The sequence below is a fragment of the Myodes glareolus genome, chromosome 11 (assembly GCF_982192425.1).
Source record: "Myodes glareolus chromosome 11, mMyoGla1.1, whole genome shotgun sequence".
Taxonomy (NCBI): domain Eukaryota; kingdom Metazoa; phylum Chordata; class Mammalia; order Rodentia; family Cricetidae; genus Myodes; species Myodes glareolus.
Window position 1 is genome coordinate 23325686 of NC_142036.1, and position 141817 is coordinate 23467502.

At 48.7% G+C, this 141817-nt stretch overlaps 4 protein-coding genes and 3 long non-coding RNA genes across 11 annotated transcripts; 4 read left to right on the top strand and 3 right to left on the bottom strand.

Annotated features, from left to right (window-relative positions):
• The first annotated feature begins 1394 nt into the window (after positions 1 to 1394).
• Positions 1395 to 17997, top strand: Serpina9 (serpin family A member 9). Of its 2 annotated transcripts, none has more exons than XM_085697878.2 (5): positions 1395 to 1489; positions 6878 to 7530; positions 12599 to 12872; positions 16378 to 16525; positions 17463 to 17997. In XM_085697878.2, exons 2-5 carry the CDS (start codon positions 6894 to 6896, stop codon positions 17661 to 17663), a joined length of 1260 nt encoding a protein of 419 aa, XP_085554004.1. In that variant the 5' UTR covers positions 1395 to 1489; positions 6878 to 6893; the 3' UTR covers positions 17664 to 17997. The 2 variants fall into 2 exon arrangements, with proteins under 2 accessions (XP_085554004.1, XP_048287155.1); XM_048431198.3 differs by lacking the exon at positions 1395 to 1489 and adding an exon at positions 1585 to 1790.
• LOC146892476 (uncharacterized) lies at positions 8751 to 11593 on the bottom strand. Its single transcript, XR_015004525.2, has 3 exons — positions 11060 to 11593; positions 10532 to 10705; positions 8751 to 9407 (listed from the first exon to the last, which is right to left on the bottom strand). It is a non-coding gene; the product is annotated as an uncharacterized LOC146892476 (long non-coding RNA).
• On the bottom strand, positions 14675 to 18297 carry LOC125398437 (uncharacterized). Its single transcript, XR_015004526.2, has 4 exons — positions 18065 to 18297; positions 17850 to 17970; positions 17286 to 17369; positions 14675 to 15402 (listed from the first exon to the last, which is right to left on the bottom strand). It is a non-coding gene; the product is annotated as an uncharacterized LOC125398437 (long non-coding RNA).
• Positions 18298 to 19959: 1662 nt separating this feature from the next.
• Serpina11 (serpin family A member 11) lies at positions 19960 to 35800 on the top strand. Of its 3 annotated transcripts, none has more exons than XM_085697877.2 (5): positions 19960 to 20102; positions 27506 to 28151; positions 29284 to 29557; positions 32729 to 32876; positions 35488 to 35800. In XM_085697877.2, the coding sequence occupies exons 1-5, from the start codon at positions 20067 to 20069 to the stop codon at positions 35689 to 35691; spliced, it is 1308 nt and encodes a 435-aa protein (XP_085554003.2). In that variant the 5' UTR covers positions 19960 to 20066; the 3' UTR covers positions 35692 to 35800. The 3 variants fall into 3 exon arrangements, with proteins under 3 accessions (XP_085554003.2, XP_048287153.3, XP_048287154.3); XM_048431196.3 differs by lacking the exon at positions 19960 to 20102 and adding an exon at positions 23383 to 23515; XM_048431197.3 differs by lacking the exon at positions 19960 to 20102 and adding an exon at positions 24222 to 24386.
• A 21239-nt stretch (positions 35801 to 57039) lies between these two features.
• LOC125398434 (uncharacterized) lies at positions 57040 to 60589 on the bottom strand. Its single transcript, XR_007231394.3, has 3 exons — positions 60471 to 60589; positions 58289 to 58379; positions 57040 to 57628 (listed from the first exon to the last, which is right to left on the bottom strand). It is a non-coding gene; the product is annotated as an uncharacterized LOC125398434 (long non-coding RNA).
• Positions 60227 to 73162, top strand: Serpina1 (serpin family A member 1). 2 transcript variants are annotated; one of them, XM_048431194.3, is made up of 5 exons: positions 60227 to 60381; positions 68508 to 69142; positions 70553 to 70823; positions 71961 to 72108; positions 72880 to 73162. In XM_048431194.3, the coding sequence occupies exons 2-5, from the start codon at positions 68512 to 68514 to the stop codon at positions 73066 to 73068; spliced, it is 1239 nt and encodes a 412-aa protein (XP_048287151.3). In that variant the 5' UTR covers positions 60227 to 60381; positions 68508 to 68511; the 3' UTR covers positions 73069 to 73162. The 2 variants fall into 2 exon arrangements, with proteins under 2 accessions (XP_048287151.3, XP_048287150.3); XM_048431193.3 differs by lacking the exon at positions 60227 to 60381 and adding an exon at positions 62156 to 62272.
• An 11836-nt stretch (positions 73163 to 84998) lies between these two features.
• LOC125398564 (alpha-1-antitrypsin-related protein-like) lies at positions 84999 to 93257 on the top strand. The gene is made up of 4 exons (XM_087911845.1): positions 84999 to 85642; positions 91020 to 91290; positions 92157 to 92304; positions 93019 to 93257. The coding sequence occupies exons 1-4, from the start codon at positions 85003 to 85005 to the stop codon at positions 93211 to 93213; spliced, it is 1254 nt and encodes a 417-aa protein (XP_087767971.1). The 5' UTR covers positions 84999 to 85002; the 3' UTR covers positions 93214 to 93257.
• Positions 93258 to 141817: the final 48560 nt, after the last annotated feature.

Here is a 141817-nt window from a genome sequence, read left to right on the forward strand (position 1 = left end):
CCTCCACCAACTCCGAAGCTAAGACTGTGGCAAATGGTAAACAGATTTACTCATTTTATAGCTTAGCCGAGGCTCCCACAAGGCCACTGATATGTGAACTGTTGGGGACTTTCTTTTCTACATGACCATAACACATAGCCTTTTCTATAGTGGAGGGTGTCATTTGGGGCCACCTGGATCCGTCTTCTCTGACCACAGCTATGAACAGTGATACCCATATTTCTTGTTAAGCAGATTTCTTGTTATTTTATGCCAACACTATTCTTTGGCTGTCTAGAATTTGGAGTTGGATCTTGGCCATTTTGGCATCATTATTTTGTTGTCTGGTCTTGTCAAGGCATGTTGCTGAGCTCTGGGATAAGTCTAGTGCAACTTTAAACCAAAATGGGTGCAGTTCCAACGACACTATGAGACACTCTCAGCTTCCCATGGCTTCTCCACTTTGGTCTTAACTTGAATACGTGAATTCCAGTGCCTCAGTGCATCCATGAATTTTTACTTATTTTTGGGGGGAGTGGGGATCCTTTTATACTAATTTATAAGGCCAATCTCAGTCTCTTGGCTTTGGACAAAAGTGTATCAAACCATCCCTGCGTTTCCGAAGTTTCCACCACCCGTTTCCAGTCAGCACCACTCCTCGGAGGCAAGCCGCTCTTTTAACTCAATTTCAGCTCTGTGACCCGTTCAACAAGCACTCACAGGGCCTTGAGTGTTAGTCAAACAGTGGGGCAGCAGGGAGGACAAGACAGGCAAGAGCCCTGACTCACACGGTGTTCAATAACACACAGATGTGAAATCACAGCCGTGGTAATTGCGTAGACAACAGGCTAATGGTAGCGTAGAGACACCTACAAGGAGCCATTTTCTTCCCTCACGTGGGTCGTCCAAAACAGCTTCTTGGAGGCGGTGGTGTGACTTAGGACCTAAACGATGAATTGGAGTTCACTGGGGGAAAACTAAAAAAGAAATACTCCAGGAATGGGGTTCAATGAAATCAAAGTGATTACTCAAAAAATGGGGCAGAATAGGGTTCAAGGAGTCTCGATTGAGGAGTTCTGGGATGGCAGAGTTGAAGAGGCCCCACTGTGTCAGTTGAATGGCAGATCTCCCAGCAGTGGCAGGCTACTGAGACTTTTTAGGGGAAGACAGCAGCTCCCAACAAGTCTTACAGCGGAACCTTTATCTACAGCTGTATCAGCGCCACCACCATCCACCAGTTACCCCAGAGTCATCTGCACATAGACTGTTCCTCATTCTTCTCGACTTGACTTGCGTTATATTGACAAGACTGGTGACAGATGGCCCTGGGAATGAGGAAGAGGCGGTGCAAGGATGGTTCTGAGGCTTGGGCGTGGAGGTTGGGGTACCACTGATGCAGATGCTGATAAAGGTTTGTCTGTGACTCTCATCAGGAAGCCGTTTGGGAAAGTCGATTCCAGTTTGAGCTACTGCGCTGGAACTCGCTTGTAACGTCAGGAGGCGCTGGCAGGTAGGCAGCTGGGGATGCAGGAGTTCAGAGGGAAGGGACCTGGCTGGAGATGAAAAGTGCTCAGTCATTTGCATCCCTTCACAATGCAGCTGTGGGTGTGGTGAGATCTGTGGGGGAGATGGAGGAGCTGCCAGCCAACAGCTGAGGCCTGCTGGCTTATAAGGATCAGCTGGAGGACTGGACCCCAGCGAGGGGAGGAGGAGGAAGAGGAGGAGCAGAGGTCGGAACAAAATCCAGCTGCCTAAGGGCTGACTGGAGCAGCAGCCGAGGTCGCCTTTGTTGTCCTACACAGGGAAGGCAGGTGAGGTGAACATTCAGACACCTTCACTGGGTGGGTCAGGACTCTGTGGTTATAGAAACCAGACTATGAACTTAAAATGAAGGTGCAGGGTCGGGGACACTTAGAATGGACAAGGCAGCACCAGAATGCACGGAAGGAGGGAGGGTGCATTTGGTTGTTGGGTTCTTTCTTGTGATTACACTTGAGCTTATTTAAAACCAATATCCAGATTGGTGGGGAGGAGGCATATTGAGTACAGGAGATGGAGTTGGGGATTCCGGGTTGGTGACAAGGGGAGTGGCAGCTGGTGGAGAGGGCCTGAAGGGAGAAGCATCCTCTCCCGTCAGAGGCTGAGGAAGCTCCTCTGCTGAGGGTCTGTCTTTGATGTGGGGTGGGGAGGAAGGCTGGTGGAGCATGATCATACATATTTGCATGCATGAATGTCTGGATGTACATGGCTACATGTGGCCTGTTTCTGGGTGCAGATCTATTGGAAACATGTCTTCCCTCAGAAAGCAAGTTGACCAGCAGCGGGGCCAACTTTTCTAGTCATGCTGAGCAAAGGGGGAGGCACATGAATGGACTCCACCAGGCTAAGAGCCACCAGGCTAGGAGGCCTTACAAAAGCTGGGTCACCAAGTGGGGAAAGGTTGGATGGAATGTTCTGCACTCAAACTGGATCAGGAAGCACCTGTGGCTGGGAACTGTGGTCCCCTGTCGGGATGACAGCATAGCTGGGCACCTGCAGGCAATACTGGGCATACCGGCATAGGAGCCTGCGCGGCAAAAGCTTGAGTATTGTTTCTGAGCTCCCAGGTGACTGTGAGGGACTGGGACTGCTATGCCAGCTCCACATAAGGAAGTTGCCCGGTGTTCTGTGTGGCGAGTGACAGGGATGGCAGGCATTTGAGTAATAGCCCTGAGAGACAATAGAGGGTGGGATCCAAGCCAGGCTAATGGGAGGGATGGGCCCAGATGGGACAAGCCCAGGAAAGGCAGTGTCCCCATCACCCCCAACAGGTGGAGCCCGCTGACAGGATGTGCACTCACACCTGAGCTACAACAGGGCAGGGGAGAGGGCTTGGCAGGGCTAGGAAAGAGACAAGAGTTGGGACAGCCATGGAAGTGCTGGCGCCGACTTCTGGAAGGCTGAAGAGGGAATGAGGCTGGATTTAAAAGCTGAGGAAATGAGCTTTGGCTGGTGATGTTTTCAGACTATGCTGACTGGGGTATGGAGGAACCCCAGGCTTTTCAAAAAGGGCCTCTTTGGTTCTTCCTTCCTGTGAGCTCCTGCAAGATGCTGCAGCTTGTCTGAGGTCAGAGGGACAGAGGCAGCCTCTTCCCATGCATACAGCCCATATTCTCTTTCTCTTCATCTCCTCTCTGATGGTCAGGAAGAGTCAGGGACAATCTGTACCTTCTTGCTTCAAAGTACAGTACAAGACGAAGAAACTGCTTCAAGCCCCCGCCTGTTGTGCACCGTATATATCATTCATCCTATGCAGACAACATCTCTCCTACTATCAGAACCCTACTCTGTGTCAGATGAGGGGCAGTGGGGTTATGGGGAGGTGAACCAATACTTCTGGGCACGGGAGTGTGGAGACTGGTGCTAGGGAGCTCACAGTAGACAGCTATTACTGTCAAGTGTGGGCAAACAGATGGACATAGCATTGAGCATTGGGGTGGTGGAAGGCAAAGGGAGAGGTCAACCCATGGCGGATGTTTGTCTGCACTCCCAAGAGCTCTGGAAGCATGAGATGGTGGGGATTCTGGGAAATGTTCTGCTGAAGGACAGAGAGGGAGAGAGAGAGAGAGAGAGAGAGAGAGAGAGAGAGAGAGAGAGAGAGAGAGAAACAGAGAGAGAGAAACAGAGAGAGAGAAACAGAGAGAGAGAAACAGAGAGAGAGAGAGAAACAGAGAGAGAGAAACAGAGAGAGAGAGAGAGAAAGAGAGAGAGAGAGAGAGCGAGAGAGAGAGAGAGAGGATTGCAGAGCCTTCAGGATAATGCAGGAGAGAAGGAGGGGAATAGGGAAAAGAGGCAATAGTGGCAGAGAACAGTGTACAGCTTACCTGGTACCCGTAGAGTGGGTACCAAGAGATGGAGAAGGAAGAGACTAAGGTCTACTGGATCATCTTGGAGCAGACAGAAAAGCCAGGAAGCCACCTGAGAGCCTGGCTTACAGAGACAGTCCTGCTTCCAGATGTACAAGACTACAAAGGTGATTTATAAGTTTGTAAAGGATTCTCCATGCAGAACCTTCTAAGCCTAATCATATCAGATGCGCAGGAAGTGCTTGGCCGTCCCATGAGGCCAGGTGTGGCAGGGACGAGTAACTGTGTGGATATTTTTGCAGCTCTTCGCAAAGGGCCTCCTGCCTTTCCCTTTCCCGTGTCTTATGAAATTCATTGTTTCACTTGTGACCAAATTCTTTTTTGGGGAGCAAAGCCTTTCTTCCTCAGTCAGAAGTGAAACATAGAGGTGTCCTCATGACAAGAATAAGTGACAGTTATCTCACTGTGGTGGAAGTGACCAGTGAGCAAAGTGTGACAGAGGATGAAGGGCTCATAAAAGGGCGATGGGGTGAAGACTGTCTAGACCATAGAGAAGCGGCTTTAAAACAAAGAGAATGTTCTAGAAAAGATTTCAGAAGCTCATGACTTGCAGGAACATGTGCAGTCTTCTTTTTCCCCTTTGGTTTGGCCCAGTTCCCACACTGCCTTTTAGTCTTCTTTCTCGCTCTTTCACAGAGTCTCGGAGTCAAGACACAGAGCCACGGTGTAAGTATGTTAAAGCAGAATCCTTAAAGGTGGCGCAGGGGTGGTTTAGGAACTAAACAGGGCTGGGAAGCCTGGAACGGTCGCTGCACGAAATTACCCTAAATCAAATTGTCAACGTCAATTAAAGCAGTAGCAATGATGGAAGTCACTTATTGGGCACCACTGTGCCTCTCGCAGTTGCTTAACCTTGTAAGGTGGACACCTGTTTACAAAGCGAAACTGAGAACCTGGCTGGGATGGGTTTCCTGCCTGTGATGGATGTCAGAGTTAAGGTAGACCCAGTCCTGCTCTACTGGAGCGGCTTACTGCCACTAAGCCACTTAATCCTGTTGAGAGAGAAGATGACAACAGATCGAGCTTTGTATATCCCCCCCTCTGTGTGTGTGTGTGTGTGTGTGTGTGTGTGTGTGTGTGTGTTAGAGAGAGAGAGAGAAGGTATATGAGTGTGCACAAGTGCATATGCCTATATGTTTTCGTGATGTGACGTTCAGAAGAGTCACCTCGTGGGTAGCACCATCCACCTTGCTTTGGAGACAGGGTCTCTTGTTGGTATAGCATCCTTCAAGTAGGCCAGGCTGACTAACTAGCAAGTCCCAGGGATATGCAAGCCCTTGCCTCTCCAGCGCTGGGATTACAAGGTTGCGTCAACATTCCAGACTTTTTAAAACCTGGCTCTGGGGATTTAACTCAGGTCCTCATGTTTGCAAAGCAAGCACTTCACTGACTGAGTTACCTCCCCAAGCCCTGGTTTTGCAAACCTTAATTGACTTTATTAATAATGACAGAAGTAGGCAGCAGTCCAGACCAGGAGCCATTCGGCGTTCTCCAGCTACTAGTCATGGTGGTACCTACCTGTCACCTCAGCATTTGGGGGGATGGAGGCAGGAGGACTGCAAGTTCATGCCAGGCTGGGATACACAGGGAGACTCTCTCAAGAAGCAAGCAGTACAATAAAATCCCACATGGACAGGTTTACTTCACAGTGACAAATACAGGTGAGCTGGGGACAGCCTGACTGATTTGTGACCACCTAACCCGACCGTGGTTTGAACAGTTGGCTGTCTGTAATTGGTTAACACTCCCTCTACTTTTTACACCATCAGGTTAGTTACAGTCTGTCTATATAACAAACTGGGTTACAGTTCACTATGTATGGAGAATATTTAGGCCAAACTTAATTCACCTTAACCCTTTGATTCCCCACCCCTCACATTTCAATGTCTTTCTAGTTGAGGCTTGAGGGGAGGGGCAGCCCTGACTGGAGTCAGCTGCTCTAAAACCAGGAAGCTCAAAGTTCCAAAAACAGCCTTTTGTCATGGGCTTTCCCTTCCCTCCCATCCTTTCTTTTCCCCTCTCTTCTTCTTCCCTCCCCTCCCCTGCTTTGAGGGGAATCTGGCTATGTAGCTCAGGCTGGTCTGGAGCTCATGGCCATCCTCCTGTCTCAGTCTCCCCAGCGCTGTGGTTACAGGCACACCTTATCAATACATGCCTGCCTCTTTTTAAAGAGAGTCTTACTATGTCTCCCCTGGCTGGCCTGGAGCTTTCTATATGGGCCAGGTTGGCCTCAACCTCATAAAGATCCACCTGCTTCTGCCTCTACTTTCCTATGGTTGGAACTGCATTCCATCCTTTCGGGGAGGGGAGGAGGGTCTCATAACCTAGGCTGGACTTGAACTCCTATGTAGTAGAGATGACTTTGAATTTCTAATCTTCCCACTGATACTTCCCAACAGCGCCTAGATTGCAGGTGTTTGCCACATGTCCTGTTTATGTGATGTTGGGGTGGAACCCTAAAATTTAGTGCATGGTAGGTAAACACTCTACCAACTGAACTACAGCCCCAGACCCTGGTGTCCATGCTTTCAGAGGCATGTATACATCAGGAAATGCATGTGGCCGGGAAGAGACAGGGTAGCAAGGCAATGATGTCATCCATCCAGAAGGGATAAGAATGTTAAGAGGCATCTGTGAAGGGCTGGCAGTCACTTCTGACTTTGCTTTGGTCCTCATGTTTGCAAAGTAGCAACATGCTTTTAAGGTCCTGATGGTTTCAAGCATAAATGAAGGAATCAGAAACAGTGAAAAGCCTAGGTTTGGGATGGAGCTCTAACTGGTACCCTACTTAGCATACAGCCTCACCGATGACCTGCACTGAGTCACACAACCACACCTTCGTGAGGCGTTCTTGCTCACTATAGGATCGGAACATACACAGCACTGACGTGGCAGGATTTCTGAGAGGCTCAAATGAGACTCCATGAAAGAGTGGGAGGCCCCACCAGGACCCTCAGCTTACCTCCCCATGATGGGACCCTTCTGTTTTGCAGACTTCCTTCCTTCCAAATGGGCTCTTCCTTTTGCCGAGTTCTCCTATTGGTTGGCGTCACCGCGCCAATCGTCTGCATGTCTGCATCCAATTCCAGTCTCAGCAACAGAGAGTCCCCCCGCCCTCCCTCCGTGAAGAGCAACCCAGCCTCTAAGGTGTCTCCCAGCAACACCGTGTTTGCCTTCTCCCTGTACCAGAGGCTGGTTCAGGAAAACCCAGGTCAGAACATTCTCTTTTCTCCCGTGAGCATCTCGACCTCCCTGGCCATGCTGTCCCTGGGGGCCCGCTCAGCCACCAAGACACAGATCCTCCGGAGCCTGGGCTTCGACCTCTTGAGCGCACCGGAACCCACCATTCATCTGGGCTTCGAGCATCTGGTCCACTCCTTGAATGTATGCCACAAAGACCGGGAGTTGAGGATGGGCAGTGTCCTCTTCATCAGGGAAGAGCTGCAGGTGCAGGCCAATTTCCTGGACAGGGTCAAGAAGCTTTATGGGACAAAAGTCTTTTCCGAAGACTTCTCAGACACCTACACCGCCCAGGCACGAATCAACCGCTATGTGGAGAAGGAGACCAAAGGGAAGGTGGTGGATGTAATCCAAGACCTTGATTCTCAGACTGCCATGGTCCTGGTGAACCATATCTTCTTTAAAGGTGAAGTCGAGTTTCTCTTTTCTTCATTTCTCCTTTCTTTTTTTTCCTTCCCTTTCCTTTTCATTTACTTTGAGTGTTTTATTTGTTTGTTTGTTTATTTTTTGAGTCGGGTTCTTATGTATTTCAAGGTGGCCTCCATCATGCTGCTGTAGCTAAGGATGACCTTGGACGTCCGATTCTTCCTGCCTCCACCTCCTTAGTGCTGGGATTATAGGTGTGTTCACTACACCCCTCTTATGCAGTTGGGACTGAACCCACAAATCTACTGCTGAGAGAGACACAACCCTAGCCCACCCCTGATTTACATTTCTTTTCTTCTTGGTGTTGTGTAGTCAAGGAGACAAGTATGTAAAACAAGTCCTAGACAGCAGGGTGTGCCTGAGCCCTCATGAGCTTTGCAAGTGGTTACGTGTGCATCCTTGGCAGACTTCTGTTGGCTCTCCCGCTGCCACTCATTCATTAACCTGGGGCCTCATTCAGTTCTGCCTTAGCATGAACCAAGAGGCTGTGCTAAAGACTTGGCTGACATTGTGTTCAGTAAAGAGAACCCCGAAATGTGCTTTATTTGGGAGAAGAAGAGCTTGCGTTTTGCCACCAGCCCCTGTCTTCTTGGTACTCACTGTCAACTTCAGAGCAGTGGCATAAGGGTCCCTGACAGGCCAGTTTGAAAAGCCATCCCAAGGGCGAAAACAGAATCAAAGGTTTGGAAGTGTGGTCAAGCCGGTCCATCACTCACAAGAGCTTTGCTGTTTATGAAGACGCCGTCATAAACGGCACTGTAAACGGCACTGTTCCCAAGCAGTCTGAGCATCTGTTTTGAAATCACACGACCCCGGGCTTCAGTTCTATTCCTGCCTCTCTCTTGCCCCAGGGTGCTAAGTGTGTTGCTGTAAAAGGTCTGCCAGGGACTAAGTGCCCCCTCTGTTTCTGTCTGTTCTGCTCGAGTGGGCATCCACTGAGCATACACGGCCTCACAGGACCACGCCTGACATTGAGTGTCTGGAAGTCAGAGCTATGTGGGCCACTGTGTCCTGGCTTCTCCCACTTCCCACCTTTCCCTTGTGCCTCCTTCCCTCCCTCCATCCTCTGTTTACCCAACCCAGTTCGCCTACCCAGCTTTTCTTCCATGCATCTATTTTTCTTTTAACCCATCCAGTCTGCCCATTAATCTAGCTATCCATCCACACATTCACCAAACACAGAAGAGAGGGAAAGAAAACTGAGCTGTTTTCCTTCATTGGCGAGTTATCTTCATCTGCTGTATATTATTCAGCTTGGTTTATTTCTAATGAAGGATCATGTACACAGCATAAGTGTCCACGTCAGTGTCTTTGGTTCCTGGCATCTTCACCAAGGCTGTGCCGGGTTGGAAGTAGGTGACTGTCACTCACACCGGTCTGTTCGCTGATATTTCTCAAGACAGTGTATTAAGGAGCACTGTCCTGACGTCAAGTGAGCATAAGCTCTGAAGACAGATAGCAGTCACTCTCTGTAATTCCACAGCACGTTCTCCTCCCCAGAAGGAAGACCCCATTCCCCCAAGAAAAGGGGCTGTCCCCCAACTTCTACTTTAACCCCCCAGAGACCAGTACCCTACACTATGTTTCTGCAACAGGCCTATTTCAGACATTTCGAATCAAGTAAATGAGACAACAGTATTCCAGGCCACATCAGACCCAGAGTTTTGTGTTCATGTTTAAAGGCATCATTTCCTTACTGGGGTCTGCTGTTTGTGGTGTGGAGCCAGGTCACTGCCTCAGTCCAGACCGAGGGGCTCTGGAGCACCCGGTAAAGCTCCTTTGTTCCATTTCATCCAACTACTGTTTGATCCTCGTATCTTCTGATAGGAAACCGTTTGTTGATCTTATTGAGGCCACCTGAAATGGAACCAGTCACTTGTGAATCTCCTTTGCCTTTTGACTGATTTCGCTAAGTCTGGGAGTGGAAATTCTTGACTGTTAAACCAAAGTTTGGGAGCTTCTGGGTGTTACTTCTTCCCAGAGCCCCATCTCCTTTCTTTCTCTCTCCTCCTTTTGGGAGTTCCATGATGTGTGTGTGTGTTGCTATGCTTGGCCGTGTGTTCCAGGTGCCTGATGTGTTGTTTCCCTCCATCTTTTTTTCTCAGTGTTCCTCAGATTACACACTTTACTGACACGTTTTCCAGCTCACTGGTTATTGTCTTCCGTTAGCTCTGATTGGATGTGGAGTCTCTAGTGAATCTTTCATTACTGTTAGCATATTTTCTAACTCTAGACTCTATGCAATGGCTTCAAATCATTTCTTTTACTGTGGGCAGATGCTTACTTAAAACGGTTTCTTTTAGTTCTTTGAGCATGTTCAAAATAGCTGCCTTGACATGTTTGATTAATAGGGGCCGTATCTAGGCCAACTTCCCCCAACCCCTAATGTTTGGGGCATACTTTCTTGTTCCTTTTCATATCCCCTTTTTTTGTTTTCTTACACGTATTTTGTTATTTATTTTTAATTATGTGTATTCACTTATGTGTCTTGTGATATTTATACACAAGTGCAGTGGCCTGCAGAGTCCAGAAGAGGGCTCCAGTCCCCTGGAACTGGAGCTATAGGAGGCTGTAGGCTGGGAGTTGAAGTGGGTCCTCCTGAAGAGCAGTGAGTGCTCTTAACCTCAGAGCCACTTCCCTAGCCCCTTTGTATGTTTTCAGCACAACATTGTACATAATGCAAATCAATTCTAGACATAAAATCTGGAGGGTTCATTCTTGTCGCTGTTCATTGTGGCAGTTGTTTCCTGTTTCTTTCAAACGAATTCTTTAACATCACAGATGCCTTCTTGTCCGGAAGATCCCCCAATCTTTGCAGCGGGCCACTGCATGCGTATTGCACCTTGCCATCCACACTCAACTAGGCAGTCTATCATTATGGCTCACCCTTCATTTTCTGTTTGTGAACCCCAAGACCAGCTGGCAGTGAGAGTTCTGAAATGCCTAGAGGTAGTCTCCAAGCTGCCAATAGCTCTACTCACCTGGGTCCTCTGCATGCTTGAGAGATGCTGGAAGTTTCCAAATCTCCTGGAAACATTTGATTCTTTAGACGTTTATTTGTTTATTTCTCTGTTGTCTTATCTCTTATCCACCCTCTAGGTAGCCAGGAAGTGAGGACACTTGCGTGTAATTGCATTTGAAACACACTCCCACACCTATAGGCAGAGTAAACCTCAGTCAGTTGTGTGACCCCGTGCAGGCCACACCACGATAGTTCTTCGAGAGTTCTTCGGTAATGACACATTGAACCCCCACCCCCGCCTGACTCTGTTCCTGTTTCTCTGGTTGCATTAATCCAGTCTGCAATCCTTCTAGACTACTGCTGAGCTGTAGGGTGGCTAAAGGGTGGGCCCCATGACAGGAAAAGTGTCACAAAGCTGGCCTTTCACATCAAGATTCTGCATTTGTCTTGGATGAACTCTCCTCAGGGCACCATAGGGCTGTGGTTGCCAGAGTTCTAAAAGACCAGGACAGTGTTTAGGGAAGGGTAGATATGTAGAGGTACTCACTTTGTCATTTTGGTTGGTACGGGCTTCCTCCTCTCTTCTCGGTTCGTCCTCTGAAGCTTTGTGGTTAGTGTCTCAACTGTTATGTGCTGCCCGAGGTGTTTCAGGATTCTGCCTGCCACTGTCTTGGCAATTGTCGCTGGGGAAATGATATTTGCCTTGGCTGAACTCCAAGTCAGATCAAATACAGACAGATTTTATAAGTCATTCTTTTGGTGCTGTAGGAGGCAGGTTAGATAAAGGCAATTTTTTGAGAATGAGTCTATGGCTGTTGTTGTTTTGAAATATGTTCTCTTTCTGTAACCTAAGATAGCTTCAAACTCACAATCTTCCAGCCTTGGCCTCCCAAGTTCTGGATTACAGCTGTGAGCCACTATGCCTGAATGGGAATGAGGCTGTAAAATGTTTCAGCCCCGTCCTGATTTCACTGCAAATGCTGGTTGTTATTTTCCACAGTCATCCAGAGCAGAGAGTGGAGTCTAGAACCAGAGCACGCTAGAATATTTCAAGCTTCACCAATATCCAGAACAGAGAGTGGAGTCTAGAACCAGAGCACGCTAGAATACCACAAACTTCACAACTTCTAGCAAGACACAGTTTTTTTTCTTTCATGTTTTGTTTCTCAACTATAATGATTTATATATTGTCCAGAGTTAAAAGTGAATTGATTCTGACCATTGTTGGCAGTGTGTGTGTGTGTGTGTGTGTGTGTGTGTACTATCCGATAAGAGGGGCGGAGGGGCGTCTCTGTATGTGTGCAAGTGTGTGTATGGTGTGAATATCTTGTATGATGCATGTGTGTGATGTGATGTGATCTTTGTGTGTGTGGAAGTGTATATGGTGTGTGGTATGTATTATTGCGTATGGTGTGCATATGTGAAAGTGCATGTGAGGGTGGAAGAGTGTGGTATGTGCAGGGTATTTGTGTGTATGAAAGCTTGGGTGTGGTATATGTGGGGTATTTGTGTGTGTGTATGAAAACGTGGGTGTGGTATGTGTGGGGTATTTGTGTGTGTGTGTGTGTGTGTGTATGCAAGCATGGGTGTGGTATGTGTGATATATTTGTGGTATGTGAGGTATGTGGGGCATATTTGTGGTGTGTGTATGTGGCATGTGGTAAGTGTGTGTGGTGTATGATATGTGGTATGTATGTATGGTATGTAGAAGTTTGTGGTATATAGTGTATGTCATATATACGTGGGGGTATATGTGTGTGCATTTGTTTGTGCCTCTGTGTGTGGAGTATATGATATGTGGTGTGTATGTATTATGTTTATGTATGTGTGTGGTATGTGGGTGTGTTGTAAGGTAGGTGTGGTGTGTGTGTGTGTGTGTGTATTTGTGTGTATGTGTATTGGGGATTAAAATTAGGCCTGGAAATCTAGTCATAGTTGTTCTTTTTTAATGGAGAAATGAGTTTTTAGGGGTCCTCATCCTCCCCACCCCCGTCTTCACCTGGCAGACAGCAGGGATATAAACCCCTCTCTTCTTTTGCACTGACAGAACCCTTCCCTCTCTTCTCCCCTTCTTTCTCCATGCTAGCCAACTGGACACAGCCCTTCAGTGCTGCCAATACCATCAAGAGCTTCCCATTCCTTCTGAGCCAGGGCACCACTGTGCACGTCCCCATGATGCACCAGACGGAGTTGTTTGCTTTTGGAGTGGACAGAGAACTGGACTGCTCTGTGCTGCAGATGGACTACAGGGGAGATGCCGTGGCCTTCTTTGTCCTCCCTGGCAAGGGCAAGATGTGGCAGCTGGAGAAGAGTCTGTCGGCCAGGAGGCTGAGGAAGTGGAACCGCTCCCTCCAGAAAAGGTGCGCGCTGCCGTCGGTTTGTGTTCCGCCAAGGATGGGTGGGTGCAGGACAGGGAATGTGGTAGCTGCCCTTCAGGAATGAGTCCTGTGTGCCGAGCCTCCGCTGCCTGCCGGATGGGGAATCTGATGCTGTGTCCACACGACACCACATGAACTCCACCGCCACCTGGTACACAGCTTCATCATCCTCCGCTTCCCTTCCCCTCCCCCCTTTCCCAGGGGGAAACTGGTTTCTAGGGAGTGAGTGTATCAGTCACATTTCTGTTAGGTGACAAAACACCGTGATCCAGGAAGAAGTCATTCACTTCGATTTACAGTTCCAGGGGGCTAAGAGCGCATCAGGGCAGGGAGGCAGGAATGGCGACGGGAACAGGAAGCTGGGAGATGTATCAAAAGCAAGCGTGAATTAGAGAGTGAATTGAGAGAAGGGTAAAACTTTAATTTTTTTAATTTGGATTTATTTATTTTTATGTGTATGGGTATTTTTCCTGAATGTGTGTCAGAATACTATCGGATTCCCTGATACTAGAGTTACAGAAACTTATAAGCTGCCATGTGGGTGCTGGGAATGAAACCCAGGTCCTGGGGGTGGGGCAGCCAGTGCTATTAACCCCTGTGTCATCTCTCTAGTCCAATATTTTCAATGTTTTATAATATATGTCCTCTTCTAATTTTTTTCTTTTTTTATTAATTTTATTGAGCTATACAATTGTTTTTGCTCCCTTCCCTTTCTTTTCCCTCCCCTTCAACCCTCTCCCATGGATGGTCCCCATGCTCCCAATTTACTCAGATCTTGTCTTTTTCTACTTCCCACGTAGATTAGGTCCATGTATGTCTCTCTTAGGGTCCTCACTGTTGTCTAGGTTCTCTGGAGAAACTTTAAACTCTTGAAGCCTACCCCAGTGATGTCCTTCCTCCAGCAAGGACTTCCCCATAACCTCTCCATACAGCACTGCCAACAGGGGACCAAGTGTTCTGGTGCCTGAGCCCCTGGGGGACATTTCTCATTCAAATCAGCACAGTAGCTATTCTGTCACCATGGTATTATATCCAATAGAGGTCTCCCCAGAAGCCAAGGCGATGTTGAGTTTTATGAAATTATGTTTGTAAGAGCAGGAAAGCAAACCAATCAAGGTCCTGGCGCTCACTTGTAAAGTGAGGGCCACAGTGTCACTGAGTCACTGGACTAGAGGTTGCAGAAGCCACATTGCTACTTAGAAAGTAGCAGAGAGCATGGGGCAGTTGTAAGTGCCTAATGAACATCAGCTAACAGCAATGTTGTTAGCTCTGCACAGACTGTAGAGAACGAGAATGTTAATTATGTGATACAAAAGATTACTGAGTATTTGTTTCAGTCTCCTTACGTCTTCATCATCCTCAGGTGTTTGTCATTAAGAGGAAAGAAAAGCTAAGACTGAGAATAAGAGTCATTTACGTAAGACAGGGACCAATGTCCCAGGAAGGCAGGCAAAGTGCGGAGGAGCTCATGAGCAGAGGGAGCTTGCTTTCAGAAGGGGAATGCTTCAAGGGGGCAGTGATGATCCAGTCACAAACATGGGTCTACAGTGATGGCCAGGGTCTGGGCTAGATGTTTCCAGGTTCCCAGCCTCTTATTCAAATGGAATACCACAGAGATTTCAAAAGAACAAGGAAACTTTCTTCAAAGCAGAGCGATAATACAGAATAGTGACTGTCAAGGTTGGTAGTGGACCACACAAATGGGGCTACTCAAGCTACTCAAAGGCTCAATTGTTTGAAGCATCCTTTTATGAGGCTCAAGAGGAGGAGGAATTTGATGTCTAAGGGCATAGCAGGGGTGCTTCCCTGTTTTGATTAATAGATTAGGTCAAACAAATCATTTGTTTGTTGCTCATATCTCTTCTTTACAATGATTCTCATTTTAATCATATGCATACCTAATTGTGCACAGACATAAGTTGCTAAATACGGAGCTCACCTTAAAAGTTCACAGATTTTTGTTTTATTTATATGCATCCAAAACCAGTCTAGGCTAAACGGGCCCATTGACCATAGTTCCTGATTGTGCTCTGGGACATATTATCAAGGAGTTCTTAAGGGAAGTAAATTGTTCCATTGATTAAAGTAGGTGTATGTGCAGCTCCCTGCCGGTCAGGGATAGTAGGTGGCCAATAGGTTGCTAGGTACATTGTTTGGAGGGGATTGTGTGTATAGCCCAGGTCAGTGGAGTCCCACGTCACTAAGCTGTTCTCTATGCTTGCCTCAGATGGGCCATGGGCACACAGAGACCAAGGGTGGGCATTTCTGATGGCGGTAACATGACTGACAAAGATGGAAGGGGAAGAATCAAGAGATGCTTTCAGAGTTTCCTCTCTTCTCTCGCTGCACCAGGGCTAGGTGAAGGAAGAAGACATGGTATGGGGGAGGCTGAAGGAAGATAGAACAGACCCAGAGAGTACAGACATCATCTGTGGTACTAGGGTCAAGGAGGCTTGACAGATGAAGACTGGGATATCTCTCCAATGTCTTGTGCTTTTATATCTGTGAGAAACTAAGCATATAAACATCAATAAGCACTACAGTTGAGCTTAACCATCTCTAAAAATGAGAAAAATGTTGTTGAGCGTATTCAGGGTAATGGCTCATGGTAAATGCTCAATAAATGGATGGTGCTTGCTCTGGGAAAAGGAAACTATTGCAGAAGAAGATAACATGCCAACATCTAGGTTTGTTCTATCCAATATGGTAGCCACTGGCCACATGTGGTCATTTATACTTGAGTTAAGTAAAATAAGATAAAATTAATGGGTAGTGAGATAGTTTGGTGGGTACCAGTTCTTGCTTCAGAGCCAGACAACCTGAGTTTGATTCCCCAATATCCCCAAGTTAGAAGGGGAGAACAAACTCCCGAAAGTTGTCCTCTGACCTGCACAACCACACACACGCACACACACTCACAAGCACTATTTATTGCACACGGAACACCAAGCCCTATCAAATCAGTCCGTGTAAACAAATAAATTAATAAAAGGAAAGGTTCAGCTCCTTGTCTGCTGTAGGCATGTGCCAGATACTTCAGGAGTCATGTGTGGCCAGTGGCGATCATATTGGATAAGATGGGTGTAGGTATATTCCCAGCAATGGTAATACATTCTGGGGGGTGGTTATTGCTATGGGAGATTAGCGGGCTGCTTGTCTCAGGAAGTCCTGCTGGGCACAGCCAGGTTCTATGGCTGGCAGGTGAGCTACCATCCCTTCCTAATGTCACTCTGATCTCTGCTGTGGTACCCATGCTGAGTCATTATCTCATCTCTGGTTCTTACTAGGGTGCTTTATTCTGATTCCCAGGGATGGGCTTGCTCAGCTGGGAGGCTCATAGATGGAGCATCCTGGTGGTTTGGGGCTGGCACGTGGGGATGGCTTTAGCAGTCAGTAACGTGCTGGAGAAAGCAGAGTCTCCGAAAGCTACATGGAAACCGAGATGGAGACATTATGACCACAGCTGTTCCCTTTCTGTTCTCCATAGGTGGATCAAGGTGTTCATTCCCAAATTTTCCATTTCTGCTTCCTACAACCTGGAAACTATCCTCCCCAAAATGGGGATCCGTGACGCCTTTGACGCAAATGCTGACTTTTCTGGAATCTCAAAGTCACGCTTCCTGCAGCTTTCTAAAGTGAGTTACTAGAGAGGTTTGTAAGAAAGTCCGTGCTGGAAGACAGCTCACAAAGGACTCTGGCCTTACTGAGAAGGTGGCAGACTATAGAGAAGCCAAAGCACCTAATGGCCAAAGGAAAGGCTGGGTGTCATGGCTGCCAGGCCTGGGTCCTCATGACCACCCTAATCTAACTCACAGTATCCATAATCCCTCTTCAAGCAAATAGCCCATGCTTCTTTGCAAAGGAGATCTGTCACCAGCGAGCAACACAGTTGCCACACACCTGCCCTGGAAGAGCAGTGGGCATTGGGCTTCCCTTCCTTCCCCACACAGTTGAACTCCCAAGCAGGTGTAAAGACAGTCACTGCCAGGTGCCTTTTGTACCTGAGGATGGGATGTTTATCCTGAAGTGGGGGAGGAGTCTGGGTGAAAAATTCCAGATTTGGAGTTCTCTTGTGAGGGACTGTTGAATTCCCTTCCCACATGATACAGTAATTGCTGCGTCTGATGACCCTTAGCCTGGCTGGTGACCCAGGCATTCCCATCCCCCATAGAGGGTCTCCTTGTTCACTGTCTAGCCTCTGTCCACATTCAAGTTCAGATCCATCAGGGTTTTGGTTCTTGACTTGATGTGTTAATTTGATAATGGGCTGTAATGGTCAGATGTGGTTCTGGGGACATTCTTGTCACTGGTCCCCAGGGAAGAAAGGCTGAAAGGTCCCCATGCGATATGATGAACCCAGTAGAGCTTTACCCAAGGGGAAACACTCATAAGTACCTGGGGAAATGGATGCCTGTCCTCGCAGGTGGTTCCCAGCCCATCCCGCAGCTTGGCCATTGGTCGCAGGCTGAACCCCCAGCCCTAGAAGAGAAAGTGGCAGCAGTTTTTGGTGACCCCAGGCTCATGTCACAGCTTTTGTGGGAGTCACTGACATCTGCCCCCCCCCTTTCCCAGGCTGCTCACAAGGCTGTACTGGACGTCAGTGAGGAGGGGACAGAAGCGGCGGCGGCCACCACCACCAAGCTTATAGTCCGCTCAAAGGACAGTCCTTCCTCTGTCATCTCCTTCAACCAGCCCTTCCTGATACTGCTCTCGGACAGAAGCACAGAATCCATTCTCTTCCTAGGGAAAGTTGAGAATCCCACGAAGATGTAGGTGGGAAGTGAACTCTTGGCTGGTCCCACACTGGTGACGCAAGAAATAAGGCATGTATCGGATGGTGCTTGCAGAATGATGTCAAGACTTGCTTCCTTGCCTGAGGCCCACTTGACCCTAACAGGGGTACATCTGCCTCAGGGCTGGCACATCGAGCCTGGTCACCCCAACAGTGGTCCCTCTTACCTGTTCCCGTAGCCTTTTCCAATAGGGTGGCAGAGCAGGCAGGATTCCATCCCTCAGAGCTCTTGGGAATGGTGCCACACAGAGCTCAGTGCCCTTTTACTTTTATTGCTGGCTTCCAGCACTGTATTCAATAAACCTGAGATGTGAACCCAGTGACCACTGACCCCACCGCACCCCATCACCAGGGTCGTGTCTGGAAATGAGACACTGCTCACCTCTGGTTGTCAATCATGATTCATTTGTTCAACCCATTGAGCACTTCAAGGACAAGGTTCCTGACATGCTGGGTCTAGATGGGAGAGAGACCATCCAAGAGGGATGAAAATGACACTGTGGATAAAGACGTGACAAATTCGGGTAGGTGTCATGGAGGCTGCGTAGGACAGTCAGGACACTCACAGGAGAGGCAAGAAGGGGTTATGTGGTTCTGCAGTGAGCCAGCATCAGAAGGACAGAGGGAGGCCCTGTGGCTGGAGCATCAGCTGCCAGAGATGGAAAGGTAGATACTGGCACTCAGGTAAATGGAGAGGGGATTGCATAGGAGTGCACACTTCCCAGGAAGACCACCTAAGCCAGGGAAGGGATGGGAGCAACAAGCCCCCAGGGTTTCTGCAGCAGGAACATAGCAAGTGCCAATGCAGTATGGGTTGTAAAGATCCCTTCAAATGCAGCCACCTTTCTGGCCCTGTGACACAGTCGTCGAGTACACAGCCTCTCCCTGGCTGTGGCTGTTTGTAGTGACAACAGTCTGGCGTAACCTGAAAGCCACACTGAGTGCCCTGAGACCTGGAGACCCCAAGGCAGAGGCGGCTCATCGCCTTTGCCTCATTCCCCACTGTCTTTTCCGCACCCACTGCCAGGTGTTCCATGTGGGCTCCTGGCCACTTCATTTCTCCACACTGGTGTGTCCTGTACACCTCCGGCAAAGCTAGAGTTCATTTGCTGGAGGTACTGGTGCCCCGCGACCCCATGTGTGTCACCCAGGGGCCCCAAGCTGGTTTTCCCATTTTCTGCTATATAGAAAAAAACAAAACAAAACCAACCATCTTATCCTGGGGACTGCCACAGGCTTTCAAAAGTAAGTTGGGTGGGGTGCCCTCTGCTGGTCAGGAAGCAAAACGCAGGTAGGAAGACGAAGGTTGCATCTGTTGCGGATAGGAATTACTCACCCCCATGAGCTGGCCCAAGACCTCAAGCTCATCAGCTACAGAATACCAAAAATGACTATGATTGGCATGAGTGTCTCACCCAAGACGACCAATAGTATTCTAAAGGCAGATGTAGCTAATGGAGCCCAGGGTGAGTAGAGCATCAAAACAGACAGACAACTATAGATTCCTGGTCCTGAAGCCAGAGCTCCAGGTGCTGCCTGTTCATCCAATTCCAGAAGCACCTGTACGATGTTTCAGGCTGCGGTGGTCAGACTGATTGTCAGTTAGACAAAGAGAAGCTTCTGCGTGTCTTCGAGGGGTTATGTAGATGAGGTCCATTGAGGTAGAAAGGCTTAAGGTGGAAGGGTGCCATGCTTTGGGCTGGGGTGTCTGACTAACTGTGAAGGAGAAACCCACTCACTCACTGCTCTCTTCTTCCCTGCTCTGGATGCGATGTGACCACCTGCCTCTAGCTCGGCCACTCTGAACTCTACCTCGAGCCGTGAGGCAGAACGAACCTTCCCTTTCTTTATCTGGTTTTGCCAGGCTGATTTTTGGTCACAACAATAAGACAAGTAGCCATCACGGTAATCAAGCTCTGCGTCTCACACACCCAGCGTTTCCTCAACGGAACGTCTTTCTTTCTCCAAGTAACCATTGACTCTTACTGTATATTCTTCTTGGCCAGGGCTTGCAGAATATGTGCTCTCCGGTGCTAATCAGAGTCGATGGCTGAGCTGGCTGCATGGTAGCTACCTTAGCACCTTAGAATGTAAATAAAAACAATGGCCACGCATTCCTGTCTGTGCAGGAATATTTTAAAGAGCATTGTAGAGCATGTGGGCACCCTGCCCAGAGCACCAGGCATTCGGAATTTCTAAGTGGATGTCCGTTCTTCGCTACCAACTCAGTGAATCAGTCTGCAGGCATCTAACTAAGCTGAGTACCTACCATGGGCAGAAGCAGCCCCGAGGCTGGGGTGTCTGAAGAATCCCTCCCACATTACAAAGCTTGCAGTGAGGCAGGAGGAGAGGAAGGCACCGGGAAGGTCATCAAGTGCAGGTACATGGCTTCAGCTGTGTCTCTGGCCTGCAGGACATGGGTAAGAGCTGCGTCTGCGGCCTGACATGGGGACCTCACATGCAATGCAGGTACCCAGCATACAGGCAAGAGGCAGAAGGGACCGAGCTCAGGATGGAGGACTTACAGAGGGGGTTTCAGTTCAGGTTTTCTCGGGCAGAATGGAAAGGCAGTCCTGCCCACCCTTGACTGTACACGCTTTAGGACTCTGTTTAATCTCCATGTGCTTCGCCCCCCAACCGTGGGGCGAAGAATCCGTGGCACCCGTGCCATTAGGTTGTCGAATGAGCAAACACACTGAATTCTGAGGAAGACTCACCCCAGATAATTGGTGCAGTATACCCTGCCTGTGTATACAGCTGCCCTTATTGCAGCTAACGCTCGAAAGGCGGGAAGCAAGGATGTTTCTGATAAGCTTAGTCCCCACCTGGCAGCTGTGGAGAAAGGCGGGCGTTTATGCAGAATGCCATCCTGACTTCTGCCCACCACCCACATCCCCACTTCCCTGTCCTCAGAGGCATCTATGACACCTCATACTTGGCATCCTCCGTCCTACCTGGAGCTCAGAACTGGCTGCAGAAGAGGGTGCCCTTCTGCTCCGTGGTGTGTGATTGCTCTCCGGTGATAACACACCCCCACTCTGCAGCCCAAAGGAGCCCTCATATAATGAGTTTGGGGGACAATGATAACGTCACCTGCTTTGTGATGGCTGTGAAGATTGGTGTGATAACATGGCGCAGGTGTGTGGCCCGGGGCCCAGGGTGTGGTACAGGCTCTGATCAGCACAGGGGTGGGTGCCACTGTCGCTGTCCAAAACCACAAGCCATTTGTCCAAAGGTGACCTATAAGTCACATTTCCTTCCTCCTCTGTCCCAGGTGGCTATGCCAGACTGACAGAGGTGTAACCCTGGAAGAAATGTGAGCTCACCACCACAGCCTGGCACACTCACCAGTGGGCACACAGCTGGATAACATGCCATCAATAGGTCATCAAAGTGAGAAAGTGAGTTTCTGTGTGGAAAAGAACATGTGTGTATTTGCAGAACACACATGTGCTTGCCCCGTGCCAACACAACAGACACAAGCTCCAGTTAGGTGCAGGATATGTCTACGAAGATCTCACAGACCAGGGGGAAATGCAGCGCCTTGCAAGCCAGCAGGAGAAATAGGGAGTGATACAGAGTGCTAGAGGCATTCCCTGGGAGAGGATTAGCACAGCCCAGCAGGCAGGGAGGGGGTGATTTTTAGGATGGCTTTCTGCAGGAGAGGTCTGGGCTGAATTCCAGGAATGAAGAAGGACTAGGAGCTGGTGTCGGCCTGAGAAGCAGACAGCAGACGGGGTGGGGATGGCATTCTAGGCAGGGGACAGGGTGTGCACAAAAGAAAGCAAGGCTCCTTTGCTTATCAGTGATTGTTGGGGATGGAGCAAGAGCAGAGTTTCAGGGGTGGGAGGTGAGGTATGAGGTTGGCAGGTCGGTAACAGCATCACGAGCATCCCGGAGAAAGGGGTGCGCTGGCTACGGACAGGGGGAAATGGACATATTGCAGAATGGAGAACAGATAGGGACAGCCTGGCCTCCTGTGAGGAGGCAAGGAAGCTGCAGGCAACCCAGGAGGGAGATAAGGGTTAGTGCAGCTGGGGCTGGGATCCAGGGCTCTAGAGAGGAATGTGGGGCAGGCCCTGTGAGCCTCCTGAGAGGCTCTGGTGAGGGGACTCTAGAGCCTGGGTCCTAGGTTAGGAACATGGGCACATGGTCTCTCCTCCCTGGAGCTCAGGCCTGAGTCCATCTCTCCCACACTGTGTCAACTACTCTCCATGGGATCCTCTGTGCATCCACAATGGCAAAGAAAAGAGCACAGATTTCCCTTCTCAGGTTCCCTCTTCAGTCACGTGGCCAGGCTTAGTGCAAGTACCTTCACCCACTCAGCTGTCTGCAAGTGCGGCGTGGCAGGCAGGAATTTGAGAGAGCCTCCAGCTCTCGCGAAGCTGAGAGAGCATTCAAGGCAAGGAGGAGGACAGACATTATGGGCTGTCTCCAGATGATGTTCCAGGGAGAAACTACATCACATGGACCATGGACAGACACAGACTCCCCCTCCCACTGGAGGGTCAGGGCCATCTCCCGGGACACTTTACACTTTAAAGTGACACTTTGCTTATGAGATTTATTTGTAGAATTAGAGAATTCTACCTTTTAATCTTTAAATTTTATTTGCTTTGTTGAGATCAACATAGGTGTTCTGTAAGGAAGATGGAGGATATAAAAGCTTACCAAGGGGCTTGAGGAGGATGCGGCTGAGTTGGTAAAGGGCTGGTCTGTAGGTATGAGAACATGGGTTAGATTCCCAGCACCCACATAAAATGCTGGGTGCGGTGATTTGTGCCTGTAATCTCACTGGGGAGGTGGAGACAGGTGGATTCCTGGGGCTCCCTGGGGAGCCGACATAGTCCCATCAGTGAACCCCCAGGACCCAGTGTGTGAGACGGTATCCCACAAAACAAGGTGCATGGCTTCTGAGCAATGACATCTTCTGGTACTGACCTCTTCCCTCCGCATTAATATTGCACACGGCTCACCCCCACCCCACTCCACCCCACCCCCACACTTACAAGAACACAAAAGTCAACTCTGCTGCATCAGGGAGATAACATCTCTTAAACACGGGGTGGGGGGAAACAGCACCCCACTTCACACGTCTTTCTTATTTTAAATGCTTATTTTTATTTTATTACTCTGTGTGTGTGTGTGTGTGTGTGTGTGTGTGTGTGTGTGTGTGTCCAGAGAAGGATGTCAGATCCCCTGGAGCTGGAGTTACAGGCAGTTGGGAGTCACTCGAAGTGGGTGCTGAGAACCGAACTCAGGCCCTCTGCAAGAGCAGCATCCATTCTAAACCACTGAGCCACATCTCCAGCCCTCACTTTACAGGTTCTTCTCTCCAGCACCGTCCGAGTGCTATACAAATTATACTTATTTAAAGTGTATGTGAAACAGGAGGAGGCTTTGGCGTGGTGACAAAGGCTTGGAGTGGCTTCTGAGCAAGGCGCTGGGCCTCATGCTTCCGTCTGTGGTGTAGGAACGAGCACACATTCCTCACAGTCTCACCACCAGGGTTGCTGAACCCTGCAAAGCCCCAGTACACAGGCCAGCACCTCCCACCTCCCGTGCCCCCGTCGCCACCACCAGTGTCACAGCTCAGACAGAATGCAGCCCTGAACCACACCGCTTGCCTGTTGGTGGGACTGGCCTGTTGGTGGTGGCTGGACACACACATTGAAAACAGATCCTTTCCCATTTGTCCCATCTGCCTTCCTGTCAGTTCCAGGAATTGACCTGACAAATATTAACCAGGTGACTGTGGTCTTGAAACACTATTGCCCTGTGGGCAGAAGGCCTTGTGGGTCTGTGGAGCTGCACCCACCTCGGTAACTTCTCTGTGAGTATATACTGTACCCCAAATGAGGGAAGGCCTCTGTCGGTCTGTCTGTCTGTCTGTCTGTCTGTCTGTCTGTCTATCTACCTCATTTTTGGCCTTGGTGGCAGAAACGGGCAGTGAGCTCCCTGGATGGCCCTGCTGACTACTGCCTCTGAATTTGGCAGCTAGAGCTTCCAGTCTTCTGTCACCTCTGAGAAAATCAGCCACTGGGAGTCATGACATACGAACTCCCAGGACTGCTAGCAAGCCAATAAGGAAACAGAGCTCGAAGCAAAATGGCAACACTACTAAAAACTCAGTTATGGCCACAGGTCCATGCCCAGAAGTCTAGGACTGGAATAGAGCCTTGCCCAGTGGAAGCCTCAGTTTCCCCATATGCACAACTGAGTTAAGAGTCTCTGTGACTGGAGGGTCTCAGGGGCACTCGTTTAAACAAGAGAGAGCAAAGTGCCACTGTATTTGAGCTGGACCAGGGTTCCCGGCATTTCCACAGCTTTCAGGTGTTTGCGTCTCAGCTGGGAAGCATCTTCTGGCCAGTGATCAGACCTGGAATGCCACGCCCACTCACACCCTCCCACACATATGTAAATACCTCTGTCTGCAGACCCGTGATGCAATGTGCCCAATGTACCCAGCACTTCAACAAACATTTCAAAACCAGAAGGTTTATAATTCAGGGACAGGACTCTGAATTTTCTCCCAGAATCTGCCAGGGAATGGAGCTAAGTTAACTGGATTCCCATTGCCCCCAGCCAGGGTAGAAGTGGGAGACAACCTCCTGCAGTGTCTTAGGCGCAGGCACTTGAAATTATGAAAGGAGGTGGCATTGCCATCTGAATTCTGCATAGAACTGCGGAGACAGTATCCCACAGTGAGTAACTGCAAAGCCCTAGAGCAAGCCCAGGCTATGGCAGCGCTGGCTACATCAGTCCTAGGGAAACACGTGCACCTTGGGGTGCAGCTGGGTAGGGAAGGGTGCTGAGTTCAGTGGCTACGATTGGCTCCCTCACAGTTTCCACCCTTACTTTACCAGGGCAGATCAATTATCCAATTGTTTTACATCTTCCGGTTTTTCTATCTAAGGAAAGTCCCAACACACAGAACTTCCCTTAATCTGCTTCCAGGGAGCTGGTGCTGGTGGGAGGAGCCGACCTTCGGATCCAGACACCATACTCTAGCTACCAAATGTGTTTCCGCATTGCCCTCACCTTCTGAGAGCAGGTGGCTCTTGTAATTTGGTGGGCATTCTGAGTGCCAGGGGCAGTGCTCCATCCATCTGCGATCTCTCCCTAGTCACTCCAACAGTTAATACTGAGAGCTAAAGGCCCCCACATGGCAAAACGTACAGAATGTGTTGATCACAATGTAGATGCTTTCAGGACCAACCAGCGTCAAGGATCAGCTTGTAGCTACTGGATGTGGAATCAAAAAGTGGAAGGGCTTGTTTGGGGGAACCCAGGAGGATATCAGGGTCCAGAAGTGGATACAATGTGGGGTGAGCCTAGCTCTGTCTACACAGCAGGATCCTCCCCTGCACTCAAGCCAAGGGTCTTCCAGCTCCTGCATCTCTTTGAACCCTGTGGAGGTGACCAAAGTCCTTCTAGGGCGTCTCATAACTTAAACTAGGGTAGACAATGTTTGGCATTTGCCTGAAGGGGCTGCCTCAGCACACGGGAGGAGGGGTTTAAACAGACATTTTTGCCTTGCACCTCTGGAAACTGGTTCAGGATCACAATCAAGGCAATGGCTGTGCCCCTCTGAAGCTGTACTGGAGAACTCATTCCAGGCCCCTCCCTGTGACTGTCCACATTTTCTGGTTTACAGCAGTGTTTCATCTCTGCCTTTACCTTTCCTAATACCCTCTTTGAGTGCTTCTCAGAACCCAAAGTCGCCCTCTTTCCAGGACACTAGTCATAAGGGATTAGAGACCCACTTTAATGGACACATCCTGTTTAATTATGACTATAAGGGTTTCATTTCTTTTTCTTTCTTTGTTCCTTTTTCACTCTTTTATTTTCCAAGACAGGGTTTCTCTGTGTAGCCCTGGATGTTCTGGAATTCACTTTGTAGATCAGGCTGACCTCAAACTCACAGAGATCCGCCTGCCTCTGCCTCCCAAGAGGGATTAAAGGTGTGCACCACCATCATCCAGTCAAGGACTCCATTTCTAAGTAAAGCAGCATTGCCAGGTCTTAGGGGTTGGAAACTTGGCATATGAATTTTGGGCAGGCACAACTCAGTCTGTAACAGATCTTTCCAAAACTCCTGCATCCACGCACAAAGGACGTTTCTGTGGCTGCAGATAGTGTAGATGGTACCCTATAGGCAGAGACTGCTCGTTCATTCCCGGCTACCCAGATCCTAATAATCACACAGAAACTATAATTAATTGCAACACTGTTTGGCCTATTAGCTCCGGGTTCTTATTAACTAACTCTTACATCTTAAATTAACCCATTTCTGTATATTGCCACGAGGCTGTGGTCTACCAGGTAAGGTTCTAGCATCTGTCTTCTTTGGCAGCTACATGGCATCTCCCTGACTCCACGCTCTCTCTCGCTCTCTCTCTCTCTCTCTCTCTCTCTCTCTCTCTCTGTCTCTCATCCATTGGATAATAAAAGTAACACACATCCAGAAGGACATCCCACATCAGTGCCCCTGCATCCATGCACAAGGGCGTTTCTGTGACTATACACAGTGTTGAGGGCACCCCTGTATCCATGCACGTGGGTGTTTCTGTGGCTGCACACATCATAGATGACTCCCCTGCATCGATGCACATGGGTGTTTCTGTGTAGATGCTACTGCTGCAACCATGCACACAGGTGTTTCCATCCCTGCACACAGTGTAGATGAGACCCCTCCATCCTTGCACACAGGTGTTTCTGTGGCTGCACACAGCGTAGATGGTTCCCCCGCGTTCATGCACACAGGTTTTTCCAACCCTGCACACAGTGTAGATAGTTTCTAGGCAGCAGGGGTGTGGAGATGTAGAGAGAGAGCACATCTCTCTTTCAGCTCTTCTCCCGGGAACCATGGGTCCTGTTACTTTATCCTGCTTCAGAGGCTACCCTCATCTCTGTGGACTTGACAGTTGATCCAAGCTAATGTAAGGTGTCAAGGGTAGAGGGCCTCTCTCCTCATCTTCTAAAGGAGATGTTGTACTGCACCCTCTTCCTTGCAACTGACTGCACTATCCCAGAGCCACCCTCAAGGGGCATAGCATCACTTGTGTTCATACAGAACATTCTCTCCATAGCATCCTCTTAGTTTCTAATGAGTGTTACATAAGCACCTGCCTAGCCCAACACTAGACATTGCCTCAAATATGCCCTAAATCAGTGGTTCTCAACCTGTGAGTCATGATATCTATATTATCAGTAATTACAGTAGCAAAATTACAGTTATGAATTAGCAACAAAATAATTTTATGGTTTGGGGTCACCATATCTTATGGAACTGTTATTAAAGGGTTGCAGCATTGGGGAGGTTGAGAATCACTGCCCTGAATTCTGTGGCTTCTGGGACTGTGTTAATGTCTTTTCTCCATAATATACTCAGTGCCTAGCACACCTGTACAAACAATGGAGCCTTGGACATTCTGTATGATTTAAAAAAAACACAACTAAGTGCAGAAGAATCCAGAGAAAATAAAAATAAAATGGAAGGAGAGGAGGAAGAAAAGAAGGAAGGAAGGAGAGAAGCAAGGGAAGAAGAGGATAAAGACGTAAAGATAAGAAGAGAATCAAAAGGAGGAAGAAGAGGGAGGGAGTGAATGAAGAAGGAAGAGAGGCAGGAAAGGAGGGAGGGAGGGAGGTGGGAGGAAGGCTGGACTGCAGGATCTATTTTCCAGCTGGAGTCCCAGTTGTCCCCCTTTCCCCTCTTTGCAGCACAGTGAGGGAATAGTCAGGGGTGGTGGTGTCACTGTAAGCTCTGGGGATGATGCTGCCATCTGCCAAGAAAACTAATGTGTTCCCATCTTCTTTTCAGATCATGGGGCCAATGTGGCTGTGGCTGCTGGTAGTCGAGGTCCTGCTCCCTGTTCATTGTCAGCCATTTTCTCCCCATGCAGAGAAGAGTCTGGGGGTGCCTCAACCGGCCAGCCACCAGCTCCTGGAGCCAGCACCCGCCTATCGCAAGGTCACACCCACCATCACTAATTTTGCTTTGCGTCTCTACAAGCAGCTAGCAGAGGAGGTACCCGGAAACATCCTCTTCTCCCCCGTGAGCCTCTCTAGCATCCTGGCTCTTCTCTCTCTTGGGGCACCTGCTGACACCCAAATTCAGATCCTGGAGAGCCTGGGCTTCAACCTCACGGAGACCCCAGCAGCTGATGTCCACCAGGGCTTCCAGAGCCTCCTGCATACACTTGACCTGCCCAGCCCCAAACTGGAACTGAAAGTGGGGCATTCCCTGTTCTTGGACAGGCAACTGAAGCCTCAGCAGCGCTTCCTGGATGGCGCCAAGGAGCTGTATGAAGCGCTGGCTTTTTCCGCCAACTTCACAGATGCAGCTGCCACAGGGCAGCTGATCAACGACCTGGTGAGGAAGCAGACCTATGGGCAGGTGGTGGACTCGCTCCCGGAGTTTGGCCCTGACACCGTCATGGTTCTCTTGAACTACATCTTCTTCAAAGGTGAGTGAGACTTCTCTGACAGAACTATTGCTCTCTCTCTGCAAGTAAGCAGAGTTCTGTTTCCAGGGCTGGCCAGGCTCCTGCCTTTCGTGGATACAATAGTTCCCCTACCCTTGTGTAGATCATGTCCCCTGTGGATTGGAACTCAGGAAAGAGAAAGCACATCTCAGAGGAACAGTGTAAGTATGGGCCATATAACTCTCAATAGAGACCCTAGCCTGCATTAAGGCATGACTTCCCAGAAAGGGTGCATCTATTTTAGCACAGAGGCACGTTCCTGCAAGCCCAGCATTCAGGAGGTTGAGGAAAGAGCGTTCCAATTGGAAATGAGCCTGGATTACATAGAGAGACCTTCCCTCAGATGAATAAATGAAAGAAAGAATCAATGAATGAATGAATGAATGGAGGACCAAGGAGACAGCTCCATGCCTCAGCTTCCTGAGGGCTGACATTGCAGGTGCGGGCTTGAAGCTCTTTGCAGATGCTGAGCCATCTGGTCAAATGCTTGCTTTTGCGTTCCCACATAACCTGAGCCAGGCTGTCAGAATCAGGCTGCCAGTCCCAGTCACATCCATCATGGCTCTGGAGATCAGGGTGCATTAATCAATCTAGGTCTACCGCATTACTAAAAACACACTCTTCTTATTCATGTCTGATGACTTAAGTCTTAAGAGATAGTTCTTTGGGGGCTGAAGAGATGGCTCAATGGTTAAGGCTGCCAGCTGCTCTTCCAGAGGACCTAGATTCAGTTCCTGGCACCAGCTCACTCACGGCTGTAATGCCATGTTCAGGGAGATCTGATGCCCTCTTTTTGCCTCCGTGGGCACTGCACATACATAGTGACTAGGTAGCTAAACACTCATCCACATAAAATAAAAACAAATCTTTCTTAAAAGAGAGAAATCAGGTTTTGTACAAGGAAGGCAGAGCCACCCCACGTCTGCTTTGTAGGCAAATTCTCTCAGTGTAGTATAACCATGGGTCACTGAGTTCTGACCCTCAGGTCATAAGTCCATCCTGGCTTTGGGTCCTGCTACTTCTGACCCATTTTAGAGGACATCGCCACCCTGCACGACCTTGTGGAGGTCTCCCTGAATGGCTGCCTTGCCCATGTGTTCATTTGTACCCTCAGCCAAATGGAAGCATCCCTTTGATCGCTACCAGACCCGGAAGCAGGAGAGCTTCTCCCGGGACCAGAGGACGGCGCTCCGCATCCCAATGATGAGGCAGAAGGAAATGCATAGGTTTCTGTATGACCAGGAGGCAGCGTGCACTGTCCTTCAGATCGAGTACAGCGGCACCGCCCTGCTGCTGCTGGTCCTCCCTGACCCTGGGAAGATGGAGCAGGTAGAGGCCGCCCTCCAACCAGAGACGCTGAGAAGGTGGAGCCAGAGGTTCCTGCCCAGGTGAGTGCCCCCAAGGTGTGGTCTATCCTTGCTCAAGAGCTGGGGCAAGTTTGATCAATCCAGCCCCAAGATCTCTCTGCTGGTTTGCCTCACCACCTCACCCTTGACTTCACATTGATTTCTCCGTGTCTTTGGGTCTCAGATTTGCTTGAGTGTTAAAGCAAGGATATGGCGCCTGCTGCATGGCAGTGGGGGTGGAGACCAATGGAGACAGTAATTGAGTACTTAAGCTGGTACTAGGATCTAAGTGCTCTCTGGGCTGTCTTTATTATCCCTTGTTGGGGTCCTTCTGACCCAATATCATTTCCCTCTGTTACATAATAACTTAGCACCATGAAATAGTTAAGTCTGCCAAAAATAAGATAACAACAGTTATTAAAGATAACTATGATGCCCACAGAGAAATGCATATGTTTAAATATACTCTTTTGTTTTCTTAAAATGTTTAAAGAAACTAGAGAAATCAAGACTAGCAAAGCCAGATTTGGTGGTGAAACCCGTCTGTACTCAGGAGGCTGAGGCAGGTGAATCACACATTTGTGATCTACAAACTTGTGTGAGCTACAGAATGAGTTCAAAGTCAGTTTGGTGAGACCTTGTCTCAAGATGTGAAAACAACAATAACAATAAAACAGAGGTGGGCAGACTGGGTGTATAGGTCTCATGTAACCTACTTGCCCAGCATGCATAAGGCCATGGGTTCAATATAGGAAAAAAGAAAGAGGAGGAAGGAAGGAAGAGGTGAAGAAAAGAAGGGAGAAAAGGAGAAAGAAAAGGAAGGAGTGGGGTAGGGGAGGAGGGAGGAAGAGGGAGTCTGCCCCCCATAACCCCTAACTGACCCCCTGCCATCTTCCGTACAATTGATTTATAGTTTTCCAACTTCAATGTTAGCATTTAGTTTCCTTCATCTCCATTACTGACTGACTAACTAACCCTTTCTTGGGGTGGGGGTCGGGGGTCTGCCTTTATGGAGTGCTCTGGAAGGAAATCAGGTTATGAGTTCTAGTTATCTTTACTGCAAAACCCGCCAGCCCAAACTAAACAACTTTAAAAAACAACGAGTCCTCCTTGCTCTTGGTTCTCTTCACTGAATGGGCTCAGTTAGCTAGTTCTCATCCACTGGGGCCAGGCGACAGCAGGGACAGAGGCACGGAAGGTTCTTTCATTTGCATTTCTGGGGCCCTGACTGGGTTGGCTGGGAAGGACAGACTTCCTTCTGTCCACACAAGGCTGGCTTCAGAGAGCAGCTCGGTATAATTGACACTGTTACGTGGCAACTCAGGATTCCAAGAGGAAGTGTACAAGGGAGAGAATGTGAAAGCCGCCACTCTTTAAAGCACGGACACACCCCATGAGTGCTATCATTTCCGTCATAGCTTATTGGCCAGGGCTGCTCTGGATCTCTGGGGGTGCCATTTTAACCTGGTGGGCCCCAGTCTCTCTGCACACCCACAGATTTTCCTCCCTCTGCACCCCATCACGCTGCGGCACCACTAGTAGAGAAAGAATGCTTTGTGCTTGGGCAGAGATTAAAGCACCAAACCATGAATGAATGAGCAAGAAAGATGTAGTCAAGAGGAAAAGCCAGGGTTAAACAGTTGCCTGAAGCCGTAAAGGTCCCATCAGTCCATGGCTCCAACTGTGTGGTCTCAGCTCCTCCAAGAGGAGCCACCCTATTCCTCACTGCAGGAAGAAGGACCACAGGGTCCTCTAGACTAGTAGGTTTTCTTTCAGGAATGGTGACTCAGTCAGGATTACTATTGCTGTGATGAAAAACCTGGACCAAAACCAACTTGAGGAGGAAAGTTCATCACTGAGGAAGCCTGGACAGGAACTCAGACAGGGCAGGGACCTGGAAGGAGGAGTCGATGCAGAGGCCATGGAGGACTGCTGCTCACTAGCTTGCTCCTGATGACTTGCTCAGTCTGCTTTTTATAGACTCCAGGGCTACCAGCCCAGGGACGGCACTACCTGCAGTAGGCTGGCCGTGACAGCAGGAATCTAAACTGAGTTCTTTACAAGTGGAATGTTCCCAAGTGAATTAACCAATTTTAATTTTTCAGAGCCCTGAAAATTAGCACATTAATAATGGAAGAGCATAATAATGTCATCCAAAAAAGAACCAGGCAGTGGTGTTGCAGGCCTTTAATCCCAACACTGGAGAGGCAGAGTCAGGTGGACCTCTGTGAGTTCAAAGCCAGCCTGGTGTACAGAGTGAACTCCAGTACAGGTTCCAAAGCTACACAGAGGAAACCTGTCTCAGAAAAGGAGAAAGGAAGGAAGGAAGGAAGGAAGGAAGGAAGGAAGGAAGGAAGGAAGGAAAGAAGGAAGGAAGGAAGGAAGGAAGGAAGGAAAGAAGAAAGCTGGGGGACATGGCAATCTGATGGTGAAAATGTATACTCAGTCTTTGGATTCAGGACTCCTAGGCCCTCACTCTAGATCAGTGGTTCTCAACCTTCCTAACGCTGAGAAAGTTTAATACAGTTCCTTATGTTGTGGTGATCCCCAATCATAAAATTATTTTTGTTGCTACTCCATAACTATAATTTTGCTACTGTTATGAATCCTAATGTAAACATTTGTTTGGAGCTAGAGGTTTGCCAAGGGGGTCAGGACCCACAGGTTGAGAACCACCGCTCTAGCTGCTTGCAGCAGGCCTGAGGGTGGGCATCTCCATGCCATTTTCCAGGAAAGCTCAGGCAGGTGAAGGAAGCTGATGGTGGCTGGCACTGGGGCAGTGTCAGTAAATGGAGTTAGCGTACAGTTGGGGAACTGAGTCAGAAGCACCTGCAGATGAGCCGGACGTGGAGGTGGGAGCACAAATGGTATTTTATTTACTCTACCTTGTGTCACGTGGATGCAGTCAGTGGAGCCTTGGGAAACTCTGGCTGGTGTCTGGCGCCTCGAAAGCTCTCCACAAACACAGGGAAGATGGTGGAGACAGGTGCCTCTGCCAGGAAACTTCTTAGAACCAGCCATGAGTCACTGTGAGGTCTGCGTGATCTACATAGAGGGAGATTTGGGTTGGCGTAGGTTGTGGAATACTCTACCATCATAAATGACGCCATAGGAAGACCCATCATCCCACAAGCTGGGGGAACCCTGCTCTTTCTCAGGGCTCAGGCTGCGACACACAACAGGACAGTGCCTTTTGTCTGATTCCCTCTCTAGTCTGCTGGATTTGCACCTGCCAAGGTTTTCTATTTCTGCATCCTACAACCTGGAAGAGATCCTGCCCCTCATCGGTCTCGGCAACATGTTTGACTTGGAAGCTGACCTATCAGGAATCATGGGGCAACTCAACAGAACTGTCTCCAGGGTAAGGCAGGGAGTATGGACGTCGGGAGGAGGATGTTTCTCTGCCCACATGAAGTGCATTGGGAAACCAAGGTCCCCAGTCTCTTTCCTAGACTGACTTTTCAACACACAGTCTTTACAGATTCTATTCCTGGACAACTCCATTTCATCTTCCCTTCCTGAGATCTACACTAGTCAGGGTGGGAATATAGGGTTCTAAATAGAACGGAAATCATTGACCAGTGATCATCTGGTCATCCACAGAGCCAAAATGATGCCAGGTTAGGGGCAGCATTCTTTGGTTTCAAATACTTCCTCTTTGGGTACCAGGAACTGTACCTGTCTTTGTCATAGCTGTAGAAAGTGATAGAGTGAGTGTGAACTGGAGGTGTAGTGGTCAGCATTGCTACAGTAACAAGCATCCCCTACATTCCAATGCATTACCATAACAGAGACTTATTGTGAGAATTCCTTCCCAGAGGAGAAGCAATGTCTATCCATTCTTCATTAGGTCCCATAACAGACCAAAGTACAGTTCCATCTAAGTTCATCTTGGGGAGCCTTTGAGTTCATTAGGCTTACTTATAGGACATGGGTGAGGGATTGCTGGTAGGAGAATAGGTGACCTCAAGTCAGCTTTCTTCACTCAGCACAGACAGAGTCCTTTTTCAATCAGTCTTCCTCAGCATTTACTCTTCCTGAGATGCTGACAAACATGCAAATAGAACCGAATTGTGTACAGATGGCTGGAAGGAGCCATTGGACTCTTGGGTGATGGGCTGGCTCATCTCTACCTCCTCCTTCTGTGAGAGGGAACGTCAACAGTCAACAAGCCCAGTTGTGGTGGACACTTGTAGGTACAAACGGTCTCTAAAGATGGCAGTTTCTTTGCCCGACCCATCTCTAGCATGCAGTGCCTCCTAGAAGCAGCTGGCTGCGTAACCCTGGCTGGTTACAGAGCTGCTTCCAGGACAGGAGTTAAAGGACAATCCCTCTCTCAGAGGAGAAAAGGAGGACAAGAGAAGCACCCAGTGACTCCTAACTCTCCCATCCTCCACAGGCCTGTGTAATGGCCACTGATTAAAACAGGGCCCCTGTGCAGGCATTGGGAAGGGGCTGGGTCCTCTCCTGATGGAAGACACCACAAGTCAGGTGGAACGGGCAAGAATTTGTGGCCCTCAAACAGAAAGGGTAGCTTTTCCCAGGAGGGAAGGTGGCCAAGGCCCTTCCCAGAGCTTAGTTTGGTTTACACTAGTGGTGTTCATTACCATCAGAATTTCTGTTAGAACCTTGCGAGGAATGGACTCTGTCTTGTCTTTAGGAGGGACCAGCTGAGAACTTAGTGCATGACCCAGGCAGCAGGGATGTGATCTTATTTCTGTGCATACATGTATAAGTGTGTCTGCACATGCATGGCAATGGGTGTATGTATGTGTGTATGTGGGCCTGTGTGGGGTGAGGTGGTGGACAAGAAGAAAATGAAAGATTTGTAAGAACTTTGCACAGTGACCGAGCATAACTCGGCCCAGACCCTTTTTTTGGAGATAAAAGAACTCATCAAGGCCCTTTCCCCAACTTTTTTTGAAGTCTGAGTCCTTTCTGGTTAGGAAGTTGTGTAAAAATTAGACTTTTAATGTTCTGTGCTTAGGGCAGTGTGGGGCCATGTTCCAACCTTCCCCTTTAGAACCCGCTATTGGCCACAAGCCATCTTTTGTTTTGTTTTGTTTTGTTTTTCTGTTTGTTTTTTTATTTTTTTTCAAAGTTTTTTAAATTATAAAAGTTTCCATTTCTGCCCCCCTCCCAACACCCTCCCACTCCCCCTACTCCCTCTCCTCCTCCCTCTTCATCCCTAAGAGCAGTCAGGGTTTCCTGCCCTGTGGGTAGTTCAAGTTCCTCCCCGCTCCCTCCAGGTCCAGGAAGGTGAGTATCCAAACAGACTGGATCCCAAAAAATCCAGTATATGCAGAGGAAACAAGTCCCAGTGTCATTGTCAATGGCTTTTCAGAAAGACTCCGGGCCAGCCACATTCAGAGAATCCGGCCTCATTCAGAGAATCTGGCTGGATCACGTGCTCGCTCAGTCCCAGTCCAACTGGCCTTGGTGAACTCTCATTAGATCAGTCCCCTTGTATCAGTGGGTGATTGCACCCCTCGCGGTCCTGATTTCCTTTTTCATGTTCTTCCTCCTTCTGCTCCTCATTTGGACCTTGGGGGGCTCAGTCCGGTGCTCCAATGTGGGTCTCCGTCTGTATCGCCATCCATCGTCGGATGAAGGTTCCCTCTGGTCTTGCCTTCTTTGCTCAAGTTCTCTTTCCTTCTGCTTCTCGTTTGGACCTAGGGAGTTAAGTCCAGTGTTACGATGAGAAGGCGAAGGAAGTTTAGAGCGGGTAGGCAAAGCTCAAAGGACCCTGTGCCCTGTGTGCCTGCTGGACTCGAGTCTACCCGGCTCTTAGTTCCTCAGCAGGGCTGAAACTGTCTCATATCAGGGTGCTCGGCCTAGGGAGGGGAGTCAGTACAGAGGCAGGGGGTGACACACAGAAGTTGGGGCTCTAAGCCGTTGTCCACAGGGTTGAGGGAGTGGCCTCTGCCCTCGAACCATGAACGAGTGCTGACTCCGTCTGTCCTCCCTCCTAGGTGTCACATAAGGCTGCAGTGGACATGAACGAGAAGGGGACTGAGGCCTCCGCTGCCTCTGGCCTTCTTTCCCAGCCGGTGCCCCTGAACATGACATCAGCCCCACACGCCCATTTCAACAGGCCCTTCCTGCTCCTTCTCTGGGAGGTGTCCACCCAGAGTTTGCTCTTCCTGGGGAAAGTGGTCAATCCGGCTGCTCTGTGACTGTGGTGGGAGGCACCATATGGCTACTGGGCTACACTGCAGGACCCCTGCGGAGCAGGCTTCCTTTGGGGCCACCAACCAGCTCTTAAATAAAGACATGGAGACTTAATATTAGTTATGAATGCTCAATCTTAGCTTATACTTGTCCCACTGGCTCTTATAATTTAACCTGTTTCTCCCATTTACATTTACATTTGCCTCAGGTTTTTCTTTTCTTTTTTTTTTTTTAACCTTTCTTTCATTTTGCATGTCTTACTCCATTGCTTATTCCATGTCTGGCTGGCGGATGTCTGGCTGGGTGTCTCCTTCTCTTTCTGCCTCATTCTCTTCTCCCTTCTTTCCCAGCCTACTTTTATCCTCCTACTTGTTTGTTCTCTCTGCCCACCACCCCTGCCTACCCCTCTCCTGCCTAGCTATTGGCTCTTCAGTTTTTTGTTTAACCAATCAGATGTCTTAGGCAGGCAAAGCGACATGTCTTTACATCATTAAACAAATGCAGCGTAAACACAGGGAACACATCCTTGCATCATTAAAGTACTACTCCACAACAGTCCTGTGCTGCAGTTCTAATAAAGCTGAGTTTGGCTGTGTGAAGTCCCGTGAGACATGCTTGCAGGAGGACAATGTCCAGGGCAGCTTCTAGTCATTTCCTCTGTGACCTTTACAAACCCCCCACTTCCATTGCAGATATTTGCTGAGTTACCTTAGGGTCAGGGACACAGGAAAAGACACCTAGGACACACAGAGAAAGAGCAAGCTTCTGTCTTCACAGCCTCCAACCAGGGCTCCAGCCAAGTGACATCCCCCTGCAGTGCCATCTGGAGGGGAAGCTAGATCTAGGGAAGGGACTTTAAATCATGTGCCATGAAGAAAGAAGGTGGGAGAATGGACCAGCTTCATCATTAATCCAACTGCAGAATTCAAGAGGCAGCAAAATAGCATTATAGGCAAGGGTTGTCCAAGGCTGAAGAGGATGGGGTGGGATGTAGGGCAAAATCTCCATCACTGGGATGTACTTGGGAGCTTTATTCATGGTGTGTGTGTGTGCTTGTGCACATGCATGTAATTTTAAATCTAGGATCTGTGTGTAAGGGAAACACGGCTTTTGTCTTTCAAGTCTACCTAGTTCTCTTCAACAGCAATGAATTTCCAGTCTCGGGCATTTTCTGCAAATGTCGTGATTTCACTTTTCTTTGCAGCTGCGTAGAACTTCACTGAGCTATGCACCACCCCTCCTCCACCCATCCATCCGCTGAGGGACTTCTAGGCTGGCTGCACGTCCCAGCTTTTGTGTGCAGAGCAGTGACAAACCCAGAGGTGCAGCACTGACGTTTTATCCTACAGGTCTGCACTGTTAGACAGACATCCCAAACCAAAGTCCTGAGTTCAGTTCTGGACAGCCAGAGGGAATACTGGGAAAAGGCGTGGGTTGCTGAGCGGTGAATGACACCGGAGCAGCCAGTGCTGGGAAGTGCCTGCCTTATGTTTTGTCTGCAGTAAGATTCATGAGATCAATGGGCAATATTGCCAGTTCACTTCATATCTGAGGGGGAAAGGTATTTCTTGAAGTAGCTGAAAGGCCTCCGATAAGAGGAATTCCCTTTTATCTAGAGCAGTGGTTCTCAACCTTTCTGATCCCATGACCCTCTTCATGTTGTGGTGACCCCCCAACCATAAAATTATTTTTGTTGCTACTTCATAACTGCAGTTCCTCTACTGTTGCGAATCATAATGCAAATATCTTAGGCAACCCCTGTGGAAAGGTCGTTTGAGTCTAAAGGGGCTGCGACCCACAGGTTGAGAATCAAATGATCTAGACCGAGTATTGGGAGGGAACGATGCTGATCTCATGCCTACCTGCCCATCATCAAAGGCTCATACTGCCCCCTGCTGGTTATAGAAGGTCATTGGCACATCCTGGAATCCAGTCATCTAGTTGGTGCACCTAGTTGGACAGAGGATTCCTTGTAAAATGATAGAGTTGCCAAATATGATACAGTTTGCTTCAGTAAAATTGAGATTTAGGTAAGAATTTATCATGAAATATTTGGGCCATACTTATCCTAAAGCATTTACTTTTCTTGTTCACTACTCTAATTAGTTTTTACAGAGGCATGGAGAGGAGACCCTGGGTCAACACTCTTTAGTGTTTAGCCTCAGAATGAAGCCACATGGGACTGAAGGGCAGGCTGGTCACTCCTCGGGGCAGAACATGAAGTCAACAACAGAAGGGAACAAATAAGTCCTATTCAGAAGCGAGGACTTTTCTGAGACACCGCTGCCTCCCCTGAGAAGCAAACACCAGAGATGCCCAAAACCACAGAGAGCATTACAAACACATCTGTATTCCCTTGGCCGTAAATTACACTTCCCTTCCTGGATAAGGCTATTTTCAACATGAAGGGGCAGGCAGCTCCTGTGAAGGGCACTGGGGAAGGGGCGGGGGGAGGCGGAGAGGGTCTGAACCCACTAAAAGACTAGGGAGTCTCCAGGGAGCGCCGTGGGCAGCTGAAGGCTCTTCTGGGGAGCAAACTCCCATCAATCTTTAAGGAATAATGACGTTGGGACATTTCAGATAATGTCTCTGCTTTTTGTACAGGAGGATTATTAATGTAGTGAATCAGAAAAGCAAACACCCAAGCAGACAGTAGATCCTCATCACGTTTTAGTCCATGTTTGACCTTGTCCACTGTTCCTGCCTTGGCAAACCTGACTTCCACGGCAGTGGGATTTCCTCCTAGTGAGGTGGTCTGAACTGTGACATGTTCTGCAGGGTCTTCCCGGGAACGAACTCCCTCAGACCCCGATGAGGTCTGGACTCTGCCTTAAGACAAGTCTACAGTGAGAAAGAAGAGCAGGAGGGGCCTATTGTGCCAGAGGGGGGTTCATGGCCATAAGAAAGCAAGGACACAGTATCCTGATGGGGATAAGATGGGGGGAAAGCTAACATTTGGAAGACTTCATTTGCAGTGAAGGTCACATGCCCAGTGCTCGCTACTTCATGCACAATTCTCTTTTATTTCTTGATTGTTTCTTCTAGGGCTTCTTGTTGTTGTTGTTGTTGTTGTTGACATATATTCACTGTGCACAATATTGGTTTAATACAGTGTTTTTGAGCACATCAAATGCACTGACCGCATTCACCCTTCCTACCCTTTCTCTTTAGTCTCTTCTTCCTTATTCCCCCACTAGTCTCTTCTCTCTCTCTCTCTCTCTCTCTCTCTCTCTCTCTTTCTCTCTAGTCTCCCTTCTGCTTTATGATTCAAAATATATATTTATATATATATTTATATGATTTTATGTATCTATAAAAATCCTGGGACACACAAATGGCAGAAAATATATTTAATATATTTGACTTACTGAGGCTGTTTTTTTCTCCTAAAGTATTAATCTCCAGTTGCACCCATTTTTCAGCAAATGACATCCTTTCACAGTTCTTTATTAGTGAATAAAACTCCATGCTGTGTCATCTGTGTACCTGAGCTGATTCTGTCACTTCTTGGCTACTGTAAACCGTACAGGAAATAAAGAGACACTCCAAGTGCCTTGTGGCATGTTGACTTAGAGTCCTTCTAAAACATTTTCTATGTCTGTGTGCCATCACCCAGCTGCATTCTCCAGATTTCGGCCCTAGGAAAACTACTTCAAGAAGGAGAGAAGACGGCAGTGGCGCACAGCAGAGCAGCCACTCTGCAGAGGTGCCCCACAGCTGGGAGAGTGAAGAACTGTGTGGAAACAGCCCGCGATCCCCAAGTTCATTGCTCACGACTCTGACTTGCTGCTGTGGTGTCGTGTTCCATCATTAGCTTGTGGGCTTCAGAGCAGCCATGAAGACCTTGTCTTATTCAAGACTGTCTCTGCTGAGCCCACACAAGGCAAGTCACATCCACTGAACTCTGAGAACAGTGTTTCCACAGCACTTACCCCAGCGATGGGTTATTATGAGTTGGTGCTGTGATCGGCAACTTTTCATAACTGAGTCCTAGGTAGGAAAGCACCCATATCATTGACTTTTGCCACTCTAGCAGCTAAGATAGAGCAAACACTCACAGTGACTACAGTGGAAAGAGATGTGTTAAGGCATCATGAGTCACACAGCCGTTGCAGTTATGGGTGACAGAGATCATGTCTGTGTTTGTCTTGTACAGGGAAGCTCCCAGCAGGCTGTGCATGTCTGCCTGTCCTGGTCATGCTACATCATTGTCGATGCTGCAGTAGCACCTGGGAATGGCATGGCCAAGCACAGATGGATGGAAGGGGAAGGAAGCCAGGAGACAGATAAGCTGAAGAAGAAAGGCCTGGAGCAGGTTGTGTTGATGATTCCAGAGGAGGGGGCAATCTTAAAGAGACACTGTTCACTCCAAACCTAGACAGATCCTAGGCCAGTGGACACAAGAGAAGCTGGGCAGAGCAAAGAGGAGGCGTGAAAGTGTCCGTGGCTGAAGAGCTCACAAGTTCCAACAAGGCAGCAGGTTTCAACTGCTGGGACTAAGCAGGCAGGACGAGATCGCTCTCGGGAAGAAGACCAAAGAACGTCAAGCTGCCCCAACACTGGAGGAGAAGACCTGAGGAGAGCCTCTGGACCATGGGTTGGGTTGCATGCTGAGAGTAGGCACACAGGGTCGTATCAGGATGCTGATGAAGGCCGGGGCTTCATAGCCAAGTGTCTCATGAAGAAAACTCGAATATGACAGATCAAGAAGAGAGTTCTGCCGTCCCTGTTGTGGAGTGAATATTTATACCCTGCTAGCAAAAAAAAAAAGCCCTCGCATGATGGCATCAGGAGGTGGGGACTTTGTGTGTGTGTGTGTTGTGGGTGGGGGTGATTAGACCATGAGGATGGAGCCTAGGAATAAGCCTGGTGCCCACACAACATGAGGCACAAGAATTCGCTCTCTGCCTCTGCCTGCACTGTATTGAGGCTACCTGGGTGGGGCCCATCTGGCACCAGATCCACATGCACCTTTGTCACCAATTAGCTCGCTGGGGTCCTTTGGCCATGCCTTGACAGACAGACATCATGGAAGGCAAGGACAAGATCAAGTGTTGGTCTAGCAACCTTTATGACCCCCGGAACCTTTGTTGGCAACAGTAGACAGGCCGAGGCGGCAGTCAGTGGCGCCCTCTAGTGTTACGGCCGTCTCTGGCCTTGAGTACCTGCAGCCTGGGCTCCCAGCAGCAGCCTTGTTTGTTTTAGTGCCCAACCTTGGGTGTGGCGTCTTGGCAGCTCTCTGGGTTTCTTCTAGTGACCCGGACCTGCTGAGTCTCTTTTCTGGATCATTACAGCTCTTGTCCCCTTTTCAGTGCCAGTCCCCCCATTCTTGTCATCTCTCTCTAGTTCAGCTTTCCTGTCCCCGGACCCCACCACTCTCTCTGTCCTGCTGCTCCTTCAGCTGCCGGGCGGTCAGTGCCCACCAGGGCCAGCACTCTTCCATCTCAGCAGATTCTTGCTGTGTGCTGCCAGCTCAGGTTACAGTCCTGGAAGCAGGAAGAAGAAATCTTCTATTAGGCCAAACACTGCAACAGGCGATGCGATGCGGGGGGGGGGGGGGGGGGGGGGGGGGGAGGGGGTTGGAGGAGGGGAGCAGTAAAGGAGCGTCACCCAGAATACTCGTGAGTGAGCCCGAGCAGCCTGCATGCATAGCAAGATGAGCTGTTTGAACCGGTCACAGCCTTGGCTCTTAGAAGTCACACTCACTGAGAAGCTGTGCTCTGAACTACGCAAAGCTCTGCCTCTGAACGCCAATCGCAGGCATTAGGAAGAAGATTTTTGGACCAGTGACTCTTACCTCCTATCACCAGTTGTAGAAATCCTAGAGAGAATGATGCAACTCCTCTGGCCAAGACAGAAATGATTCTAAAACATTACATAGAGTGTGGGGGGCGGGGGGAGAAATCGATAAGAACTGTGTTTTCAACCATCCCTTGCTGGCTGGAGTAACTCCTTTGCAAGTCAGAGAACTCAGCTTCCTGCTGTTTGTGTACAGCTGTCTGAAGGACTACGTAGAATGTTCAGGAAGGTCAGTGCACAGGCAAGGGTTGTCCAGCTAGCTGTTAGACTGGTCGTCCTTTGCTCAAGGCGTCCAGGGCAACAAGGATCAGCTTGACAGCTGCCAATTAGGAAACCACGTTGCTTCATCCCAAGCGTGCCTGCTTACGTCCGGGAAAATGGACATCAAAAGGACTGCTGACGCCGCGCAGCCAGAGAGCTCGTCATCAACACTAACAGTCGTCTTCATAGATTTTCACAGTGCCCGGTGCCCCGGGGAGAGGTGGTCCACTCGCCCACTCAACTTTATCTTGAAATTGCCGAGCCCCAGCAACATGAGCAATGAACGTGTGGTGTCTCAGCTCAGCCATTACACCAATCATTCATCTAAGCAGCCAGTCTCTGTGCTGTCAGGATTGAAAGCCGGTGCCTATGACTGGGTGTTTCCCATGCCACAGAGTGGTAACCGCTCATAGTTCTGAGGCCCAAATCAGGCTCCAGCAGATTTGGTGACTGGAGAGAGCCCAGTCCGCATGGAGGGTACCTTCTGTGTGTCACCTCACCCTGCAAGAGAAAAGGAAGCCACTGTGGTCCTCTTTTACGTGGGTCACAATTCCATTCTGAGGGTTTCACCCTCATGTCTGGTCACCTCTCTTCATACTGTCTCACTGGGACTGAGGTAGCAGCACAACACAGACCACAGCAGAGTCTGATTAAGATGTCCCCCCAGGCTATTCTTTGCAGAAAGACAAGGGCTCTTGACAGACAGACAGACAGACAGACAGACAGACAGTATAGCTGACAGAACTTAGCTTATGGTCCACAACAAATTCCAGAGCCTCAATCTGTCCTACAACGACTCATCAAAAGCACAGTTTTTGTGTCCAAACAAACACTTGTTTATCATGGAGCAAAAGGTAAAAACTGCCAAAATTTCAAGGAAATCCACCCTCTACTCTAGTCCCTGGGAAACAGAACCTGCAGCTAGGGGATCTGGTGACAAGATCAGCACTGCATCCTTCCTTACAGCTCTGATGGGAGGCACAGGATCTGAGAGAGACGGACCATCTTCCTTGAAGTCCCGAATCCTGCTTCCACAGCATCCATGGACGACACTGCTCCTGTCTTATACTAGAACTTTTCACAGCAACCCTGACTTTTAAATGTATGGTTCTCCCTTCCCCATGTCCTCCTGTGAGGGACCCAGGGCATCACTGATAGATGCCAATTTGACCGTGTGGGTGGACACAATCTCTGGCAATTTCTCATTACTTGCGAGTAATTCCATACTGCATATTTGACAACTTCATGCATGTGTGCCATGTATGTTGCTCAAATTCACTCTCCCCTCCCCTCTCTTATCCCCTTTCCATTTCCTCTGGAACCTTCTTTCTCACAGATCCCTTTCTGCTTCCATCCTTTCTCTTCTATGGGTTTAGCCAGAGCTACTTGCTTGAGCATGCACAGGCGTGGGGCTGGTTACTGGAATTCGAGCAACTCAACAGTGGCTCCCTCCCTTAAGAAAAGCCAGTAATCGCCAAAAGCTCCTTAGCTGGGGTGGGACTTAACGTAGCCTACCCTACCCATGCTGGAATGGTGACAGCTCTATCGTGCGCAGGTCACCACGCCTCTTCCAGAGGACCCAGGTTTGAATCCGACGCCCTCTTCTAGCTTCCTCCAGCATCAGGCACACACTTGGTACACAGAACAGACATGCGGGCAAACCACATAAACACATAAAGTTTTGTTTAAACTTTAGGGAGAAATACACACCACTACCACCTCTCTCTCTCTCTCTCTCTCTCTCTCTCTCTCTCTCTCTCTCACACACACACACACACACACACACACACACACATACACACACACACACACACACACACACGCACAAACACAAATACATACACTTGCTGGTTGGGTTTTGGTCAAAGACAAGAGAGACAGCTTTGATCTTTGGCCATGTGGTTTGATAGGGACTGAGTAATGTAAAAGCGCCCACTCCTGCCTGGGCAGGGCGAGGAACCCAGAGGCAAGGCCAGCATTCACTAATGAAAAGAAGGCTAGTCAAATAAATAACAACTTCTAAGTACTGACTAGGTTATTTGTTTGAAACAACCAGGAAGGCCAGAGTTTTTTTGGGGGGAGGGGGGATCTCAAGAGAAAAATTAATTCTGAGCTCAAAAGCAGAAACCAGGTGTGTGTTGGGGTGAGGGTGGGGAGCAAATCTTCAGCCTTATTCGCAATCATCTGCCGCATAATCAGATCCTGATCCGAGCGAAGACAAGAATCCAGGCGGCCTGCAAGAGGCATGGTTCACATACAGGGATGGAACCTGAGACAGGCCCATCTGCAGAGAGCGGTGCTCACTAAAGGGTGACTGAGGCAGCTATGTGGCCTCTACCAGGCATTCCCTTTAGTTTATGGAAATCCAGATAGCGCAGTACTAACTCAGCCAGGCTCCGGAACAGGTTGCTTTCTGTTCCCACAGCACTCCGCTGGGGTAGCTCTTTCCCTTTGTGTGCAGTTGCTGGGATCCACAAGAGGACAAACCCAGCTCTAACCTGAGCATGCATGCCGCATGCAATCATCTTGCCAAAGGGGACTATGATGTTCGTGTTGACAGCTGAGCTCTGAGCACATGTGTGAGGGAGTTTCTAGATCAACTGAGGCAGGAAGACTTACCTTAAATGCAGAAGCCATTGCCATGCTTCACATTGGGTGGGTGTTTTTAAAGATCAGTTTATTTTTATTTTATGTGTACGGATGCTTTTTCTACATGCATGTTTGTGTACCAGGAATGTACTTGTATGTGAATATGCTCACCGCGGCCTGAAGAGGGTGTCAGATCCCTTGGAACTGGAGTTTCAGATGTTTGTGAGCAGCCATGTAGGCTCTGGGAACTGAACCTGGGTCCTCTGGTAGAGAGGTCAATGCTCTTAGCCAGGTGCCCCTCCCCATAGCCCTGTCAAACTGTTTTTGTGAGTATAGCAGACGTCCTAAGGCAAGGCAATTTTACAAAGGAAAGAGACTTATTCAGCTCATGGGAGGTCTTATGCCCTGAAGGCCTTAGGTCCTTCCTTATATATATGGAAACATATATAAAAATAGAGGGATCACGGTGCCAGGAAGAAACCCAGAGAGACCACCAAGTTGCCAGGCTTGTTCACCTCTACAGAACCAATTCAGACCTACCAGAAGAACGTTATCCCTGTCCATGAACAGGGCTTCAGTGACCTAATGACCTCTCATTAGGCCCTTTCTCAACAATGACACTCTTAAGACCAAGCCTTCCACTCATGAGCCAGAGAGCAGGCAATAACTCATGCAAGGAGTGATGATGGCAGGAACCATAGCAATGGAGAAGGTCATCACATTATGCATTTTTCCTGCAGGGAGGGGCCACTCAGATGTTCTACTGGGAACGAATTGAGAAGGAGAGGATTAAAGAACAACCCGAGATTTTATCTTGAGCAACTGAAGAACCAAGTCGCTGTTACACAGATTGTCAATGTATAGTCTCAGCTCAGTCAGTTCTGAGTCTTTCGTGCCATCTTTTCCTTTGTCATCTGGCTTGAACCCAAGGTCAGCAGTCAAAGAGACCCCAAGAGACACGAAAAGATGGTGGGGACTTCGCCTTCTCATATTCAGCATGTTTTCTATCGACAGGCTCCTGCAGGTCACCCAGCCTCCCTCTTCAGATATACAGATGGTTTCTCCGGTAGGTCCAGCCTGTTGGGCATAGCGGCCATCTATACTCAATGGTCAGCTGGTTCCTTTAGCCACCCACTTGATCCTAGTCTAGAATTTAGAATAGCCAATACAATACTTGATTACTTTCTAGAACATAAAAATGCCACGGCTGGGGCCAAAGAGATGGCTCAACAATTAAGAGTGCTTGCTGAAGGCTTCCAGTGGCAGTGCTGGGACACCAACCCAGCCACAAAACCGTCAGTCTATAACCTGTTCTTCCTGCTGGTATGTGCTGGGTCAATTGTGGCTCAGAGCTTGTGGGGAGATGGCCAACCAGGGGCTAGTCTGATTTGACACCCATATCACTAAAGGGAGACCATAACTAACACTACTTGAATGGTCAGAAACCAGAAGCTGTGGCCCAGAGACCTAGGGTAGAACCAAACATGACTGAAAAAAGTCAATGACTTGATCCCTAATAATGTTCTGCTATGCTCCACACTCATAGACTGGTGCCTGACCCAGCTGTCATCAGAGAGGCTTCCTCCAGCAGCTGATGGGAGCAGATTCAGAAACCCCCAGCCAAATACTAGACAGAGCTTGGGGAACCCAGTGAAAGAGATGGTGGGAGAATTGTAAGAGCAAGAGGGGCTGAGGACATCAGGAGGATCAACTAAACGGGGCTCACTGGGGCTCACAGAGACTGAAGCAGCAATCACAGAGCCTGCATGGGTCTGCACTATGCATACATGCTGTGGTTGTTTAGTTTGGTTCTTTTGTGTGTGTGTGTGTGTGTGTGTGTGTGTGTGTGTGTGTGTAACTTCTAGCAGTGGTAATGGGGGTGTTTCTGACTCTTTTGCCTGCTCTTGGGTTCCATTTTCTCTTACCGGGTTTCCTCATCCACTTGTCATGAGGGTATGCGCCTAGTCTTATTGAATCTTGTTATGCCATGTTCGGTAGATACCCACGGGAGGCCTGCTCTTTTCTGAAGGAAAACAGAAGCAGTGGATCTGGAGGAGATGGGAGATAGGGGAGGAACTGGGAGAAGTGGAGGGAGAGGAGGCTGCGGTCCAGAGGCATTATATGAAAAAAGAATAAGAGAAAGAGACAGAGACAGAGACAGAGAGAGACTGCTTTTCTTGCAGGACCTGGACTTTGTTCCCAGCACTCATCCTGCGTGGGTAACTCAGGACAAGTTCTAAGAGTTATCTGATGCCTCTGGCTCCTGTGGGCACCTGCACTCACATGCAAGTACCCACACAGAGACACATCATTCGAAATAAAAAATATCACTGCTCTGTCATGTCCCCTGAGACATGACTGCTACTGACAGCAAGCAGTTGTCTCCTCCCTGCACATAAAAACCACTAATAAAACTGTTCTGTGAGGCCCTGCCCTGACTCCTCTGCAGTTTCAACTAAGTGAGTCGTGAAGGGGTCACTTTGGTAGCAGCACCTGCGGAGATGGGCTTTACGGCCATTCACCCCGTAGTGTGCTTTTGCTTGCTGCCTTCTCATATTTGAGAGTGGATCTTCCTTCTTTTGAAACTGCAAACCTGACACTTGTGCAATAAAGACACGAAGGACACAGGGCCTACTATCTCGTGGTCCAGTCACCATCTGATAAATGTTAGCGCCTCCATGCTGGCTTGAGAATTGCCTGGCGCAGCCTCAGGACCAACAACATTGCTCAAAGTCTAAGGCAAGCAAGCTATGAAATCGAATGGATCGTTGGCTAGTAGAACTGAGTTTAGAGACGTACAACATTGGCCATAATAATATATGGCTTGAATTTTAGGGCAGGGCACTGACTTGACTACAATTCTTAGAGCTTTCTTCCAAATTGTAAGATACAATGATGAATCAGGAAAGACACGAAAGGAGACAGACGTGGGTCTTGGTGGTGGTCACGACTCACACAGCCCTGTATGGAGGGCAAGTGGATCCTGGAGAGTGACGAGAACATGTCCCTTACATGCCCACTGTGGATAGAAGATAAAATTTCCCTGAATTCAGGGCTTGCTGTCACTGAGGATGGCCTTGGGGGGGGGGGTGACGATTGGAGGCAAGGCATGGCATCCCTCTGAGGTGACATTGTCACCACCAAGTCAGCACAGGAGGCCCAGGGCTCAGGTCTAAAGAGTCCACATGGACCCGGGATCCGCAGTCGGAAGTGGTAATCTGACTTTGCACAGCACCATCTCCTGAAGGTTCTCCGTGTGTTCTTTCTCTTCTCTGGCTCCAGGTATCATCCTGTAGGTCCTGGAGCGAGCTCTTCCCTGCCTCAGGGCCTTCACACGTGATGTCATCCCTCTGCCTGGCATGTTTTCTCTTTCCAGTGGGAAGCGTGGCTCCCTCCCTCGCAGATGGTTTCCCTAATCATCCTGCCTGGCCTGGTTTCCCACGCACATTCAGACTTTCCACCTCTGCCTTCCTTAATTTCCTCCGCCACATAACTTGACCCTTGTGTTGTTATCTGTTTCCTGCCCCACGTCACAACACACCTCCCTCCTCCAGTGGCCTGTGACTTAGAGTCACACGGGTAAATCTTTCCAGTGCCTGCCCTTCCCCTCAGATGATGGTCCCTGAACTTGGTCATGCTTCCATGTTTACCCAAGACTGGGATTCATCGTCCGAATCCCTCAGCCAGGCTGCGTCTTTCTCCTTTCAGCACAGGGCACAACCCAACCCTAACTAAGAGGGTCCTCTATGCGCTCACCTCATACCCGCAGGAGCAGGAGACTGGGAACAACAGGACTCTAACCATTGGTCCCATTGAAACTTCACTTTGCTGAGAGCTCAGCACATCCCCCGTGGGTCCCGGCCATCATCCTCCACTTCTCTAGTTTGCTCTTAGTCTTCTAAGAAACTATTTCTTACTCTCTTCATTTTCTCAGCCTCCTGAAATATCTTCTCCCCTCCTGGCCATTCTTATTTGCAGCCTATGAAGCTATTTCTTAATGCACTGTAGCCAGGAGGGAATTTCTAAACTCTCCCTCTGGTCCTTTTCTACATTCTGACGCAGAAGACCAAGCTCTTTCCTCTTCGCTGTGCAGGGTCTGAAGAGCCCCTGCCACCAACCACACTCATTAGACCAACACAGAGTCAATGCTGACAAGTCCTCACTCCCTGCTCCACCACAATTCTCCTCTCTACCTGAACTTTTTTTTCCTCTGCTGACAAATAGCTTTTTCCTGCAGGAGCTGGTATCAGGTGCTATGGGATGCACAGAGGTGAGTAAACACATTATCCATTTCCCAGAACACAGAAAGGTGGCTCCACCTGACCTACCGGAACAATACCTTTGAGAATTTGTGTCTAAAAATGGTAAGCCTGGGGCTGGAGAGATGGCTCAGCAGTCAAAAGCACTGACTGCTCTTCTAGAGGACCCGGGTCAGTCCTCAGCACTCTCATGATAACTTGCGGATGTCTGTAATTCCAGCGCCAGGGGATCCAGAGTCCTCTTAGGGCTTCTATGGACCCCGGCACACAATCAGTACACAGACATACTGTGCAGGCAGAACACCCATATAGATAAAACTAAGCTAAAAATGGTGAGGCTGCATTATGTATACAGACTGAGACTTGGCTTCTAGCCTTACATTAACCATGTGAAATCATTACTTCTAATTTGGACTTGCCAAAAAAATAACAATAACTTTAACCAGGCAAATAAGAGATGCATTTCTTTAACTAACTGACACTTTTAGGATCAGGACTGTTCTGTGGCTCTAACATGAGGAAGTTTCAGCAAACTCCCAATGTCTTCCTATCTTCACCTTTCTAGATCAGGTTCCTTTCAGTCTTAGTCCCATGCTTTTAGGGGCACTATCATAAAACACCTCACATGTGAACTAGCCATGGTTAGGAGGACACATGGATACCTGTTCTTCCAGACATCATGGGTGAGGAGTTATTCTCTATAATTTCACATCTCAGCACAAGACTCCTGCTTTCACCATTGTGAGATGAAGGGACTCACTCAGGGCCACCACTGTTTCAGTCCAGATGGAGCAGACAGTGTTTTTTCTGTCTCTAGACAAAGTATAGATCCATCAGTAGCTTGGCTGGGAAGTGTTGCTTTCCATGAGCCTTAAAGCAAAGGAAAACCAGACATTGCAAAGTGCAGCATGTCTCCTATACCCAACTAACCAATCATTCTTTCTTCTAGAAGTTTCTATTCAGCTTGACATCTGGCTTCTGGAGTACCACAGCACAAAGATACTGGTGCCCTGAAGTGAGTGGTCATAGTTCCTTCAATGTGGTCAGTTTGTCATCTCTACAATTAATAAACCAGACTGTCACGTAGAGTGGCCTTTCCTGGAAACATTGCTCAGATTTGTGGAGCCTCGAGGTTTATTGGGCTGCAAGAACGGCAAGTTCATGACTGTCTTGGCTCAGGAATCAGGCATTTCTATGTTGGTGGTTGCCAGCTCCTAGGCTTGTTGGCATCCTGATCAGACATAGGGAGTTTAGGTCAGCTTAGCATTGTTCTTCTCCTGAACTACACACGTCCCTTCTGCCCCGACTGAGAGGCCGGCCATTTCCCCAGCCTCAGAGGCAGAGTAGATGTGAATTGCAAATTGTTCGAGTGTCAACAGCTAAATTATGAGCTAAATTATGTGTGTCTGTGTGTCTTATTGCTCATCTCAAAGATCACAAACTCAAACACCACCTACTTTAAAATGACTGCTGTTGTTCAGATCAGCAGGTAAGCATCTCCTTCCTGGGGACCTCTAGAAGCCAGATAGAAAGGACATGGACAGCTGAGCATTTACAGACATTTACTGGGACGCCTGCCATGTCTCCCAGCAAGCCATTGCAGTGTGGAGCTCACCCATCGTACAAGAGGGAATAGAGATGGCAAATGTTCCTAGAAACTGAATTGTCAAGGTGGTGTTCTTGGCAGCCGTGGAGAAATGCGTCAGGAGAGATGTATGCGAGCGATTTACTCAGGAGTCACCCTTCCTGACGGGAAACAAACACTGACGATGACAGGTTACCTTCACGTGGGTGCCTCACCGATGCCAAGGTCAGCAGAAGAGGAGAGAGTTGCAGGGATGTGTAGACAACGTCAATCTAGGGAATGAACTACTTAGTCTGAAACCTCTTTAGATCAAGACTTTGTAACCCCAGGGTTGTGAGGGAGCCATCCCCATAGAGTCCCAGAGGCCCACGGGCATGTGCAGCTTGCCCCGTGGGTACCGCATGTGCCCGTACAGAAAGATGTACAAACAGTGTCTTTGTTGCTTCATTCATGCGTGGGAGGGCAGGGATTCAGTCTACGCACTGGGTTACTTTTCTTATTCCTGTAATAGATTACCTGGCAAAGCAGCTTAAGACAAGAAAGTCTCATTCTGGCTCACAGCTGGCTCACATTTTGCCTCACTTTGGCATCACAAGTTCAGAGAGATGGGAAAGTTATGGTGGTGGCAGTAGGAGGACACAGCTGGGACCTTGTTTCCAAGCAGAGACTGACGAGCAATGATGCTCACCTTTCTCTCCCCTTGTTATGTAGTCCAAGACCTCAGTGTAGCTCAAATAATAAAAACCCAGAGACGGATATTGGGGGTTCAAGCTGAAGATCAAAAAACGAAGCAGCCAACCACTAGAGAAACCTTTTACCTCTATCAAATCTTCAGACCAAAAAGGCAAGATCCTATCTCCACGAATCTCCAGACTCCACACTCCACTGAGTTCCTGTCTCTTACCCTCTTCATTCCTCTCTCCACCCAGCCATATCCCTCCTTTCTCCATCTCCCTAGTGTTGGGATTAAAAGTGTGTGACTCCCAATAACTGGGATTAAAGATGTGAGCCACTGTCACCTGGATCTGTTTCTGGATTGGTCTTGTGTAGCCCAGGGTGGCCTTGAACTCACAGAGACCTGTCTGCCTCTGTCTCCCGAGTCCTGGGATTAAAGGTGTGTGCCACCACTCCCTGGCCTCCAGTGGTTTAGCTTTGCACTCTGATCTTCAGACAATCTTTATTTATTAAAATTATTAAAATTAAAATATTAAAATTAAATGTTAATATTTAATTTATTAAATTAAAATTTAAATATTAAAATATCAAATAATATTTAATATTTATTAAAGTATCACTACACTCCACGGCATGTGCAGCAGCAAGCAGGGTCAGCCTTTCCACCTCTAGTAGGCCAATCTAGAAACTCCTCCCAGACATGCCCAGAGCTTCAATTCCTAGGTAATCCTCAAACCTGTCGTGCTGATGGCCAATAGGAACTACCACAACTTGGGGTCATAGTTTCGATAAACACATCTGGAGACTGTAGCAGAACTGCCCTAAGAGTAGGTGATGTGGCAGTGACGGGGAATGTAAATCCTAAAGAGACAGGTCACAATCCTCATAATATCCCTCCACAAGAGACTGGTGACCCACATGCTTAACAGGGAAGTAAAGGCTCCAAGCAGGGACCTCCCAGCCATTGCCTTTGCATCTAACACATGGCTTTAGACACAAAGGTCTTTCCACATGAATGAGGCTAACAGGTTAAATCTCAAATGCCAAGCAGTGCCGACTCCCAGGCCGTGCTAATTATCCTGAAGATTTTCCTGGCAGAAGTTGCAGGAAGACAAGCGTATCCTTCACACAGCCCTCAGCACCTCTCCAGGATCCCCGTCATCCACATCAAGTCATACTAGAATCCTCTGTCTTTCAGAGAATGTGTGCACTGTACTGTGAACACGGAGAATAAAGACAGCTGTGACTCTCCATCTAGAAAGAAAGGTGAGGCTGTGGATCTCTCCTGCCCAGGAAGGTGGAAATGATACCCTCAGAGCATATAGGAATATATAGTATAGGGAGAAAGCACCATTGGGTGCTTCTCTGTGTTTGGACCATATGTGTTGAGCTTACTCGGACCTCCCCAACAAAATCAGCATTCCTGAGTTCGCACAGGAGGAAGCAGCTGCCTAGATATGAACCCAATGCTGGACAGTGCTCCGCTTCTTTGGTCTGTGTTTCCAAGGAGGAGTTGGGGAGGACAATGCAAAGGGCATCATCTGAGGATCACAAAAGAAACAGCCACACGTTCCAATGCAGCATCCATTTGATTACATTAAAATGAAACGAAGCCCTCTCTTACAAAGACATATTGTTCTTATAAAAATGTAAGCAACACACGAGACAATAAAGAACAAAGTCTAAGTGGTCCTGGCTGGCAAGCCTGAATTCTGGGATAATCACCCTTTGTCTGCTTCTAGAATCTTACATATATGTATATACATACATACATATATATACACACATATCTGTGTGTGTATCACACACATATATTCTTACCCTTTACAGTGTATTATGACTTTCTCTGTTTTTTACTTCATTGATGGTTGATGCTTGAGACAGGGTCTCAATATATAGTCTAGTTGACCTGGAATTCAGTCTATAGTTCAAGCCGGCTTCAGTTTTGCAGCGATCCTTCTGCCTCTGTCTCCTAGATATAGCATGAATTTTAATTGGTATTAATAATAAAAACCCAGAGACAGATATAGGATTTAATGCTGAAGATCAGAGAAGCAAAGGCCAGCCACTAAAAAGTTTTTTTTTAAAACCTCTACCGATGCTCAGACCAAAGAGGCGATCCTGTACTCAAACTACCTCTATCTCCACCAAGCCTCAGATTGCACGGAGCTCCTGCCTTATAGTCCTCTCTCCACCCAGCCACACACTCCTGTCTCCACTTTCCTGTGCTGGGATTAAAGGCGTGGGATCCCAAGTGCTGGGATCACCTTTGTGTGAGCTCTGTTTCTCTTTTAGACAGATTCAACCTTGTGCAGCCCTGGGTGGCCTCGAACTAACAGAGATCCCTTTGCCTCTGTCTCCTGAGTTCTGGGATTAAAGGTGTGTGCCACCACTCACTGGCTGCTAGTGGCTTAGCTCTGCACTCTTTAGGCTATCTTTATTTGTTAAAACACAAACAAAATATCACTACACCTAGGTGTTGGAATGGCAAGCATGTGATGCCTTGCCCATCCTGTTCTTTCATGTCTTCATGCTTATAGTGAAAACACAAAAGTGATGAGAGAAAAATGGGAAGAGAGGCCACATTGTAGGTATCCATCTACCCTACGCCAGTCACTCCCAGGTATGCCAAGTGCACTCCCAGGTATGCCAAGTGCACTCCCAGGTATGCCAAGTGCACTCCCATACATTCATTTGCATTATCAAACAACGATAAGACCTTCAAACTATTTATGTTTATATGTAAAGACAACAAAACCACTAATTTGTCCACAGAGAACTGAATTTTGATGTTTCTGGCTCTGGCTGTTCCCAGACCCTGAGATGTTACCAAAGTCCATATTATTCAACCTTCAGGGGGTGTCAGGACCATCATTTTTCCAGAGTAGAAAGAAGAACCCCATATGACTCTCCTTTATAGGGTAGGAGAACCCCAAAGTCTTGAATAGGGCTGGTTATGTGCCTGCCTGTGTGTTTGTCGTCAACTCCTGCAGTGGCCTCTAGAGGGCGCCACAGTAGAAGGACGAGTTCTTCAAGGAACCCTTGGCTGTCTTAACACTGACCACACAGCTTCCATTAGTTGGGTACAAGTTTCTCAACAGACTCTCCCCCTAGCTACTTCCCACAGCTGAGACCTGTGGACAGCGGAGATGGGAGAAGGGCACAGAAACCCAGAGGACATCTTTCAGATGTCTGCTCTGAACAGACCTTGGTGGCAGAGACACAGTGCTATGGTGCTTACCTGACTTACTTAATGCTAGGCAATACTAAGTCCCTAGTGTTAGGATTCAGGCATTATAATGTCTAATCCTGTCATCTGGCAGGATGTACCCAGATAGTACCCAGGCCAGCCCAGGGTCCCAGTTTGTAAGCAGGTGCAAAGGTCCCTTTAAGAGACAAGCTCTGCCTACTCCCAGCCTCTCTTCCCCTCTGTTCTTCTGAAAAGGCAGACAGAGCTTCTCCTGCGTCTTCTCTTTTCTCTCTCTCTCTTCCTGTCCCCTCTCTTCCTTCCTTTTCCCATTCCCTTCTCTTCTCTTCCCCCAATAAAACTCCTCTAAGCTCTGCCTGTATGGTGTATTCTCTCACCCACTGAGCAGTCCTCACTGCCAGGGGACCCGACAAAGTCCAAGTCATGCCTTTAACCACACCCAGAAGAAGCTTATCCCTCTCCCTCTATCCCAAAGATAAAAAAGGTTGATTTCTATGGAACCCAGAACATCTTGGCCACATGGGCCCAGAACAGCTTGGCCACAGTGCTGCCATGACACTTAATAAAAACAAGCTAAAAAGTAGGCCTGAGTATCAGTTTACTGGCAGGTAACATTGGGTTCCAGGGAAATCCATTATCTGATACCTCCCAGGAAGGGCCAACATCTAAAGGAAGTACCTGACATTCCAAACATTAGATTAGATAAGACCACCAGATGATATTCCTGAACCTAGGGAATCACCTATTTTCCTTTTGCTAAGACCCCTAGACAAATGTCAGTCAATCTGGGTCCTGAACCCTGTAAATACCCTCAGCCAAACCTCTACTATGATAAAAAAACAAAAACAAAAACAAAAAAACCCTGGCCCACTGTGACTCGGGGTCTCTCCTACTCCACCCGCTGTGTTGGAGGATGGAGGTCCCAAGTTAACTCGTTGTTAAAAAGACTCTTTACTGGGCTGGAGAGCCTTTTGGCTCAGAGGTTAAGAGCATTGCCTGCTCTTCCAAAGGTCCTGAGTTCAATTCCCAGCAACCACATGGTGGCTCACAACCATCTGTAATGAGGTCTGGTGACCTCTTCTGGCCTGCAGGCATACACACAGACAGAATATTGTGTACATAATAAATAAATAAATAAATAAATAAATAAATAAATAAACAACTCTTTGCTTTGACATTGCATCTGGTCTCTTGGTGGTTTTGGGGGTCCACACCCTGGGAACAGCAATTTTCAGGACCCAGGTTCTCGGTGTTCAGGGCAGTGGGATTGTATTATGTCTGTTTAACTGTATTCCCTGTCTTCCCAGAAGCCTCACAAGCTGAGAGAATGAGGAAGGACAGAGGAGAGAGCGATGATGCTTAAAGTTGAGTGTGCACTCTCCTATAAACAGCCTTGTCCACACAAAGACTTATGCTCTGTGTAAATACTCTCAGCAGCTGCATTCAGAAAAGCCCAGATGTGCTGTGATCCCAGAACTTGGGAGGCAGAGGCAGGAGGTTCCTGTGTTTGAAATCATTCTGGGCTACATATATGATTACATAATGAGACTATGTCTCAAAAAAAAAAAGTTCAAAAATATTCCTCAGTAAGGGAACTCAGTGTAGGCTAGAACTCAGTGCAACAGAAAGCTTTGACAAGAAGCAGGGGCAGACTGTAGACGTGTAGATGGATGGATGGATGGATGGATGGATGGATGGATGGATGGGCGAGTGGATGGGTGGATAGATGGATGGGTGGGTGGGTGAATGGATGGATGGATGGATAGGTAGATAGATGGATGGGTAGGTAGACGGATGGATGGATGGGGGAGTGGGTGGGTGGATGGGTGGATAGATGGATGGGTGGGTGGGTGAATGGATGGATGGATGGATGGATGGATGGATAGGTAGGTAGATGGATGGATAGGTAGACGGATGGATGGATGGGTGAGTGGGTGGGTGGATAGATAGATGGATGGGTGGGTGGGTGAATGGATGGATGGATGGATGGATGGATGGATGGATGGATGGATGGATGGATGGATGGATAGGTAGGTAGATGGATGGGTAGGTAGACGGATGGATGGATGGGCGAGTGGGTGGGTGGATGGGTGAATGGATGGATGGATGGATGGATGGATGGATGGATGAATTTCTTTGCTGTTTTGTTTAGAAGAGCGGTTACATACTTGTCTGCAGACGTGAAAATCTGTTGAACAGTGAATTCAATATTCACTGCCTTCTGCATGCTAAGAATGCCTCAGAAAAAAATGTAGCCCTAAGATGTAAAGGCAGGGGAGAGAGCATGGTATGTGTGAGCATGCAACATACACCATTTCTCCGTGTTACAGTCCTGGCTGTCCTGGAACTTGCTCTGGTAGACCTGGCTGACCTCAGACTCACAGAGATCCTCCTGTCTCTGCTTCCCAAGTGCCAGTATTAAAGGCGTGTGCCACCACGGCTTGGCATCATTGATCATCTTAAAAGGTCTCTCTGAGCCTTCCCTGAGAGGAGGGTACAACAAACTCCTCTTACAGTGCCCTTTGGGAAATGAGAGCTTGCGCACACAAATTGGCTAGCAGAATATCTGCCAGCAAATGGGCTGATTTGCTAGGAATATGCTAGTCAGCTCAGAGGCCAGGATGTCAAGGTGAGAGGTCCCTGCACCGGCCAGGCTGGGTGGAGCTCTAGGCAATCAATGAGGCAATCCCCTTTCCTGGCAATGGCTCCCATCCTCACAGCTCAGCCCTCACACTGCTCTCCTGCGTGAACAGGACCTGTTCCCCTTCCAGAGAAGCCAGATAAGGAAGCAGGTTTGAGTGGGGTGGGGTCTCAGGACTGACCATCTCCTCTGCCACCCTCAGTCTCTCTAGTCTTCCCTTCCAGCTCAAAGAACAAGGCATATAAGATTTTTGTTTAATTATTATTTACTTTAAAAAAAACTTTCCTGAAACAAGTTCTCATAATAATACTCTAACTGAAGAGTTCAGGCCTGCATCATTCCTGGCTTCTCTTGGTTCCTTTAATCTAAGAAGTGACATGTCCCACACAAACATCGGCCAACCCAGATGGCCTCACTCTGGCAGGAGCTGCTCCACCTTAACTACCCAATAAGAGAAAGGCACTACTTCTTCCCCTCAATTAACTCTGTCCTTCAGTCAGCTCAGACACCCGGTTCTATGCTTAGCACAAAACCAAAAAGGCAGAAAACATGATCCCCCTGCCTCAGGTTACTTGCGGTCTAGAAATGCAACTGAGCTTTGGTGATCCATGACACGTTCCTCCAGTCACACATCAGGTTAGATTGCCCTTTCTGTCCCCTACCAGCCTGTGGCGAGCTAGGGCTAGTTGCTGAAGTCCAGTAAGCCTTTCTTGCCTCATCTACAATGTAGAAATCCAACAAGCATGGACCTGAGGGCGCAGGGTGAGCATCAGCATCCACGCAGGGCTCGGAAGGGCATCTGTCTTGTCCAGGGGCTCAGTAATCAACAGCGGCTGCGAGTGTGCTATGGACAAAGGCTGTAGAAGCAGCTGAGAGGGTGGCAAAGAAGGGTGGGCTCACATTGTCAGCAGTTTCCACATTTGTCCTAAAAGGTAAAAATGGCTGCAGAATGGTCAGCCAGCCATCCACTGCGCCCACGACTACTTCCACCCCTGCCCCCTCTGTCTGCGCCATGAGAAATTGGGGACCATGTTCAGGAGGTCAGAACGGGTAGAGCTCTTAGTGTGAGAAAAACAGTGGTGGGTGGCGGATTGCATCATTCTCTTGGCTTCCCTTCCCCCACAAGGTTCTGCCTGGCTTCAGTAGGGCAAAACATCTTGCCCGGAAATCGCTCTACCAGAAGGAACAATTTTCTAGAACCTACTATACCTTGCAAGGTTTGAGAAATACTACTTTGGCCAGTGAGCGGCTATATGACTCATGGACTTAGAAAATCTCCTATCACCTGTCTTGCTACTGAGCTTGCCAGACTTCTGGCCTCCCCTGGGGAAGTCTCTGTTTTCTAAAAAAAATAAAATAAGATAAAACCTCCTTACTTCTTGACCTCTGGGAAACAGCAGCCTGGCTTCCAACACTCCGTCTATGACCTCCAATGTGTTCCGCTATGCAGCACCCAAATAAAAATGTCTCCACCACATTTTAACTGCATTTCTGATTTTTGGTTTCTCAAGAGGTAGGAAGAGTGTCCGCTGTCTGGGGCCATGCAAGTTCATGCCTTTTAGAACAAGGTACTGCCATACAGTACCTGATAAGAGTCGATCATAAATTAATAAGGGATGCCCCCATCTTGGAGTTTGTTTGAGGATCTGCGTAGTAAAATGACAGCAGAGAGGGACCTGGTAAAATAGAGCAAACAGAAATGTTCAAGGTCAACATCAGAAAGTCAACAAGGTCAGTCAAAACAAGCCAAGGTCGGAGTTGGGCAAGTTCTAAGAATTGAGGCCCGTGTTGTCTGAGCCACCCCTGCCAAGCTTGTGTTAGTTCATAACAAATCCCAAACACCTACTGGCTGTCCCTTGGCCCCTCTAAGGCAAGTCCTGCATGTTCCACTCCACAAGTGATTCACTGAAGGTCTTGCACAAACCCCTTATTTGTTTCCCACAGGGACATCATGTCTAGAGAAAATGCACATGGGGCTTGACCTGGTGTCACTGCCAGAATACAAGGCTCCCAAAATGTCAGCAGGAGTCAAAGAGAAATCCTCCCCCCACTCCCTCTCGCATGCACATACAGAGACACATACACACGTCATCTCAAGAGTTCCTATTGGGCAAAATGTGGCAAATTAACCACCAAAAAGGAAGCTGGGATAGGTTTAGTCTCTCAAAAACTGTGTAACAGTCATAATGTCCTGTGTTATATTTTATATGTCACATGTTATACTATGTGTGTGGGTATTTTGCCTGCGTGGATGTTTGTGCACCACTTGCACTCTTGGTGCCTCATGGGCCAGAAGAGGGTGTCAGATCTCCTGGTATGGAAGTTACAGATGGTTGTAAGCCACCATGTGGTTGCTGGGAATTGAACTCAAGCCCTCTGGGAAGAGGAGTCAGTGCTCTTAATGGCTCAGCCATCTCTCCAGCCCTTGATCCAGAACTTCAAATGAGCAAATTTAAAGTATGAGAAGGGCTTGCTATAAAAATTAACCAACACACAAAGCCTCTAGTTTCATTAATTTAACAAGGAAATGAAACCAAAGTGTGCATGTGTGTGCCAGTGTGTCTGTCTGCCTCTATATGTGTCTTTCAGTGTGTCTGTGTGCATGTGTATGCCTGCTTGTGAGTGTGAGTTTCTGTGTATGTGTTCTCATGTGCGTGTGTTTTCTTTCCAGAATGCTATTCCCAAGTCTGCCATCACTCTTACATCCTTGATGAGATCGGCCCCACCTTCCCCCAGGAGACTCCTACCCCCCTCTTTGCTACAGACTCCAAGTTCAGTGCCCAGCCACGGGCAGTGCACACTCAAGGCCCCCCACATCCAGTCAGAACCCTGTGCAGGATTTCCCTAGAATCTTCTCAGAAGCCCTTTACCTCCCAAACAACCTAGATGTCGCCACAGACAGTTCTAGAAGTAACCAATGGATAAGACTCCCCCCCCACACACACACACCCACACAGTGGCCTGGAGAGTGGTTGTGGGGTCCCCCCAGGGATTCTGCTCACGTTACCATACTGGTCCAGAGGACAAGGGGCACTAGGCATAGGGTTCCTGACCAAGGGGTAGGATCTCCCCCTGAAGCCCCCCTTGCCTCAGAGGCTCTAGTTTTGTAGTCTTCTTCATTTACACTTCAGATGGCCCAGCCCACCCACTGTCTCCCCTGACATTCTTTGATTATGAAAACATACATGCCTGCTCACACAAACACACACCCCTGCCCCAGCCTCAGGGGCTCATCTTGGCACGGAAGCCTGGCATGGCCCTTCCGCTGCTACAATCCCAGAAAACCTGGCAAGATACTGGGGCTCAGCCCGGATGAGCTCCTCTAAGCCAGGGCCACTTTTCCTCTTCCAGAGGTGACCAGTTCATTTACAAGCCAGTGTAGATGAGCCCACACTGGGTCATATGGTGTGGCCACAGTCAGTACAGTAGGTGGCTCCCAGTACTGCTTGGGCCAGGAAGGACTGGTCTGATGTGCTCCTGGCACAGGGCGAGGCCCCTTCCTGCCCCAGCTCCCGCCCCTCCCGGACCTAGCGCTACTGTCCAGAACTGCCCTCCTGCCTGGCAAGCAGACACCAGACGCGCTTAGCACGCCAGCTTCCCGACACAGCCTTGGAAACCAAGGATTTGACTCTGAGGAGGAGTGGAAACAGCAGGAGCCTTGGCTGCCAGGATTCTCAGGTAGAGCTCTGGGACCTCCCACCTGCCTGCAGGCTGCTGCCTGCCCCAGGGGGTTGAGTTTCTGGAGAGTGATAGGATAGGATACTTACACAGGCTGCCATCCACCTAGTGCAACAGATGGGAGGGGCATTGTACAGATGGGGAAACTGAGGCCCAGAGAGGGGAAGTATAAGAAGGAGTCACACCTCAACCTCAGTCTGGTTCTCCAGATACTGGGTGAATGTAGAAGAAATACTCCCACATACAAGGACGGGAAGGCAGGTGTTTAGGGGGAGGGAGGGAAAGAGGATGGGGGTGGAGAAGCTGAGCTGTTTCCTGTAAGGGAGGCACACTCCCACCCACTCCCCAGATCTACAGGGGTTACTAAATGAGATAATATGCAATCCACCCCACCCTATACCTTCACCCTTATCCAGTGACATCAAGGAGACCCACTGGCAGGGGCATCAGCTGAAAGAGCAGTTGGATGCCTTGAGCCCTAGGCTCTGAGCTTCCCTTGAACCCCTGCATACAGTTTTTGTAGGAGTTATGTGCAGTCATAGCCCCATCTTAGAGATGGGGAAACTGAGGCACAGGAGGTGAAAAGATTTGTCTGATAGCTTGAGGTCTGAGCTCATCACGTACTGCAGGGTCCTGTGGAACATCCGGTTGGCACCCTAAGGTGGAGTCCAAGGGAACAAGAGTGGCAGAGGATGTACATATGAGCGTCCTGTATCTACCTAACACCTGCTGTGCCCTGCCAAGAGCCAGGAAAACTGGACCACCGGGGTGGGGGTAGGCGGAGGGGTAGGGGTGTGTGTGAACTCACTACCCACTCCATTCACAGGGTCAGTGGGATGTGAATAAGGTTCTGAAAAGTGTCAGAGTGGAAAGCCCAATAGTCTCCTCCTTGAACCCCTTCAAACCACAGACAGAATCTTCCAGAGCTGCCTCATCCTCTCCTCCCCTCAGAGCAGAGAGGCTGTCCCTGCATAGTTTCCCCATCCCCAAGGATAGCCCCCATCTAGGAGAGAAGTCCCCACACTGACTTCAGTGTGGGAGCAGGCACAGCTCACGGGAGGGGCACGGTGGGGGATGGGAAGGCTGGAAAGGACTTCTTAGATAAAGAGTTTACTGTGCACACTCTTTACCCAAGGTGCTTCATGTACCCCTAGCAACCATGCTGGCATCCGACTGGCTGGCATCCAATCTTCTATCCTACAGGGAGAAATGTCTCTGGTTCAGAAAGGTAAAGCAACTTGTCTGGGCAGCGTTCTTCCTTACAGACCTAATCTCGGTTCCCTAGCCTGTCTGCTGGACACTGTGCTCCAGCCTGTCACGGATGTGTACTGCCGGTCACATTCCATTCTCCTGTAAAGAAAATAAGAATTTAATATTAACACTTAAAAGGAACAGTATCCCTGTTCCGGGCCTGTTTCTCTATCTGTCAAGTGTGTGCCCAACCTACTGAGCCCCCGGGGAGGCAGTGAATCTTCAGTTCCATACATTTTTAGGCAGGTGGTTCAATAAATACTGATTTTGTTTGTACAAAGGCAACCCCAGCATTCTCCAGAAGAGTGCAAGGCTTGCCATGGGTGCCTTCCCAGAGGCTGTGTGACTCAGGCCACCAGATGCACCTAGCTGGATGCTGTGCTTATGGGGGATGTCCTCACACCTTTGGTTTGGGAACAAAGGGCTGAGCTCTGTTCCCGGACAGTGTGGGTGGTAGCTCAGGGCCCAGTTGATGGACTTAGTCCCTCTCTGTTTGCTCCTCCGATAACTGTGCTGACCTTGGTTAATATTCACTAGCAGACTCCCCCTGGCCCCTCAGCACCCACTGTTTAAATACAGACTAGAACACGGGCTCTGCCTCCTCAGCCTCGGTCACCACCCAGCTCTGGGACAGCAAGTTGTGAGTATATGTTTCCCTGGGGAGATTTTGGAGGGGCCCCTGGGTTCCCACACTTCCCAAGCGGGCGGCAGATCTGGGACCAGGGCAATACAAGGAAGATAAAGTTAATCGCACCTGTGGCACCTAGGCCTCCTGTTGCCATGGGAACAGCAGTCCCTAAGGTCTCTTCTTGAACCAAGCTGCCCAGTACCTAGCTAGCACCTTCAGGTGATAGGAGACTAAGACGTGAAGGGGCCAAGGGGCAACCACAGCCGTTTCCAGGTAGGCACCACCTGCCCTTCTCCAGCCTTTCCTGTGTGGCTTTTTCAGGCCCTTCCCACTCCTATATTGTGGGGTGTGGACCTTCCCCTTCAGCAGATAAGCAAGGTAAGATGGAGGAACAGTGGGAACAATGGCTCTCAGGCTGGTCTCTCCAACTGTACCCAAGATTCACATTCTGGGCTTCAACCTGTAGACCTCAGGGTGCCTGACTCTCCTAGAAATAGTGGCCTGTGAGGTCTTCTTGCATCATAGGGGTGTGTGTGTGCGTATGTGCATGTGTGTGTGTGTGTGTGTGTGTGTGTGTGTGTGTGTGTGTGATTCTAGCTTTCATCTCCACAGGAGGCATTGTGCTTATCCCCATTTTACAGACAAGGAAATGGGAAACAGAAAGAATAATAGTTTGTGTTAATCTTACATAGCTCAGTGTTCAAACTGGGGTATACTCCTGATCTTGCTGGCTGACTGAGACGTCTTCTCCTCTGGGCTAGCCTCCAGGCACCTGATAGTAGCTGTGGATAGCTGCTAAACACTCTGCTCTGTGGGATGGAAGAGCTTCAGGCTTCCTCCAGTCAGTCTTGGCCTTTGGAGGATGGGAGGGGTTTGGTTTCTCACCACAGTGTTTTGGAGACTGAGGTGGGCAAGGTCAAGGTGGCCAGATTCCCGTGATTCCACTGAAACAGTCAGAGCCGGAGTAAGGGGTGCTTCTGGGCACTTTGTACTGCCTCTGCCGTGGGCTCTGCGACCCAATCGCCTTGTCATCCTCGGGTAACGGATCCTCCGAGAGGCTAAGCAGCTGGTGTAAGTTCACAGAGAATAACAGCGGGCCTCAGACTGGCCACTTTAGCGCCAATGATTCCGTCATTTAGCCAAGCCACCCCTGACGTCTATTTCAAGTCTTCTGGCTTCATGTTGTACATAAGAAGGGTTCAGTCCTAGAGCTAACCCGTGGGGTTAAGCACTAGCTCTTTTCGTGACTGGTTCTGTGGGTTTTCGGATGTGGGTTAGCCTGTTTGGACCTCAGTTTTTCTCTTCACAAAGTGGAATGACTACTAAGCCTTGAGGGTGTTATGCTCAAGTTTCTGGTCCCCAAATGAATTCACGGAGCTGGATTTCCAATGCAAATTACATGAGGGTTTTAAATATTCAAACTCAAGTTTGAACCAGCACCTTTCCAACACCCCAGCATGGTGGCTATGGAAAGTGTGGCAGGGAGCCCTGGGAGGGTAGAACTTTTAAAGGGGAAACACTGTAATCAGGGGAGTTCATGTCCTGTTGTCTTGGGATTGGGTAAGAAGGGCATAGGGGAAGGTAGTTTCTGAAACCATTGGTCAGGTTTGGGGCACGAAATCCTAACAAAGAGCCATTAATAACTGGCAAGGTATCTTTAAGGACAGGATGCCTCCAAAGAACATCTGGACATTGTTTAATTTTATGACCATGCTCCCTGGCTCCTTAATTGGCCATCTTCAGGGTATCTGTTCAAATTCTGCTGTGGCAGCACATTTCTGGAGCTGAGATCGGACCTTAAGATGAAGCCCCTTCTTTAAAATAGAGTTTGCAAAGTCAGGTTCTCACAAGGGAAGGGAAGGGAAGATAGGTATAAGACCCATTTAGTGAGCACATCTATAAGGACTATAGTTAATACTCCTGTTTGCACAGTGCATGGCTGCTATAAGGCGGTGCGCCTGAAGGTGATGGACAGGCACCTGACTAGCAGGAGCCCTTCTTCTGGTCATGGGGAGCTCTGGCTGCTAACCAGGTCTTAGAACAAGCTCCCATGTGCAGGTGCAGGGGCTTGGGAGACTCCAGTGCCTGTAGGTACTCTGAGCCTGTCTTGGTTCCTGCCACACCCCTTTCTTCAAAGGGTTTTTCTCTTCTCAGTTCAAACAGGAACTGAGGCTTAAAGAGATGAGATCATTTGCCTAAGGCCACTGGCAGTAAGTGGAGGAGCTGGGCTCCTGACAACTTGTGGGCTCCCACAGGTTGTGACCTGCCACAGTTGATTCTCTGGAGTGTTCATTTTCTGCTCCTGGCTGGAAATGGTGTAGCATGAGCGAACTGGGAGGCACCACCTACCTCTTGCCTCCCAAAGGCCACTCCCCCCAGCCTCTAAAGTCAGAATGTCACCAGAGCGGAGCGGAGCGAGTGGTCACCAGCTTTTTGGCTTCTCTGACTCAACACCACGAGAGCTTAAGCTTCTTCCTCCTTTCCAGTTGACCTGGGGGTCATAGGTCACCTCTTCCAGATCAGGGAGAAAGCAGGACTCAGGACCCTGAGATTCGGAGGAACAGGCTGGAATGCAAAATGCACCTGACTGGGCACGTGAGACCAGAGTCAGGGCCTGTGACTATCCTTTGTCAACTTGATTGCCTAGGGCGGTAGTGAGGCACCAAAGTCCTGCTCAAGGAGAATTAACTGAGGTGGTAATCTGCCCCAAATGTGGGTGGTTCATCCCACGAGCAGCGGTCCCAGATGAAATTGAAAGATAAAAAGCAAGCTGAGCTCTCTTCCTCTGCCATTACCTCGCCCTCTTTAGGCTGCTGCCACCAGCATGCCTTCCTACTGTGAAGCGCCATATCCCCTCAAACTGTGACCAGAATAAACCTCTCCCACTTAAGTGACTTTTCAACTATTTTACCCAATCCTGACATTTTCAAGTATGAACCTGGAACTCATGCTGTGTCAGTCGGTGGCAGGTTCTCTCCAGGCCTCAGACCCTGCACCATCAAAGGAGGAAATCAGAGAGGTGAGGGGACATGGGGAAGATGGAAGAGAGTGTGCTCACCCTAGCGGGGTCTCTCTCCCCAATGCTAGCCTTGCCTCCTTAAAGCTCAGCAGCCGTCCCAAATAGGAGAGCAGCCCCTTTCATCCCTCCCTAGACGGAGACCCTTGGAACTAGAGTCCAGTGTATTGGGATGAGGAAATGGCTCAGTCTGTACAATGCTTGCCACACAAACATAAGGACCCAAATCTAGGGTTGCTCCCTAGAACCCAAGTAACAAAGCCAGGTGTAGGGGCATGGTCTTGTAATCCCAGCACTGGGGAGATGGACACAGGAATATCTCTGGCTTGCTAGTCAGCTAGCCTAGCTGGATTGTTAGTCTCCGGGCCAATGTGACACTGTTTCATAAGAAAAGTTGCATGACACCCGAGGAGCCACCTGAAGAGGACCTCTGGCCTCTCTCTACATCTATGTGTGCACACACATGTACACACATATAGAGTATAGCATCTGTGCACAGGGCGTCTCCTCCCCTTAGCTCTCCCCAGACCCACTTCATACTCCTGAGGCTGCGCTGTCTGGGTTGTGCTTCCCAAATGCTGTTGGATTTCTAGTGAACAGTGATGGTCACGCCAGAACTTGAAGCCACAGCCTCTGGCCTGAAGTCACTTGGTGTTTTGTCCCCACCCAGCGAGGGCCCAAACTTTTGATGAAGGTGGGAAATTTCCACAGGATTCACCAACATCCAAACAGGAAGCAGCAGAGACATGAGAGAGATGGAAATACACAGAACTAGATCCAGTGCTGTCCCAACCTTAGCACACTGACTGGTTTAAGAAAACATCAGCATGTATGATGCAACATGTGACCAGCTCTCCAGATTATTTACACTGAAGAGCAGAAGGACACCATGGTGGGCCGAGAGATGTCCATACTTCGTTTTGTTGTATACTTGGAAAGACCCTTCACAGGTCGAGGGCAGGCAAAACTAGTCTTCAACATTAGCTTGGTTTGCAGATCTCAGACTTGAGGGCATCTTATATTATATTGAGATTATAGTTTTTAACTGTGGGTCTAGGGGTTGTAGAATGTTCACCTAGCACATGTGAAGCCCAGAGTTACACAAAGAAGTCATGGCAGTACACACCTGTTATCCCAGCACTCAAGAAGTAGAGGTAGGAGGATCAGGTGTTCAGGGTCATCCTCAGCTACATAGTGAGTTTAAGGCTATCCTGGGACACATGAAATCATCTCAAAAAAATTTTTAAAGTTTTTTTCATTATTGAACTAATAACAAGCACAAATACTCTTCATAGCCACAGCCTCAGTTTCCCTGTCTATAAAGAGAGCATGGGGTTGTAGACTAGAGGCTTGTGGCAGGTCAGAGTAGGGGGATTTGTGTGTAACAGAGAGGGCTGGAACTGCGGATGTAACCTTGACTTTGACCATCGCCAAGCAGAGGCTGTCCTCTCTGGTGCAAGCCAGGCCTTGCCCTTCCCTCTTGCCTCACTTGGCCACACAAAACATTGCCCCTGCCCGACTGTTTCTCCAGCATTTGAATTTGCAACATCTGCCCCCACCTCTGTCCCCAAGACTGCCCATTGAGAGCTCATCCGTGAAAGGTCCAATAGAGACACTCAATGCACTGAATTCTCCCAGCCCTATTTTGGACCTGAGACAAAACAAGGATCAACGAGATCCAATGACTTGTCCTGACTTACCAGGTTGGTGAGTGTCAGAGCCTGGGTTAGAACTCAGGGTTGTCAGGGATGGGTTCCCCTCCACCACATACATATCCCGCCCATAACTAAAGCAGAGGCAGTAACTTCTACTCTTCCAGAACTGAGACAGGAGCAGTGGCAAGATGGCAGATAGGCTGCCAGAGGGAAGGCCAACCCAATGTAGGGCTGGAGATGCAGAGTGGTGACGGTCCCTCTTTCAGGGACAGCCACTAGATACTGAGCTTCTTTGTGGGCACTGAGTGGGGACAGCCCCTGTGTGCCCCTTCCTTTTTCTCTATAGATTTCTTATTGTCTTATGTGTATGAGTGTTCTGCCTGCATGTATGTAAGTACACTGCGTGTGTGCTCATAGTGCCTGAGAGGTCAGAAGAAGGCACCAGAGACCCTGAAACTGGTGACAGATGTTGTAATCTGCCATGTAGGTTCTGGGAATTGAACCCAGGTCCTCTGCTGGAGCACCAAGTGCTCTTACCTGCTGAACCTTCTCTCTGGCCCACCTGGATTGTTTCTTTATAGCCTTAGACTTCCCGTGTGCCCAGGTTCCCAGCCACAAGCATTCATCTCTTCTTCTATAATGATCACCACACGTACAACATGGTCTCTCTGGGGACCAGAGGTGACACCCACACCTGGATTCTGGAGACCGTTCTTGGGTTTTTCTGGTTTCAAGTGACTTTTAGTCTGGGTCACCCCCTGCTCCCCTTGTAATTACTGACAAGTCTATTCCTCTCCCTGGGCCTTGGTTTCTTTCTTGTAAAATGGGACTGGGGCTTGTGACTCAAAATCATTGCAGGTGGGAATTGAGTTGAAGAGAGCACGGACCAGGAACCAGACCACTCATTGTGCGTGGCTTAGATCTGCTGTATTATTTGTTGACTTTGAATGTGGTCTTAATATCTCCCTTACCAGTGACCTGAAGGGGAGCAATGGCCTTCCCACAAGACCCTGGGAGTTCACACATACGAGGGTTCAGGAAGGCACTGGACAGATGGAGACCATTCGGTCTGTTCTTGCTCTTTGTTTTCACACATGCTTGTGTGTGAGGTCTGAGCATGCGTGTATGTGCTTACATGTGTGTGGAAATTGTGCATGTGGGGAACTCACATTGATGTCGGATGATCTCCTCAACCACTCCCCACTTTATTTATTGAGGCAGTGTCTCTCACTGCTTCAAGAGCTCAGAGATCCTGGTTAGCAAGTCAGCCAGCTTGTCTCTGCCCCCCCACACCCCATCCCATTTTGGGACTGCAGGTGGCTACTGTGCCCACATATTCTGTGGAGTCTAGACATCCTCTTCTCATGCTTACATAACAAGAACAGAACTGTCTCCAATTTTCTTTCTAGCAGTTTTTCTTCAATGATAGCAATTTGGAACAGTGCTTGATCTAGGCTGGGCACGCAGCAGCTATTAATAGGCTGTGGTTACTTTTGCATTGTGCCAAGTTGGAGCTGACGGGAGTCACCACAGCCCCAGCTCCCTCTCAGCTTGCTCCTCTTTCTGTGCCTTACAGAAAAATGGCATCCTCCCTTTCAAGGGGCATCCTGCTGCTGGCAGGCCTGTGCTGCCTGGTCCCCAGCCTCCTGGCTGAGGATGCCCAGAAGACAGAGGCCTCCCAGCAGGATCAGGAGCACGCAGCGTGCCGTAAGATTGCTCCAAATCTGGCAGACTTTGCCTTCAGTCTGTACCGGGAGCTGGCCCATCAGTCCAATACGACCAACATCTTCTTCTCTCCCGTGAGCATCACCACGGCCTTCGCCATGCTCTCCCTAGGGTCCAAGGGTGTCACTCACACCCAGATTCTAGAGGGCCTGGAATTCAACCTCACACAAACAGACGAGGCTGAGATCCACAAGGGCTTCCATCACCTCCTCCAGACCCTCAACAAGCCAGACAATGAGCTGCAGCTGACCACAGGCAATGGCCTGTTCGTCCAAAAGAGTCTGAAGCTGGCAGAGAAATTCCTGGAAGAAGTCAAGAACAATTACCATTCAGAACCCTTCCCCGTCGACTTCACAGACTCAGAAGAGGCCAAGAAAGTGATCAATGGTTTTGTGGAGAAGGGGACCCAAGGAAAGATAGTCGATTTAGTGAAGGACCTTGACAAGGACACAGTTCTCGCCCTGGTGAACTACATTTTCTTCAAAGGTAAGATGGTGCAAGCAGCTTGAGCTGCTTCCGGGTGTCTCCATACATATTCTCCAGGGCCAGTTTCTGAGTTCTCACTCAGGGCTGCGTCACTCTGTCTCAACACTTTCCTTACTTTCTGGTGGGTAAGCTCTGTCATATCCTAACTCATCAAAAAGTTTGGGAATTGTCATTGATCAAATCCACCAGCTTCTTTGAAGGGGCCTGATCGGAGACTTTATTGTGTTCATGCTCATTGAAGATCCCTACAAAGAAGTCTTAGAATATGCAATCCTTCCCCAGCCTCAGAACCAAGTGTATCAGGTGTTATGGAGAACACTGTTCCATGGAACATACTTTGAGTATGAACTCTGGAAACATGGGACTCAATTTTGCCTCTACTGTCTTTTAGTTTTGATGTTGAACAAGTCATTTTATGTGTTTGGGGTATGACTGTATCCACATGACTAGGTACAAAGCTAGCTAGCTGCTGGGGTGATAAAAGAATTAGTGACTAGTGTACTCAGGGATTGTTTGGAAGGAAACACTTGATCTATTATCCTTGACCCTAGGCATGGCCTTCAGCCTGGAAGTGGTTAGGTCAGGGGTCTATGGTAAGCACTTGTTTCCCAGAGAAACCATCTGAGCAGGGTCTGGGAGTCAAAGTCAGGAGTCTCGCTGCCCTTCATGGCTGCCTTGCCCTTAGGCAGAGTCTTATGGAGCAGAATATCAGGTCACAGCCAGTACAGCTCAAGTCCTGGCTTTTCTGTCACAAGAGCAAGTGTCAACCCCTCCCCAACCCCTTCACCTCTTTTTATCTGATAAGAAGGTAGGGTCAGGGTTCCCGGTGCCCTTCTTCTTCTGAGGGCCTTGATGGTGGATTCCTGAGAGCCTTGCCCACTCTAACAGCTTTTGAGATGGGTCCCTGAGAGCCTTGCCTACCCTGATGACCTGTGGATGTGTCTCTGAGACTCTTACCCATTCTGATGTCCTTGTTGGTGGGTCCCTGGGGCCCCTGCTCACTCCAGTGATCTTAATGATGGTGGTCTTACACAGCAGATGGCCTTTTGCACTGAACCCAAAGGACATTTGTCCTGAGTGATAACTGAACTCACAATCCCCAACAAGTGTGCCACCCATGATAAGAAGCTGGCAAACAGAACTGCTGTCAAGATTTCTACTTATAACCCCAAGTCACCTTTCAATGAGAATATAATACTTATTTAAAATGCTTTCTAGGCACAACGGGATTGGCAGCTGTCAGCTTCTGTAACCTGTAAAGTGCAAGCCCTCCTCTAGGTCTGAGTTACCCTCACCGAAGTCCCTGGGCAACCTGGAAGGCTGGTAGGGTCCTCTGGTCACATGGAAAGCCAAGGCCTGGGTCACCACCTTACTAAGCTCTCTTCCCTCTCCCTTCCCCATCCCCTGCAGGAAAGTGGAAGAAGCCCTTCGACGCGGAGCACACTGAAGAAGCTGACTTCCACGTGGATAAGTCCACCACCGTGAAGGTGCCCATGATGAACCGCCTGGGCATGTTTGACGTGCATCACTGCAGTACCCTGTCCAGCTGGATCCTGCTGATGGATTACCTGGGCAACGCCACTGCCATCTTCATCCTGCCTGATGATGGGCAGATGCAGCATCTGGAGCAAACTCTCACCAAGGAACTCATTGCCAAGTTTCTGAAGAACAGGCATACCAGGTGACTCCCCAGACAGAGACTTTCCCCGGAGTGTCCTTGACCCAAAGGTCACAAAGTGCTTGCATAGGGTGGACTCAATCCCAGGGCCACAGTTAAGTGCATAATCTTGGGCTAAAATAGCCTTCAGCTCAGATAGTGCCAGGTAGAGTCTGGGGAGGGACAAGGCCCCTGATGAGACAGCCCTGCCCCTGCTTTGGAGGGATTTCCATCCCCAGAGGACATGGGATATTCTAACCCAGAGCCCGGGGTTAGGGCATCAGCAGTACTAGCATACATCATGCATTAACTAAGAACTGACACTGGTCTCAAATCTTGGGCAAAGATGAGGGTAGAGATTGGGATTGGAAGTTTACAGAATGCCAGAGAGCCTGAATGGACAGCCCTGAACAGGAAAGGACCAGCAGTAGAGATCTCTGGGCAGCTTTACAAAAGGTTCTGTTCCTCTGCCACTCCTCAGAGCAGCCTCTAGGTCTCCAGAACCAGGCAGTCCTAGAGTTTGCTCCTCTGAACCCAGGCTCTGCTGCCTGTCAGATGAGCTTCTGGCAGGCCTGAGGTTAGGTGTGGGTAGAAGTGGCCTCTCTGCTGCTTGGCCTGGCCTCTTCTTTGGCTCAATACCCATAAAAGTACAGAGAACCAGATACTGCTGGGTCCAGAATAGGTGGCATATTCTGAGGGCCAGTAAGACCCTATTGGGATCGCCTCTTGGCCTATGGAAATTGAGAGTTGAGCTTTCAGTCCTGGGAGGGTGGTGGAAATGTCAACTCTGCTACAATGGCCCTAGCTCCCCTGAGAATCAGATCCAAGGGTATCCGTGGCTCAAGAGGAGGGATTGACCAAACTCTACAGGGCATGCATAGTGAAACATAGTTCCGTGCGAATACCCTGAATCTGCCTGAATTCTCAGAGGCGGTGACCCTTAGGGGCTTTCAAGAGCCAGTCTGGTTGCTCTCATTATCTTATGCTAGATGGGGACCGTGTCAAAGAAAATCACATCAAGACACTTTCTCATCCTGCTATGGGTAGTGACGCGTTCCCAGGGAGAATCAGTCAGAAACAATTCCATGACAGGGCAGGTCTCAGCAGAGCCCAGAGGTCCCAAGAAACTCCTTTAACTTGAACTCCTTCCTGACCCCCCAGGTCAGCCAATCTACACTTCCCCAAACTGTCCATCTCCGGAACCTATAACTTGAAGACAGCCTTGAGTTCCCTGGGCATCACCCAGGTCTTCAGCGACAAAGCTGACCTCTCTGGAGTCACAGAGGATGCTGTCCTGAAGCTCAACAAGGTGAGGTCATCTCTTTGTGGAGGTGTGTCTGTAGGGCAGCACAGGGTGTGGGGGTAGCTCAGACTCACGGCTGGGGAAGAGGGAAGGTACTTAGAGTCTGGGCTGAGCTCTTCCTGAAGACTCAGGATTCACCTGGACGGGATGTGGTGGTCAGATGTCAGCTGGCAAGGTGGGTGGACTTATGGGCCTTCTCTGAGGTGACACCCCAACCCTTGGTTTCTGGGGAATCTGAGAGCTTGGGCTCAGTTTATGTATATTCACACAGAGACTTGGGCCTGGTGACCTCAGAGTGTGTTCAGGCATTTAGAGCTAACTAGTGGGCGGCCAATTTTGAATTTTAAGTTCAACCAAAGAGGACACTGGTTCAGAGAAATGAAAGGCAGTTCAGAATGGGCAGAACACGATGGAGAATCTGGATGTTGTTAAAAATCATCTCCAGAACCTGTGTCACAGCATGCTCACTAGAAGGGAACACTTGCACAGGGGACGTGAAGTTCCACTCCCTGGGAAGCTATGAGTTGTACTTAAGGCCATGGGAGACGGAATCAGGAAGGGAGAATGGAGGGAGTGGACCAAGGCAGGCAAAGACTAAGAGACAAGGAGAGGGCTCAGGCCATCACCGTGGAAGGGGACTTGGGGAGGAGTAAGGGACATGGAGGGAGACACATTCCCTAGTGACGTTCTCCCTGGGTGAATCCTACACAAGATCTTGCTGCAGCCAGGAGTGGCCATCACACCACCACCAACCCGCCTTTGCGTCTCTCTCCACAGGCTGTGCATAAGGCCGTGCTGAGCATCGATGAGACAGGGACAGAAGCTACGGGAGCCACAGTTTTGGAAGCCATCCCCATGTCTGTGCCCCCTGAGGTGAACTTTAACAGCCCTTTCCTTGTCATAATATATGACAGCCTGACCCAGAGCCCCCTCTTCGTGGGAAAAGTGGTGGATCCCACACAATAATCACCATTCTCGTGTCCTCCTTTCTGGATTGGGTCCCCTTCCCAATGGCATTAAACACATGCTGGCCTGGCCCAGGTCTGAGGGCTTCTGCAAATCCTTGACTCTGTGGTTTCTGTATCTCTTTATGCCTGGTTTGTTGCAGACTTGAGGTCACAGGGTGTCTTGGTGTCCCCTCCATCCACACCAATGTGTTGTGGGCAGAGGACCATGGCTGAGACCATGGGCTGTCTTAGAAACATCTGTCATCTCTGGAAACCCAGAGGGGACCACGTGACTCATGCTCAAAGACCCGGGGTCCACCAAGTGCCCGTGCTCCCTCCTGAACTCTCTTGCTCTGTCCTATGTCCCGGGTTGGAGTCTCGCCACACTGCCAATGGGATCGCACCCCACGGTGACCCTGTCAGCTTCCCAGGGCTGCCAGCTCTCTAGGTCCCATCAAAGCAGGACCACAAGCCCCTGTCATTCCACCGTCTTACCTCACCATGACCGGCCCCTCCATTTCACCTGGGATTTCCTGAGAAGGAATGGAGAAGATTGTTGGTGGTGACTGTTGTTAAGTATTTTCCTCAGGATGTGTGAACAAACACCTACTCACCCCGACAGGGTACTAATGACGTCACTGCACCCAAGTCTAGCGTGGTGAAGCAATGAATTTCTTGGGGTAATTTACTGAGCACAGATGACCCAAGGGCAGCACAGCACTGAAAAGCCCGCCCCCAGCATGAGTGACAGCTCGGGCTAGCAGCATTTCTGGAGTTCCCTGTACAACTTGCAGGTGACTCCACAGAAGAGCTTTCTTTCTAATAAGCTATTGTTTATTGTCTCCGTATGGTTAGTGAGGGGCTTGTAGGCCCGGGAGGAGCTTATAAATCCCCTCATAAGTTTTATAGGCTTGAGTCTTGAGTCTTGTTCTTTTGAGTCTTGTTCTCTACTTTTTATCATATGTGAGTCTCCGTCCTCCACACCCCCTCCTCCCTCCAGAAGATAATGTTTCAATTCAAAGCAAATAACTATGCAGCAGAGCCCTTCCTCAGGGAGCTGGGGCAGGACCCCAACCCATTCCTGTGGCTTCTTCCCTGGTCAGGTGTCTGGGATAGGGGCTCACACATTTCCTGGAGGCAGCTTCTCCCCTGGTGAACCTGGTGGACACCTCCGGGTCTCAGCCTCTGTCTCCATCTCACATACATAGGCCTACCTGGCCTGATTCTACTTACTCCACTCCCATCTTCATTCTCAGTCACAGGACCAGGGTCTGTGGACAGCCCTGCAGGGGCCATCACAGGGCTCCTAGGCCGTGGGGCAGAGCATACTTCTTATGGACCCCAGGGTTCTCCATGGTGACTTCTGTCTGGCTCTCTATGGTGTCCATGCCCCAGTTCTCTTCTTCTCTGTCCACCTCATGGCCTTCTAGGGATGTTCACTTCTCCAGAGCTGTGGCAGAAGGCGGTCTTGGGAACCACTCGGTCACCAGACCAGACAGCCCCAATGACCGCAACAGCCAAAAGTCTATTGGCTGAAGTAGAACGAACCTGTTGTCTGACACTCCCAGGATGCTCCTATTCTGGGGTGCTCTGCCCACTCTAAGTTGACCTAGGGGTTTTACCAGTTACTCTCAGGATCAGAATGGACAGAAAAGCACAAGGTTGAGTCATGGAGTTTCCTGTAAGTATAAAAGGTCACAACTCTGCAGCTTCACAATGTTTAGCCTATTATTGAGTCCTGAATGTTGACTGAACAAATTCACCTTGAGGGGAGGGGGAGCTCTAACCTCCTCAATGGTTTCTGATGAATGTTGTCGATCAGCAGAAAGTCTCCAAAATTCTGAGGTTCTGATGAATAACATGTATTCTGAAAATACTTGCTGTGTGACCTGAGTGAAGTTGGCAAACTTCTCTGAACCTTGTTCCGCATCACTGATAATCTGAATTTGAACTGCAAGAGTTTTGGTTTGGGAGCTTCTTTCCTAAAATCATGAGAACAGGTTGGAGTGTCAGTTCTGCGGTTTGCCTTTCTGAGCCCCTGCAAATCAGACACCCTGGCTGACAACCAGCTTTTTCTTGTATAGTCTTATGGCCACATCACAATCCTGAATGCACATGGGCTGTGCTCTCATTCACCCACTTTGCAGATGAGAAAAGTGAGGCTCTGGGAGACTGTTTCCCCTCCTCCTAAGTCACGTAGTTAGTAAGTAGCAAAACCAGTTACCTGGATGGCACCAGTGCCTCCAAACCCTTGTCCCTCAGTCCACTGCTGGCTGTACACCGATCTAGTTCCATGCCCTGGGAACCATGCCAGGACTTCTGCCTGCAGTGCCAACCTCAGGGGAAACAGTGCAACTCCTACCTCCTGCCAGTTTGCGCTGTCAGATGTTTTCCAATCCGCAGCGCAACAGGGTAACTGAAGTGCCCTGTGTAGCCCAGAGAGAACGTGGGTCTTCTAGTCCCAGGTCTGACTGCCTGCGGGCCGCACACCCTATCCATCTAGCATCAGAATATCCAAGTGTTTGCTGGTCCAATTGCTTTGACTTCTCTGCCCCATTTGCTGGGGGTACCGGATGTTCCAGGTTTGCTCCTTCACAAGCAGGGACCCCCTTGACTCTAGGGATAGGTGAGGAGACAACAAAGCAGATTCAGTGGGGGATGACACAGTAGTGACCTTACCCCTCTGTGACAGGGCCCTGTTAAGGTCAGGCAACAGCAGGACACTTGGAGGGGAGGAGCCGAAGTGTGGGGGGAATCCTAGCTAATTTGGAGGGGAGGCTTTACTATGCTGATTCAGGCGAACTGGAATTTCCTGTTTTCAGGAGAAACTGGCGGGCCCTGGAATTTTTCCCCTTCCTTCGATTTTACCCTGATTATTTGTAGTTGTGGTAGCGGATGCCATTTTGGCCTGCTCTGTTTTCACAGAGCCTATTGTAGGAGCTCAGGCCAAACCTATAATGTCACTAATAATCTGCGAAACCAGTGACTGACATTCGTCCAACCATCAGCACAGACTTGCTCCATTCTGAAGTCAGAAGGCTGGGACTCAGGTCACCCTGAAGGAGTGCTGCCCTAAGGCCGTGGGTATTAGTCAGCACAGAACCTAGCAGGGGGTGCAAGCAATTCACTCTTCTTTGAGAACCCCAGGAAATGAGCAAGGGCAACCAACCACCAGCAGCACTCCAGCGCACCCTGCAGGCAGAGCATGGTTATTGCAGTCCCGGACAGATTTACCAGGAACACAGTAAAGAACTCCATGCCAGCTGTTCCTATTTATACAAGGCCCATCTTGGAGGTCACATGGTAGCTCCTGGTAGAGGACTCAGGAAAAGGTCCTCTCTCCAAGGCAAGCTCCATCTCCAGCAAGGACACAGAAGCAGCTGGGTCAGGAGACACACTCTAACATTAGGATGCAGCGTGAAAGAGAAGACTGGGTGACCAGGGGCGAGCTTCTTCTCATCCTCTCTGCGTCTCTGGGTTCTCATTTGTAAATGTATTAGTATCTGCTCTTCAGTGCTCCCATGAAGCCCAGTCTCCCGGTTGGCCTGGGTGCCGACGCAGTGGAGTGGGGGTCTTGTCCCGCTTGAGGGAGGTGCGTGCCACTAGCTCAGTCAGCCTGGGTCTAGAAGTTCTACTTCACGCGGGCATTCTCGCATTGCTTCACTCACGAATGAAACCCAAAGGCGCCCATTTTTTATGCTTCGTCTCCAGCGGCTGGCACTGGCCAGGGCCAAGAGCAGTCGCACAGGATCCACAAGCAGTCGACGTCCACTGAGTGACAGTGTTGGTGTCCCAAGGCCACTCAAGGAGCGTTCAGTGGAACTGCACTGAGATATTCAGAGGCAGGGATGGAGGGAAAGGAGGCCATCACCGGATGGCACAGCTCTTGGCTTCTCCCGTGTGGGGCAAGTAATAAAGGATTCAGTCTCATCTATAGTCAATCACTGGTTCTTTGTGGCAATAGCACAATCCAGCCCATGATGACTGTGCAGCCAGGAGTCACTAATGCCGCGCAAGGACATCTTCACCTACTAACCATGTAAATGATGACAGCGATCTGAAAAGGATGGTGAGGGGCTGGGGAGACAGTGAGGCACTTTCTGCAGAAGACATAAAACCTGGGGTCTGATATAACCCCGGCACTAGGAAGATATCCCCCGGGGTTTGCCGGCCACAGCCTGGCTTAATTAGTGAGCTCTGGTTCAGTGAGAGACCACGCCAACAAGATAAGACAGAGAGGAACAGAGGACGACACTCAAATGCTGGCCTCTGTGCGCCTGCGCGCTCACACAGACAAGGGGCAGGCTGACAACTGCCGACCATGAGGGCTTTGTTAGCAGGGCAGGGTTCAGGGCCAGGTTGAGTCCCACAGAGTTGACGCCAGGGGAGGGCAGGTGCCTTGATCCCTGGCTACCCAGGCACCTCTGCTCTGAGCAGTCAAAGGCACTCTATCAGAACCAACGTGCTGATCGTGTGCTATCTGAGAACTGAGGGAACTGAATTAATGTACGATCAGAGATAAGAATGGAACTAAATTCCGTTGTGCTATTTCAAAGAAAGCACACAGAAGAAACCGAATTTGGGGAAGTGCATGAAGCAACACCACTTTGCCTGTTCCTCAGCCAGGACTCTCGGGATGAATGCAAGGATTTAGCCATCTAATCGCTTTTGTTCCTAAGGTGTGGCAGGTTTTGTGTGTGTGTCAACTTGACAGAATCTGGAACCATCTTGGAGTGATTCTGAGCCTGTCAGTCAGGGAGGTCCTAGATTAGGCTAACTGCGATGGGAAATCCTGCCTAAATGTGGGTGGTAGCTTTTTGTGACAGGGTGAGGGTGGTCACCTAGGAGACAGCAGAGTTCAATTCCTGGCATGGAAAAGGAATTGAATGACTAGGAAAGACAGCAGGCCAAGCTACAGAAAAAAAAGGGGAAAACAACAGCCATTTATACATATACATAAACACACACACACATAATACATATTTGGCACGGGAGACAGCAAAGACAGGAGATTCAGTAAGCGGATGCTGGACTGGGTATTTTACAGTGCCCCTGGGTCCTCCTTTCTCCCTTCTGGGCCCCATTTAGATCCTTGCTCCCATACCTTTCTGCCATTCTTCACAGGGAGCCAAAGGGCTGATCTTCTGAATCCTGACCTCTCCCCTAGCAGAAAGTCAGACAACCCAGGCTCTGGGTTTCATTTGACTGTGTGATGTCCTCACCCACTTCTTCAGTCTCCGTGTCCTCATTGGCAAGCGTAAGAATGGAGGTCCCTATGTCGTGATATTCTGGGCAAATGCCACTGTACCATGCATGTCCTCTCTGTGTACCCTGAGTTGAAGCTAGGGATGCAGAGGACACAGGACAGTTGTTCACCTTGCTGGACTAACATAAGCAGATGGTGGTGGAGATGGGGCCATGTTGAGGGCCCTGCCCCAGAGCCTTTGGCCTGCTGTTCCAGATGACACAAACTTGGTGGCTTTGAGTGAAAACTTTTTCTGCCACAGAAACAGTGGCAGGAATTATTATTGGGACCAAGTTAAGATTTGGGGGTGCCCTCAGAGTCTTTAGGAACAGTGCCGTTCCACCCGCTGCCATCTTCAGGCAGCTGTCAGCGCTTCTGCCTAGGGGCTGCCATCCCTTCTCTACCTTTGTTGGGCCATATCTTTCTCTTGCTCTATGAAGTATTTGGGTACCACTCTGACAAACTTCCCATGCTGAGATCCTGAAACTTAACCTTCCCTTTTCAAAGGCTCGTTCCCCACACTTGGAGACATTGTGTCTTCCAGGAATGACAATACTCATACCACTGGGGTCCTTGTTGAGAGTAAGACAGCTCTTCTTCACCACTGAGGAAATGTTGCAGAGGCTGGGGGTGAAGCAGCGAGCAGGTGTAAAAAAAAATGTACAAAGAGCTATAGAGGCCCCATCTGAAAATAAATCCCAGAGGAAGGAAAGAGTCAGAAGGGGGAGCCAGGCAGAGACGCCCTCCCCCCCCCCCCCGCTCCAGGGACCAGGACCTGTGGAGAAGCGGTGAAGTCATCAGTTTGGGTGGGCACAGCGAGGTCAAGGCCTGGTCTGGAAGATGGGTGCAGTGTCTTGAGACGTGCAGACTTGAGCAGTTGTTTCTGAGGTGGGTGCTACTGCACACCTGTGCACAGACTCCAGCCAGGAGGGAGAGCTGCGGCTGTGACCCGTGTGCACCGCAGGGACGTGACTTAGACACTTTCCAATGGCATCGACACCACATGTCATGTGTTTTGAGTAAATGGAGCTCCCCCACCCCGACATCTCCCAAGTAGAAATCATAGAAGGAGGATGGAGAAAGAAGATATGGAGGGGAAAGGGGGCGGAAGAATTGGGAAAGACAGAAGATGAAGAGGAGGGGAGGAAAGGAGGGAGAAGAGGGAGGAGGAAAGAGAGTAAGTAGAGGAGCGGGGAGAGGAGGGAGAGGAGCAGGGGGGACCCTTCCTGACTCTTGGTTCTTCCCTGGGTGGAGTACATGGTATCTCCCTGCCTCTCTAGTCTCCCATGAGCTACCCTCCTTCCTGCTCAGACTTCAGCAAATAGGGCTAAGAGTCCAACGGCCTCCTCCTGAGCGATGCAGGGCGCTCTACCTTAGCTTCCCTGTGTTTACAACCCTTTCCAGTTGACGGCCTTTGCAGAACAATATTTCTCCAAGTGGGGAGCCAGTCAAGCATCTTCATTTTTATCACAGGCGGGAAATTAGGAGTCAGACAAGTTGCTGATGGGACAAGCTCTGGGAATGCTAAACTAGGAAGGCAGATTGGTGTCTGTCACCATGAAGGGACTGGGCCTGGTCTGAGTGCTGGACCTGCAGTGTGGCCTTTTGTCCTGGTCAGTTTTTTTGGCTTTTGTTTTGTTTTGTCAATCTGACAAAATTTGGACATACCTAGGAAGAGGCGATCTTAATTGAGAAGTTGATCTTTGGGCATGTCTGTAGATAATTTTCTTGGTTAATGACCACCGTGGGTGCAAGCTGAGCGAGTTGTGTGGAGTAAGTCAACAAACAGTCCCCTCTGCATCACTCTGCCTCCAGATCCCTGCCCTGACTCCCCTCAGTGATAGACTGTGGTGTGGAATCAGAAGCTGAGTAAGGCCATTCCTCCCCAAGTTGCTTTTGTGTCACGGGCCATGAGACGTAGGTGGTAGCCAGTGCTCCGATGTCGACCCACCAGAGGTGTGGTTATCTGATGGAGGATTAATCCTGTCCAGACAAGGTCTGCAGGACCACAGACTCTGAAATCTGTTGCTGAAACAGCTTTGTGTCTCCCCCATACCCACATTGTGGTGTGTAATCTCGTGTGATGTGTAGATGCAATCTCATGATTACAAGTTAATCTTATGGGCACATGTATCTGTGGGTGGTCAGGTAAATGACTTTTCATTTAGCTATGTATATAGATATATAGAATATATATGGGGACATGCTTCATAACTGAATCTATTTGTCCCACAAGGACTGTGGTCATTTAAAAGCCTGCCTTGTTCTGTTGTTTACGGAATGGCTTTCCCCACCCCATGAGAATTCCAATGAGAGAATTTAGTCACGTAGCAATAAAAATTTGGTTTCCACAGCCATGCTCCATTCTGTTCCCTGAGCTACATTAGAAGCCACCTCCCTGCAACTATCTTCCATTTGGCAGGACATGCAGTCAGGAAAGGAGTCTTTCAGATAGATCACATTTGGGACCTTCAAAGATAAAGGGATGTTGAAGCTCAGAGAATTGCCTTTGTTTTTTGTGTATATAAACTGGAAACTTTCCAGAACTGAGGAGAACAACAGGAGGAGACCAAAGAAACTGATGCAGAACAGTACGTAGTGGGGAGTTCATTTCTTCCCTCGGTTCCTTCTGAGTCCCGCGCTTGCTGTGAGTCTTCTTCTGAACCCTGAGAGGACACTGAGGCTGGCACTCAGAGGTCCCTGATACTTTTGGTCATGGTGTTTTATCATAGCAGCAGAAACCCTAATTAAAAGACCTTTTGGGATGGTGGCTAAGGGGCCACAGCCGTGCTCCATTCTGTTCCTTCCTGCTCACACAGGCAGAAAATAAAAACAGACAAGAATAAACCCTTCACCCTGTGGGCACAGAGCAGGCACTATCAGCTAACAGCTTCTACTTGAGCGGCCAGACCTGTCCTCATCCCAACAGGAAGGAAATTATTCCAAAGAGACATTTGAGTCTCTCTCTTTTGTGGTCAAATTTTGAGGCAATGGACCCAGGAAACTGGAAGTTCCCCTAGAACTTTCTACCAGGAGAATAAAAAGGCCACATCTTCCCTGAGGATAGCTGGGTGAGGGATGAGGCAACCTATCTTTCAGAAAGAGATTTCCTACAATTCTGAGAAGTTATCCTATCACCCCAAAGGAGGGAAGCTGAGACAATGATGGACAGGCCATAAGTTGGCCTAGGCTTCTCTGCTTAGCCACATCCTCACTGCAGGACCCTGATGATGTATAGGGGCCAGGGATAATGTCTCTGGGCCTCTGTTCCCCTTTTCATTGGGAATAAGTCTCCGCTTTTCACTATACCGGTCTGTTTAATTGACCTACTTGTTAGAATTGTCAGGGTCCCAACTCCACAGCTAAGGACTCCGATAATGATTTTGGCACTCCAATCAAGAGAAAAGACTACTTTTGGATGTCAGCTGCTCACAGCAAGTTTTCCCCAGATGGAGAGGGAAGGCTGGAAAGTATCACACAGGAAGTGACCTCATATCCGGGGTGGAGGGGATTTTTGTCAACTTCAGCAGCTTTTCCACCAGGTAGAGCTGAGAAATAAGAATTTATGCTTTGTTTTAGACTTTCAAGAAAGTTTGACCCTCGGTAAATTTCTTCCCACTACGAGCACCTTGGACTTTGCCTTCCTTCAGTTTGAAGGCTCCTTTGAGCCTTATGAGTTCTTTCTGAACAACTTTGGAGACTGTTGTCAGAGTTCTCCTGCGCTGCATCCATTTTGTTGGACTCCTGGGGTGAATGGAGGTCTTAGCCTCCTGGAAGCTCTTTTGAGCAAGATTGGAGTTCTGTTGGATCGTTTGGGCATCTGTTGCCCAAGGTTGGTACGTGCAGATGCCTGCCAGGGAAGGTTGGTATGCGTTGGTCTTCAGGGAGCCATTTCAGGTTCCGTGGGGACATTTGAGAACAGAGAGACAAGGGTGTCCAGGAGCTCTCTGCTATGATTGGTCAAACCAGGGAAAATATCGAGCCTATCCTGATGTTACTCAGGGTGCAGGCATAGGGTCATTTTCTCAGATGACAAAAGAACTAAAAGGGAAAAACAGGGGCTTTACCAAGCTCTTAAGTCCTTTTCTATCGCCATGACAAAACACCAGGACCAAGGCAACCTGTAAAAGAAGGCATTTAATTGTGGGCTCGCTTTCAGATTCAGAAGGCAACCCCGAGGGCATTATGGGAAGCACAACATCAGGTGTGTGTGCATGCATGGCACCTGACCAGTAACTGAGAGCTGGCATCTGATCCAGAACTTGAGAGAGAGAGAGAGAGAGAGAGAGAGAGAGAGAGAGAGAGAGAGAGAGAGAGAGAGAGAACTGCAATGGCTTGAGCTTTTGAAGCTTCAAAGCCCCTCTATAGTGGCGCATCTCCTCCAGTGAGGCCACATCTCCTAACCCTTCCCAAACAGTTTCACCAACTTGGAACCAAAGCATTCAAATATATGTTCCTGTGGGAGCCATTCTCACTCAAATTACCATGAAAATCAAATTTTATTCAAGATAAAAGTAAGGAAAAACAGGCTCCTCTTGAGTGGAGGGATCCAGAACCAGAATCTACCTTTTTCCCAGCCAGGGGATCAGTGAATTGTGGGATCCCTTCTGCTGGACTCTGTTACTGTTGTTAGATGGGGCACTTAGAGTCATGGCCCCTGCTTCTTGGGAGCAACTGACAAATTGTGAAACCAAGGAGAAAAAAGGTCCCATTTACTTGTAGCTTTTTCCATGGCAGTGTTAAAATTCTATAGAAGATATGTCTGAATATTAATCACCTCTAAAGGTTCTTAGGTTGAAATTCTTGGTCACCAGGGAGTGGCACTACCTGAGAAGGATTAAGAGGCGTGGCTTTGTTGGAAGAAGTGTGCCACTTGTGGGCGGGCTTTGAGGTTTCAAAAACCTAAGTCATACCCAATGGCTGTTTTCCTGTTGCTGTGGGTCCAGATGTAGAACTCTCAGCTACCTCTCCAGCACCATGTCTGCCATACTCCCTGCCATGATAATGAACTAGACCTCTGAAACTGTAAGCAATCCCCAATTAAAGAGTTTCTGCTCTCAGGATGTCTCTTCACAGCAGTAGAACTCTGAGAAAGACACTACACAGCACAAGCCAGGAAAAATACTATGTCAGTCAAAGTTATCAGAACTGGGCTAGATCTCTTCTGGGGAGGCAGTCCCTGCTGTGGCTGGCAGCAGGGTTTCAGCCTTTCCCTTTACCCTGCATAGAATCCCTGGGAAGTTAATTATTTCGGGTCCTTTGTTCCAACAATCTGATAGTAGAAGTCACTTTCTTTGAAACATCTTCTCTTCTGTCCAGTTGGCCACAGTGTGTACCTATTGCCTACTCTGAGCTACAGTGGCCCTGGCACTCCCTCTCTCCCCACTTTCTCGTTGTACCACACTAAGCCAATCTCTGGAAAGGTGGTCAAGCCCTCAGGTTACAGAGTACATGACACAGTCCCCTGGCCAGCCTCCACAATCAGCCCCAGGCTCTCCTCCAGCCTGAAGCATCCCTGTATGCATTGGGACTGAGTGTCCCTACACCCTCCCCACCCCTGCAATCAGCTTATAAGTCTCCAGGGAAAAACTGTGAGGGACAGCCAGTGCTTCACTGTGACCCTCCAGCTGGCCTCAGCCGATTCTACTCAGTAAGTGCTTCATCATCTTCCTCTTGAGTCCTCAGGGTGGGCATTGCCAGCCTCCATCCCTTGGGTTCAGCATCTCATTCATTCATACATGGGAAACGAAGGTACCTAGCTCATCTCCTATGCACAGAGTTCAGAGAACAAAGACATTACCCTGGGTTCTCAGCACACAATAGGCCCACAGTGTGTGCTGATAAGGGCCAGGCTGGTGACCTGTTTTGGATCCTGTACCTTTGGCCTCCCCCTGTTCTCTGTCTATAGAGAAGTGGCTACCTTAGGCAAATTCACTCCCCAACCCCCCCAACTGGCACCTGATCTGCCTTGAGGATCCTTCTTAGGGCTACCCATTCTGAGTCAGAGACCCTGCCGTGGGCATGGTGAGTCTATGACCATCTACAACCCTAACTATCTTGGAGAGAAAGGAGTCTTTTTTGGTTCTGGATTTTCAGAACTAAATTCCAGAGTAAAGTCTGGTCCTCAGCCCTCTTCCTTTAGTCCACTCTCCTACCTGGGTACTCTGATCTTGATATCCCGGTGAGAGCTCCCGAGCCCCAAGGGAGAGATGTGTTCACTATCTCCTGGAATAGCTGGTCTCGCCCTCTGTCTCTCTTTTTTTTCTTCTGGATTCATGGGCCTTGGCTAGTCCTAACTGTTAGTGGTTTGCTAAGCCCACTACCCCACGTCCCCCCATGAACTGCTCTGTGGTTATATCTGAGTGTTCTCTGTGATATTTCTGCATTTATTTCATTTACCTCCCCCGATCTGCCTCATTCCAAAGATGAAATTGTGTGTGTGTGTGTGTGTGTATGTATGTGTGTGTGTGTCATTAGAAGCAGAGTCTAGACTAGAACTGCTGTCATCTTTTCTGTCCCAGAAACTGTGAAGGAGCAAACCACATTCATTAGAGCAAATGGCAATATGAACACACACACACACACACACACACACACACACACACAATGGGGACAGTGGAGAGCACATGGTTGCAGTTGCCTTTATATGTAGGGATCCTCATGGGCCCTGACTTAGGACTCATGTCTCCATCTCTGTCTTGCAGGACAATGTCATCCTCTGTCTCCCAGGGTCTCCTTTTGCTAGCAGGCCTGTGCTGCCTTTTCTCTGGCTCCCAGCCTCAAGATCCCCTGGAGATAGACGTGGATGAGCATGACCATGAGCATCAGGAGCACCTGCCCTGCCAGCGCATCTCCTACAGCATCATCCAGTTAACCTTCACCTTGTATCAGAAGTCGGAGAGTTGGGCAAAGGACACCAACATCTTATTCTCCCCAGTGAACATCATTGTCGCCTCTTTAATGCTCTCCCTTGGGACCAAGAGTAGCACCCACAGCCAGATCCTGGAAGGACTGAAGTTCAACCTCACAGAAATACCCGAGAACTACATTCATGCATGCATCAAGCAACTTATCTATATCCTCCATCTGCCAGACCACAGGTCCCAGCTGACTATAGACAGCAGCCTATTCACTGACCAGAGTCTGAAGCTGGTGGACAAGTTTGTGGAGGATGTCAAGGGGCTGTACTACTCAAAAATCATTGCTGTCAACTTCAAGGACACCCAACGAGCCCAAAAACAGATCAATGACTATGTGGCAGATGAAACCCAAGGGAAAATAGTGGGATTGGTCAAGGATCTGGAGAAAGACACAACGTTTGCCTTGATGAACTACATCTTTTTCCAAGGTAAGGTGGGACCACCAGGGTTAGTGACCTCAAGGAAGCCACCCGAAAATGTCCTCGTGCTCCAGTATTTAATTCTTCCTTGACATACCAGAATGTAGCAGGCAACATTGCAACTTGATTTTCAGTTCAATTATTTCACCCAGAAATAATTCAGTAACATCTATAAACCTATAGGTTGGGGGTGATGGGTTAAAACCCGTCAGACCACAGTCTCCTTGAGTTATCTTAATGGTACCAGAACCTACCTCTTACAACTTTACTGGAACACTAGGAAATGGGAACTGATAAAAAAAAATGTTTTGTTGGACTTTATTTTTTTTTCAATTTAGATCAGAACTAGGGGGAAGAAACTTTTCTCTGCCTGACCGACAGCAGTGTTGCAATTTGTAGAAAAGATGATGCAGAAGGCAAAAAGTTCACATGTGCAGAGTTAGCTGTGAGGTAGCAGTCAGAGCTGTGACACTGACCCTTTTCTGGAACATGGCTTCTTCCTCAGCCATCAGGACTACGGGTTAGTCTCCCTACTAAAATGGAATATCTGAGAGATATTTTAATCCCTCAGGGTCCCTGTTACCTGATGACAACTCTTTTTTTGTTCATTCCTCTGTCTTAAGGGACTTGGGATGTTGTCCTATCTATTGTTGGACTTGTGTGGAAATTCCCTAGATATTCCTGGACCTAAAAAACAATCCTTGGCAGAATACTTCTAGGAACCAAAGTCCTAACATCATTCAGAGGAACTTTTTCTTAGACACACTTGTGGCACAAGTGACTCCATTTTGGATGTTGTTGTGTTTCGTTTCATTTTGGTATTTTAACAGTATCTTACTGCATCATCTTTGCTGACCTGTAACTCATGACCCTTTGAGTTGTGCACCATCAGGTCTGTCATGACTCCACTTTTATTCCAGCAATTTCTCTCCCTTTGTCTTGATACATTTCCTCCGCACACATGGTTGACCATGCCAAGGTTTGGTCTCAGTTGTCTTAGCTGTCACTGCCAAGGCAAGATCTGTTCCGTGAGTCTGATCTGACCCTGCAGCACAAAGGACGTGTCAGGAAGTCAAGCAGTCAGTCCCAGGTGACCTTTTAGGCTAAGTTTAGGCAGCTGAGTGGGTTTGAAGGAGGAGCACTGACTGAGACTGAGCTTGCCAGTAGTCCGTTTTTAAATTGGATTTAGTTTCAGCCATCCTGGAGTCTCTCAGACAATTTCCTGTACAGGGAGATTTGTTTCAAGCCATTCATCCAGGACTGTCCAGAGTTTTCTGAGGAACTGCAAACTCTCTCTAAAAGAAGTTTAGCAATTTCCAAAACAAACTTTTTGTTGTTGTTGTTGTATACAGCATTACTTCAGGATTACACTGGATACCCAGTGTCCAGTGGTTTTAATGATTAGCGGCTGCTGGGAACGCAGTGCCTAGTACAGCTGACTATCTCTGCTCCAAATGACCAGAGTAGAACAGATCACGTGTGACACGGAAAAGACTGCCATTAGGACAAATCTTAGTTTGAACGATAGTAGATTAGTAAAGTGTCTTCCTGAGCTTCGAGTCTTAGCAGCCTTCCATGCTGCTAGATCAGAAATGCACAGAGACCAGGGATAATTAGTGCAGATAATGTTTAGTACTAATTAAAGCTTCTATTTTTGAAGTTTTAGACTTTAGACAGGATTAGGAAGCATTTCCTGCCTGAAGAGGGAGTGCGTGTCCCGTGTAAACAGCAGCCAACTTGCTAACTGGGTTGAAGCAAATGGATACAGACAAGGGTTTAAACAACAAACTGCTTGAATTATGGGACCTTCTGTGTGAATGGTACTAAGTTCACATGGCAGAAATACTAAGAACCTTATTGACTCTCTTGTGGGTTTAAGGTGTTGGCCCGACACACTGTATAAAAGACAGTACTGGCTGATTCTTTTGCTTGTATTAACCTGTGAATATTTATAAATTTCATATAACATTTAGATAATGCCTATACACACACAGCATATTAAGCCGTTAGACACAGACAGTATAGATGATAGCTAGTTAGATGATAGTAAATAGATGGATAGATGGATAGATGAATAATAGATAGATAGATAGATAGATAGATAGATAGATAATAGATAGATAGATAATAGATAGATAGATAGATAATAGATGGATAGATAGATAGATAGATAATAGATGGATAGATAGATAGATAATAGATAGATAGATAATAGATAGATAGATAATAGATAGATAGATAGATAGATAGATAGATAGATAGATAGATAGATAGATAGATAGATAGATAGAAGATTCTGATTACAGACATCTCTATGCCAAACATCATAACCTAAACAATAGATGCTAATTTAACCAGCATTATAAGGTTTAAAAGACATTAGAACAGACAGATTCTTTTTAAGTCCTTGTTTCTCTCAAAGATGAAGACCCAATACTTAAAAGAAGCCGTGAGCTCGGTGCTGTGGCGCAGCATGAGGACCTGAGTTCCGATGCCCGCACTCATGTAAAAGCTGGGCATAATGGTAACTGACCATGACCCCAGCAACGGAGGATGGAGAGAAGTAACTCTTGGGGGCTTGTTGACCAGTCTGGATGAATCAACAAACTCCAGGATCAGTGCAAGACCCTGCCTCAGAAATTAAGGCGGAAGGGCTGGATAGATGGCTAAACAGTTGAAAACGTGTGCAGTCCTTGCAGAGACCCAAAGCTGGTTTGCCAGCATCCACACTGGGCAGCGCAGAGTCGCCTGCTTCGGTGCCTGTAAAAATAAATAAATAAAATCGAAATTAGGGCAGAGGGCACTAGAGGAGAACATCCTGAAATCAACCTTCAGCCCCCACATACATATACGTGTGAGCAAGAACATCAGAACACACACATGCACACGCACAGAGACATGCATTCCCTTGGGAGGCAGAGGTGTGTAGGTCATTATGAGTTGGAGGCTACATAGTGGGCTTCAGGCCAGCCTGGGCTACATAGTGAGACTCTGTCTCAACAAACAAGCACCTGTATAAAAACTCCTTCTTCATCTTTTTCCTGTTTGACTCATTTACTTCTTTCTTCTTGTACTTCCATATATAATTTTAGACCATCCTCACAAAATTTTTGATTTCTTTCTTTTTTAACAAAATAAAACATTTTTCTTTTATCGTACAAGTTTAATTAACTGATCTGTCAAAGATTTACCTAAGTCTTGTGAACTAGGAGGCATCTGGGAGACCTTACTTAGTACAATATACAACCATGCACATGTGTGCAGATTAAATAAGTAATCGCATCCCTCAGCCTCCCAGAGGTGAGTTCCCCACCCCCAGGGTCACATGTCCCCCACAATCTGTGTTTGTGGGTAGGTATCACTACTTACTTATGGATGCCATTAAAAAAAATCACCCTCCTTTTCTGTTACCATTCTGGAGAATTTTATTTATTTGCAGCCAATGCTATATAAACGAGGAATGGGAAAAAACATGTATATAAGACATGTCCCAAAAGCTGAGGAAATACCCCCATTTCCCAAAATACATGGCTAGCTTGCCATGACCAGTCTAAGTGTCTTCCTTCAGCGACCTTCCTCCTGGCTGGCTTTCCAAAAATGTCAGCAGAATCTGAATGGTGACTGCAGGCCGCTTCACCAGGAAAATAGGAAACTGAGCCTGGTTGAAGGAAATGACCTCATTTACAGTCTTGACTCAAACTTGAGGGAGAAAAATCAATCTCTACATCTTTCTTCTGCCTTACCTGCACAGTGTCACAATTAATAGGAGAAAAATGAAACAAAACCAAGATGTTCCTATGTAGATTGACTTCAAGGTGTATGATCAGAACTGAGATTAACCATTTTCTGGTCTCCTCCCCTGATGCCAGGGCTTCCAGCTGGTCTCCTTCCCAGCGTGAGGCTTCCTGGGGAAATTTTAATTCCAACTCTGTTACACAGTCAGACCCGGGCTCACTGGAAATCCCTAAGGGGGCTGAGTACCAGATATATGACATTTCCCTGGTTGTCAGTCATACATGCAAATTTCTACAGAAGGCAAAGGTCAAACAGTGCTTTGGGTGACTTGATTTACTAAAGTCTGGAGTAACTGAACAGAGTCTGCAATGAAGTATGCAAAACTTGGGTTCAGATTCTGTCTTCATCACTCATTAGTCATGATATAGGGAAAGTTAACTGACATGCTTGGGATGTGAGCGTCCTAGCTTATCGAGGGGGAAAGCAATACCGTTGCTGTCAATGTGTGCAAACACTTGTCTTGATACTTACCTAAGCAAGTTACACAGAATGTGCATCCTAAGGCTTCTCTATTAAGGTGAGTCCCTCTGCTTCCCAGCCTCTGAGGCATGACATGACTAGGGCCCTTCAGGCCTGGCCTCCATGCCTCAGCTAGCGCTATGGCGTATAGTATTGTAGACAGACACAAGGCTCTTTACCACAGTGCAGACCAGACTCAGAAGCAGGAATAACGCTCAAACTAAACAAGTATCTTCTCCTCCTCCATCCTCAACAGCCAGAACCCACCATGGGTTTTTCAACAGCAGCATACATAACAGCAGAAGCAAAAGCAAGGAGCTGATCAAATAACCTTGGTGTTTAGTCTGACTTGCTTCCTTCGAGTGCTAGATGACATCAGGGCCTCACAAGCCCACATCCCAAAGATGCTTCCACATCCTCCAGCATGTATCACTTAGAAAGAGGGGGATGGGAGTCAAGGCCAGGGCTGCACCTTCTGCACCTTTCTTCCCCACACAGCCCAGCAGGGCAGCTCAGCACAGGGCGCCAAGGAAAATGTAGGCACGAGGAGACCCCAGGTCAGTTATGATGCAGGGGATGCTTAGCGTCTGTCCAACACTAGGAAGGCTTGGGTTTCCCTGAGGTGTCTACCCTCTCTGACAGCCTTGACAGAGAACACTTGTACAGAAGAGAGCGCCCTCCTAGGTTTGTGCACTTTATCGCAGGCCTGAGACGGAGATCCACAGGTACCCACTAGACTTTCCCGGAACGCTGACGGGAGCGCAGACACACGAAGTCACCAGAAAAGAGATAACCAGATTCGACATACATGATTATAGGAGACTGTGATTATGGCCACTTGTCTCCATTTAGCATCCTCAGGGGGACCTGAAGAGCACGAAATAAAACCACTTCTCTGTTGGAGTCAGGTTTTCACAGATCAACCCACACATTTCTCTCAGCCCCTTCCTACCGCGTCAGACCGTTTTGTAAGGCGCCATCGAGGGTCCAGATGGGCTCATCTCCATCCCAGTTTACAGCTGATGAAGCCGAGACTCAGAGGGAGCGTCTCACAAGGCACTCCATACTTCTTTTCCCTAGTACTTAGCTAACCCTTGACTCCACTGCTGATGCGCCCCTCCCCTCTCTCCAGGAAGAGGGTATGACGAAGTCGATGTGGAACACACCTTAGAGGCGGACTTCCACGTGAACAAGGACACGACCATCAAGGTGCCCATGATCAATTGCCGGGGTAGATTCTTTTTGTACCGCGAGGAAGAGCTGTCCAGCTGGGTGCTGGTGAAGCATTATATGGGGGATGCCACCGCCTTCTTCCTGCTGCCCGACCAAGGAGAGATGCAGAAACTAGAGAAAACCTTGAATCAGACTCACTTCATAAATATCTTAAAGCTCATCGATGTAAGGTGAGTTCCTGGGCAAGGGACCCAGCCTCTGAGCTGTGACATGACTGGGGCCTTTCAACACTGGCCCCCGGCTCTCGGCCAAAGCTTATAGACAGACTCAGTATAAGACAGGCTCAGACACAGGAACAATGCTCAGAATTAAGTCTCCTTGGCAAAGACACTCCTCCATCCTCAGCAGCCAGAGCCCGGCACAGGGGTCTCAACAACAGGAGAAGCAAAAAACAAGGAGATGGGTCTTAGGCCTCTCAGCCTCAGCTGGGAGTGGAGGTCATGAGAGATAAGAAGAAAGGGCCCAGAACAGGAGAGGGCCAGCCAAGGGGAGCTCAGGGCATGACTATAGAAGACTATGTTCCTGTCACCCTTCAGTGAGGTTTATTGGGTCCCAGGGAGCCAACAGTTCTGGAATGTGCCCCTCCCACTCCAGCTCACTGACCCTGCTATCAGGGAGTTCAGGCCTTGCTCTCCCCTGGTGAGGAAGGCATGGATACACATAGACGCTCAGGAGGGCTCAAAGTGAAATGTGGACAGATGCCCTGCCTGTAGACAGATGTCCTGCCTCATCCCCAGTCCCACACCTCCTGAGGCCCGGCACCCAACAGAAAGCAGAGTCAGGCAGGCTGAGAACAAACTGAGGGTAATTTCAGGGCTGCTCTGTTCCCTTAGCATAGACCCTCTAGGTGTCTTGTCTGTGCAAAAGGAGGGCTGAGCCTCAGCCTGGGGAGTCATACACACAAGTCTCACAGTATATCGAATCTTCCTGGAGGGCTTCCTGGACGAGGTGGGAGGCCTTCCAGGAGGCGCCAGCGCGAGATGAGACCATTGCTATCACGACACTGAAGGACTCCTTCCTCTCTTCTGCACACCAGGACCGCAAATCTGTACTTTCCCAAACTGTCCATGTCCACAACCTACGACCTGAAGACCATCCTGAGCACCCTGGGCATCACCCGGGTCTTCAGCAATGAGGGTGACCTCTCGGGGATCACGCAGGACGCTCCTCTGAAGCTCAACAAGGTGAGGTCATGTGAAGAGAGCGGTACTCCAGCTGCCAATAGGGCTGAATGGAATGTGAGGACAGATCAGACACGTCCTCAGAGGCTGAGGACGGGGCTAGGGGACAGAGACTCAGTGTTTCCCACAGACTCTAGAGATGTACTGTGGAGAACGCAGAGCCAGATAATCAGAGAGCAGGATAAGGAATCGTAAGCTCTCATAAAGCTCTCCTTGAAAGGGACTCAGTGGCCTTTAACTTAATCTTTGCCCAAGGCTGTTGATTCCTGGTAAGTTGATTCCTCAACTTACCTATATTAATATAGAAAGACCTTGGCTCAGATCACCTTCAAAACTTTTGTCTCAGTGCACACCGGAAAGAAGCCATGTTTGTGGGAGACGTGAAGTACAGGGGTTCCCTCTGAAGCTAAGTCTATGAGAGATGGTTCAAGAGAGGAGGGAAGGGGAGGGGAGGGGAGTTGGGCGGGGGAGAAAAGGGAAAGGGAAGGGAGGGAAGAGGACGGGGAGGAGAGGAGAGGAGGAGGGAGGAGAGTGGTCTGAGTGTGAAAGTGTTGAGCACATTGGGAAAGGCATTTACTGAGCAGTAGGTTTCAGGGGGCCGTGGGCAGGAAGGGCATGGTCACAGCGAGGCTCTCCATGGATGAGGACCCCCACATGGGGCCTGGTGTTAGCCTGGGGTGGGCACAACCTCCCACTTCCTCTGCTTCTCCCCTACAGGCTGTGCACAGGACTGTCCTGACCTTCAATGACGAAGCGACAAAAACCACCAGGAACAGCAGTTTGAGTAAGAGGGCCTTGTCTAAGATCCCCGTCATCCGTTTCAACAGGCCCTTCATAGTTATTGTCAAAGATGAATACACCAGTGTCCCCCTCTTTGTGGGAAAAGTGACAAATCCCACCGAAAATAGTTGATTTCAAATTCCAGTCATCCTCACCACCCTGTTCCAGCATGTCCCCGCCTGATGACATTAAACACGGGATAGTTCTGCTTACTCCTGAATGCGATCAGCAAATCCTGGTGGTGTCTGTGTCTTCCTGTTTTCTAAGGAGTGTGGGGACTCCTGGCCACAGTGTGTATCAGTGTCCCCTGCATCCATGTTTAGGAGATCTTCGTGCTGTTACATCCCCAGCACTGAAGGAAGAGGGCCGTGTCCCCTTCTGGCTGTACTGCGTCATCTCACTGGGCCTATCCTCTCTGTCTCACGGGGAATTTCCTGAGACTAGCTGGAGGAGAGGGTTGGTAGAGTTCTTCCTCCTCGGGGCTGGAGCAGGACCCCAGTCTCTGTCCCTGCCATTCCTTCCCTGTTAGAGGTGTCTCACAACCCCCCAATGATCAAGAAGCTCTCTGGGTCCTGTCCTCTGTCATCTTCTCAAGCCAATCAGGCCAGTAGCCCCAAAGCCGCTCACTCTGCCCTCACCATTCATGCGTCTTTTGTACTTATAAACCACCACTGAGCTTATGGGGTGGCTCAGTGGGGAAAGGCGTATGCCATTAAGTCTGATGACCTGAGTTTGTTCCCCAAGACCCACAGGTGGAGGGAGAGATCTGACGCCAACAATTGTCCTCTGATCCCTTCACATCCGCCATATCATGCCCCCCTCCTGCAGGTAGAAAGAAATACATGTCATAGAAAGTTTTTTGCAGAAAGAGTCATTGTATGCTTTCTTTGAAGACATAAATTATTGGAACTTGGTTGTTGGAGTTTCACGGTTTTCTATATTTTGGAGAGTACTTCCTTATCAAATATATGGCCTGAGAATATGTCTCACATTTTTATCGTTCATCTTTAAATTTTTTGAAATTAAATTAGTTAATTTAGTTTGTATTTGGGTGGTGGAGTATGCGCGCCACAACATACATACGGAGTTATCAGAGGACAGCTTATGGGAGTTGGGTCTCTCCTTCCACCATGTGGGGCCTGGCTATAAACCTCAGGCTGCCACCCTTTGCCACAAAGATCCTTTATGCCCAGAGTCATCTTGTCAGCCCGCTAGTGGGCATCTTCTAGTGGTTGGTGGTTGATAGGAAAAGGGGACTGGTGATTTAGCAGAGTCTGGAGCTGGAAGCCTGGAAGATGCCTGGCGAGCCACTGGTAGGAATCCATGTGGAAGACTGAAGAAGACAGAGCATGTGGTCTGTGAGTGACGGCCCTCATGAAACACACCAAGAAAGGTATCTACTCTGGAAACGTCAAGCCTCCCTGTGCTGGCTTCCTGCTCCCACCGTGTTCACCCAGACTCTTGGATGGTACCACTCACATTCTGGACATCCCTAATACCCCTATTACTGTCACCCACATCAACCATCTCTGGAGACAACCTCACAGACTAACCCAGAAGTGTGCTTGCTAACCTAGGAGCCTGTAAATTGGTAAATCTTTGCTGGCAACTCAAGGAGACTCAGAATCACCATGGAAACATGCCTCTGGGATTGCAACTCTAGAAAGTATTAACTAAGGAGAGAAAATCCACACTGAATGTGAGTGGTGTCATCCTGTATGCTGGGGGAGGCCCAACTAAGGGAAAAGGCGACAGCATTCAGGCCTTCGACTCTCTCCCCTTCTTGATTGCAGTCAGGATGTACCCCGCTGCTCCTGCCCTGTTTCACCTACAATAATGGGCCTTCACTCCCCTAGGTTGTCTTTGACAGGCGTTTGACACTGGCAATGAAAAAAGGCAACTAACGTGCTATCTCTCGGTCCAAACAAGTCATCACACCATCCTAACTATACCCTGGTAACTAAGCAACTGTGCCTCAGCCAAACATGGTAGCTGAACCTTGAGACTAAAGACTCCCAAAGCATGCTTAAACAAATACTAAGCTGTTCCCATCAGACTATCTCAACATGTCCGTCATGTTTCCTCATCATTTTTGGTCATAGAAATTACTCACTCATGGTACTAGAGATGGCTGGGAGTGGGGGGCATTCTGAACAGTATGTAGTCAAGGATTATCTCAGATCCTTTGGCCTTTATCATGGTCCAGATGTACCTGGCTGACTTTAAAAGGTATCAGGGTTGGATTTTGCTGGCTTGTATTCGTGTTTACCCAAAGACTTGGAGGTTCCAGGGTCATCCCATGTTTTGACTGACTATGGGATGCCTCTGGCCTTATGAGTGCAGGGACACCCCTTCCTAACACGTCAGCTCGCTTTTATCTTTCCACAAACCAGGGGACGTCTCAGGAAGTAGGGTGAGGCACTCCACTAGTCCTGCTTGTCATTTCAAACTGGCTCTAAAGGTCCCTGTTAGCAGGATCCATCTCATCAAACTCATTCCATTCTCCTCTCAGACCTGGCCAGCATGCTTCGATAGGGCCATCCCTGTCTTCAGTTTGGAGCTTTCCATGTTGGTATTCCAAGTAGACCTATCCAATTGTCACAAAGGAAATGGCAAAGGGTCTAAGGCCCCTCCCTCGAGAAACCAGCTCATTTTAACCCTTCTCATCCCTGCCACTCAGCTTTGGTTTACAACCTGGCCCAGAGCCCAGAGCCCAAGTTTAATACAGTTCAGAAAGAAACTGGAGATAGAATATGCACTGGGTCTTAATGCCTGCTTTTTCTAGTGAGTTTCTAAACCTGCTTCTCCTGGCTGAGATAGGATGGCCTTTTTTTTCTTGGAACTTCTTTACCTTATGCCCTTGTTTCTACCCCACCAACCCTGGATACACTTGTTTTTATTTCATGTTTCAGTTACTTGTTAAACTTTACAGATCGGCTGCCCCCATGAATTGGTGATGGAGATGTAGCTCTCTGGATCCAGCCTTACAGAGATTCAAACGTCTTTGAGGGTGTGAATAACACTGAAAGATTGTCACAGGCTGTCTTACTTCCCTGGAAATCTGTGTCTGGAGGTGGGAATTTTGCCTGACCACTTTAGACCCAAGTGTGTCTATTCAAAGTTTCCTCCAAAGTCTCTGTGCTGGGTCAGCCTGGTCCCCTGCCTCTGTGACAGAGAGAAAGAGAGCAAGAAAACAGCCCGGGAAAAAAAACATTGTGTGCTTGAGAGCAGCTCAGAGGTAAACTATTTTCAATAATGTTATTATTGCTTATCTCATGGTATAAAGGTGTCTATAATAAAACCAGCTAACAGCATGCTCAAACATAGAAGGGATAAAAGGGACCATCTGTCCCAAATCTCTCAATGGTAATTCCAGCATCATGATTTTAATAGGGGTCCCTCAGCTGAATCCTGCAAGATGATATAAACATAAATTAAATGATAATTATGATATAACAATCTCTACATGATATGTAAATTATAAAATCTGTTTTATATTTTCTATGAGGTTTACCTGGGAACGTACAAGGCACAATTGTTTTACGGTTATGTACACAGGTTATATTAATTTGCTGCACCACCCTGTGAGTGTGCCATTTGAATTCCACTTTCTCTTATTAAAGCGATGTTGCACAATGCCTCGCTGAACAATGGCAATCTTTAGAACTCCAACTGTGCCTGATTAAAACAATCACAGACAGACTTATTAAATGTTCCTATTCCTTCAGATAAGGAGAATAGTCTAGGCCCTTGGCCTTTCTCCTGAGTAGCCAGGCACTCCTCCCAGATGGCCCTAATTACCTGAGACCTGAGGGTTTTCTGTCCAGGTTCTGTGCTTGTCGTTTGTTACGTCAGAGTCCTGCGTAAGGAACAAGCACCTGAGAGCTTTGTAAAAGAAGTTCGTTAAATTCGGCATCGAACTGGCAATTGAAAAGAGAAATAGAATCCCACTGAGACAGTTTTATAGGATTGTCTAGCACAGTTTTCAAAGACACCACTTGGAGAGTCAGAATAAATACCTAAAGCTGTGAGCTGGATGACAGGGCATTTGGCAGCCTTCCTTCATTACGTAATATGCTCCTTGTGTGGGAGCATATAGAGCTGATGGAAGCACACAGCTAAGTACAGTTACTGTATCCTTCTACAGAGCTCTGGTACATGGTCCAGCCAGTTGGATAATTACGTTTCACATCACTAAACAAAAGATAACTTTCTCTCTGAATATTCTTCACAAGGTTGTACAGTTACTACCTTCTGACATTTTTTTTTTTTCTGGATCTTGGCCATTTTTGAATTTCCGTGTGGCCCCTTGGATGGACCCTCCTCTGAGGTACTCTATCTGCTGCCTTTTCTATATTCTCCTTTTTTCTCAGCTCAAAGAGAAATCTGCATTTTAAACTCCTAAGCAGTTAGAGTGAGCTCTGAAGAAGGGGTACGACTCCCCACTGTTCCCTCTCTTCGCCACTCTGGACATTGTTCTGGGGACCCAGAACTAAAACAATGGAACTGAAGTTTCTTCTACATCAGCTGAGGTCACTCTCTCACCAGCTCTCTGAGACTTAGGGACATTTCAGATCAGATCAGCATCTACTTGATTCTTTGCCCGCTGCCGTCGTCCACAGTCAAGCCAGGTGACGGCTGTGCGTGGGGTCTGTGCCTCCTCCAAGAACCATGCAGCTTCCACGCCAACAACCCCAACTGGTTTGAAATGGGACCCAAAGGCACAGGCACCAGAAAAAAGTCAACCACAGGCCTTCTCTATGTGTGGGCTTTAGATCCTTCCCACTCTGGCTCCTCCCCTGACCATTCCCAACCCTATTATCTGCATGGTCACATTTTACCAGATCTTTAAGTTTTTTCCCCTCTGAACTTCACCCACAAAATTCATTATCACCACCACCTCCTCCACCTCCACCTCCTCCTCCACCTCCATCTCCACCACCACCACCTCCTCCACCTCCACCACCTCCACCTCCTCCACCTCCTCCACCTCCTCCACCTCCACCTCCTCCACCTCCACCTCCTCCACCTCCTCCTCCTCCACCTCCACCTCCACCTCCTCCACCTCCACCTCCACCTCCACCTCCACCTCCTCCACTTCCACCTCCTTCACCTCCACCACCTCCACCTCCTCCACCTCCACCTCCTCCACCTCCACCTCCACCTCCTCCACCTCCTCCACCTCCACCACCTCCACCTCCACCTCCTCCACCTCCACCTCCACCTCCTCCACCTCCACCTCCTCCACCTCCACCTCCTCCACCTCCACCTCCTCCACCTCCACCTCCTCCACCTCCACCTCCTCCACCTCCACCTCCTCCACCTCCACCTCCTCCACCTCCACCTCCTCCACCTCCACCTCCTCCACCTCCACCTCCACCTCCACCTCCTCCACCTCCACCTCCACCTCCACCTCCTCCACTTCTACCTCCTTCACCTCCACCACCTCCACCTCCTCCACCTCCACCTCCTCCACCTCCACCTCCACCTCCACCTCCTCCACCTCCACCTCCACCTCCACCTCCTCCACTTCTACCTCCTTCACCTCCACCACCTCCACCTCCTCCACCTCCACCTCCTCCACCTCCACCTCCACCTCCACCACCTCCTCCACCTCCACCTCCACCTCCACCTCCTCCACCTCCACCTCCTCCACCTCCACCACCTCCACCTCCTCCACCTCCACCTCCACCTCCTCCACCTCCTCCACCTCCACCTCCACCTCCTCCACCTCCTCCACCTCCACCTCCACCTCCTCCTCCTCCACCTCCACCACCTCCACCTCCACCACCACCTTCATCTCCACCACCATCACCACCTCCTCCACCTCCACCACCACCACCACCTCCTCCACCTCCACCACCACCATCACCACCACCAATGGCTCTCACCCTACAACAGTGTTAGGGCTCTCCATGAGTACAAACACAGTCAACTAACCAATTAAATTAAGGAAATTAATCTAATTAAAATTAAAGGCACAGCAAAATACAATCACACTACAAAATCCAGTAGAGTCCCTGCCGGCAGTAGCCCTCCAAAGCCACAGAACTAGACTTAATGACTGGGAAAGGGAAGCATTTGTCCCTTCCTGAGGGAAGAATGATGTTTTGTCTAAACTGATCTGGCCAATATGATAAAGTGCTATAGAAACACTTACAAAGAATCAGAAGCAGACGACATTTTCTGGATGGACACCTGGCTGCCCGGGGCCACAGACAGCCCCATGGCAGACTCCGTTTTTATTTATGATCACTTTAACTTTACTCTTTGGTCCCTCCCAGCTCATCAGCTTTCTCACTACAAGCCTTCTCCGTCCAAAGGGTCACTGGATTCTTCCTGGCTGAAATCGACCAGCCCCTATTCCACCTGGAAGAGACTTCAACATGCTCCTTCAAGTTTTGAGACTGTCACCCTCCTCCATTCAGAAGAAGTTCCCCTCCAAAAAACTATAACCCCCTCCCTTCTTTTTACCCTTACAGAGTTGGGAAATATTAGGTAATAGCCTCAGGTCATGAAGAATTGAGTCAGGCTGTCCAGGGCAAAAATCCGTATCCATAAAAAATGGCTTAGCTCCAACCCAACCATTCAGTTCCACCTGCTTTGAGGATTCAAAAGATGCCAGACCCAGTCTCTCCCCACCCCCCCCTCTCTCTCCTTGCAGATCAGGATATAGCTCTCAGCTACCACACCTGCCTGTCACCCTGCTCCCCACCGTGATGATGGTGGACTAATCTCTGAAACTATAAGCAAGCTCCCAATAGATGCTTTCTCTTATAAGAGTTGCCGCGGCCATCGAGTCTCTTCACAGTGACTAAGGCAATCGTTGAGTGGATGGAGCATTTAGCCAACGCTTTTTCTGCATATATCAGTGTGATTCTGTGCCGTTCATCTATAATTTGATCGGCAATGTTTATGACTGCATCAATAACCTTGGCTGTAGGTGGTTTTTGTTTTGTTTTTGCTGTATTGGTGTTTCCACCGATCAGCTGCCTGTGGGATCTTTTTCTCCACGTGGCTAGAGAGGGGTGTACAAGGAGAAGCCCCGCTAGTGCCAGTCTCTCGGGGACTGTGTTTTTGTCAGTGCTTGGCATCTGAGAGTGGCAGTGGCAGGCAGGCAGAAGCTGCAGCCGTGGCGCCCTCTGGTGGCACAATTCCAAGCATGCGTTAGGAAAGCTCATCTCTAAATCCTGAAGGCTCAAGCCATTCCTCACCGTCCTGAATGCCAGTGACCAAATGTACATTGTGCAATGGTTTATTCTCATCATTCTCATCAAATAGAAGCAGCTTTTCTTGATCCGCTGACTGACACTAGCCAGACTAGTCACAGTCAAGAGCTCGCTGGCTGATTCTCCTGGAAATGCCCCCAAGGGCAGTTGCCTCTTGCCCTCACTGAAAATAAGCCTGCCAGTTTCTCCTCACTACATGTACTGAAGCTAATGTTAAGACCCTTAAAACACGGGTCCACGTTTGGAACTGAAGATGAAGTCCTTTGAACCTCCAGGAATAGACACTCATTAAACACCAAGACGAGACTAAACACAGCCGTTCTTCAAAGAAGGAGTGCGTCTTGTAAGACACAGGTTATATGCTGGTTAGATATAACTGCCAACTTGGCACCAGCTGGAGCCATGCCCGAAGAGACTCTCCCTGGGCACTGTCTACGTTGGGTTGGCCTGTGGGCATCTCTGTAGGGGATTTTCCTAATTTAGCTAAGGTGTGAACACCCAGTCCACCGTGAGCAGCACCATTCCCTATGCACAGGGCCCTGAACTGTGTGAGCAGAGAAATCAAACTGGGCACAAGCAAGCAGGGAGCATGTGTGCCTCCATTTCCCTGCTCTTGACTGCGGGTAAGTAATGAGAAGCCCCTGCCTCAACTTCCCCACAGTGGTGGACCGCGATCTGGAGCTGCAAGCTGAAACAGCCCCCTTTATCCCCGACTTGCTTTCTGTCGGGACAATTTTATCACAGCATCGGGGACTTAAACTCAGACATGTGGCTTTCTCAATGCGCAAACCTTGAATCTGCCACTATGCTGACACTTTCTCCTCTACAGCTTCTGCATTTCCGGCCATCTAACAGTCTTTGCTTACTCAGAAGGAAATCCAGAGAGTAACAATCTGCGAGTGACTTTACCAGAGACTTACACTGTAGGAGGAAATCAAAGCGATCGGAGGTATGTGGGCTAGTGCCAAGCAAGCAAGCAAACAAGAAAAGAAACACTTCTGAGAAATACAGTTCTTTCCCATGTTTGCAACAACAACGACTTCTCTATATGGTCTCTGTTTTCTTTGGATGTAAAAACACATGAGGTAGAAAACTTGTAAAGAAGAAATGTGGGATTAGATCCAGGGCTGCACAGGCGGAATTCAACAAGAATCCCTTCTTCGGAAGCTGTGATCCAAGAGCACCACTAGATGGCGCGCTAGTCCATCCCAGAAGGTTACCTAGAAGGAGCCTAGTTGATTCCACCCCTACATGGTTTAGGATTTGGCTACTAGTCTCTCTCTTTCCTCGGGCCCCACTGAGGCTCCTGCAGGCTGACTGCTGCGGGCAACAGAGCGCTGGTTGTATAGAACTTAAAGATAGCTGGGGAAGGTGGGCATGGTACACATGCCTGTAATCCTAGCACTCGGAAGATAAAAACCGAAGGACTGTGAATTCAAGGTTATCCTCAGCTACGTAGTGGGTTGGAGGTCAGCTGGGTTACATGAGACTACCTCGATAAAAAGAAAGGAAGGAAGGAAGGAAGGAAGGAAGGAAGGAAGGAAGGAAGGAAGGAAGGAAGGAAGAGAAGCAGAGAGGGAAGGAGGGAGGGAGGGAGGAAGAAATAAGAAAAATGTTGACATTTGTAGCCAATCAGACAGATGGAAACCAGTCTGTGACAACCGGAGCGGAGCATCTGTACCCAACACAGGCCTTCATGGGGGGGTTGAGCTCCACTTTTGTCCTAGCTGTGGGGTGCACATGGCGCTGAACAAGATGCTGCTACCATTTTCCCCAGTTGAAACACCCTGGGAGCTCTACTCAGGATGACTAAGGCTTCCTTCTCGTGGCCATGAGATACACGGAAAAACTTCTCAGGGACTGGGTCACGTGCAGTCAGCCTGAAGTCTTCTGTCCCCGGCGGTTTCTCTTCTCCTCCGCGGTACAGAAAAGTCGTGCCGTTTCCGTGGTGTTCTCTGACGGCAGAGGGCTCTGTTTGTGACCTGCCTTGGTGGGGGACACGAGTCAGTGGGCAAAAACAAAACCTGATGACTTGGGTTCTATTCCTGGAATCCATATAAAGGTAGGAGAGACCCGTTCCACAAAGTTGTCCTCTGGATGCCTCCCTTGCCTTGACGCATGCACACACACACATCAATCACATATGCTAATAACAATTTTAGTAAGTTTACAGCCCTATTCAACCATTGTTGTTTGTATATCCAATGGTCTTAAGGCCATGGGAACAGCAAAAGTATTGTCTAAATTATTCAGAACCATGATGTTGTGAAAACTGCCCCCAAATCCAGTAGAATCTGGTGCTGGCTGTGGAAAATGGTGTTCCAGCCCAGAACCGCCATGATGACCCACCATGGTCCTATTGGTCCTTCTGTTGGAAGAACAGAAGGCATACATGTTCAAAAGAACTCACTTTGGCCCAAAATGATTAGCATACATAGGTGCTAATATGTGTGGTCCAAACTGACCTCGCTACAAAGAAAATTAGAACCTGGATTAACACACAAATAAGCGGTAGCCGAATGGATGCAAGACCCGAATAACCTTGTGACTGAGCCTCAGATCATCACAGCAGCTGACTCTTAACCAGGCCCAGACAGAAATCTGCCAAATTATGTCCAAACAGGATAATATGTGGATGCGTTCAGCTAGCCTGCTGCCATTTCTTCTATCCACTCACAGAGGGAGTGGCCTTAACCTTCTTCAGGTCACAGTGATGCCTAGTCATGGGAACTCCTTCATGCTCAAACACACCTTGTTAACCAGTCTTGGGGTGTTTGCCCAGCTATGTGCCTGACTGCATCCAGAGGATTCTGATAAGGTGTTATAGCGGGGCTCGTAGCAGTGAGCTTCACAGTAAATGCCCACCTGCAGAGGAAGGAGAAAAGCAAAAGGCACCTGCGCTTGGCTTCGCGTGACTGCCATTCAACCCCTGGAGCAGCTAAATTTGCAGAGTGATGCGGTTTATTTGCTCACAGTTCCGGTGGTTTGCTCCCAAGATCAAGCAGCCTTATTTGTTGAGCCCCCACTGAAGGCTGCACATCACGGTGGGAACACACGTGGGAAGAGACAGAGATATCACAAACCCAAGAGATGGGCGTCCCACAATCCCCTTGGTGACCATTCTCCCAATGATTTAAGGACCTCCTGCTATGTCCCACCATAGGAAGTGGGACTTAACCATAGGTGCCTTTGGGGGACAGTAAACACACAGACCAAGTACTTTGCTCCTAGTCTCCGTAGGCCTGTGTATCTCACAAATCAAACAGCACAAAGTCTTAAATGTTGCAGCATTGCTCAAAGCCTAACTCCATAGTCTCATTTGAGACTCACAGCAAACTGAGCTGATCCCCTGTAACAGGCCAAAAGAAGTGGTACACTCCCAAGATGCAACGGTGGAGCAGTCGAACTCTAACATGATAACAGATAGGAAGTGAGAATCCGTTCAAAGCAAATGATATCCAGCAGAGCAAGCCCTGAGCCTCATGGAGTCTGGCATCTGGGTCACATCAGGTGGGATGTAGCCCAAGGGCTTGGGCCAACCTACCCCTTTGCTGTTTGAAGCCCACACGGTTCCTCCCTGGGGCTGGTTTTGCACGCAGCCTACAGCTTTCAGTGGTCAGCAGCTGCAGTGCTGGAGCCTAGAAACCAGGAAACTACCTGCCTAGTTCCTCGGGCACTTTGATCACACAGCATCACTGTGGCCTGCCCCACCGAGGGCTCCGCTAAGGACTCTGTGTCTTTAGCATTTAACCTGCTTCCGAGGTTTCTATCTGGAATCAGGGTAGAAGCCTGTGATTTTAACTCCTGCATTCTGGGTATCTGGAAAACCAGCATCACTCAGATGACATGAAGATCTGTGGCCATGGAGCGCTTTGCCGGTGTAACCTGAATACACGAAATCTGGGGAAACCTTGGGTGGCTTTTCCCAGTGTGCCCAAGCGTGGTCACATGCTCCATCATTGTACCTCACACAACCTCCACAGCTCCGGCCTCATACAAACTACCTCCAACACTGCTGGGGTGCTGGGTACTCCAAGTGAGGGTCCCCGGCAGGCAAAGATCCTGTCTGCTTTGTTCTGGGACAGAGAGATGAAAGTGGAGCACACAAAGAAAATTCTGGACTGAGTGAGGGACAACATAACCCCGGGCTGGCAGTGTGAACCCTGCTGAGACCGTCTGTGAAGTAGAGAAGGTGTTTCTGGGCTCCTAGGTGAAAATGGAGTCAGAAATGGGAGATGCAGCTTATACATCAAGTCCCTTCCCAGAAGCCTGCTAAAATGCTCTCTGCACACCCAAGTCTTGGCCTCCAGCCAGCAACAAACAGTGATACCAGTCCTATTCTCACGACAAGACGGAAACCCAGGTGCCACCTGGAGGGGTGCTGTTCCGTAGTGGAAAGCATCAGTCAGTCAAGAATAAGCCACAGGGTCAGCATGCAGTTCAAACCCCTTCTAGAGCCCCAAGAAACAGCCGACAGCAACTACCTCTCCTTCAGCACCCCAGTGCACCCTGCAAACTAAGTAAGGCTTCTGAGGTCTTAGGAAGGTACCCAGTGTGCAACAGACAACACATAGCCCACTCCAAGCTCCGTGTGGGCCTGAGCCAGAGCTATATCTTGGAGGCCACATGGTGGCTCCTAGTATAGGAATTAGGGAAACATGCCCTCCCGGGGGCAAGCCCCCTCACCACAGCAAGGACGAAAGCACCAGCTGGCGGTGTGGCCCGACAAAGGCGCCTCAACTGCTTTGTGCCTTGAGGTCCTTGTCCTCGGGGGTCCTTGCGTGAGGATGTATCAATAGCCGTGCGGAGTGTCACCGTGAAGACTGACATGACTCCATTTTCAGGCATCCTCTAAGGAATGGTCCTGTCCCTCTCTTGCCAGGCTCTGCGCGTGTTGTCGGGCCCTCAACCGCTCTCCAAATGGAGAGTCCTTAGAATTACATCTGGAGGCCAAGGTCACAGCCTCCCTGTGCGAACCATCTCATCCTGATCGTGCCACCAAGTGACCTTATCCACGCCATTAGTACTGCAACCTTGGGACTGAAGAGCCCACCAGGGGTCCAGCCTTCCAGAAAGGGCAGAGGTGGGGCGCAGAAAGCAGAAGAAATAGGTGGTACGGAGAAGGATGAGCCCCAGGTTGGTCCTGGGCCCAGCCTCGCATGTGGGGAGATTTCACGACCGTGTGACATGTAGGAAAGAGAAAGGAGAGAGTTTAAGCTTCACAGAGGCCACTGCTGTTGTATACAGGGAACCATCCTGGAGGGCCCATGGCCTCCTTGAGTCACTCTCTGAAGTAGACGGCAGTGGTCACAGGGCCCCCTCACCTTCCCCATTCCAGGTGAATGGCTCTGGCTGGTTACACTCGACTAAGTTCAGAAAAGAACAGGCAGACCTTCAGGTCACACCATCACCCAGCCGGGCCCACATGCTGCCCCAGGCTCTCCTTAGGCACAGAGAGTCCAGGGTATCTCACGCCCCCTGGAGCCCTATAAAGCCCCAGGTTAAGAGTATGAGGGTCAGCTGGTGCCGCGCATCCAGCCCGCAAGCCTCTCTCTCTGGCCCCAGACGACTCTGCTCAGTAAGTCCTTCGCCAGCCTCTTCTGTAACTGGCACCTGGGTCCTGTCAATCAGTCTCCCCAGCTGGGTTGGCGTGGTCTGCCCAAGGGAAAACAGGCGCCAGCTAGAGTTCCTTCGGATAGAGGCAGGGCACAAGAGTGGCCCGAGTGACCTATTTCTGCACACCCAGTCCATTGCAGGGGCACTGTTGAGCATCGGGCATGGCTGAGCTGGCAGTCTGATCGCTGTTGAAGTATCTCCCAGGTCTTAGCTACCCTGATCACCTGCTTTCCTCTGGATACTGACTTCAGAAGGTCCACTTCGGGGAACCCCACTCTTCTTCCCTGCACTTGCTTTGCTTTAGGGGGGGGCTCATTCCCTGATGCTTTTAGAACCCAGACCTAGCTGCAAACCTAGAGCTTGACTTTGGGGGTCAGTGACCTGCAAATGCTTTAGGAGAGAATCTAAATTCCAGAGCTCAGTAGAAGGTTCTTGCCCTCTGCTCTCTGGGCCCCACCTGCTGCCTGGCAGTCATCTGCGCTGGTCCCCTCTTAGGAACTCCCAGCCCCCAAGAAAGAGATGTTCATTAACTCACCAGATAACCTGTGTGCCCCTCTGCTCCCTCCTCCTCTCTCATTCTTATCTGGGTTCATAACCCCAAATTCCATCTCTGCTCTCTGCCCCCAGCTGGTGTTGAAGACCAGAGTTCCCAAAACCCACCTCCTTCCTCCCCCATGAGCTGCCCTGAGGTCATACCTTGGCGACAGTTTGATAGCTCCTCTAATCCTCCTTCTTTTCCCCAACTACCCTCTTTGAGATGAGATTTTAAAAAGTTTAAACATTTGTTGTCACAAAATAGCTATCATTAGAGTCAAAACCAGAACCCAAGTTTGTTTTCCTCTCTACATATGTCCTGCAAGTGTGTTTCTCCAGCGAGTCTGGATTCTCTTTGACTCACTGCAGGTAACCAGGACGGACTGGTGAGCTGCCGGGGAGTGGGGGGTCATACTGCACGCCAACTGACCCCTCAGACTCTAGCTATCCTTTGTGCCCAGCCCTGAGCCTAGACTCTATGTTCAATGGCGGCAATGTCACGGCAACTGCCCTAGCTGTGCACAGATCACGTGGCAGAAGCTGGAGACTAGCCTGACCCAGCTCAGATGTCCTGTCTGAGTGACCCTGAAGAATCTGCTGAACCTCTCTGAGCCTTCCTTTTCCTGCCTTGTCAAATGGATAGACCCAGATACATAGAATCCATAGGTAATGGCCACAAATACCTCCATGTCTCATAGGCTCATGAGTGACAGGGATCCCCAGGTTCAAAATGTCACGGGTCTTGGACAAAAAGTGAATGCATGCTCAAGAGACCTGCAATGTGAAGGGTGCGGAAGTTGGGTGAAGAGGGGGTCCCAGAAGACTTAGACTAAGGTGTGGCACCGCCACTCTGTGCTCTGGCTGTGTGTTGTGCCACAAGACCCTTCCCATTCTGGCCAGCAGCTTCTCTGCCCATGATATCGTGAAGACCGGTGGAAGCCACCCACCCTTTAATGAAACAATGAAGTCCTTCTCATCCTGGTCTGATCCCCTTGTTGGGTAACTTCTTCTGATTCCATTTTACTCACTGTGCCTTAGTCCCACCCCCTTGTAAAACTGGGCCATGGTTCTTGCATCTTAAAGTGGAGGGTAAGATGGCCACTGCCATGCTTAGTGACCCGAGAGAACAAACTGGCACAAGTTAACCTCTGACCTTCATATGCTTGATAGGGTGCTCACACGTGCACTTACATGTACACACACACACACACACACACACACACACACATAAATTTAAAAAAAAAAACCAAAGTAATGAGTTACCATTTCCGAGCCCTCACAACTGTGAGGGTTTCCTCTGGTTCTTTTTTTTTCCGATTATTGATATTGATTTATACTGATCTACTATGGATATGGCATTTTGTCTGTGTGTCAGTCTGCAGGCCAGAAGAGGGCACCTGGCAGACGGTGCTGAACTATGTGCGGTGGCCGGGAATTGAACTCAGGACTTCTGGCAGAGCAGGCGGTGCTCTTAACCTCTGAGCCATCTCTCTGGCTGTTCCTCTGGTTCTTTCCATGATAAAAATATAGAACATTCCTGACCTCAGCTGGGCACACAGCTTTAGGAGACCAGTTGCTTTTAGATGATACTATCAATGGTTGGGACGGTCAGTGAGAGCCATCAGAGCCCTGATTTGGGGGCTTTTGTCCCCTTCTCTGTCTTACAGGACAATGCCGCCCTCTTCCTCTTACAACCTCCTCTTGCTAGCAAGTCTGTGCTGTCTGCTCCCTGGCTCCCAGACTAAAAGTCACCAAAAGGCAGGTGCCTCGGGCCATGGCAACATCCAGGAACCACCCCAATGCCAGAATTTTGCTTCCACCATCACCAACATATCCTTGTCCTTGCTCCAAAAGCTAATCCTTTGGCCGGAGCAAACCAATATTATGTTCTCTCCGGTAAGCATTACAGCTGCCTTCGCAATGCTCTCCCTGGGAGCTAAGGGCAGCACTCAGAAGCAAATCCTGGACGGGCTGAGGTTCAGTCTCATAGATCTGCCTGAAATGGCGGTCCACAAGTGCTTCCAGCATCTCCTCCAGACATTCCACCAGCCAAACTATCAGTTACTCATGACCACTGGCAACAGCCTGTTCATCGATAAGCGTCTGCAAGTGGCAGACAAGTTCAGAGAGGTCATTACAGAGTTGTACGACTCAGAAACCATCCCCGTCAACTTCCAGGACATTCAAGAAGCCAAGGCACAGATCAACAAACACATAATGAAGAAAAGCTATGGACATATATTACAGGTGGTCGAAGACCTGCCAATAGACACAGCTCTTGCCCTGGTGAACTTCATCTCCTTGGACGGTAAGGTGGGACTGGTGCTGGGGAGGGCAACCACAGAAGCCAAAACCCTAGGGTTCAAGTTCTTGTTCTCAACAATAATAGAATTTATAGACGTGTGAGAAAGTGAACAGGTAAGAGTTTTATTTAGTAGAGGCAGCATTTGACAAAGCAGACAAGTTAGGGAGCAGCCTGGTGGGCTCATGATTGATGTTCACCCTGGGATAGTTGGGGGGCTGCTCATTATGGGATCAGAGACAATGATGAGTGTGACCTGTGTCATGGACATTTGACACACTCACCGTTTATGATAATTAGATCACATCATGAGTTATCCGGCCATACCTAGGGAGCATAGATGTTATTAGCTTGCAGTGAGACGTGGCAGGGTTTTATATTTGTTTACTTATTGCAGTGTGTAAGTGCATGTTTACACATGCCATAGAACACACGTGGAGGCCACACACACACAACCTGTGAGAGTCAGTTCCCTCTGGATTCCAGGGATCAAATTCACATCATCAGGCTTAGAGGCCCCTGCTACTCAACCACCTAACAACCATGATATTCAAAAGAGAAGAGAAACAAAAAGAAAACATTTTACTGTTTAGGATATGACTGTGCCACCTTCATAAGGAATGCTAACTCTTCCTTTCTGGTAACAAAAGGATTAATAGTTACCAAGGGCAACTAAGCTGATGTCCCCACTCCCAGCCTGACATTTTGTCTGGGAAGAGGACCCACTACATTCAATAGGGGCTGGAAATAAAAGTCAAGTCTTCTCTCCTGGCCCTAGGTAGAGTCTTGTAGAACAGTGTTCCCAGGTCACACCCAGCACAACTGAGGTCCTGGTTCTGCTGTGACAAAGGGGGAACTTGTCCATACCCCCGCCCTATCACCTACTCCTTTCCAATGAGCTCGGTCCCTGAGGCTCTGCCTTCTCTGCCGGTCTCAGTGGTGGCGCTCCTACAGCGGAGATGCTGTCCTGGCGTCTGCATACACGAAGTGACGTCTTCCCTGAATGATTGTCTGTGAGACGCAGGAATCTTCCAGCCCCTCAGGAGGTTCCTGTTTTCATTGAGACTCTCCAGGCAGGGTCAGAGTTGGATCTCAGTGACAGAGAGGGGACTGAGTAGATGGAAGGTCAGACGTTCAGTTCCTACCACAAACAAGTCCTCGTGAAACTATCAAATATGCGTAATATCCAAAAGAGAAAAGGGAGAGAGGGAGGGAGGAAAATGGCAAATTTTCCACTAAGTGGTCTGGTACAAGAATATTCTGTATCTTCTACGGCTTCAAGTGCTTATCACCAAATCCCTGCCGCAGACTTTTGTGGCCACACTCGCTCCATTTGCACTTGATGAGGCGAAGAGGAAAGTGTCACACAGGTGACAGGGGAATCCCTTGTTCTGATGCCTGAAGTTTGATCTCATCCCTCCCTGACAGCCTCTTCTCTCTCCCCAGGATTCCACAGTGGTGAACTCCAAGCTGACCTATTGAATAACAAGGAGTTCCGCCTGGATACGGGCCAGGTGTTTTTGGTGCCCATGGTCAAAAGCACGGGTAAATTTTACCTGAAGAAGGATAGTAATCTGTCCAGCTGGGTGCTGATACAGCACTATGTAGGAAATGTCATGGCCTTCTTCATCCTGCCAGACCAGGGGAAGATGCAGCATCTGATAGACAACCTGAGCTATGAGTACCTCAACAGCATCCAGACGCACATTAACCCCAGGTGATCTCCCCCAGGCCATGGGCCTATTCAGAACCACCCTGTTCTCTGACCTGTGACCTGCCTGAGATCATCCCTCAGGACTAGCCACAAGCTGGGATGGGTGGGCCCAGTCTCTGGCTCACCGTTATGAGTCAAAACCTCTTGAAAGCGGTGTCGGCCAGGTTGTGCGGACTCACAAAGTTCACTGTGAACTCTAGGTCCTGGTCTTAGATGTACATTGTGACTTCCAAATGTGTACTGCTGAGGTTGGTAACAGTCATTGGAGGAGCTGTATGTTAGGACAGAACCAAGGACAGGAAGATGGGCTTTGAGACAAAGACCCCAGTTGGCCCAGTTTCCAGGACAGACTGTGACAAGGGAGGCCAGTCTGAGAATATCCTTAGAACAACTGTTCTGGAAGTAGCAAAAACTACCACCAGCACACTCGAGGAGGTCAATGCAAGGGAAAGACTTTAAAGAGGAAGTGGAAGGAGCTTCCATAAGCTTCTTGGATACACACAGTTTATTGGTCATGGAGCCTGAAGACAGGAATATACATTGGTATAGGTATTGTTGCTGAGCAAGCTTTCAGATAAGAGTACTTATCTGAATTGCTGCACTTTATTTTTTAAAGACATTTATTTATTGTGTATACAGTGTTTCTGCCTGCTGGCATTCCTGCAAGCCAGAAGAGGGCACCAGATCTCACCACAGATGGTTGTGAGCCACCATGTGGGTTGCTGGGAATTGAACTCGGGACCTCTGAGTCATCTCTCCAGCCTCCGAATTGCTGCAGACAATAAAAACTATACAGACTGATAAAAAGATTGATAGGTGTCTCAAAGCATGATGTGCCTGTGCCTTGAGCGCTCCTTGAAAAGGCACTTGTCTCAGAGAATGGGCCCATCTAGGTACGGTACTTTCACAGTGGACACAGGCAGAGTTTGGCTACAGAGACCTAGAGAGGGAAAGGTGGAAGCCGGGCACTTGGGGTCCATTTGCAGGAGGTTCTGTCCTTTGACACTCTTCACTGTGGTCCACTGGGTCCCCAAGAACCAACAAGTGAGAATGTGTTCTCCATCAGTGAGCCCAGGTCCTGCTGACTGGGGTGTGGGCCTGAGGTGAGTGGGGGCAGAGGCGCTACTGCTCTAAGGAACAGAGCCCCGAGGGCCTGCACGTCCAGCAGAGAGCATAGGAGCTGACGGGGCTGAGATAAGAACTGGTCACATAGCTGAAATCCAGTCTGTTCCCAGGCCCCACCCACTGCTCAGGGTCACTCTGCTCTTCTACTCTGAGGAGATGTCACTTAGCTGCATCAGTCCCACCAACTCTCAAGACTATCCATCCCTAAACATGGAGGGAGGAGGTGAGACATGAAAGCACCCTGAATCTGTCAGGAGGACTTCTCATAGTAGGCGCCACCTCTGGAGCTACTAGGATAAGATGGTCCCCTTAATGTCAACACCAGATCTCCATGTCAAATACAGAGGAAGTTACAAAGGCAGGTCACCAAGGGGCCTTGCCATCCTGCTGTGGACAGAAGCAAGGCAGTAAAGAGGGAAAGAAGGCACGTTCACAATATGGTGGGTCCCAGAAGAACAGGGAAGGCCATGAAATCCCTCGGTTTTTCTTCCACTATGACAGGTATGCCAACTTACATTTACCCAAATTTACCATTTCTGCAACCTACAACCTGAAGACAGTCATGAGGATGCTGGGCATCACGCAGATCTTCAGCAGCAGGGCTGATCTGTCAAAAGTCACAAAGGATGCTCCTGTGAGGTTGTCCAAGGTGAGGCCACCTAACCAATGTGTAGTTCTGGATGTCTGAAGATCAGAAGAGAATGCAAAGGGCACAGCTTAGGCATAAGGCTGAGGATGGAGAAAGACACATGAGGATGGTCCAGGTTGTGCTCTGAGGACTCTTAGGAGGTGCCTGGGAGGATGGACTTAAAGGCAGAACTGGGAGGTGACTTTTCATGTAGGTGGTACCATGATTTTTTACTGAGGTGTTTCTCTGATAATCTTTGCCCAAGACCTAATACTGTTTAAACCTTGGTTTGCTCATATTTATGCAGAGAAGCTTAGGCTCGGTTACTTCAGAGAATGTTCTATAATCTATAAATGTGAGCCACAAAGTCCAATTTATGAGAGTTAAAAAATGAGGCCAACATTCCGGAAAAATCAGTAGACCAAAACCAAGAGTGGTTGACCATGAGCTGTATATTTAGCGAGTTTGGACACTCTGAAGGTTGCATTCATAACCCTTGTCTCAAGAAACTCAAAACTGTGCCCTAGAAAGGGGACGCTTGTAACAGAGGGTTCACAGGAGGGAACAAATAGAAAAACAGGCCAGTTTAGGAAAGGTTCTGAGCGATTGTGAGGAGAGAGCCGTGGATGAGGTAAGACTGCCCCTGAAACTCCCACATAGTCTTGCTTCAGCCTAGAGAGGGAGTTTCATAGCTTCTAACCCGCTTCTGCCTCCCTCTCTCTCTCTCTAGGCTATTCATAAGGCTGTGCTGGGAAGTGAAGAAAAAGACGCAGAAGTCCCTAAGTTTATTGATGTGGGAGATTTTCCGCCTAATGTCCCCAGTATCATGTTCAACAGGTCCTTCCTCATCATCGTCAAAGATGAAACCTTCAATCTTCCTTTTTTCGTGGGCAAAGTAGGGGATCCCAGACCGCAATAATTACACCCGAGCATCATGGGAAAGTTCCTGCTTTTCCCACCAGGTTCTCTCCCTACACGACTTCAAGCATGGGTATCAGACGTTTTCTGGAGGGAGACTATTTTTATTCTCCCAAGATACAGAGGGCAATGCCAAACCAAAGTAAAAATAGTAATAAATATTTTTTACAAAGATGTTTTTCCAAGTCCTGTTTGGTGAACAAACGACCAAGTGACTTCACTGGGGTCTTCACAAGATTGTGGGTGCATGGTTATTTAAGGAACATAGATGACTTTTGGGGGATTACATTTTTGAACAGCCAAACACAGCAACATGGCTGAGATATCAGGAAAACAGTGTGACTGAAGTTCTTTACACAGCTTCCAGGCAGCTACATCAGTGAAGTGGTGCCCATCCTGGTAGCTACGTCAGTGAAGTGGTACCCATCCTGGCAGCTACGTCAGTGAAGTGGTACCCATCCTGGCAGCTACATCAGTGAAGTGGTACCCATCCTGGCAGCTACGTCAGTGAAGTGGTACCCATCCTGGCAGTTAATTACTGCTTAAGTCACCTCGGGAAGGGGCCTGAGCAATCTTGTTTCTTGAACCTCTGAGGTTCTTCTCCTCTCATGAGAAAGTGTTTCCATCTGGAGGAAGCAGCTACACAACACTCCAGTCCTTTTTTTGCCTCCTCTTCTGCTATGTCCCCTGAGCCTTTGGAGGTATGGTCATTTTCTTGCATTTCTAGTTGAGCTTTGGGCCACTGTGCCTCAGCAACAGTAACCTACTCTTAGCAATTTGGTTGGAAATCTGTGTAACAATCACCATCCACTGCAAAAAGAAGCTTCCTTGACCTAGGTAACTGCTGTAGAACAATTTTTTTGTACACTATGAATATGTATTTCTCCCATTGGCTAATAAAGAGCTGACTGAACTATAGCTGGTCATGTGGAGGTTAGGCAGGAAAATCATGTAACATGAGGACCTGCTTGTGGGGGTTTCTGTCCTGCCCAGTTCCCACAGCTGGCAAGTCCCAAAGAAAATCGCACAGAGGTCTCCATAAGTTATAAACTGATTGGCCCATTAGCTAGCTCAGGCTTTGTATTAGCTCTTATAACTTATATTAACCCATTATTCTTATCTATGTTAGCTACATGGCTTGGTACCTTTTTCAGCGGGGTAGGTTACATCTTGCTTCTTCTGTGATCTGGGCAGGACTGTGGAGGAATGGGCTTCCTCCTTCCCATAATTCTCCTGTTCTCATTGTCCCACCTCTACTTCCTGTCTGGTTGTCCCACCTATACTTCCTGCCTGGCTACTGGCCAATCAGCATTTATTTAAAACATAATTGACAGAATGCAGAATTGTCCCCCACCAAAATGGGACTAAGAGGATGCTGGGAGAGGAGGATGGTAGAGTCATGGGGGTCAGAGAAGTCACCAGCAGACACAGGGAGAAGCACGATGGACACACCATGCTGAGAGAAGGTACCAAGCCACGTGGCAAAGCATAGATAAGAAATATAGGTTAATTTAAATGGAAGAGTGAGCTAGTAATAAGCCTGAGCTATTAGACAAACTTTTATAAGTAATATTAAGTCTCCATGTTGGTTATTTGGATCTGCTGCTGGCACAGGAAAACTCTACCTACAAGCTACAGCAATCTGTGGGAATAAAAACATGTTTAGAAGGCAAACTGATAGACAGGTCACATATGTTTAACAACAACAACAACAAAAATGACATCAGCCTCCCACTGGGTCCTCCACCTTCTGAGCCATGGGTTTTTGTTCAGGTTTACAGTACAAAGTAAGGGTTCCATCTTGTGGAGCATATTTTAAATCTAGTCAGAAAACAGTTGGCTCCACCCATGAACCATATTATTATTCTGCCATATCTTAGTTACTGTTCTATTGCTGTAAAGAGACACCATGAGCAAGGTGTCAAAGAAAGCATTTTTTCTTTATATATCAAAGAAAGCATTGTGGGCTTGCTTACAGTTTCAGAGGGTTCGTCTGAACCTCTGAACCATGGCGGGGATCATGGCAGCCAGAAGGCAGGCATGATGCTAGAGCAAGAGCTAAGAGCTTATGCCCATCCACAAGCGGGAGGCGGAGTGAGACTGGGCCTGGCATAGGCTTTTTGAGAACTCAAAGCCCACCCTCAGTGACACATCTCCTCCAACAAGGCCAAGCCTCCTAATCCTTCCTCAATGGTCCACCAACTGGGAACCAAACATTCAACTGTGTAAGCCTGTGGGGGCCATTCTCATTCAAATCACTATACACAAACAGGCACATTTTTCCTGGTAAGTTCATAGCAACTGTTCTTCAACCAATAACATGCAAGGCACTTTCTGGTCTTCCAAAGATAAGGAAGTACAGACCAAGTTTGCAATCCAGTTCTAGACCAGTATCTCCAGTGTCTCCAGCAGTCGGGACTCAGAGTTTAGTTCTCGCAGTCAGCAAGCAGCAGTGGCCAGAACTGTACTGTGTGAGACCTGAACAATAGCTCATAAATAGCTTATAGGGGGGTTGCCTACCCCTGGCAAAGGCATTTTCAACCAGAAACCTTGTGGCCCTTGGGAGTATCTTCTTTTACCCACACTGGGTTTCGTTTAGACTCTTATCACTGCTGTTTTTACTGTTGCATGGGAATTTGTAACAGTGGAAGAAATAAGATTGGAAGAATGAAGAATATAGGAAAATGGAAGAGGGGGAGGAGAAGATGTAAAATAATTGGAACAAAAGTAAATTGAAACAAAGATTTGTAATTGGAATTAGAATTGACACAGAATTAAAATGAAGAGATTATAGACAATTGGGGGAAAATTAGATTTAAAACAGAACAATAAAGAGACATTGCCTGGAACTGCAAACATGTGAGTCTTTCCCCTCAGATTAGAGTTATCCTGAGATTCTTTTGGCTATGCTGAGGCAACTGACCCGAACCCTGGGAGGAAGTCAACAGCAGACCTCTGGACTCTTGATATGACTCAATACACAGGTTAAACCATAGATTAAGTCAGAGCCTTCATGATCTGACCATCTCTAGAAAACACTCAGAGACACACCAAGAGCTACGCGCACTAATTCCCGAGGCTCTTCGCAGCCCCATTAAACGTCTCATCAAAATCAACCACACACAACATGTTTCAGCAAAGTCATCTCCCCTTTACTCCAAAAGAAATGAAGGGACCCTGAAAGATACATTTACACTCGTATTCAGGAGAGCATGATACACGCAAGTTAAAATATGTCCCTATGCCTCATGCCCGTCGACGAATAGATGGACAAGCAAAAGGCAGGTGACCACATGACAGAATATTATCCCTTCATTTTCAAAAGGCAGAGAATCCATGTTGCCCCTGGTACACCAGATGGCAGCCACTGCAAATTCAAGACCCTTGTAGGCCTGCCAGGTTAGAGAGGCAGGAAACACTTTTTTTACCTTGGTGTGTATGTCTGTGTGTGTGTGTGTGTGTGTGTGTGTGTGTGTGTGCGTGCGCGCACGTGTGCATGTGCGCATGTGCGAGTGCGTGCGTGCATTTTACATCTGGGTCTGTGGCCCTGTATGTGTTTTTAATATGTGCATCTGGGAGGGGCATTACATGGGTTACAGAGAACAGTTGTGCACGTGAGGGTGAATGGATTCTCTTCTCCCTGTCCTCAAGAATAAGCTCCTCCTCCCTGGAAGGGACACCATCAATTGTCTCTCAGTTACACCAAAGACCCTCTTCTGGGACACTGGGCCATTATTCCCACTCTGTCTGTCTTACCGCTTTTACATGAAATATGGCACAGATTCTAGGACCCAGGTGAGGTTTCTCAGGCCACGAGTGAGAACACACTCACTTTCTTGAGGTGGGTGATATTTCCTGAAGACACCAAGGCTAGGAGTATGTAAGAACCCATGGCCTCCTCTTAGCAACGTCCTGAGGTAGGCTGCAATAGCCACAGGACTCTGGTGTGGGAGAATTATCTGTACTCTGTCAATCATGTATTTTAATAAAACACTAATTGGCCATGCAGGAAGTATAGGTGGGTCAACCAGACAGGAAGTAGAAGCAGGGCAATGAGAACAGGAGAAGGCTAGGGAGGAGGAAACTCCCTCTGCCATTCCTGCCCAGACCACCAAAGAGGCAACATGTGAGCTGTCACACAGAGAAAGTTACTGAGCCGTGTGGCTAACATAGATAATAATAATGGATCAATATAAGTTACAAGGACTAATAAGAAGCCTGACCTAATGGGCCAATCAGTTTAAAATCTTATGAAGTCCTGTGTGTAATTTCCTTTGGGGCTTGCGGACTGTGGGGTACCAGGTGGGACAGAAACCCCAACAAGCCGGCCCTCATGTTACAGATGGTGCCCAAAGTGGATAACTGCATCCACATAAAGCCTGAGACAGTTTGGGAAATAATTCTAGAACAAAATAACAGCATTGCGCGTGGTTTCTTGGTAGCAGCAATTTCTCAGGTCTGTTCTGCTTGTTAGAGGCAAGCAAGCGCTCTCATCTAAGAGAGGCTTCCTGACTCAGCTTTAGCTGCAAAACCCTGCAGCTCATTAAGAGGTCCTGCCACGAAACACTTAAACGGTGTTGGTGAAAAGCTGAACACATGCTTTTTGGCTTTCAGCTGTAGCAGGAAAAAAACTGCACCATTTTAAAATGCCGACTTTCTGGGCTGTCCTGCCAGGACAAACTCTGACTCTTTCAGGCAGGCAGTCTGACTGAGTGTGGTCTGTGAGCAGAATGCAGCAGCTCACTTGCCGGCAGGGCCCTTGAAACACCACAGAGTTGTGGCAATAAAAATGGCTCCAGCAGTACCTCTGCCATGAGGCTGGAAAGCTAAGGAGTGGGCTGGATCTAGCCATCAAAGCCACAGTTTTAGACTCATGTGGTCAGAAAAAGAGAGAGAGATACAGTAAAGAGAGATTCAAAGACGAAAAAAAACCTCTAAATGGTTTACTATGTGTTAAAAATATATGCAGGCTAAAGGTTAAAGTTCTTAGGGTAAAAAAGGAAGAAAGAAAGTAGTTGGGTGTGGTGGCACACAACTTTAATCCCAACACTTGGGAGGCAGAGGTAGATTGACCTCTGTGACTTCAAGGGGCAGAGGTAGATTGACCTCTGTGACTTCAGGGTATGGTTGTACACACCTTTAATCCCAATGCTTGAGAGGAAGAGACAGACAGATCTCTGAGTTCAAGGTGTGGTAGCACACACCTTTAATCCCAGCACTGGGGAGGCAGAGACAGGTGGACCTCTGTGAGTTCAAGGACAGCCTGGTCTACAGAGTTATTCTAGGATAAAGATATACAGAGAACCTGTTTCAAAAAGTCAAAAGTTAAAAGTAAAAATAAAGAAATGGACATTGAAATAAAGCTGCATAAAGATGGAAAATACACAGAGAATCTTGATACTGTGTGTTATTATGCTCTCTATGAATTGTTTGATTGTTGAGGAAGGAGCAACAGCTGCTAAAAGACTTTTGTTTATAAATGCTGCTGAACTAAACCAAGATAGGTATTTTGAAAATACCTTGGCTTCAAAATTGAAGTCAAAAGGTATTTTACTTTGGAGAAGAGATTTTGCTTTTATTTCCACAGGAAATGAAAGACTGTGGATTCATTCTGAATTAAGAAAAATCCAGTTTGGCCAAGGAAGACCACCCGAGAAATCTCCCGTAGGAACAGATGGCCTGGATGTCTGAGTTCTACATCCAGAACAGATTCAAGACTGCTGCCTGAGGTGATCAAGGTCCATACTCCAGTCAGGACTTGATTATAACTCTAAATTTTCTTTGGGTCCCCATAAGATTATCAACACCCCCAACCAGCAGGAAGTAGCCTGAAATACTACACCCACATTTCCAACAAATGGACTATGGGTATTTTCCTTTGTTTAAAAAAAAAAAGAGGGAAGTGGTGCAGGAGAATTATCTGTACTCTGTCAATCATGTATTTTAATAAAACACTGATTGGCCATGCAGGAAGTATAGGTGGGTCAACCAGACAGGAAGTAGAGGCAGGGCAATGAGAACAGGAGAAGGCTAGGGAGGAGGAAGCTCCCTCTGCCATTCCTGCCCAGACCACCAAAGAGGCAACATGCGAGCTGTCACACTGAGAAAGGTACTGAGCCGTGTGACTAACATAGATAATGATAATGGATTAATATAAGTTACAAGGACTAATAAGAAGCCTGGCCTAATGGGCCAATCAGTTTATAATCTTATGGAGTCCTGTGTGTAATTTCTTTTGGGGCTTGCGGACTGTGGGGTACTGGGCAGGACAGAAACCCCAACAAGTCGGCCCTCATGTTACAGGACTCCCTCTGTCTCCCTCCTAGATGGGTAGTATTGGCCAGTTCTGCCTCACTAAGTCAGTTCAAGAAAAGAGAGCCAGGCCCTCAGGCCACAGCAACACATGGCACACTGTCTCCTCGTCAAGATTACAGGCTGCCCCGGGCTCTTCTCTCACGTGGGGACTGAGTGTCTCCCACACTCTGTTGTGCCTATAAGTCCCCAGGGCGAGACCTTCAGGGGCAGTCAATCCTGCACATCCAACCCACGAGCTTCTCACTGCCTCTGCTCAGTAAGTCTGTAACCAGCTTCCTTCTGAACCCTTGGGGTGGGCACAGCCAACCTTCTGCCTGTCTCCATATCTCCTCGACACAGAGGATTTTACTCCTATGGGAAGATCCAGGGGAGAGCAAAGACCTCATTCTGTGCTCACAGTATATTCCCAGCCCACAGTATACCCTCTGTTGAACACTAGGTCAGGCCTACCCTTCCTTGAGGAAGCCCTCTAGGCCTGGGCCAGCTCTGGATCACTTACCCTTCTGGGATCTCTCTGCCCGATTAGGAGGGCTGAGGAGACACCTCAGGTGGTCCTATCACCCCATTCCCACACCTGATACTCTCAACTTGGACATTCTTCCACACCCAGTCCCATGACCCTACCAGAAGCCACAGGCCTTGACCTCTCTCTGTGGACTCAGGGACTGACTCCACACACACTCTCATGGGATAGAAAATGGGCTTTGTTTTTTGTTTTGCTTTAAACTGCTATCCTTTAAAGTATGTTTCTAAGACTCCCTGTGATAAGGGTCCTAGGCCTCTTTTCTCCTGACCAGGAGCCATCTGCCCTTGATCACCTGGGAAGAACTCCTGATCACCAGGGGGAAAATAGGTTTGTTAGCTCCTCAGATGAGCTGCTGCCCTTCCAATCCCTCTTCCCCTTTTCTTATTTGGGGTCATGCTCCTGCTTCCAGCCTGATGGCTTGGGGCTGGTCTAAAAGGCTGGAGTTTGCCAAATCTACAAACTTCCCCCAAGATCAAATCCAAGTGTAAGTCCCCATATTTGTATTTATGTCACTAATGCCTTGCATATTTCTGTTTTTAAACTGAGGCTCAGAAATTGATCTTTATTACAGGCCACACAGTTTCTAGAGGCACGGCTCTTGGTTAAACAGGGCAGTTTCTCTTGCATTGAATCATTGCAGATGGGAGTGGAATAGGCTCTAGACAGCCTGCTGTAGGACCTGGTTCTGCCACAGTCATTGCTCATGGACTTGAATATATTCTTTAACCAGCAAGGAATGGAAAAGTGCTCAGCTCCCCTGCGGGACTTCTCAGAGAAGTACAGACCAGATAGATATGACCTGCCCTGAGGCTTGTCACTAGCCCTTTCCATGATGAGGCTGTGGAAAGGGCCTGGCCCAGACTGGGAGTAGAGCACAGGGGTAGGAACTGTGGTTGTTATGTCAATCATTGGTTAGTGGAAGCTGTCATGGCCCTGACTCAGGGCTGTGTCCCTTTCTCTGTCTTGCAGGATGATGACGTCCATTTTCTCTCATGGACTCCTCTTGCTAGCTGGCCTGTGCTCTCTGCTTCCCAGAGCCCAGACTACAGATCAAGAAAAACTCTATGACCCAAGCGTTGATGCCTTGCAGTGTTGGAAGGTAGCTTTAACCATCTGCAATGTCTCCATCTCTTTGTACAAGGAGCTGGCCCAGCAGTCAAGAGATGGGAATATCTTTTTCTCCCCTATTAGAGTGATTGCTTCCATCTTAATGCTCTCCCTGGGAGCTGAAGGTAATGCTAGCCAACACATCCTGGAGGCCCTAAGGCTCAACAAAACAGGCTTGCCTGAAGCTGAGATCCACAAGTGTTTCCAGTACCTACTCCGCGCCACCAACCAGCCCACAGAGATGTCCCCACTGACAAGTGGCAGCAGCGTATTCATCCACCAGGGCCTGAATCTGGTGAACAAATCTATGAAGGGAATCAAGGACCTATACCTCTCTGAAGTCATCTTTACCAACTTCAGCGAGCACAGTAAGGCCAAGGCCCAGATCAACAATCATATGATGAAGAAAACCAAGAAGAAAATAGGGACCATGGTCAAGGAGCTAAAGAATGACACATTCCTCGCTCTGATGAACTACATTATCTGGAATGGTAAGGGTGACGTCACTAAGCCAAGCTGGCTCCAGGGGATTTATCCAAATAGATGCTCATATTCCGATGTTCTATGTTCTTGGCACCCCAAAGTCGAGAAGGGCAACATGCCTACATGTGTTTTCTTTTAGTCTTTCACCAATAAACAGCATAACAACTTTCAACAACCCATGAGATCGGAGGATGAAGGATTAAAGCAGCCCCTTATCTGGGCTTGATAAGGTCATTCTCTATACAAATGTTCTTTTGAAATCTGTGTGAGTGAAACAGGAATATACTTAGTGCTTTTGAAAACAAATCATTGTATGGTATATATACATAGGGCAGTTCCCACGGAATATACTGAGAAACAGTAAATACGGCAGAGTCAACTTCAGGGCCTGAAAACATTGCTGTCCAGTGCGGCCTCCAGCATCCATTACCTGTCTACACTGGACGAGTCATTTTATCTGTTTGGGGGGTGACTGTCCACTTTACCATGGACAAAGCAAGCCAAGTGCCGTGAGACCGTGAAAGGATTAAAAAGGTTACGTAGTGTGGTGGCACTCTTTGAAGAACATGCACCTGGTCAGCTAACCTCGACCCCACGCATGACCCCCTGCCTGGAAATGGTTAGGTCAGGGCCCTAAAGTGAGTATTTCTGCCCCAGGAAAGATACAGCTTGGGGAAGGGCTAGGAGTCGAGGCTAGGGCCTGCTCCCTTTCCCCTGGACTCCCTCTCCCCTGGCAAAATCCTGTAGAGAGCAGCACCTAGGCCACGGCTTCGTTCACTTCCCAGAGCCTCCAGCCCCTTCTTTCCAATGAGAATGTGAGACCAGGAGCTCTGAGGGTCCTACTCATTCATGACAGGGAGGAGTCCCTGAGGCCCCTACCTATTCTGATGGCCATGTTGGTTATGTTTTTATATGTCACCAGGGAAGCTCCCCAGATATTTGCATCGCATCTAGGGGCTCAGGAGAGGACTCAAGTTACCCAGCAAGGTTTGCCTTGAACTATATTAAACTGTTGCCTGAAAAGGACAAGAAGCTTCCAGAAAAGCAAGTGTACAGGTGTCTTAGGGACCACTGATCACCTGCACTTGTCATCATTTAGCGTTCCCAGGGAACCGTTAGATCTTATCAATTTTTATCAATTGGTCAATTTATCTTATCAATTGATCAATTTATCTTATCAAATTTCTGTCAAAGACATGTTACCTTCAGAATCTGCCAGGATATATCCAAATTCTACATCCCTCCCCAAGTTCAAGAGATCCCCACAAAGAGCTCATGCGTTAGTATGTCTATCCTTTTTCTATTTTTAGCTGATCAAACCAGGGCTCCACGAGAAGATTCCTGGCCTTTTTCTTCTGATACACTCTCGCAGACCTGGACCCACTCTATCTGACACCCCCTCTTCTTCCTCTCCAGGTAAAACTGTCAGTTACTTTTTTTGTCAGTTCGTCAAAATGGAGAATTTCCACGTGGACCATCAGAAGACGATCAAGGTTCCGATGGTCAATAACGTGGGCGTGTTTCATCTGTTCCGAGTCCAGGATCTGTCTAGCATGGTGCTGGTGTACAGCAGCAGCCAAGTCGTCCCCATGACTTACTTCATCGTCCCTGACCACGGGAAGATGCACCAGGTAGAGCAGAGACTGACCTACCCAGACTTCCGCCGGATGTTTCAACAATTTAGGCAAAGGTGATTCCTCAGCCCCAGGCACCACCCAGAGCCACTCCTACCTCTGATCATTCCATCAGAGGCCCTAGAAGGCTGGCCGGAAGCTGGGGCCACAGCCACTTTGAGCTTCCAGGCAGACTCGGTGTTTATTTCCATACGGTAGGCCATGCGTGTTGATGGAAGCAGTGCTGGAAATAAGGAGGTAAATGTGTTGTCCTCGGGGCAGTGATACCTCGGGATGGACACATTGCATCCTCAATAGGGCAGAGGCCACAGATGCAGTGTATATTAGAGATGATCCAAGAATATGGAGGTGGTTCATAGGCACTAGTCACCTTAAAGGTCAGAGGTCAAGGTGGACAGTCCATGGGGTGTTTGGAAGTTAGGGGAAGACTCTGTAGCGAAATCTTCAGAAAGAAAAGAGTGCCCAGGTCACGACAAAGACTCTATTCCTCTGTTGCTCTTGTGTGAGGCTGGTCAGGTCCCCAGAGCCATGCACCACAGATTAGTGAGAGCCGGTGTTCTAACCTACTCCCCCATCCTGCCCCTGCTGCCTGTTTCGAGAGGTGTGTTATGAAACACGTGGACACTCAGGCAGGTCTGAGGTGAACTGTAGGCAAAGGTGCCACTCTTCTGCCTGGCACAGCACTTTCTGAGGCCCAGAACCTACAACAGGAAGCAGAAAACCCAGCTGGGGCTGAGCAGGGAGCTATTGAGAGCCCAAGACCCAAACTGAGCCCTGAAGCTTCAGCACAACGGGGAGAGGAGTGGTTTCACCCTGCTCTCCACCAGGCACTGGCGCTCAGCTGTTCTGACTCCCTCTCTCCCGAGAGTCATGTCTTGGGGGGCAACCCTAGCTGAGTGAGAGGGGTGCCCAAACACTGTAGGGTACAGTGAAACAGGGTTAGGGTTCCGTGTGAACACCCTGTGTCTTCCTGAAGGACTTCTCAGAGGAGGTGGCATTTTAGGGGTTCCCAGGACAAAGTATTCCTTCCACGCTAACAAAAAGCTTACTCTCTTGTTCACTAGGATGGTCAAGGTACAGATCCCCAGACTGTCAGTGTCTGAGATCTATGACGTGGAGTCAGTGGTGAACCTACTAGGAATCACTCCTGTTTTTAACAAGGCAGCCCTCAGCTCAGTGGCTATGGAGGACACCGCTCAGAAGTCCTTCAAGGTGAGGTCACCTCACAGCGCTGCTCCAGTGTCTGTTTTAGTCAAACAGGGCAGAGGTGCAGCTCAGGTGTGAGGTTAAGGAGAAGGGAAAGGGTATGGATAAAGGCAAGGCTGAGGTCCTCCGGACAACCTTTGGGGTTTACCTAGAGTTGGGGGTCAGAGGTCAAAGCCGCAACAGGGGGATTTTTGTGCTGCTGATAATGTAAGTACCTCCCGGAATGACCTCCCTGAACCTCAGTCTCACCTTTGCCCAGGCCCGTTCAGTTCTTAGGATTCAAACTACCCATTTTCATACAGAGAGGCCTAGGCTTAGTGACTTGGGACATTATCCTGGAATTTTCCGCCTGTGGCATTTAAGGCTACTAGTAAACAGAGTCAGGAGTATTAATGAGTTTTCCAAAGATCCCACTGGTTGAGGGAAATTGAAGGCAGTCAGAATGAACTGGATACCCTTGGAGTTCGGATACTCAAGGTCATCTTCAGAAACCCAGTCCCCCAAAGGGCTCACAGCTATACCCTGGGGAAGGGGGACCCCCGTGCAAAGGACATGAAATACAAGTGGACCTCCCACTGTAAAGCCATGGGCTGTAGCTGACGTCATGAGAGGTGGAGGCAGGAGGGGAGTCTGGAAGTGAATGGGCCAAAGCAGGCAAAGACTGGAGAGATCAGGGAAAGGTTTTTTGGTGACCACCATGGAGCAGGCTGAGGGCAGGGCCGTACCATAAAGGGTGGACACAGCCATTGGAGGGTCTTCCTTCGTGAGTTCCGTATGGGATCTTACTCGAGGCCGGAGTGGCTGCTGTCCTTTCTCACACACCTCTGCTTCCCTTCCCACAGGTGCTGAGCAAAGCTGTGCTGACCTTTGATGAAAAGGATAAAACACCCTCTCGGAGTTCATGTTTTAAAAGTGACAAGTGGGCTGACATTCCTCTTTTTCAGCTAAACAGACCCTTCCTAATCTTCATCCAGGACCCAGCAAACAGTGCCCCCCTCTTTTTAGGCAGGGTGGCAAATCCCAGCAAGTAACAGCTCTTAGGAATCAGCCCCTCTCCTGAGAGCGTCCCCTCCCTGCTGACATTAAACATGGGATGGTTTCACCCATATATGAGTATCCAGGAAATCCCTGGATGATGTCCGTGTCTTCCTCTGTTCTGGGAGCTGTGTGAGAACTCCCTGTCACTGCACATCTCAGTCTCTCCTGCGTCCATGTTTAGGAGATCTCCATGCTGTGGCATCTCCAGCACTGAAGGGAGAGGGCTGTGTCCTTTGGGTTGAACTGCATTGTCTCACTGGGCCTAGCCTCTCTACCTCACCAGGAATTTCCTAAGAATGACTAAAGGAGATGGGCTGGAGCAGGACCCAGTCTTTGTCCCTGTCATTCCTTCCTTTCCAGAAGTGTCTCACAATCCCCCAGTGAGCAGAAAGGTCTCCGGATCTTGGCCTCTGTCTTCTTCTCAAGCCAATCAGCTCCATGAGCCCAAAGCCGCTTCCTTTGTGCCCCTCATTTTTGCTAACCTTGAAGCCATGCTGTATAGATGGCTCTAAAAGGTCATAACAAGGACGTGTCACTACAGGAGGACACCTATCCTTTCCCGTGGTTCCCCCGAGATCTTCCTGAAGTCATATACTCCTGCCTCTACCCCCATCTTCAGACTCTCAGTGTAGTATTCCTAGGGCACATGTAAGTCTCATAGTAGATCTTAGGGTCCCCCCCTGTCATCAGGGTCCGGCAGTCCATCCCTGTCCTCCTCAGCCCTCAGCCGTGCTAACTGCCTGCAGCCTCCGGCACCACTTCCCAGAGACTGCTCCTGCTGCCCAGAACCTCTGTGCTGTGGGAGTGCTCCCCCTTCCAAGCTCACCTAGAGAAGCCTCCCTGCACCCTATCCCTGAATAAACGTGAACAGTTTCAAGTATTGGCTTGAATCATAACATTGCTATATTTTAGACCAAAAGTGTAGTGGTTGTGTGATTTCACAGGACTCGGTAATTAATGACACCAAGTATCTCTCCGAAAGTGACATTTTCCGTAGTGATCTACTAGTACCTCCAGCCTCCCCAAACTCCACCGAAGATGAGACCATCTGTTGCAGTGACACTGAGCTCCAGAGTGGCAGGGCCGGATCCATGCCTGCTGTGTGACCTCTGCGAAGTCATCAAACCCTGAGCCATCTTCTTTCTCTTGGGGACGAGAAAGTCTATTTTGATTTGGTATGAGTTTTTTGTTTGTTTGTTTGTTTGTTTGTTTTCATCTCAGTAGCCCAAGTGCCATTATGAGGGATGGTGTCCCTCCCTTCAAGAGCATTCTCTGAGAGCCAGATCTCCCCAAGGAGGTGTTTGGGAACATTCTCTGAATGACCAGGGTTGTGCTTCACAAACCTGTGAGAGACAAGACATCACTCTCCTCATTAGTGAGCTGAAGCAGAGCAAACGAGTTGCCTGTTCCTTCAGGACAAAGCTACTAACAGGAATTCTCACTCCTGGAAAGCTTGCCATTCTCCACCCAGCCGCTTCCCACACCCCACCCTCGACCCCCGCTCAGAGAGCTAGTCTGCACCCACACAAAATAAGCTTCCTCTTGAACCCTGAGGAATCTTAGGCCCACAACCCAAGTTTTGAACATTTTCCTAAGCTCACACCCGGCTGCCCAGTGGAGAAACAACCACTGTGTCAGAACTCTCCCTGGCCCCATTTCAACAGCCCACAACAGAACACAACATCCTGAAGATCCCCAGCGGTTCCCGAGCTGCCCTCAGGGAGACAGGAAGTATATGAAAGTCTGGCCAAAGCCCCAAGTGCCCAGGGACTGGTGATGGTGGGAGGGGACTTAAGGAAGTGAGGCTATTACTACACTTTTGATGACTGTGGTAGATATTGGAGAAGCAAGATGTTACCATGTCACCAAGCCCATGCCACATGCTACTGTGACAAGCAAGGTTCCCACTGGTGACCTCAGCTGGAGCTGGACAGAGCTGTCACACCCCAGTGGTGACAGAGCTGATCTCCTGGACACAAGGAGAAGTTGGTTTCATTGGTTTTTTTTTTTTTTTTTTTTTTTTTTTTTTTTTTTTTTTTTTTTTTTGCTGGGCTACAGTTTGGTGCTTGTCTGCTAATCCTGGGCCTTGTTGGAAAACACCTCACGCCAGAGCACTCTAACCTTGAGCTTGGAACACACTGTTTCCCTGAGCCTTGCAGCTGTCACTTGGAGCTGGGAATAAAGCGCTGTCCTCGACATGAGTGTAGGACACAGTCAGCAGGTGACAGCCTGCACTGTTTGAACAGCTTTCCATTCCAGGCCAGAACTAGGACTCTGAAGAGACAGCCAGGTGTACGTCCTGTTGTGCTTGTGTGACCTCCAACGGGGGGAGGGGGGTTCCACATCAATGTGTGTGCACATTTGCTTCTATAGACATGTCTGTATGTGCTGTTTCTCTCTTCCCCCCTCTTCTTCTCTCTCTCTCTCTTTCTCTCTCTCTATGTCTCTCTCTCCTTCTCTCTCTCTCTCTCTCCTTCTCTCTCCTTCTCTCTCTGTCTCTCCTTCTCTCTTATCTCTCTCCTCTCTCTCTTTCCTTCTCTCTCTCTCTCCTTCTCTCTCTCTCCTTCTCTCTCTCTCTCTGGCTCTCTCTGTGTGTGTCTCTCTCTCCTCTCTCCTTCTCTCTCTCTGTCTCTTCTCTCTCTGTCTCTCCTTCTCTCTCATCTCTCTCCTCTCTCTCCTCTCTCTCTGTCTCTGTCTCTCTCTCCTTCTCTCTCTCTGTTTCTTCTCTCTCTGTCTCTCCTTCTCTCTCATCTCTCGCCTTTCTCTCTCTCCTTCTCTCTCTCTTCTTCTCTCTTTCTCTCCTTCTCTCTCTCTCTCTGTGTTCCTGTCATTGTCAGTCTTTGGGCATATCTATATCCCTCCAGAGTGTGTACACCTGTCTGGGAGGGGTATAACATGGAGCAAACACACGTGCAGATGAAGGGTCTTTCTTCTCCCTAGTCTCAAGGCAAAGCTCCCCTCCCTGGGACAGATGGACACCATCAGGTTTTCTCGGTCATACCAAGCACCCCTTCTGTGGTATTAGGTAGACTCTTGACCTATCTCTCCGTTCCCAAACAGACCTGCACAGCAGAAGGGCAGGTGAGACTTCCCAGAGTGAGAGTTGAAGCTCACACACTGACTGGAGGCACCACGGTGCAGGCACAGCCATAGGCCCCTGGTGCTCATGAGCGTGTTCCCTACTCTTGGCTACTCCCTGAGGTGGGCTGAGGTAGCCACAGAACTCCCTTCCCTGTTTCCAGAAAGAACTAAACGGAAGCAACTGCTTCTGCTGGACTAAACCTGGAGAAGAGGCAGGCCATGGGTCACAGCAGCACATGGCCGGACTCACGAGCTGCCCTAAGTTCTCCTCTAGCAACACCGCCCCGGGCACATAGGGATTGAATGCTCCTTTTCCAACTCAACCCATGACTTCTCAGAGCAGCAGCATGAGGGACAGTCGGTGCTGTACGCAGCTCCTTCTGGCCTTGTGAATCCTGATCAGTAACCTTTCATCAACTCCCTCCTGAGCCCACAGGGTGGGGGTGGCCAGCCTCCCACCCAGCTCAGCACACTTTGCACACAAGGGACTCTGAAGCACCCAGAGTTGTGATGGAACCAAAAAAGGAAAATAGCCTTCCTCTGAGCTCTCAGCACACAGTGGGCCTACAGGCGAGTGCCGGGCATGCTGACCTGGTGGCCTGTTTCAACTTAAGCCACCCTCCCAAACCCATGCTGATCCTGGGCCTTCTGCTCCCTGGTCTCTGGTGGCCAAGGGTCTGGAGCAACTTAGAGCACCAATTTCTGAACCAATACCTTTGAAATCCAAGTCCAGGCGCATACCCGTGCCTGACTGGGATTGTTCGGGCTGATCAAAACATATTTCCCAGAGTTCCTTGCAACAGTCCCAGATCCCCACTCCTCTGCTTTCTGGACTCAACCTCCTGGCCCAGAAATTCTTTGATCTCCTGCTGGGAGCTCCAGAAAAGGGCGGGAGGTGTGTTCATTAACTCTTCAGATAACCTAGCTGCCCCTCTGCCCACATCCTCCCTCCTTCTTATCTGGGTCCATGACCCCATCCTTCACCTTTGGTGCCTCCCTGGTTCCCTGGCCTGTGTCCACTGCTAGGTACCTCACCTCTCATCAGAGCAATGTTTCCGGTATAACAGACACGAAGGCCAGCCATGGCAGAAGGACCCCCCTGGAAGTGGGTTAGTACATGAAATGGAGTCTTAGAAGTGCATCAGGGTGATACAGTCAGAAGCACTGGCAAGGCCAGCTCAGATCAGGGACCCAAACAAGAAGGCTGACAGCGCAGTAAATCTAAGAGGAGCCAGAGTCAGGTCAGACACTGAGGACTAACCTTCAAGGCAGACATGGAGAAGTAGAAAGTAAAAAGTACAGAGAGATGACAAGTATATACAGCCTTTCTGAATAAGACTACCCCCAGAAATCATCAAGAAGAGTTTCTGTTTCTGTGTTCAACTTTACAAAATGTAAAGAGTGTACTGGAGTTAGTGTCATTTACTTCACCATGAAAGGATAGTCATTGTGCGTTCATGTGTGCCCAACACTGCAGCTCCTGACCAAGGCTGAACTGAGTGAACAGGCTGAGGGCATTTCCATCTGTCCTTACAGTAGGACAACAATCAATAAGCCACCAATAGTCAGACAGATGATCAATAAGGGAGCCGAGACCCAGAAGTCATCTACAACATTCCCTCAACAGCGTCACAGACACTGTTCTTCAAGGCAGGCCAGGTGGGGTTGAGGGAGGGTAGACGCCAGGAAGCTAGAGTGGAGCCAGGAGAGGCGTTAAGCGAGAGGAGAGAGGGGGAGTTGCAGTACATATGTGGTATGGAAGTGAACGGCAAACACTGGAGGCAGAAGGGTAGGGGAAGAAGAGGGAGAAGAGAAATGGACAGAGGGGGTCGACCGAAACACGGTAGGTATGAAGGTACAGCAGGAAATTTGCTACTTTGTGGGATGTTACAGAACAGTATACTACATTTCAAAGTACAGCCGGGTGGTGATGGTGCACGCCTTTAATCCCAGCACTGGGGAGACAGAGCAGAGGCAAGTGGATCTCTGTGAATTCAAGGCTAGCCTGGTCTATGAAAAGGTCCAGGACATCCAAGGCTACACATAGAGACCCTGTCTCAAAAAAAAACCCTAAAATAAACAAATTAAAGAAAACACATTTCAAAATAAAATATTTGAGATTCAAATATAGAGAAAATATATAAAGAAAAATATAAAGAAAAATGAAATGGCACAAACACAGTCCACGAACGAACTGGAAATCTTAATAACAAGTATCACAAAGACTATGGTTTCAATGATTTCTTTCAAAATTATTATCAGGAAACAGTAAGCAATGAGTAGAAAATCCAGCAAATAATATCATCAGCAAGCTTTCAAAAGACCAAAAGAAAAATAAACAGGAACCGTCAGTGGAAATTTGTAAGATTTCCTAACTACTTGCAATTAAAACATCCAAATCCAATTAAGAGCACGCCACTGTCCACCTGTCCAGCTGGCACAGACACCCGGAGCTGGTGCCCAGTGCTATGAGCGTATGAGGAAACAGACACCATCCTGCCATGTGGAGGAAGGGAAATCTCATTGGAGGGCAATGTGGTAAGAGCTGCTAAAGGTAAAAGTAAACGACTCCCACTCTGAACCCAGGAAGCCCATTCCTAGAAACTCACCACACAGGGCTGTTCACGCACAGCATGGCGGTAAAGCAGGGCATTCTTTTTCATTGTGACCCCATATAAAGAGGAAAAAAAAATCCCACTTGGACTTCTCCCTCCGCCCCACACATCTTTTGCTGAAATGAAACACGATACAGCATTTTTACAAGGCCCCCGGACGAAGCTGGGGAGATGACTCAGCAAGGCCCCGAGTTTGTGTTTCCCGAACCCACGTGAAAGTCAGCTGTGGTCGAACACATGGTTATAATTCCAGTATTCGAACTGCATGATGGGAGGTGCAGACAAAGGGATCCGTAGGAGCTTGAGAGATAGATAACCTTAGAGAACTAACGAGAGACAGTCTCTACGAAGGGAGAAGGTAAGGGGAGACACTTAAGCGTGTGTTCTGACACCCATGCATAGGGCATGACGTGCACCCCCAACCCCAAACATACCCCTGTCACACACACATGCAGGATTATGTAAAAGGCCCTATGGAGGCCAACAGGGAAAGACTGCCAGAACCTAAAGAGGGTCTAAAAAGAGCACATTTGTATTTTTCTTCCTGTGAGCCCACATGTTAAGTCACCTGCCGACTATTTACTAAGCGTGAATTATGTGCCAGGTACTGGTGTGCCACCAGGAACACAACAGACAAAAGTGTGTGTCTCTAGAAAGGTTGTCACTGAGGGACTCGGGCAGGTGCGTACTGAGGGGAAAGGTGATGAGTTCCACGGAGAAACACGCTCTGCTGGATATGGAGAGTACGGGTGCCAGGATCCTGCTCCAATAGCGTGGTCAGCAGAGACACCCTCCTGCGATCCCTTCACCCACTGCTAAGATAGCATCTGAGACCCAAGGCGGATGAAAGAGCAATCTATGTGGGTGCTGGGAGGCCAAGTAGGCAGGAGAGGGTCAAGGTGTGTTTGCCATGGATAAGGTCAGTGAACGGGCTGTTCCCTCAGAGCAGTGGAGAGGCTGAGGGGGTGGCCACAGACCTTTTCTCTTTCTTCTCTAATGTTTAAAAAGACACATTGATTTAGGAAGTAAGTGGAAAGGTACTGGGGAAATAAAGGGGCAGAAGGGTCAGGATGCTTCAGAAGGCCAGGATGCTCCAGGAGGCCAGGATGCTCCAGGATGTTCCAGGAGGCCAGGATGCTCCAGGATGTTCCAGGGGGCCAGGATGCTCCAGGGCCAGGATACTCCAGAGGGCAGGATGCTCCAGGAGGCAGGGTGCTCCAGGAGGCCAGGATACTCCAGGGGGCACTATTCTTACCTGAATGGGGACCTGGCCTGTAAGAAGAGACCTCATAGATTACCAGGAGAGGGTCCTTGGTCAGGAGAATTTGGAGAACTTTGGATTAGGTTTCACTGGAGGACTTCTCAGAAACTTTAAAATATTCCCATCTAAATGGGAAAAAGAGAAAAAAGTGTTCCCCAAGCTGTCCTGCCCATGGAGGCAACTACTTCAAACCACCTCTGGCATCATACTGGAGATGCCAATGCTGCATTTGGGAGGCAGAGGCAGGCAGATCTCTGAGTTCAAGGCCAGCCTGGTCTACAGAATGAGTTCCAGGATATCCAGGGCTACACAAAGAAGCCCTGTCTCAAAGGTTGTATTAATTGTGGTGAGGGTGGGGGTTGCTCACTCCAGCTTTGATGAGGGGAGTCGAATGGAGGCAAGACCATAGGTAGTAGACCTCAAACCTCCCATCCTTTGCACACATCTGTTCTTCTGCCTATGTGCATGTTCCCTGTGGTCAAAAACAGGGACACAGATAGCTTCCCAACGCCCTCTGCCCTTGAACTCACAGACTGCATGGACAGACTCTGATGTGGTGGGACACCCACCAGAGACATTTTTTGGCTCAGAATGACATTGCCACAGTGTGTGGTAACACTCTACGGCCCAGGGCTGACTTCTTCCCTCCCAGGCATTACATGGAGGGCAGCTGAAGTACTGGAGATGGGGTGAATGATGGCACCATCCATGGGAGTTGGCAACCAGGCCCCAGTTGCACAATCCTACATCAACGTGAGCCTGTTAATATTAACCAAGTCTCCAGGCTCGGAAGGCAGCAACAGGCCTCAGTCACTACCCTCATGAGGTTGTTTTGTTCATCTTGTTGGCTAAATCACTTCACTCTCTTTTGGCTGCCCACAGAAATCCTGTTCAGTTCTTCATATATATATATATATATATATATATATATATATATATATATATATACTTCTATTTTACAGTTCTAGCGATGGAACCAGGGATTTTGCATTTGAGGCTACTTCTCTATCCCTGGGCTGCATCTTCAGCCCAAATCATAGCTTTAATCTCTGTGACTACATGAGGGGATGAACAGACTCTGGAAAGCTGAGTGGGAGAAAAAAATCCTCTGGAAACAAGTCCTGCAGACAGCATGAGTTATCAGCCCAGGGCTGCCCCAGGATGCCATCTTGAACCACTTTAATAACTGTGCATCAAAACCTCTAAAAATATGCTTCTTCCTGGTGGGCATTCACTATGTTTGGACATCTTTTGAGGGAGATTACTAGTCAGTGTTTAGATTCAGTCAACCAAGCCTTCACCCGCTGAACCTCTTATACTGAGTAAGTTATGTGTTCACTGGGTCATCTTGCGCGCTGTGTCCCCATGTGGCGGGCCAGGATTACAGGCTGTGCTTAGTGTGGGCTTCATAGGGGCTCAGGGAATGATGCTGAATCACAAACTCCTTTGCAATAAGAAACAAGAGTTTGATAGATTCTCTGCTGTCCTGTTGTTTGTTCAGAGGATTGTCCGGGAAGTTGCCATGGACAGTGACACAGACTGTATACTGCGCAAGGGTGTCTACAGTGTTCCACTGTGAAAATATTTCAGCATTATTAGACATTTGGAAATTTCCATAATAGTATGATGTCCCGTATTGTGCTACACAAGGACAGACAGGTGCTGCTGTGGGTGGAATTATATTTCATATGTCAAGGTTCTAACCTCCAGTAACACAGAACAGGACCATAATTTGGAACCAGGGATTTCATATAGGCAACCAAGGGTTAGATTAGGTCTTAACCTAATCTGTATCCTTATAAAAGGGGACATTTGAATGTGGAGGAATGGACCTGGGTAAACTCTTTGAACATAGATGGGGAATGCTGTGGGAGCTACTGTGAGGTCATCATGGATCTGAACACGGAGATGGCCACCTGTCAGCCAAGGAGAGGCCTGGGCAGGGTTCAGCAATTCGTTCTAACAGTAGCATTTCTGGCTTCTGGAACTGTGCAGGACAGTTGATTTCAGGCGTTGAGCCAGTTTGTGGTATTCCATTGTGGCCACCATAGCAAAGTAACATAGTTTTTCTGCCTGCTCTTCATCGAAGGGAGAAGCCAAGGGCTAACAGTGTCCTGATCAGATCTTTGTACTTAAACTTGGGCATTCATGTAAGGATGGCAATCAGTAGAGTCTGGGGGAAGGAGGTTCCTCTTGCAAAGTTGGAAACCTGAGAAATAAGGATGTACTAATGTCTGCCTTAGGAGGATGAAGGAATGGATGTGTGTCATCCCCTGGGATCAGAAGGGCAGCTCATGTCCAGTACTGGGGCAATAAGCATGGAGTTTTTACCATCCCTGTGACTTAACCAAGAGCATTCTCTAAATAAGGACATCCAAGTAAAAGTGTTCTGAGTTACAGTCATTCCTGGAGCTGACCATTTATGAGCTGTGTCTTGTTAGGTAATACACTTGGGTTCCTCTTTGTACTTCATAAAGGCATGGGCACCCATTGTTCCTTCTAGGGTTTGGGGTAGGTTTTTAATATGGTACAACATCTAAAGCTCCAGGTATGCAGTAGGCGTTCAAGCAATGGAGGGGCAAGCACCCTGAAACAACATTGGGATTAGCCAGGTGAGCGTCAGTAAACTGGCTCAAAGGCTTGTTTGTTGGATAAATAAGTGCAGGTGAAGGTCAGCAGTGCGTGGGTGGCCATCTGTGGAGATCTGAGTCAATACTCACTTGCTACCAGGTGTTTACCTCCTTGAACACACTGAGAATTGATTATGACTGACCACCAGTGTCCAGAGAAGGCCTGGCAGAGTAGACAGAAGACTCTCTGGTGCGGAGCATAAATATATTCTAATTCTCATTTTGGCCCCAGCAAGGTGGACCTTCATCTTCCAACCTATCCTTCTTTGTCTCCCAATGAGAGATCTGGCCTCTATGAATGGCAAGCACTGATCTTTTTGCCAGTCCGGCTCTCACGCCCATGGCAGGCATCACTCATCACCATGGCTCTATTTCTTCTCTGTTCAAACAATTCCAGAATCCCTACAATAGCACTCCTCCGGAATGCTCCACACAGACCCAAGATAGCGGCTGAGATGGGCACAGATTACCAAGTTGATTCAATGATCTCTAAAGTGGTTGTCCGAGTCTATTTTTCTTTACTAGAAATTGACTCCAATGTAGGGTGCCAAGGCGCACCAACCCTGCCGTCATTTCCTGCCTCTCAAGCAGCTTCGGCCCCGCCCCGAGGCGCTTGGCGCGCTTTCCCATATGGCGCTATCCAGTCACCAATCGTGGGCTGACTCGTAAAATCAGGAGCGGCCAGAGTCATTCAGACTCAGACACATCTCAGGTCCTTCGCCATCAACCTCAAGTTGTGCGCTCCCAATAAAAGTACGTTCTGAGAAGAATCCTATTGTGGTCGTCTCTTCTGCTGGCAGACGCGGCGTGCCACAAGCGGTGCCGAAACCCGGGACTTTGACATCTGGGCACCGTGCAAGGACCCCTGGCTCATCGGGAAGGATTCAGAACTTAGGCGTACGGAGCGGCAATACCGGTAAGTTCTTCAAAGGTAACAGTGACGTGCTGGTGGGAGGAATAGATTTATTGTGGGTAGTGGCTGTAATCGTTTTAACATCATGGGGAATAACACTTCAAACCCGCGAGTCACGGAGAGTTTTCTCCGCCCGCTTCAGCGATTGTTGAAACAGCGAGATCTAAAGATCTCTGATTGCTCTATAAGGGGATTCTTGGATGACCTTGATCGGGCGGCTCTGTGGTTCGAGGCGACAGGGGATGTTAATCTCCCCTGTTGGGAGAAGCTAGGATGAGATCTAGAAAAGGCTAAGGCTGAAGGGAGATTACGGCCAGGAACAAAGCCCCTGTGGCGATTGATACACTCTTGCCTTGAGGATGGCAAGTGTATTGATATTGTCCGCGAGAGTCGCAGAGCTCTCTCTGCCCACCAGGATAGCATGTCAGAGTCAGATAGCAAAAAGGAAGGAGAACTAAAAGAAAAGAAACCTAGGGATAATAAAAAGTGCTCAAAAAGAAATAAAGAAAAGACAGGTCATGGGAAAATGGGACAAAAACCCTCCGGGTTGTACCCAGTTCTGGATGAGTTTGCACACCTGACTTTCTCAGATACCTCTGAGGAGGAGTTGGATCTAGAGGAAGAGGAAGAATTAGAAGAAGCTGCCGCGGAGTATGAGAGGGGACGGTGTAGTCCGGACAACTCCGATCCACTGCCATAGTGCCCGCGAAAGGGGCAGCTGACAGGGATCCCATCCGCGCCAGTTGCCTCAGGCGCATTTTTTATAAAACCCAGCACATGGAGTCGGCTGGCCAATGCATTCCCAGTGTTTGAAGACCCCGCTACACAAAATAGATATCATGAGCCAGTGGGGTATAAGCAACTGAAGGATCTGGCCGAGTCGGTCAGGACGTATGGGGTGAGTGCTAGTTTTACCCTGGCCCTCATGGAGCATCTTGCCCAGAATGCCATAACTCCTTTAGATTGGTTTGGCGTGGCCAAAGCATGCTTAACCTTAGGGCAGTATTTGGAGTTTAAAACAATTTATACCGACTTGGCCTATTCCCAGGCCAGAACAAATGTGATAAATGGGAATCAGTTTTGGACAGCAGACATGTTACTAGGACAAGGGCAATGGATTAATAATCAAACAGCCCTCACAGTGGAAGTCTATACACAAATTAACACACTAGCCACACGGGCATGGAAAACCATCCCAAACAAAGGAGAAGTGACCAGGACATGGCCGATGCCGATGCCAGTGCATGCTAATCCCAGTGTGCTTCCGGTAGTTTTTTCTACATCCTACGATATGGATGTGCCCTGCATGATTCCTATTGGTGGTAACCCGCAACGCTTTAATGCTTCTAAGATTAACTTGTTAGGTTCCTATTGTTTTTCCCTGAACAATGCCAACTGCATTCTATTAAGGAAGAGAAATATTACTGCCTGGCTAAATCCTCTTCAGAATTCTAGGGTCTCTGTCGGAATGATATTTTCCGTCCTGACACAGGATACTCAAGGACAGCATGCAGGCAGCGGCAGTGATGAAAATGACTCAAACACAGTAAATATTACCACCCTAGCCATTACAAGCACTGCGCGCGTACCCCAACCTTATGATGGGACCCAGATTGGCACTCAATTTACAGCTTTGCCCCATTGTGAACCAGATACCTCATTTCCCCCAGTTTTTACCATATGCCAAAGCAAATCGTGGGAGAGAAAATCAGTTAGTGAGGGTTTTACTATGTCACCCCCACTAAAGCGACATATATGGGGAAGAGGAAATGCTTCAACTGTTGGAGATGGTTGGCCTTGGTTTCAATGGCTTGTCTCCAATGAGGCCGGTGCCGTGTCTGATATTTCCGCTTTGGCTCAGACCAATGACGTAGTACATAAGATGCTTAACATCTCAGGAACAGTAAAAACTGGGCGATTATACAATATCACTGTTAATGGAGAAAAGTCTAACGCCATTTATTCCAGGGCTGAGGTATGTGTACAGGCACCTTTTGTGTTTTTACTTGTGAGTTCCACTAATCACATTGTAAATTGTGCTGAAGATCAATGCTGGCTTGCAGAATGCTGGAATAATACATGGCCAACCGCAGTGGTCATGAAGGTGCCTACTATAGTTCCCATTCCAGTGGAAGTAGATCCAGATACCTTTCTGCTGATGACTTTGCTAAGGGAACGTAGAGACTTTGGCATTGCTTCTGCAATTGTGGCTGCCATAGTCTTTTCGGCAGGCAGAGCTACAACTGTGGCAGTGGCTATGGCCAATCAAGTACAAACGGCACAGACCATTAACAAAGTTGTGGAACAAACATCAAGGGTCCTTGAGACCCAAAATGTGGTAACAAACATTTGCTGTGGCTGCTAATCAAAGAATAGATTTAGTGCAAGTACAAGTAGAAGAATTACATAGCTTGATACAAGTAGGATGCATTTCACAAATGAAACATATGTGCATAACCCCTTTGAGATTTATTGATGCAGGAAATAAGAGCAAAAGGCTGGGAGACTATTTAGCTGGACACTGGTCGCGAGAGGCAGAGCAACTCATTCAGCAGCAGCTGGTCCAAATTGCCGAACTTAATGGAACCCGTGTTGATCCTGTCACCCTCAAAGACCTGACCTCTTGGTTGACTTCAGTTTTCACCTTCTTTAAGGAATGGGTTGGGGTGGGATTGTTTGGCGCTTTAGTATGCCTAGGCGTTTTCCTGTGTCTGTGGCTGCTGTGCCGTCTCTGAGCACGACAGGCTCGAGATAAAGGTGTGATCGTTCAGGCGCTGGCAGCGATTGATCAGGGCGTCTCCCCCCAGGTATGGCTTGCCAGCCTTAAGAGGGACTTGTAAGGCCTCAGCCCTTGCACCCAGCGACATTGTTGTCATTGCACCTGGTAGGGTGGGGCTCTTGCAGAAAGCCAATGGCCTTTGCACCCCGATCGGCCTTGTTGCCCTTGCACTCGGGAAGGCGTTGGCAGCCAATGGCCTTTGCACCCAGTTAGGCCTTGTTGCCCTTGCACTCGGGAAGACGTTGGCATCCTTTCTCTCCGGAACCACTGTCCTTGATCGGTTGGATCATCATGAGGTTCCGACCTGATCGGATACGTCCTGTGCGTCTATTAATATATATATATATATAATATATGGGGGAGATGTAGGGCACCAAGGCACCACAACCCTGCCATCATTTCCTGCCTCTCAAGCAGCTTTGGCCCTGCCCCGAGGCGCTTGGCGCGCTTTCCCGAATGGCGCCATCCAACCGCCAATCGTGAGCTGACTCGTAAAATCAGGAGCGGCCAGAGCCATTCAGACTAGGACACGTCTCAGGCTTTGTTCTGCATGGCTTATAAGCCGTGCGCACCAGGGTCCGGGGTCCTTCGCCATCAACCTCAAGTTGTGCACTCTCAATAAAAGTACGTTCTGAGAAGAATCCTGTTGTGGTCGTCTCTTCTGCTGGTGGACGCAGAGTGCCACACTCCATTATACATCTTATGCATCTCCCAAGGTCTCCCTCCTTCCCTCCCTCCCTCTTTCCCTCCCTCCCTCTTTCCCTCCCTCTCTCACTCTACCCACCCCATACCGTTTATGTGGGTACATGCACATTGCGTCCATGGCAATATGGAGGCTGGAGGTGACAGCAGATGTCTCCCTCAAGCACTCTGCACTTCATTTTTTGACAGACTCTCTCACGGAACCTGAACAATCCAGGCAGGCCAGCTGGTCCATGAACTCCAGGATTTTATCTGCCTCTGCCTCTTCCCAGTCTTGGGGTTACAGGTGTGTGTTACATTACCCAGTTTTGACATAGGTGCTGGGGATTCGAACTCAGGTCCCCATGTTTGCATGGCAAACACTCCACTGACCGAGCCCACCCTCCCCCTCTCCCAAGGTTTCCATGTGGTGAATGTTGAGCATTTTTCCTTGGTAGGGTCCGTCATCAAGACTTGCCCTGCTGTTCTATCCTTCTTTTCCAATTTATATGTCTATTGTCTTCTCTAGGACCAGAGTCCTACATCACCAGACCCCTTTCGTGACTCCTGGATACCTAGACTAGGTTGACTAGGACTACCAGTGTCCCATACTCACATAGGTGTTGAGTCCCCGGAGTCATTTGTCGATGATATAAACATCGTTCAAACAAAACCTAACTAAAGGGTCTAAAGATGAACCTTTTGGAAAACGATTAAGGCTAGATTAGGTTGTTAGGGCAGAACGCCCATGGTTTATTCAGATGGTTTATAAGAAATAGGAGAAAGACCAAATTTGCAGGTATGCACATAGACTCACTGCCTCATGAGATTATTAGCTGACTCAGGACACCGACAACAAGGAAGGTACGTGCAGAACTGAACCAACGCCAGCCACGTGCCCTCGAGCCCTCAAATCAGTGAACTGAGTAGACCTCTTTTTTAAAATTGAGCTAGCCTGTCTCAGGTATTTCATTATGATAATGAGATTTATACAACATCTCAGAGTAGGGGCTGCACGGATGATTTCACACACCTTTTGTCTGTCTCCCAGGGATGGCTGGCAGATCAAAGTGTTTGCCCACCGAGGCACAGAGATCCAGATGCATTCTCAGCCCAGCCTGCCAGGGTGTGGTAGATCAAATGAAAATGACCGCCCGTTTCATCCTTAGAAAATGTGGCCAAAGAAACCCCAGGGCAAACTATTAAACCAAGGAAAGAGCTAGGGATGTGTGTGTGTGTGTGTGTGTGTGTGTGTGTGTGTGTGTGTGTGTGAGAGAGAGAGAGAGAGAGAGAGAGAGAGAGAGAGAGAGAGAGAGAGAGAGAGAGACTGTTTGAAGGGTTCACCCATCCCTGGAGAGCCTCCCCGTGACTCAATGCTTGATGCCTCTTCCACCTTCGAGACAACTCAAAAACAGGCTGCTTTCCATGCAGTTGCTCACTAGAGTAGAAAAAAATGTGACTCTCGATGTCACACCGCCTAGCTTGGGCAGCTTGCCTCCGTTTCTACGGGCTGTTTGATTTAAGTCACTCAGATTTTGATGGGCTTCCCTACAAAATATGACTGCCTCTCATAGGGGTCCTCAGAGTGCCTCCTGAAAAAACAAATAGGTCAAGGGCAGCTGATTGTCTTTCTCGAAATATTGATCTGCTGCTGCGTGTGCAAATCCTGGAGACATGTGAGAGGGAGCAAAGACAACAAGCTGTAGGGGAGCCATGGGTATGCACGGGGCTGAGAAGCGTTGAGGGAACTATTCGAGGTCACTTAGCCAGCATTTTCCAGACCTGCTTTCTGACTATGAACAACCTGTCCTTCCTTTGTGTCCAGCTTAGAGACTCCTGGTGGAGAAGTCTTCATCTTAGTGAACACCAGTTGAATGGTGAGAGTTAGAGGGGGAACTTAACTCAGGGTTCTGAGGCAGACCAACATAGGGAAGGACTCTACTTGGTTTGGGTATCTATCTGTCTATCTATCTATCTATCTATCTATCTATCTATCTATCTATCTATCTATCTATCATCTGTCTACCATCTATCATCTATTTATCTATTTATCTTTCTATCATCTATCATATGTCTGTCTACTTATCTATCATCTACCTGCCTGTCTGTCTGTCTATCTATCTATCTATTTATCTATCTATCTATCATCTATCTATCATCTACCTATTTATCAATCAATCTATCTATCTGTCTGTCTGCCTGTCTGTCTATCTATCTCCACTTAGTAGCCTAGTCTGCACATACTACACACACATGCACACACACTCTGCTCCAAGCAATGCACCTTTCAACCTCAGAACCCCACCTGCAATTAGTTACACACACTATCTGTCAACAATAGCAGATGTGTCTCTGCCCTTCTACTTTCCCAGAGCACTGAGGTAGGGAGAGTAGAAAAGCT

Excerpts from the sequence above, each read along its gene's own strand:
- Serpina9 (XM_085697878.2), top strand. The coding sequence starts at position 6,894 with ATGGGCTCTTCCTTTTGCCGAGTTCTCCTATTGGTTGGCGTCACCGCG. Across the intron at positions 12,873-16,377 it reads AACCGCTCCCTCCAGAAAAG|GTGGATCAAGGTGTTCATTC; the intron begins GTGCGCGCTGCC and ends TGTTCTCCATAG. Across the intron at positions 16,526-17,462 it reads GCTTCCTGCAGCTTTCTAAA|GCTGCTCACAAGGCTGTACT; the intron begins GTGAGTTACTAG and ends CCCCTTTCCCAG.
- Serpina1 (XM_048431194.3), top strand. The coding sequence starts at position 68,512 with ATGGCATCCTCCCTTTCAAGGGGCATCCTGCTGCTGGCAGGCCTGTGC. Across the intron at positions 69,143-70,552 it reads GAACTACATTTTCTTCAAAG|GAAAGTGGAAGAAGCCCTTC; the intron begins GTAAGATGGTGC and ends CATCCCCTGCAG. Across the intron at positions 70,824-71,960 it reads CTGAAGAACAGGCATACCAG|GTCAGCCAATCTACACTTCC; the intron begins GTGACTCCCCAG and ends CTGACCCCCCAG.
- LOC125398564 (XM_087911845.1), top strand. The coding sequence starts at position 85,003 with ATGTCATCCTCTGTCTCCCAGGGTCTCCTTTTGCTAGCAGGCCTGTGC. Across the intron at positions 85,643-91,019 it reads GAACTACATCTTTTTCCAAG|GAAGAGGGTATGACGAAGTC; the intron begins GTAAGGTGGGAC and ends CCCTCTCTCCAG. Across the intron at positions 91,291-92,156 it reads TTAAAGCTCATCGATGTAAG|GACCGCAAATCTGTACTTTC; the intron begins GTGAGTTCCTGG and ends TCTGCACACCAG.
- Serpina11 (XM_085697877.2), top strand. The coding sequence starts at position 20,067 with ATGGCTTCAGCTGTGTCTCTGGCCTGCAGGACATGG. Across the intron at positions 20,103-27,505 it reads CTCTGGCCTGCAGGACATGG|ATCATGGGGCCAATGTGGCT; the intron begins GTAAGAGCTGCG and ends TCTTCTTTTCAG. Across the intron at positions 28,152-29,283 it reads GAACTACATCTTCTTCAAAG|CCAAATGGAAGCATCCCTTT; the intron begins GTGAGTGAGACT and ends TTGTACCCTCAG.